Source organism: Chrysemys picta, chromosome 10 (assembly GCF_011386835.1).
Source record: "Chrysemys picta bellii isolate R12L10 chromosome 10, ASM1138683v2, whole genome shotgun sequence".
Classification (NCBI taxonomy): domain Eukaryota; kingdom Metazoa; phylum Chordata; order Testudines; family Emydidae; genus Chrysemys; species Chrysemys picta.
The window spans coordinates 48,147,022-48,291,200 of record NC_088800.1 but is presented as its reverse complement, the minus strand read 5'-3'; the positions used below and the strand labels follow the sequence as shown (position 1 = coordinate 48,291,200).

The window sequence follows — 144,179 nt, the reverse complement described above, 5'->3', positions numbered from 1 at the left end:
CTGTCTCTTACTATATGTATATACAGTGCCCAGGACAGAGGGTGCCTGATCTTGGTTGGAGCATTTAGGTGCTATCACAATAATTACAGTTCTGCCTACTAGCTGAACTACAGCTTCCATTCCTCTTGGAGTGGCTCCCTCAACCCCCCATCAAAGCTCTGCTGCCGTATGGGACTACACCTAGCCAGCATGGATTGGACATTGGTGAGGGGTTGTTCTAGAGAGGTGTGGGGTACTGTGGACTCTGCTGCTACAGGGACACTGTAGTGGGACGGATTGGCCGCCCACAGACTTGGAGGAGGAGGAGCGCCTCAATGAACCCTGGTGGGTGGAGCCACGCCACACTCAACCCTTCTGTTGGAAGTTAGTGGGCAGGATCAGAAGTACAAAAGGTGGGCCGGAGAACTCAGCTGGAAGGCAGCTGCCGGAGGAGCCAGACCCCTCCTGTAAGTTCCCGAGCTGGGAAACTGCTGCAGACCCCAAGGGAGCCAAGGACTGGCCAGGACCGCCAGGGCCATTTACAGACCCGAGCATGGAGGAGCTGCAAGCACTGACAGAGGCCTTCTTCCCAGATGACCAGGACGACCCTCTACATCTACAGAGACAGGTACACCCTGAGCGGGAGTTAGGAAGTGGCCCAGGGGTAGCCGACCCCTGTCTGGCTGCAACGCTGACAGCGAGTGACTCAGCATGTTCCGGTCAGGAGCCTAGCTAACCTAGTGACAGACCACTCTGCCACTACTAGGGCCCTGGGCTGTGAATTCCCCCCTGCTACCCCAATCTATGGGTGGCAGTTTCTCACTCTCTTAGGCAAGAAGCCTGCACTTGTCGGCCCTCCGCCAGAGCTAGGAGGCCCAACTGTTTGCTGCTCAGCCTGAATACAGACCTGAGCCAGAGACTCTTTGCTGCCCCGCCCGACCAGGGGACTCTGTAACTGTGTGTGTTGTTCAGCCCTTAATGCCGGTCCAAGCTCATGTCTCCCATTGCCCTGCTGATTCCCCATGTCAGGCAACCCCCAAAGACGTACTGGGGCGGATTGGCCGCCCACAGACCCATAGGAGGAGGAGCTTCTCCTCCTCTCCTTCCCCCACCCCCCTCAGGATTACACTTGGTGGAGAATGCAGGCATCGGCCAGACCCTGGTGCCCTGACCTCATCCGGCCCCGTCTGGGGCTGTGGAGAATCCCCCTCACTCCCTCAGTGCCCATAAGGCTCTCCAAGATGGGACCCGAGGATGACCCATAGGCATTCCTTGTCACCTTTGAGCAGGTTGCCCTAGTGGCAAGGTGACCCCAGGAGCAGTGGGCCACTCTCCTGGCCCCCAACTTGACCAGGACAGTGCAGATTGCCTATCGGGGGCTTCATCTGGAGGAGGCGCGAGACTATGGGCAGGTGAAGTCGCCCGTCTTCTATGCCCTCAGCATCATGCCAGAGACCTTCCGTCGGCAGTTCCGGATGACGACCTACCTGCCAGGCGCCCGGCTCCATGTCGTAGCCCAGGCAATTAAAGACCTCTGCTAGTGATGGCGTCTTCCAGAGCGACGCTCAACGAGCGAACTTGCCGAACAGGTCACCCTAAAGCAGTTCATCGAGGTGCTCCCACCCCACGGTAGGGCTTGGGTACTCTGCCACTGCCTGATAACCTTGAGTGCCCCTTGATGGAAGACTTCCTGACCGCAGAGACCCCCATCAGTCCAGGAACTTGGGCCATGGGCCCCGCACCCAGCTGACGGGTCTCCGGGTTGGCACGGGGCCCGAACCCAAGACCAGATGCCAATTTGGCATCCGCAACCCTGACAGCCAGCCCCAGGACGTTCGTCAGCAATCCAGACCTGTGTTTCACGGAAACCCAGAGCACCCCAGCAAGGCGGGCTGGGACTCTCACCGAAGCCCTCCCCGAGAGATGCCACCTCAGCCAGGACGTCCAGAAGTGGGACCCTGCTTCTCCTGCAGCCGTTTTGGGCATTTACAACGGGAATGTGCCGAGATGGACTGCAGCTTTGGCCAGGTCTGTACTGGAGAGTCCCTTGCCCGCAAGCAGTCCACCCCGAAGCTAACAACGCTTGTGGGGATGGGGCCGAGACAAGTCGTGGCCCTCCTGGACTCAGGGTGCGGGCAAACCCTCATCTATCAGGGGATCGTCCCCACCCTAGAGTGGTGGTGGTGGTGGGGAGATCAGACTCCAGTGTCCATGGGGATGAGCTTGTAGCAGATTGCCTCTATTGGGTAGAGTGGGATCCACAAACCCAGGAGGTTCGGACCCAGCTGGTCGTTCCCCGGTGTCATCGGAAAGGCATTTTGAAGCTCGCGCACGACATCCCTGCGGACGGCTATTTGGGACAAGAAAAGACCCTGGCCCGCGTCCTATCCCACTTCTACTGGCAGGGAGTCAATCACAAGATAAAAGACTATTGCTGCTCATGCCCCAAATGCCAGTGGGCCGCCCGCCCAGGGGTGCCGAAAGTGCCCTTGGTCCCCTTGTCCCTAGTAGGTGGTTCCCTTCGAGTGAGTCGCAATGGACCTGGTGGGATCCCTCCCAAAGATCAAGGCCAGGTCTGGAATATCCTCATCCTAATGGACTATGCAACCCGCTTCCCCAAAGCCATCCCACTGAGAAACGCCAGTGCCCGCACCATCGCAGCCAAACTGGTGCAGGTATTGCCCGCGTGGGGCTTCCCCGGGAAATCCTGACCGATCAAGGGACTAATTTCATTTCCCAGCTGCTCTGTCAGGTGTGTGCCCTCTTGGGCATTAAGAAGCTGTAGATATCAGTGTATCATCTGGAGATGGACGGGCTCATCAAGCGCCTCAACAGGACTTTGAAGGTATGTTGAGGAAGTTCCCTTCACAAGAATTGCAGTAGTGGGACCAATTGCTCCCACCATTGCTGCTAGCCATCTGTGAAGTACCCCAGTTGTCCACCAAGTTCTCTCCCTTCGAACTCCTGTATGGTCGACGACCCCACAGGAATACTGGATCTGATGAGAGAGGTCTGGGAGCACACCCCTTCAGCTTCACAGGGGCTTCTCCAATATGTGTTGCAATTGCAGGACCAACTCACTTGGGCAAGGGCCCTTGCACAGGAGAATCTCTAGGCGGCACAGGGGACCCAGGAGCCGTGTTATAACCAGGGGACCCGAGACTGAACCTTCAAGCCCGGCAACCGAGAACTCCTCCTCCTCCCCTCTGAGGAGTCAAAACTGCTTGCCCCATAACAGGGCCCTTATGATGTAGTCTGGCGAGTGGGGCTGGTCATGTACGAAGTCCACCAACCAGACTGAAAAAGAAAAAAGCAGATTTATCACATAAACCTTCTGAAGCCTTGGCATGCATGGGATGGACTGCTAGTTACCCCTCACGCTCCCGAGCTGGACTTAGGTCCCTGATATCTCCCCGGAACAACAGAAACCGGCTCGGTGCCTGCTGGACGCCTTTCATACAACCTTTACCGCCCGCCCAGGCCAGACTAGCATCATCCAGCACACCATTAAGACGAACCCCAGGAAGGTGGTTCTGGAAACCACTCGCCCGCTCCCATGACAGATACGGGAAATTGTTGAAAGGGAAGTCCAACCTGCAAGCCAGCACAAGAGAGATCAAGATTATCTGTGGGGTGTTCCTAATTTCTACTTGCTCTGGGAGTTGCAGGGTGAAGCTTTGCTAGCCCAGGATGTGGTAGAATAGGATCCTACTGAGTGCACTTGCCTAAGACAATTGCTCTACATTCACTATCACATATGGCAAAGTCCTGAAGTCCTCACGCAGGCAAAACTTCCCTTGATTTCAGTAAGAGTTTGCCTGAGTACAGGGGAGTAAAAGCTGAGTAGCAACCTCAGCATCTGGCCCCTTGACTTGGATGGGAGTTTTGCCTGAGTAAAGAATTCCAGGATTAGACCCTTGGTGAAATGAGAACCACCTATTTCCCCAATGTAATATTCCACAGACTATCAAATTAATGTTTCATACCTGGATAAGAACAGCTCTTTGGAGATGAATAGCTGTATAATGTGGATGTGTTTCAACTCCTGCTGGAAGACTTTAGGTTCATGTTAGCAGGTGGTTGAGATGAGAGATTAAAAAACCCTCAACAATCAATATTCATTCATAATCTGAAAGGAAAACAATATTTCTTCTCAAAAATATTAACAGCACGGACATGATGAATCTTTGAATTATATTCAGATTGGGGAAGAATCCAGCCTTCTTAAAGACATTGCAATTCCTTGGACTCTGATGCGTGGACACGTATGGATTCTGACTAGCCATGATCCTGTGTCTAGGGTGCTAGACTGGGACCTGGGTTCAGTTCCTGGCTGTCTCACCGACCTGCTGGGTGATGTTGGGCAAGTCACTTCACCTCTCTGTGTCTGTTTCCCCTCCTGCCCTTTGTTTAGATTGTAAACTCTTTGGGGGCAGGCACTGTCTATATGTTTATACAGCACCTAGGACATGGGGCCCTGATCTCAGCTGAGGCCTCTAGATGCTATATAATAATTAGAATAATAATGGGGTGAGGCAGTCCCTTAAGTAGCTTGGCCCGGTGTGTTTAGAAGATTAGGTTCCAATTCTTGAACATAACTTGATATTTTCTAGGAAGTCAGTGTAAGGAGCAGAGCATCAAACTAAGGTGCTCTAGTCTACACAATGCCCTGCAGTGCCAGGCCCACCAGCCATGTGGAATGGTTGGAGAAGGGACCTAGAAAGCCTGTGAATCTTGCAGTGTTTTCTCCATGCTCCAGCAGAAAGGCTGTTTAGTTTCACTGAAGACATCTGCATGAACATTGTTGCTAGGGCTGTCTATTAATCACAGTTAACTCACGCGGTTAACTCAAAAAAATTAATCACGATTAATCGCGCTGTTAAACAATAGAATAACAATTGAAATTTATTAAATATTTTGGATGTTTTTCTACATTTTCAAATATATTGATTTCAATTACAACACAGAGTACAAAGTGGACAGTGCTCACTTTATATTATTTTTTATTAAAATATTTGCACTATAAAAAGATAAACAAAAGAAACGGTATTTTTCAGTTCACCTCATACATGTACTGTAGTGCAATCTCTTTATCATGAACGTGCAACTTATAAATGTAGTTTTTTTTGTTACATAACTGCACTCAAAAACAACAGTGTAAAACTTTAGAGCCTACAAGTCCACTCAGTCCTCCTTCTTGTTCAGCGAATTGCTAAGAGAAACAAGTTGGTTTACATTTACGGGAGGTAATGCTGCCCACTTAATTACAATGTCATCTGAAAGTGAGAACAGACATTCGCATGGCACTGTTGTAGCTGGTGTCACAAGATATTTACATGCCAGATGCGCTAAAGATTCATATGCCTCTTCGTGCTTTGGCCATCGTTCCAGAGGACGTGCTTCCATGCTAATGACACTTGTTTAAAAAAAAATGCATTAATTAAATTTGTGACTGAATTCTTTGGGGGAGAATTATATGTCTCCTGCTCTGTTTATAATATTTCATGTTATAGCAGTCTCGGATGATGACCCAGCACACGTTGTTCATTTTAAGAACACTTTCGCTGCAAATTTGACAAAATGCAAAGATACCAAGATGAAATTTCTAAAGATAGCTACAGCACTCGACCCAAGATTTAAGAATCTGAAGTGCCTTCCAAAATCTGAGAGGGATGAGGTGTGGAGCATGCTTTCAGAAGTCTTAAAAGAGCAACAGTCCGATACAGAAACTACAGAATCCAAACCACCAAAAAAGAAAATCAATCTTCTGCTAGTGGCATCTGACTCAGATGATGAAAATGAACATGTCGGTCTGCACTGCTTTGGAACGTTATCGAGCAGAACCCGTCATCAGCATGGACGCATATCCTCTGGAATGGTGGTTGAAGCATCAAGGGACATACAAATCTTTAGGACATCTGGCATGTAAATATCTTGCAACGCCGGCTACAACAATGCCATGTAAATGCCTGTTCTCACTTTCAGGTGATGTAAACAAGAAGCAGATGTAAACAAACTTGTTTGTCTGAGCGATTGGCTGAACAAGTAGGACTGATTGGACTTGTAGGCTCTAAAGTTTTACATTGTTTTATTTTTGAATGCAGGTTTTTTTGTACATAATTCTACGTTTGTAAATTCAACTTTGTCATCAAAGAGATTGCACTACAGTACTCCATATTAGGTGAATTGAAAAATACTATTTCTTGTTTTTTACAGTGCAAATATTTGTAATAAAAAATAAATATAAAGTGAACACTGTACACTTTGTATTCTGTGTTGTAATTGAAATAAATATATTTGAAAATGTAGAAAACATCCAAAAATATTTAAATAAATGGTATTCTATTATTGTTTAACAGCGTGATTAAGCACGATAATATTTTTTAATTGCTTGACAGTCCTAATTGCTGCAGATTTCTGCAAAAACGCCAGGGAATATGTTCTTTCTCCAGTGAGATTTGCCCCTAACGGAGTCCAAGCGTTAAGGGTGGTGTTTAAGTTAGAGATGGAGCTGAGATGCTTCCTGAATGAATTGCTGTACAGTGGCACCATCAAGTGCATTCCTCTATCTGTATTAGCATTTCAACCGCTGGCCCAGATCAGCCCCCTCCCAACAACAAGAACACATGGAAGGGCCAAGGTTAAGCAGGGAATTCCACTGCCTTGAAACTGCATTCATACAGTGTGAGTGGGTGGTGGCTCCATGCGATCCCTGGGGAAATTGTATGGCTCTAGAGGTAGCCACAGAATACCAGGGCTTCACCCACCAGGCACTGGCCTCTGTTCTTGTGAGCCAGCATAGCAGGTAATTATATGCCCTCCAGTGCTGTAGTATCTGAGCACCCAATAATCCTTACTGCATTTAGCTTCCAGACACTCCAGAACTAAGGCAATGCTGTTATCCCCATTAGAGATGGGTGTGACGGGGCCCCAGGGTGCAACCTGGACTGTAGGACCACTGACCCCCTTTGTCAACCAACCTGGGGTATCCCTCTCTAAGTGTGATGCTGTTGTTAAGCCACAGACCTCTGGCAGGTACTGCACTTACACAGACATCCACATGCAGGGACACACCCAACTGGGTTACATGAATGCTTTGCACTCATGAACCAACAATAGAGAGGCTCCAGCCAATTCCCCCACAGCTTCCCAGCCTCACACCCCAGAACTGTATTGTCTTGCCCTGGTCAGAAGCCTGACCAGTGTAAGTTCATTACCCAGTCTGCCCCTCCTCTAGAGTGGAGAGGATACACACTAGCTTTTGTAACCTGAGCTAAGATTTCCCAAGCACTTCAACCAAAACACACTGTTTTAGGTAAAATATAAAACAGATATATTAACTACAGAAAGATAGATTTTTAAGTGATTATAAGTAGCAGGCATGGAAATCAGAGTTGGTTAATTAAATTAATTCACAGTCTGAGTTCTACAAACTAAATAGGATTTGAATCAAGTAGTGTCTCACCCTGAGAGATGGTACAAATGGGTCACAGATCCTCAATCCACAGGCTGGGACTCTTCCAGCCTGGGACCACCTTCCCCAGTTCAAAGTCTTTGTCGTCAGATGTGTTTCCAGATGTTGAGTGGGGGAAAGGGGGGGGAAGAAGGGGAGAGGCCAAGTGATGTTGTCATTTCCCCTCTTTTATACTTTCTTCCAGCTTGCTTGAAAGTTTGTGATATGGAGGCCTGCTCCCATTGGTCAAGCAGTGTCCATTGTCTATTTGCTCTCTCTGAGAAGTCTTCTGGAATGGCTGCTGGGAGAGGTGGATTCCTTTTAATGAGCCATCAGCATGTCTGGCTACTCCATTGTTGTTCCTGAAAGGCTGGTTGTGGGTGTTCCCAACCTCACAACATATTTCAGTACCATATACAGCAATGTTTCATAACCTCACGTACAATGATAGCACATACAATACACCAGGATACTAATGTTTAACAAATTAAGACTTTTAAAATGATACCTCACAAGGCATGCATTGTAAAACACACAATTATATGACAGTGGTGAATATGGGGGTTCTAGGCTGTTACTCTGTACCTCAAAGGACCACAATGGGGAGCTTAGGCACAGCCCCAGGATGACTTGGCCAGAATCATCCAGGAAGTCTGTGGTAGAACAGGAACTTGAACCTAGGTTTTGTGAGCACCAGGTTTACAGCCTACCCAGTGGGTCATGCTTCCTGGCCGGAAGTATAGCTCCATCGGGAACCTCACCCCGGCGCAAAGCACCAAACTCAAGGAGATGGTGGAGAGAATAGGCCAGGATCTAAGAATGTGTGTGGGCAGATTCATAGATTCTGGACCATTGTGATCATCTAGCCTCATCTTCTGGATACAGAGGTCATTCCTACATCTAGCCCAATGCCTCGTGGTGGACCTAGAACGTATCTATTAGAGAGAAATGGATGATGGAGAATTTACCCTTGGGAATCTGACCCAATGATTCTTGTTAACCCTCCTTGTTAACAATACAGTCTTATCTCCAGTTTGAGCTGGATGATGCTTTGTTGCCTCAGGCTCTCCTCCCATGGACATGTCATGGGCCGAAGAAACATGTTTTCCACCACTTGCATGGCCCCTATGTCAGATTGGAGGGGCCACGTCGCCACCCCCCGGTATTGTTTCACTTCATCTCATGACTAACACATGCATATTCATAGCACACGTCAGTATGTATTTTAGTAAGAAAGCACTCTGAATGAAATTGCATCCTTTAAAACTAGAGATAATGTATTTCCAAGTTAGAATTTCTTATAATAATCATCTCCTTCAGAGAGATGTGCCATCTAATAGCTGCTGTGCCACATGCATTTTTATTTTAATCATGAAATCAATTTATGAGCAAAATTGCAACACACACTACAAAATTTTACCCATTATGATGCCATAGAGTCTTCTGATTGTTTGTCTTCAGTATCAAGGAAACCTTACGAGCTGCTTCTTGGATTTGACACACCCCTACTTACTTCACTCTTCAGCAGCTCATGCTGATACATAAAATGTCTCAAGAAAGTCCTGATTCTTAGGGCCGGATTCTCCTCTTTCATCAAATCTTGAACTTGATGTAGAGCTGCACAGTTTTGCCCAGGCTGGGTTCCAGGAAGGCAGGAGTCTCCTAGGATCACCATCCCATGGGAAGATGCAGTGTGATCTCCCCATTCTGGGATGGATTGTACCCCCAGGGGGCACTAGCAGGGACTGTAATTGCACCTGGCCCTGACTGGGATGTAGGTGAAGGAGGGTCCTGGTGCCATCTCCTCTCATGGGGTCTCACCATGATCTAGCCCTCAGGTTTCACTCCAGCAAACTCCCATTGACTGACTCCTGGACATGGTCTGTTTATACAATGGCGCAAATCAATGCCCAGACCAATATGCTGGGATGTTTGAAATTGGTCCTGTCTCTCCATGTCTGTGCTGGTGTGCATGACAGTACATATGAGAGGGAGAGAGTCATTGCCCCATGAAAAATGTTACTATGAAAATGAAATCTGTCTTTTTAGCCTGGTTCCAGCTCCCCCCATCCTCAAGGTGCACAGCCCCCTGCTCTCTCCATTCAGATTCTGTTTGGAAGCAGAACACTGAATGCAGCTGAATAACATAGTGAGGATGGACCACAGGCCCTGAGAAGAGACAGCATGTACAGTGTGGGCCAGATCCTTAGCTGGTATAAATCATTCCATTGCCTGCAATGGAGCTATGCTGCTTTATACATGCTAGTCCTGTGCAAGGAACCATCTCCCCTGACTCAATTATAGCTGAAAAGCTGGGGGAAACTAAGTGCTTGTTTGAATCCATCCTCAGCAGCAGTGTGTCCCTCTCCCTGTGGAAGGGCCTGCTGTGCTCCAGGCATTGTCCTCGGAGCACACTAGCCCTCCATCTCCCCCATTAGATCTCTGATTGGAGGTCCATAGTCCCCATTCCCAGCCCCTGGGGTTTGTCTCATCCCTGCCGTAAGCGCTCTGCTGGAGATGAAAGCTCAGCTGGTGTTTGCCATTAGCATTTCTGAGCCAGACTGCCAATTTCACCTGATGTTGTTGCCATTTATTCTGAGCTGAGAATAATTAGGCCATTTCTTAAAATCATGTCTTGGACTGCAAGGAAATAGGAGCTGGGCAGAACACCACCAGGGGGGCATTGTGAGTTACCCGCATTGGGATGTAGCTGCTTCCCTTTCAAAAGCAATCCATGCTCCCAAGCTTCCTTCCCCAAACCCATCAGCTGAATGCTCTCAGAGCTATTAATCCTGTCTGCGTGATTTGCTGCAGCAGGGACCCATGGCCTCAGTAACGTGCCGCCTTTCACATGAAAATGTGACATTTCCATTTCCTTCCTCCTTTCATGCACCTCACGCAGCGCTCTGAATATATTAGAGTTAGAGCAAATCCAGACAAGCATCTTGCATGCTGAAGGAAATGCAAAGCTGGTGACATGAGGTGGATGGAGGGTTGCTGCAAAGGATCATGCTTGGAGCACGGAGACTCCCCTATTTTTTTCTGCTTTACAACCTCCTCCCCAGACCCCTCTAACTCCCAGGCCTGCTGCCACTATACTCTGGGCTCAGAAAGACAAGGTGATCTAAGGTAGATCCCCTCTAACCAGCTTGGATTCCATTATGCTCAGTTAGATTCTCTTAGACAGGCTGTCACAGGCTGTGACTGTCCCCTTAAGAGAGAGCAGGAGGGTCCAGTGCACCTGGACTGATTATCTGCTGCTCAGCTAGTTGTAAGGGGGGCCCCTGGGACTCATAAAGAGGGAGATGGCTGCAGACACTGCAGAGAGCTGCAGGGCCCTGACTCAGCTGGGGGAAGACCCCAGCAGGGGAGGCCTGTGGAGAAGGCCAAACTCCAGCCAAGAGGTGCTGGGAGAGCAGGAAGACAGACCCTCATCCCTGAGGGTCAGCTGAAACTGGGATGAACACTTTGTAGATCAGACTTCGTGAAGGACATAGTAAATTGGACTTCAGAAGGGGAAATGTTCTGAATATCTGACCTGTGTGGACTTCTTAAGAGAGCATGAGTTAAAAGGAAGCTGAGGCAGGCCTTAGCAGAACCACAATTGGCGAGAAGGGGGTGGTATAGAGCAGCCATGCCCTTTGATATCTGCCCACACCTACTCTGCCGACTGCGCAAGGGAGATTGTGTAACTTGCCTGCCAAGGAGCCAGAAGAAGGTGATACTTTAAAGCAGGGTGAGGGTTACTTTAACTTGCAGCTTCATTGGGGTTTGTTCTTCCCAGGAGTGGAATTACAGCAGGGTGGAAGGGGTGCAAGGGGAGAATCAGGCCTTTGTGTGTAAAGTACAGCAGTTTAGGCCTGGTCTACACTAGGAAATTAGGTTGATTATAAATGTGTTGCTCAGGGCTGTGAAAATCCACCCCTCCTGATCCCTGGTGTAGAGAGCACTAGGTTGATGGGGAAAATTCTCCTGTCAACCTGGCTACGGCCTCTTGGGAAGGTGAATTACCTATGCCAATGGGAGAATCCCTTCCGTTGGCGTAGGTAGTGTCCGCACTGCAGCACTGCAACAGAGTGGGCGTAAGTATACCTCTATCTCAATATAACGCTGTCCTCGGGAGCCAAAAAATCTTACCACATAATAGGTGAAACTGCGTTATATCGAACTTGCTTTAATCCACCAGAGTGCACAACCCCGCCCCCCCGGAGCACTGCTTTACCGCGTTATATCCGAATTCGTATTATATCGGGTCGCGTTATATCGGGGTAGAGGTGTAGGTCTAAGGGAGTATAATTGTGGCCTGATTTTTCCCCTCACTCCAGTTCTACACCACTGTAGCTCCATTGACTTCAGTGGTGTTACTCCTGATGTATATCAGTGTATGTGAGAGGAGACTCAGGCCTTGTCTATGTTAGCACAGCGTATGTGTGTGTGCTAAATTTCACAGGTTTACAGATCCCCTCTGAATTTCTAATTCCCACTAGGCACCACTTTGGGTACCTAAATACCTTTGTAAAACTGGCCCAACACCTTTATAGACATTAGCCAGTTTATTAGACATATGTGATGTGTCTACACTGTGGCTGCGAAGTGTGACTCCCCGCATGGGTAGACAGACTTGTGCTAGCTCTGCTTCAGTGACCATGCTAAAATAGCAGTGTGGATATTGCTGCATGGACAGTGGTTTGAGCTAGCTGCTTGATTCCAACCCCACTTGATCGTCTGGATGGCTAGCCCATGCTGCAACATCCACACTGCTGTTTTTGGCGTGCTAGCTTAAGCAGAGCTAGCATGAATTTGTCTCCCTGCCCTGGGAAATACACCCCAGCTGCAGTGTAGACATATCTCTGGAGTCCTGCATCATAGCCACCATCCTTCAGTGGAGCTATGTTGGTTTATTTGAACTGAGAAACTAATAGGACAAATCAAAGTCAAAAATCAGAGCGGATTCTACACTCAACCCGGCGGGAATCAGGAGTAACTTGATGACACCAAGGGTATGTCTACACTACGAGAGTAGTTCGATTTTACTTAAATCGAATTCTTGGAATCGATATTGCAAAGTCGAACATGTGTGTCCACACTAAGGACAGTAATTCGACTTTGTGAGTCCACACTAACGGGGAAAGCGTCGACATTGGAAGCGGTGCACTGTGGGCAGCTATCCCACAGTTCCCGCAGTCCCCGCTGCCCATTGGAATTCTGGGTGGAGCCGCCAATGCCTTCTGGGTAAAAAAAAAATGTGTCGAGGGTGCTTTTGGGTAACTGTCGTCATCCGTCCATCACTCCCGCCCTCCCTCCCTGAAAGCACCGGCGGGAAATCAGTTCGCGCACTTTTCTAGTCAGTGACAGCGCGGACGCCACAGCACTGCGAGCATGGAGCCCGCTGCGACCATCGCTGCAGTTGTGGCCGTTCTCAACGCCTCGCAGCTTATCATCCACCTTTCCCTGAGGCAGATGCAGATAAGTCAGGCGAGGAGGCTACGGCACCGCGGTGAGGGCCTGAAGTCTGAGAGTAGCACAGACCTCTCAGAAAGCACGGGACCCAGCGCCGAGGACATCACGGTGGCAATGGGTCATGTTGATGCCGTGGAATGGCAATTCTGGGCCCGGGAAACAAGCACTGAGTGGTGGGACCGCATAGTGCTGCAGGTCTGGGATGAATCCCAGTGGCTGCGAAACTTTCGCATGTGGAAGGGAACTTTCCTTGAACTTTGAGTTGCTGTCCCCTGCCCTGAAGCGCAATGACACCCGGATGCGAGCAGCCCTGACTGTCCAGAAGCGAGTGGCCATAGCCCTCTGGAAGCTTGCAACGCCAGACAGCTACCGGTCAGTCGCGAACCACTTTGGCGTGGGCAAATCTACCGTGGGGGTTGTTGTGATGCAAGTAGCCAAGGCAATCGTTGATGTACTGCTGTCAAAGGTAGTGACCCTGTGAAACGTGGAGGCGATCATAGAAGGCTTCGCAGCAATGGGATTCCCAAACTGCGGTGGGGCCATAGATGGAACTCACATCCCTATCCTGGCACCGGACCACCAGGCCAGCCAGTACATTAACAGAAAGGGCTACTTTTCCATGGTGCTGCAAGCACTGGTGGACCACCGGGGATGTTTTACGAACATCTACATCAGATGGCCGGGCAAGGTTCATGACGCTCGTGTTTTCAGGAACTCTGGTCTGTTTAGATGGCTGCAGCAAGGTATTTACTTAGACCACAAAATAACTGTTGGGGATGTGGAGATGCCTATAGTCATCCTCGGGGACCCAGCCTACCCGCTAATGCCCTGGCTCATGAAGCCCTATACTGGCGCCCTGGACACTGAAAAAGAACTCTTCAACTACCGGCTGACCAAGTGCAGAATGGTGGTGGAGTGTGCTTTTGGCCGTCTCAAGGGGAGATGGAGAAGCTTACTGACTCGCTGTGATCTCAGCGAAACCAATATCCCCATTGTTATAGCAGCTTGCTGTGTGCTCCACAATCTCTGTGAGAGCAAGGGGGAGACCTTTATGGCGGGGTGGGAGGTTGAGGCAAGCCGCCTGGCTGCTGATTACGCCCAGCCAGACAGCCGGGCGATTAGAAGAGACCAGCGGGATGCGCTGTGCATCCGGGAGGCTTTGAAAGCTAGGTTCCTGACTGAGCAGGGTAACCTGTGACTTTTAAGTTAGTGTACAGAGAAGCTGAACCTGCCCCTGTTTCTTTACCCAGTTAATGTTGACTATCCTCTCCAGTTACATACCCCCTTCACCCCCTTCCAACACACGTTTAGAAATAAAATCACTTCTACTTTGTTAATGAACACCGTTTTCTTTATTACTGTTTTCGCGGGAATGTTTTAAACCTGGGACGCAGACTGTGGTGGGAAGCGGGTGTAGTGTAGTGACGCAAATGACGCTTCTAAACTCCAGGATTGACAGGCTCCGCTGTGGTGGACTGGTTGTTTCAACGGAGCCTGTCACCCCTCCTGATCGGGACTGTGTGTATGGGGGGGGCTATGTGACTTTGTGGCAGGGGGAGGACGGTTACAGATCCCCTGCTGCGTGGCTCTGTGATCCAGGATAAGGACCGCCGCATAAGATCTGTAACTGCCCTCCCCCGCCACAAAGTCACAGAGCAACCCACCCCCCACCACAGAACATGAAAACCACCTCCCAGACTGACCAGGGTAACTAGTGACTGCACTGTGTATGAGCCCTGCTCCTGGACCTGCCCCCCGCCTATGTACCTTGCCAAATGTGACTGTCCTGTCCAATTACCAACCCCCTCCCCCCCCTCCTCCAAAAGAACATGATGGAAACAGTAATTAACAGAAACATATTTTTTATTAGCAACTACACATGGAACTGGGAGGTGAAACTTGGACGGGGGAAAATTTTGGGGAATGAGAGCCTTCTACTACTAGAGCTGTCTGCAGGGGTGGAATGAGAGTTTGCACGGACTCTGCCGCTCCTCCTCCTTTGCACTTTGGGTGAGGGGGGTATGGGACTTGGTGGCGGGGGAGGGCGGTTACAGATAGACTGCAGCGGGGCTCTGTCCTCCTGCCTCCGTTCCTGCAGAATATCCACAAGGCGCCGGAGCGTGTCCGTTTGCTCCCTCATTAGTCCAAGCAGCGTTTGAGTCGCCTGCTGGTCTTCCTGCCGCCACCTCTCCTCCTGTTCCATGTGTGCTTGGTGCATTTGGGACAAGTTCTCCCGCCACTGGGTCTGCTGTGCTGCCTGGGCTCGGGAGCAGCCCATAAGCTCCGAGAACATGTCCTCCCGTGTCCTCTTCTTCCTACGCCTAATCTGCGCTAGCCTCTGGGAGTGTGATGCCAGGCTAGGTTGTGAGACAGTCGCAGATGTGGCTGTGGGAATGGGAAAAAGGGAGTGAATTCCTCAGAAAGATAAATGTAGTTGTGAACAAAGAACATAGTCTTTCTCTGTGAACAAGACCATGCACAGCACCTATCACATGCGCACTCAGGACAAGGTCGAATTCTCGGCCTTCGCATTCAGTGCCTGGGGTCTTGCACAGCAGATCTGAGAAGCGGGGCAGGACACCGGAATTTGTGTAGCAGGCAGACATGGTAAGCCGTAGACTTGTGGCAGCTTAAAACTTTAATATTAGCACTGGCCTCCTTTCACATTGAAAGCAATGTCAGTCCCTGCTGCCAGCAATCCGGCAAGCAGGAACTCTGCCCCTGTCCCACCCCCTCGCGGCTGTCCCCGGGAACGATCCCTGTAGGCTGCCCCTCTCCCGCCTCCACCGCGTGGCTGCAAACCAGCGGTTACAGTTCTGTAAAGGAACGGGCAAGCAGTCCCAACACTAACATTCCCCTACCTAATTCAAAGCAGGTCACCATGAGCGACATCACCCTGATGAGGATCTCAGACAGCGATAAAGAAAGAATGCTTCGAGAAAGCCTCCAAAGACCAGGGCCGTATGCCGCCCTGCTGTGCAGGGCAATGATCCCTGAGTACTTGATTGTCTCGTGGCGCGGCAACGTGTCATACTATGGAGGACCCAATAAGGCCGCTCTCCCCAGGAACCTGATGCAACGGCTTTCCAATTACCTCCAGGAGAGCTTCCTCGAGATGTCCCAGGAGAATTTCTGCTCTATCCCCGGACATATAGACCGCATTTTACTGTAGCTGCACTGGCAGGGACTAAACAGTAGAGCGGCTTGGGCAGAACAATCATGCTAAACCGGACATTGTTAGATTTTTTTTCAATAGTTGCACTGCCCAGGACTGAAACGTTAAGCGCCTAGGGCAAACTAATCATGAGAAACCCATTGTTGTTGTTCTTAATATTCCTGTTCTGTTAAAAATAAAGGTTTAGATGTTTAAAACACTTACTGGCTGATCCTTCCCCAGATTCTGTGTCCGGGTTAACGGCTGGGGATGGTTGGTAGGGGATCTCTGTAAGGGTGATGAAGAGATCCTGGCTGTCGGGGAAATCAGCGTTGTAAGCGCTGTCGACTGCCTCGTCCTCCTCATCTCCTTCCTCATCTTCCCCATCCGCTAACATGTCCGAGGAACCGGCCGTGGACAATATCCCATCCTCAGAGTCCACGGTCAGTGGTGGGGTAGTGGTGGCGGCCGCACCTAGGATGGTATTCAGTGCCTCGTAGAAACGGGATGTCTGGGGATGGGATCCGGAGCGTCTGTTTGCCTCTTTGGTCTTCTGGTAGCCTTGTCTCAGCTCCTTGATTTTCACGCGGCACTGCGTTGCATCCCGGCTGTATCCTCTCTCTGACATGTCTTTAGAGATCTTCTCGTAGATCTTTGCATTCCGTTTCTTGGAGCGCAGCTCGGAAAGCACGGACTCATCGCCCCACACAGCGATCAGATCCAAGACTTCCCGATCAGTCCATGCTGGGGCCCTCTTTCTATTCTGAGATTGCACGGCCATCACTGCTGGAGAGCTCTGCATCGTTGCCAGTGCTGCTGAGCTCGCCACGATGTCCAGACAGGAAATGAGATTCAAACTGCCCAGACAGGAAAAGGCATTCAAATTTTCCCGGGGCTTTTCCTGTGTGGCTGGTCAGAGCATCCGAGCTCAGACTGCTGTCCAGAGCGTCAACAGAGTGGTGCACTCTGGGATAGCTCCCGGAGCTATTAGCGTCGATTTCCATCCACACCTAGCCTAATTTAGCGCTACTCCCCTCGTCGGGGAGGAGTACAGAAGTCTAATTTAAGAGACCTCTATGTCGAACTAAATAGCTTCGCGGTGTGGACGGGTGCAGGGTTAATTCGATGTAACGGCGCTAACTTCGACATAAACGCCTAGTGTAGACCAGGCCCAAGTGAGATATATCCATATGAAACTGACAAGAGAGGAGAGTCAAACTCAGCATTTTGTCCATCTTACTAGCGTCATTGTAGAATGAGCATCTCTCAGGAGTTAACAACCACATTTGTAACTACCTAGTGCTCTGTTTTTAAGATTATTTTACTTTAAGAATATCACCCTTAATTTTGAATTTTATGGCTCTGGTCAGATTGAGTTGAAACTTGACCATCCTCTGATTAGAGGGGTTATTTTTTTGCATTTCCTTTCTTTTCATTTGTTTAAATTTGTATTTCTCAAAGATCAAAGGAATTCCCCCATGTACCCATTAGAAGACTCTTAACTAGCTCCTGGCATTCCAGTGAATGACCCCGTTCCATAACCAGTTATTGCGGGATTCTTAAAAATGTCTGTTATTCAGCAGATTGCCCATAATGGTTTCCCTTTAATGCAAACCCATACTTTGATTCATGTCAGGCCATCGACCGGATCATGATGATGATGATATATTTGGTTCTGTGCAGATTTAAAAAGCTGTGACAAATAACTGTGCAGAACAGGGGTTTTAAAGATTAACAACTCAGCCATTCAAAAAAAATGCCCAAATTGTTTGATGAGCTAATAATCTGGACTTCAGCAGAAAACCATGACCCAAAATAACTTGTGGCCAATTCCAGCAAAGTTACAATGGAGTTGGACAGGTGGGGGAGAAAAAGTGGGAGGAATTTGTGACATTCTATACCTTAGGGGAGCGTGCTGTAACCCCCATATTCCTCATTTTCATATAATCATGATCTTACATATAAAGCATGCATTGTAAGGTATCAGGGGAAAGGTTATGATCTGCTGAAAGTCATTTCTCTATCCATATATGTGCATCATTAATGCATATGAAGTTATGAGAATTGTGTTGGATGGTGGTCACTAAAACATGCTGTAAATTGGGGAATCAGCCAGATATTAGCTCCTCAGAGGCAACAGCAAGGAAAGTAACCAATGCCTGGGTGGAGTGTCAAACAACCGATCAACAGCCATTGTCCAGCAAGGGAACTACAATGCAATGACTCACCTGCATGAGGCACCACCAGGGGAAGTGCTCAACTTTGCTGGGAGAGACTCAGCAATGCCCCCTAGACATGCCTGGATTTGTGCTCCCCAAGCACATAGACTGAGAGTATAAAACAGACAGAGTGGACACATACTGGGTCCTTCTTCTGCCCCCACCTTCACTGCAAGCAACCAAGACACTGAGAAGAAGACAAGACTCCAATAGGGGAGATTGGCCCAGGTTTAAGGAACAAACCTGTATATTAAGGACTGCAATATCCAGTGGGGTGAGAAAAACTGCTTAATCTAGATGTTGCCCAGTCTAATAGGGTTGAGAGTTTAGATTGCATGATTTTATTTTATTTTGGTAACCACTCTGACTTTTTGCCTATCACTTAAAAATCTATCTTTGTAGTTAATAAATGTGTTTGTTTATTCTACTTGAAGCAGTGCGTTTGGTTTAAAGCGTGTCAGAAACTCCTCTTGGGATAACAAGCCTGGTACATATCAATTTCTTTGTTAAATTGACAAACTTGTATAAGCTTGCAGCGTCCAGCGGGCATAACTGGACACTGCAAGATGGAGGTTCCTAGAGTTGTGTCTGGAACCGGAGATATTTGCTAGTGTCATTCGGTTGCACAATCCAAGGAGCAGCTTACATGTCAGAGGCTGTGCGTGAACAGCCCAGGAGTGGGGGTTCTCACAGCAGAGCGGGGTAAGGCTGGCTCCCAGAGTAATTTAGGGAACTGGGGCAAAAATCTGTCTGGGGATTGGTCTGCTTTGAGCAAGGAGTTGGACTAGCTAACCCAGGGTCGCCCAGAGGATTCAGGGGGTCTGGGGCAAAGCAGGGGAGCTGTGGTGCTTGTACTCACCCGGCGGCAGTGCGGGTCTTTGGTGGCATTTCAGCGGTGGGGGGCCCTTCAGTCACTCTGCCTCTTCGGCAGCACTGAAGGGACCCCCACCGCCGAAGACCCGGACTGCCACCGGGCCAGGGTTCGCGGGGCCCCTGTGGGGGCCTGGGCAAATTGCCCCACATACCCTCCCCCCCGGGCGGCCCTGAGCTTAACCTCCTGAGGTCCCTTCCAACCCTGAGATTCTATGTTCTCATCTCACATCATACTGCATTTTCTGTTAAATCCTCTCTTGTGCAGCTGATCGCATGCACACTCCCATTGGGCCAAGTTCTGCTCTGTTACCATGGTGTAAATCCAACACAACACACTGACTGTAGAAGTGCTTCAGTCCTTTTGCTGGCCATATCACACTGTAAGTTTATATCAAATGTGCTGTCCATTCTCCTCCCCACAGCCTTGTCCATTCTGGCATTTTTGTTAAAATTTCCTGCTGTGGGCCCATCCCCCCAGTGCAGAGTCACAGATGTTGGGGGCTCCTGCCTTGAATGGGGTAAGATCACAGAAGGCCAGATCTTTGGGTCTGGGTTTGTAAGCTGCCAGGATGTGGGCAGCCTGCCTAGTGGATGGAGCAGGACCTTGTCTGGTGGTTGTGGTGGCAGTTCAGGGTAGTGGTGAGCTTAGATCCAGGAATCAGGCACCAGACTGAGGGTGAAGCCAGAGTCAGAGTGGAGGAGCCAAGCCAAAGGTCAAAACCAAAGCCAGGAGCAGGCAAGGGAGGCAAGACCAGACTGGAGTGGACAGGAGTCAAGGCTAGAATGGGGCTGGAACAAGGGCTGGAGGCAGTAGCAGGGCAAGCATAGCTGTGGGCATGGTATGCGTTGAGTGGCTGCTGTGCCGCTGCAAGGCTCAAGAAGGAGCCCACAAACTCTCCTGTCCATGCAGGAAGTATTGTAGTTTGGAGAAGGCTCATTGTGCCCGGCTGAGCTTGCTGGGTTGCCTAGCAAGCAGGCTGAGAGATAGCTGTGCTCCTGACATGGGTAAATTCCCTTGTCATCATATAGCTCTGCCAGTGGACCTCACTCCTGCCTTTCAGTCCCACTGCTATTCCAGTCCTGCCTCCAGCCCCATCCCTAGGTCTGCTGATCACTCAATCCTGACCTGCAGCTCCTGTTATTGGAACAGGGCCACGTGGAGTGGGTGAGCAGCAGCTCAGGCTGCTCTGACCCTCCATAGCAGCTAGGTAGTGATTTCACTTCCACTTATTGACCTGGGGAGAAGGATCCGGCTCAGTCATGGTGGGAATTCCCAGCAGGCTGCTCAGTTACTCACGCTGTGGTTTGGGTGAGTTACCTAAAGTCCAATGCCTGGGTTCTTTCCACCATTTGTGGAGCAGGCTTGCAAAGCGAGATGAGTCTGACATTTCACCTGGTCTACCAGATGATGGACTAGAGTGAATTCCATAGCTCAGGGCCTTCCCCTTCCCACCCCAGAGTGTTCAAAGCTGGCCCCCCTCAACTGCAGCACTCCTATAGAAGGCAGCTATGGCAGAGGCCTGAAGAGCTGCAAATAGAATAGCATAGCCCCACTCCTGCAATGTGGGCTCTGCCCACAAACCCCTTTACCTGGAGGGACAGGCATCCTCTGGTGTGTGAGGTCTGCTCTCTTCTATAAGCCCAAAGCTTATACAGTCCAGGTCACCCGCCCTGTGCTCTCTGCTCTTACCACCTACATTGCCACATTCACAGAGCTTAGTGAATGATAGGGAATTGGCTTAGTCATGTACCACTGCTTTCTACTGGATGCAATTGGAACTGCTTGACTGTCTGTAATGAGCCCTTTATTGCCAACGATTAAAGGCAATCCCTACTTCAAGGGCTATTGGAGCAGGAGGGCCTGGGTTCTATCCACTTGGCTACCTCAAAGCTCCAAGTAGCCACTGTTTCCAGTGTAGTGACACTGGCCACCAATTTGTTACTCCCTCTTTCTACTAACCCTGATTAATTTTCTTTTATTTTCTTAATGTGAATTCTAAGCATCATTAGCCTAGAGAGAGAGAGAGAGTTGAGCTCTGCAGATTCACACAACCGGACTGAGAGTTAGCAAGAGAGTTTGTCATCCAAACATTTATTTTTACCTGGTCTGACAAAAAAACCAAACAAATGACCAACACAAACCAAAACAAACAGCCCCCAAACGAGCATCCTCTCCAATGGCAAATGGAGCTGCCTATTGATTTGCAGCAGGGCTAAAAATAACTTTAAACTCTTCATCCAGAGCTGTGAAAAATATTCTATTGCTAGGAGACCATGGTTACCGGGAGACAGACATTGCTAGGCTACACTGGTTGCCTTGGTGACAGCTGGGGGCCTGAGTCATCTGCAGTGCAGTCTATCTTTGGCAAAGGCTGGTCAAATAGTGATGGGGTTCCAGCTGACAGCTCAGCTCCATGTTCTGTTGATATTTGTTGCTGGTTGAGAAGGGGGAGGGAGCTCCAGGGAGAATAAGTACAAATAAATGGACCAAATAAAGCAGTCGTTAAGGAGAGAAATGAGGTTGCTTTTGCTTTCAAATGCTCCAAGCATGCTTGTGACTGCTGGGATGAGAGTATTGCAAGGGTCAATTAAATGCCAGTAATTATAAAGTAGATTTGTGTGTCCTCCAAGATCCAAGCACATTGATTGAGAGGAAGAGACCCACCCATTCGCTGGCATGTTAAATCCTCTTCCTTCCCTCTCCCACTCTGGGATTACAGCTGTAGTAGATGTAGTTCCTAGACAGACAGCTAGCCCTAGTGTCAATATTACAGGACCCAGTCAGGATTTGGCCTACAGGCTCAGTTCTGCATAAGTCAATGGGATCATTACCACTGACTTTGGGAGAAGGATGAAGCCCTAAATGAGCTGCTGTGCTGCATTTGAAGCTGCGCAGGGGGATTGAAATCTCCATTATTATGCATTAGTCCTGAAAGTGACTTAATTTAGCAGTAGATAGAAATTACCCATACTCACTCAGACCTTAGCAGGGCTCCCTCCTGAAGTGAACAATCCAGTCTCTGTCTCAGATTTGCTGGCCTCACTCAGCAGATTTTCAGGGCTCTACACACCATGCCCCAACTCACTGGCGATGTTGGTGGGCCTTGAGAGGAAAGGGGGCTTTATGGTTAAGGTAAAGTAAGGGGCTGGCAGGCACTGGGAGATCAGGGTTTTAATCCTGGCACTGTGTGACAGGCAGGTAAATCACTTCCCTTTGCTGTGCCTCAGTTCCCCTATCTGCAAAGTGGTAATAATTCTATTGCACTATCTCAGAGGGGCTTGTAAAGGTGAGTTCAAAAGCACAGCAAAGAACACTAACTTGTGGCCTTTTTTATTTGCTTCTTTATGATATATGAAGAAAGGGCCTTATTCTCCTTTCACTTACACCATGTATATCTCCACTATGAGCTCAGACTCTGGGCTTGCGGTGTCCCTGCAGCAGTGGGACATATCCTGTCCTACAGCCCTCGCCATGTGGTCTCTTCTACAGTGCACTCTCATCGGCCAAGGTGAGGAGACTTGGCTGCAGGAAATCAGGAGTGGGATTTCCTGCCAGTTCTCTAAACCAACCAAGACTACGGAGGGGTGAGGAGGCCAGCTCCTCCTCTCTGCCCATCAGGGCTCTGGGAGCTGGCCTTCACAGCACTGCTGTTGATCTGTGGAGTCAGAGAATGCCTCCAGCAACACAGAAATCCCATCACCGCCTTAGAGTGCTATCCTGGAGGGAAGAGTGCTGCCAACTGGTTCATCATCACTGCTCTTGCTCCTCTAAGCTGCCTCAAGTGAGCAGCGAAGGTAGTGGAGCCTGTTTATTTTGTGCTGCAAACCGCTAGGTGGTAGGGCATTACTTGGTGATCAGAATGGAAGAAGGACTGTAGAAGAGCAAGATCTCAAAATACTCTTGGAGCCCAATCCAACTCTCTTTTCATTGACTTCAGTGCAGGCTGGATGCGCCATTGCTAATTAGCAAACACAATTATTATCAGCAGTTAAGTTAGAAATGCCTATAGTTGAGGTTGCCTGACTTTCCATTGTAAGACCCTGTTTTCATTTGCTTATCACTTTGCCAAACTAACTGTTCAGGATGAAATTTTCCATGCCAGTTATTGGCCTCAAGTTGAATTGGTTTGGAAAGTTTCAGCAAGTTTGGACATTGGTCTAGCCATGTCCAAGAACAAGATTAGGAAAAAATTGATTGTGTTACCAAAGTTACAAATCGTAAGAATTTTTTAAAGAAGCTTTAGTGCCTCCGTGCTGTGGAGCAGGGACTTGACATCTGGTAGGAGGCTGCTGTGGAAAAAGGAGTTTGTGATTGTGTAATTAAAGACTATCATAATCCATATGAGCAAGGTGGGATGAATTAAAGTTACACAAGCAACCTTAGTTCTGGCATTTCCTAACTTTTGAGGGCTTGACTTTGCAACCTTAATGTTCTTTTAATGCAGGTTTCGAGAGAGAGAGAGAGAGAGAGAGAGAGTGTGTGTGTGTGTCTGGGGGGGTAAATGGCTTTCTCTTTGATGGATTTGGAAGTTCACTCAAGTGTATGATTCCCCTTTTAAAGACTAGTGAATTTGCAAACTCTTCAGTCATCCTCATCTGATGATGATGATACACCTTGTCCATAGCAGAGATTACATCATACTGACCTCATGCAAAGTGATGCAGCTTGGAAGTACTCAGTGCATTACAGGGCTCCTGAGACCGTGATAGCATAAAACTGGCAGTGTCATTTTTTGATGCTAACTAGCTAAAGCAAAGGAAGAAAGGCTAATACCTTGGGATAACCAGTGACATGATCCAGTCAGATGCACCATAAATGTTGTGTATTAACTGTTTCCACTGCAGAAGCTGAGGGGAGATGAAATGGAGGTGATGATAAATCCTGGGCTGTCCCAGGTTGGGAGAGATGATGGAGCCTGATATAATTAAAAAGGGTTATGAAGATCTGTAACTCTGTATGACGTGGAGGAACTCACAGCCTCCTTCAGCCCCTTCCCTCCTCTCTCTCATCAGGAACATGGACTTGATTCTGATCACGACTGGGGCAGATGCATCCCAACACTGGTCAGAGACTCAGAGGAAGTAGTTTTGCTTCCCCTTATATGAGGACTGCTCAAGCTCAGGGAGCCTGAGCACTGACTTGCACTCCTTGCTGCCATAGCACTGATGGGGCTTGCAAGAGCAGAGAATCATCAGGGCACAGGACTGTCCCTGCCATACCTCTCCCCTTTTCCAGCCAGTCCCTAACACTCTGCCATCCTGGAGTGCCCCCTGCACCAGGGGATCCTGAGGAGGTAGTATAAAGCTGGCTCAGTGCCTAGCGAAGACCCCCTATACCAGCCTGGGGGCTGCCTGCTGTGCCAATGCAGCTGGGGCTAAGGAGCTGGGCAGGGATGGTGTCCCTAGCTTCTGTTTGCCAGAAGCTAGAAATGGGCAACAGGGGATGGATCACTTGATGATTAAAAGAAGAACAGGAGTACTTGTGGCACCTTAGAGACTATCAAATTTATTAGAGCATAAGCTTTCGTGGACTACAGCCCACTTCTTCGGATGCATATAGAATGGAACATATATTGAGGAGATATATATACACACATACAGAGAGCATAAACAGGTGGGAGTTGTCTTACCAACTTTGAGAGGCCAATTAATTAAGAGAAAAAAAACTTTTGAAGTGATAATCAAGCTAGCCCAGTTCAGTGACAGACCTGCGGGTGGCTATATTACAACAGAAAAACTTCAAAAACAGACTCCAGCGAGAGACTGCTGAGCTAGAATTGATATGCAAACTAGACACAATCAACTCCGGTTTGAATAAGGACTGGGAATGGCTGAGCCATTACAAACATTGAATCTATCTCCCCTTGTAAGTATTCTCACACTTCTTATCAAACTGTCTGTACTGGGCTAGCTTGATTATCACTTCAAAAGTTTTTTTTCTCTTAATTAATTGGCCTCTCAGAGTTGGTAAGACAACTCCCACCTGTTTATGCTCTCTGTGTGTGTGTATATATATCTCCTCAATATATGTTCCATTCTATATGCATCCGAAGAAGTGGGCTGTAGTCCACGAAAGCTTATTCTCTAATAAATTTGTTAGTCTCTAAGGTGCCACAAGTACTCCTGTTCTTCTTTTTGCGGATACAGACTAACACGGCTGCTACTCTGAAACCTGTCATTGATGATTAACTGTTCTGTTCTTTCCCTCTGAAGCACCTGGCATTGACCACAGTTGGAAGACAGTATATTGGGCTAGATGGACCTTTGGTCTGATCCAGTATGGCCGTTCTTATGCAGGGCAATACTGAATCTGGCCCATTCACTTTGCTGCAGTTACTCCAGATTTACACCAGTGGGGGTGGAAGCAGAATCTGCCCCCAGGGAGTGATTTCTCTTCTTTCCTCCTGCAAATTGTTCATTTCATGCATCCTTCATTGTTGTCCAGAAGGGGGTTCTGTCTGGGCTGATGAGGAGCTTCAGGCAAGTTTCCAGGCCTCATTGACTTCGATTCTCCCTTCTGCCCATTTGCACTCTTCGCTGGCTTGGAAGAAACTTTGGGCCATACGAAACACTGGGGCTTGAAGGATTAGAAAGAGTGAGGGGAATGAATCTGAGTAAGTGATGTCCATTTCCAGGATGCAAAGGTGAATACTCACAGGACAGCTGGGCCTAGCTGGCTGAGAAAGGAATAGCAGCACTGATATATATGAATGGAGGATATCCAGAAAGATTAAGAAAGACAGGAACAAAAGCACTGTGCTGCTCAGAAGCATTTAAAAAACTATGGCTCCCAACATTTCAGGGAGTTTTGCATGGGCTCAAGGGTCCATCCATACAGAGCTCCTTATAGGATTGTATCCTATGCAGAGGAATCACTTCACTCACCACTGAAATGCAGCCACTTCTAGTGTGGACGCAGCAGCTGTTCAGCAACACACAGCAGCACTGCACAGTTGAAGGCAAGGAGTGAAGACCGTGCATCCACCTGAAACTTCAGGGTAGAATTTAGGGAGCAGAATGTAATTACCCTGATTTCAAATTGGACACTGGACAGCATTTGAACAAAGTTCAGTGGAATGGAATCTGTAATAGTCACAGAGGGATGAGGAGCTCATAAGAGATGGCACCTCTAACTCTACAGAGCTGCCTAATGTCCTGGATACCACAAGATTACTGCTCGCACAGCAGGTGGCTTTCCCTGAGGCCTGACCTTTGTGGCCATTAGAGCACTGTGCCTCCTACACCTTCACCTTTAAAAGATTGGTGTGTGTTGATTCCAACACTACTGATAAAGACTTTTTTCCAAAGGAGAGACAGATGATGTTCTCTGGAGCTAAGGGGGAAATCTTGTCCTTTGGAATCCAATGGGAGTTTTGCAGCTGGCATAATTTATACCGGGATTTTTGCGCAGGGTGACTGAAATAGTTATTTCATGGAAGGGGGGTTTGCAATGATCTCTTATCCCTACCTCCTAGAATATTTTGACTGACTTTGTAAGTGCATTATTTATCACTGGATAATAGTGATACAGGTTGGAACAACTGGCAAACTCTGCCCACAGCTGCAATGGCGCCCTTATCCTGTTTTTGGATCCATGTGTATGGACCCTTGCACCTCTGTGGGGCCCTGTTGACTTCACTGGGACATTGTCTGCATGAATCTGATTGTAGGATAAGGACTGTAGATGCTGTGCAAAGGAATGGTCTGATTTTACCCACTGTGGGCAATCTCATTGGCTTCAGCACTGTGCCCACTAATGTTTGTGGGACAGGACCCTAGAGCTGTGTTGTACACACCACTCACACCAGAGAATTAAACAGTAAGGATGAAATTCAGTGCTCAGCTGCACTAATGCAACTCTGCTGAGCCAGCTGCTGATCTCCGTGTTCTTTGTTTTTATGTTCTGTGTTTTTGTACCTGACATCAGTAGAGCTCTTCTGGATTTACACTTGAGATTGAATCCCGAGGGTTCCCGAATGCTCGCACCAGAGTTCAGACATAGTCCTAGCAGGTATTTCCCCTTGTTCTTGTCATGTATATCAATAAAACAGGACCAAGTGGTTTCATAGCCCTAAGCTCTCTTGGTAAGGTGGGAGGTAATTTTCTGTGAATTGGCTGGTCACTCAGACCAGCATTGCATCTTGCAATATTACGAGGCCTTTTAGCTCTTCTCCAGTTCTCGACAGTTAATCTATTTACAATCATGCTGGATTTCTGTTAGAACCTCTTGTGTGGCTCATTAACATTTCATAGCTCTTCCTTTTAATGGGGATGCATCACATATACTAAATATTGCTACAGTGGAATTGTTTGCATTTCAAATGGCCTATTCAATTGCCTATCGCGGGCCAGCTTGCAAAGCTGACCTGCTTTCACATGTCTGTTTCATCTGGCTCTGTGCCAACAGGCTGGAGCCTTCTCAGGTAGGGAAAGTTGGTTAAGGGAAGAAATCTGAGGCCTTAGGTAGCGTGGGATCTGTGCTGCATGTATGTTCCCCTGATATAGACACATCCCTGCATCACAGTGACCAGTTGTTATTTAATTACAGGCATTTCTGTGGTGGTCCTCACTGTAGTGTCTAAGCACTTCACACGAATGAGTGACTGAATCTCCACAATGTCCCTGCCACATAGGGCAGTATTATTCTCCCTTCCGTGTCCCTACAGCTGGGAAAGCTGAGACACTAAGCAGTTAAATAACGTGTTCAAGCTCATAGCTTGTGCCAGCACTGTGACTGGAACCCAGATCTCTTCAGTCTCAGTGTGCTGCCTTAATCACAAAAGCAAACCAATGTCCTCTCTTGCTGAGCATAGACCCAAACTGCCTTTTGAGACTGCTTAAGGCCAATCAGCCAGTAGGTTTCACTGTGGAGGAACACAAGGCTGATCCTTGGATGAACTTCAGCAATTCTTCTTCTCAGTTCAGTCGTCTCTGAAAAGAAAGACAGAGAGTTTGGTTTTCCTCCTTGGCCTGCCCCCGTGAGGTGCTGAGTATTGCCTGCAATAACATGTGGGTGCTCAGCACCTCTCAAGCTGAGCAAATAGTCACATGCCTGCAGCCAGATCAATGTTGGTGCAGCTGCACAAGTAGCAGAGAACAGAGGCCAGGATTTCACATCAATCATGCTGATTGGCAAGACATGGTGCTGTCTTTGGGACATCAGAACTGCCCTACAGCCACCGTTAGAATGATTTGCCCTTGCCATCCTGTGTGGTTTCTTCGCCACCTCCCCAACCTAGGGGTTTAAGGTAGGATAGTGGTTTCCTTTGTGGGATTGTCAGGGAAGTGAGCAGTTTTGCAGCAATGATGCAGCGAACATAAACAAGAGGCAAATCTATGCTCTGCCAGGTGTGTAAAACCTGAGTCGGGAAGCAGAAAAGTGGTGCTTCTGTAGTGCTACTGCTCCACTGTGGTTCAGACTCTGGACACTGAGGGCTGTGTCTGTGTATCTGTGTTTCAGGGCTGCATGCTATTTTCCCCTGGGGTGCTCCTCTGGAAATCTGTCGCACCTCCCCTATTGTATTTCCCTTTGAGGAAGATTTAGATCAGACCCTTTAACCAGGTCACTTTCTTTCCTGCAGGAGCAGAATCTGTGGAGCCCTGGGAGCTTGCTGTGTCTATCTCCAGGAAGCCTCCCAGGTCTGCAAGGGCCCGTTGCACTGGAAAGTATGGTACCAGGGAAACCAGGTCATCTTCAAGCAAAGCACAGTAGGGAGAGAGGGGGACAGAAACAGGGAATGGAGAGGCTGGGGGGACTGTATAGACAGAGAGAGTAAGTGGGGGGGGGGGTGAGTGAGAGAGAGGGATGTTTCTATTTTAAGACCTCTGGTCTATTCTCCACCCCTCCCCCACACAACACATTACATGCCTGCCAGATTGAGAAACCTGACCTGCCTTTTAAATAATCAAGAAGGGAGCAAGGCAGCCAGGCCTCTGCAGGGCTGGGGAAGGCGCGGGAGGCTGGTTTCAGTGGCAGCTGGGGTGGGGAACCTTTAATGAGTGACCCTGGCTTGAGTGTGAGGGGGGTTGCCCCCATGCTTGCTGACCGTTCCCTTCCCCCGAGTTTAGTAGGGACACTGGCTGAGTGGCACGTATGCCCATGAACGCTTGTGGGGTGAGGGAGTTGCCATGCTCAGAGTGTTAAGGGACAGCTAGTGGGGTTCGGAGCTCCAGCTGTGGCCTTGCTAATCCTCTGAGTCTGGGGAAGTTTTCTGTCCCTTGGGCAACAGATCAGGAGAGTGGTCCATGCAGGCCCCCAGCCTATGAGCACAGATGACCACTGGAGCATGTGGGAGTGAGGGCGTTTGCTTCCCTTCCCAATGCCCGGGGTAGGAATTCAGCTGGTTCTCCCATCTGCCTGACTTGAAAGCTTATCTGTAGCTGGACCCGGATGGCCTGAAAAGCTAGCTAGCAGGTGTGTTACTCAGCCTGATGGTCATACCCACTGGCTGGGTGGCAGGAATGTGGATCGAGGGTGAAAGGCACAGCTGGGCACGTCATGCCAATGACAACCCAGAAGGACTCATCGGGAGCACCAATATCTCATACATTTCATGTGAGTCACAACAGCTCAGCTACTCGCCACTAACCCCGCTATGTACGGGAGCTCGTGACAAGCTGCCTGTTTCATTACCCGGGGAAGGGTTACATTGAAACCACAGTGCTGGTGCCCCGAAAGGAGAGAGGGGAGTACCAGGTGCTTTGAGTCCAAAACCAAATATTCAGAGTTAAAATATGTATCTATCTATCTATCACCTTAGTTTTCTCCTATCTAGCTGTTTTGTCTTTTTGCAAATGCAAGTCCGTATGATTGACCTCAAGAGGGCAATAAGGGAAGTGGGGGGGGAAGCCAATAAAAATCCTAATCCTGGATGTTTCCCACAGTGAATGGTTGTAATCTCTGAGGCTCCTAGCCGGGGGGTGGGGGGGGGGAGAGAAGGAGGGAGACTAGCCAGCCTGCAGTCATGCATTAATGATAATAATGGCTGTGTCTCTTTAACTGGGTTTGGTCTACGACGCTCTGTGTGTGTGTGTGTGTGCACGCATGCCAGCGAGTGCGTGTGAGACAGCTTGCATCTTTCAGATCGTGCTCTCTGGATACCAGCTCCGGGTTTGTTGGGGAGGAGGGGAAGTGTATTTCAGTCCCCTGAGATTGCTGTCTTGCTTGCTTGCTTTTTTTTTTTTTTTTTTGGTGGGACAAATTCTCTCCCACCCTTATTTTGCAAAACATCAGAGTGGCGGATTCTTCTCTGAAAGACTTGATCTAACGACGCTGTGTGGGAGGATCTAGCTCCCCGGTCCTGTGTCTGACCCCGGCTGGGGGCTGGTGTAGATCAGAGTGGGTGATTTGTTCTGTTTCTTCTCCTGATGCTGTTCTGCACATGAAAGGAGGAGCAGCTCCCGAGGAGGCATGGCATGAGCTGGAAGCAGCCGCTGGAGGTAAGGGCTGTATCTCGCTGCAGATCCTTTGGCACACAAAGCTCCCTATGTCCGTTTGTATTGATGTCACTAGGAAAACATCCCACCCAGAGGGATGCGGCTCGGTGCTACAATGAGAAACAGGGAAGATACAATTATAGCCTTCCTTGATGATCATTGCCTCATAGAGCTTGGGTTCTATAATGGCAGGCAAGCATCACCTTTCTAGTAGAACTAGGCTCCATTCATTTCCATCCAATACACTGCTCTTTGCTGTGCCCCGTGCTGCTTCTCTGACTGGCTGGGGGAAATGCTTTGGTGTCAGCCTCTTTTTTCTCTGCATTGAATAGAAATGGTGGAAGCTGAATTCCCAGATGCCAGTGGTTTGCGGTTGATTTATTTATTTATTTATTCGCTCCATAGACCTGAGGCCGATGCTGTGATTCGTGTGGTTGGCAATGTGCTGAATGCTTCACTTTCTCAGCCCCCCGAGAGCATTTGGGTTAGCATCCTTTGGGGTGGAGTAGCTGGCTGGGCCAGTGGCTCAGAGCATGCTAGCAGGCATTCCCAGCTGAGGGGGTTTCTTTTGCTCCTCAGCACTGTTCAGGATCATTGTCCATTGTGCTGTTCCCTTCGGCCATGCTCTGGCTGTGAATTGCTCAAGCAATTCACAATGCTCAAGTGAACCAGAGAGAGTGGCAGCGAATCAACCTCCTGGCTGGCTGTTATGGACCCCACTACCTCACCCTGCCCACTGGTGTCAGGGAGGAGTGTGGGAGGTGTGATGGCCAAAGAGAAATCTGGGCCCAGAGGGAAGGCTGGGGCATTGCTGCTGGCTTTAGGCTGGAGGCCGGCTGGCTTGTGTGACTCCTGTAGGTGGAACGGGCTGTCAGGCCATAGAAATTTTAGGAAGTCTGTGCAGCTGGCCCATTGAAGCACCAGAAAGTTTTGATTGTGGGGAGGGGGCGCTGGAACAAACTCTGCGGAGGAGTGTAAGAGCAGAGAGATTGCTCAGGGACTCAGCCCCCTGCCTGGCTGTAGCACACTGAGTCAGAGGCTCGTCAGAGGCAGCATGGGAAGATGGAACCTTTCATAGAATATGAGGTTGGAAGGGACATCAGGAGGTCATCTAGTCAACCCCCTGCTCAAAGCAGGACCAATTCCCAACTAAATCATCCCAGCCAGGGCTTTATCAAGCCTGACCTTAAAAACTTCCAAGGAAGAAGATTCCACCACCTCCCTAGGTAACCCATTCCAGTGCTTCACCACCCTCCTACTGAAAAAGTTTTTCCTAATATCCAACCTAAACCTCCCCCGCTGCAACTTGAGACCATTACTCCTTGTTCTGTCATTTGGTACCACTGAGAACAGTCTAGATCCATACTCTTTGGAACCCCCTTTCAGGTAGTTGAAAGCAGCTATCAAATCCCCCCTCATTCTTCTCTTCTGCAGACTAAACAATCCCAGTTCCCTCAGCCTCTCCTCATAAGTCATTTGCTCCAGCCCCCTAATCATTTTTGTTGCCTTCCGCTGGACTCTTTCCAATTTTTCCACATCCTTCTTGTAGTGTAGGGCCCAAAACTGCACACAGTACTCCAGATGAGGCTTCACCAATGTCGAATAGAGGGGAATGATCACGTCCCTCGATCTGCTTGCAATGCCCCTACTTATACAAATGCCGTTAGCCTTCTTGGCTGCAGCAGGAGCTTTTGTGCCACTGGCCTGGGCATAACTTTTCACACTGAAAGGGTAGTGTAGAGAGAGAGAGAAAGACATAAGAACGGCTATATTGAATCAGACCAAAGGTCCATCTAGCCCAGTATCCTGTCTTCCGACAGTGGCCAATGCCAGGTGATTCAGAGGGAATGAACACAACAGCTAATCATCAAGTGATCCATCCCCTGTTGCCCATTCCCAGCGTCTGGCCAACAGAGGCCAGGGACACCATCCTGGCTAATAGCCATTGATGGACGTATCCTCCATGAATTTATTTAGTTCTTTTTTGAACCCTGTTATAGTCTTAGCCTTCACAACATCCTTTGGCAAAGAGTTCCACAGGTTGACCTTCATCCCCACGGCTCAAAGCCTGAGCCAGCCTTTCTTACTAATTCATCTCTGGACCCTTCCTGTGAGTGCAGATGGTTATTGCAGATTCATCCCATTGAAGGTGCTGGGTTTAACCCCCACAGGTTAAGGGGGGGAGGGATAGCTCAGTGGTTTGAGCATTGGCCTGCTAAACCCAGGGTTGTGAGTTCAATCCTTGAGGGGGCCACTTGGGGATCTGGGGCAAAATCAGTACTTGGTCCTGCTAGTGAAGGCAGGGGGCTGGACTCAATGACCTTTCAAGGTCCCTTCCAGTTCTAGGAGATGGGATATCTCCATTAATTTAATTTAATTTAATTTAAAAGGTGTCCCAGTGGCTTGGCCTTCCCACCCAGCTCCCCCATCCTCCCCCCTCTTGGAGAGCACATTGCTTTAGTTGCATAATTGCAGGCTAAGTGTAGGATAACTCCACTCTTGGTAACATCTGGGTGAGCCCAGTCAAACCCATGTAGTTGCAATTGGTGTACCTAAGAACAGGCCACTGTGTATGGAGGGGTGTAGTGGGGGGAACAGAGGTGATTTGGTAAAGCAGCAGCCTTTTCTGTAACCATCCTACTTCCATAGATCCAGGGCTGCTTACATTCAGTGTCATGTCTGCTGTATCTATTTGCTTAAGGCCATCATCCAGGACTGTGACATCAGGGACCCTTTCTTCTGGTCCTGACCTAAAGGGAAATCCACCTTCTGGGAGCTCAGGGCAGATGCTGAATAGAGCAGGAGCAGCTGAGGCATGGAAGGGAAGGCAGGGGGAAGGTAAAAGAGAGGGAAAGACGGAGGGAAGGTAACAGGAAGAGAGAGAGAGAGAGAGAGAGAGAGAATTCTGCTCTCTGGGATGATGTTCACATTGTCCCCAGCTGCCCTGGGTCCATGGTGTTTTCAGCCCTGTCATGCCCAGCTCTGCTGTCCCCACTGGAGCCCAACCCTGGACAGCAAAGATGCAAACCCATTGAAAGGGTCAGGGCTGGAGAAGGAGGCAGGAGACTTGCAGACACATTGAAAGCGATGTCCGCAGGATGATGGGCAGTGCCAGCAGTGCCATTATAGGGGCATAGGAAAGTCCCTAAGGAAAATCAAACAGGGTATGCTGGGAGGTCAGGCAAAACAGCAACATTCTGTTAGGCCCAGGACTGGCTTGTGGGGCTGGGCATGTCTTTCTCAAGCAGGAGCACCAAGCCATTTATTCTTCAGTTTGTGCCTCTGATTCCCCTACTCCCTGTATATACATGATGTAATTGCAGGTTACTCCACTTGGCTCTGACGCTAGAGACAGAAACATTTGGATGTGTTGGGCTTATCTTCACTACAACTTGAGTTATAACTCAAGTGTTGCCCCCTACCTCCAGTCCTGTCCACACACTAAACCCCTTCACTCAAGTGTGGTGATGGCTGGCCCATCAGGGGCTGTAGCTAAAGCTCATCAGCAGCTAACACGACCACTGTGCAATGTGGCTGCAGGCTAGTGCCCCTTGAGGAGTGCATGCCCTACAGTGCCTTCCCACAGCTTCCCTCCATGTGCCCAGAATGGACATGATTCCACAGAGCAAAGGACTAGGAGGCATGCCCCCAAACTCTTAGCACCACACGTGTGAGTGCAGGGCCAGGGTGGAGAGTTAGTTTGTACTCGAGCTAGGGTAACTGGAGAGGGTTACTCCAGTGAACTCGGCAGTGCGACGTATCCTTTGGGAAGGTCCCGCTAGGAAGGTTGTTGGACTCATACAGTGCTTTGCCCACATGGTTTGCACCCACTTTGATAAGCCCACACGTCTCTAGCCCTCTGTGTGTAAGTGCCCCACTCCTTCCCTGCTCTGACATGCACCTGACACAGTCCAGCTCCACAGCTGGTGTAAATCAGCCCACTGACTTCCACAGAGTGATACCAGTTTACACTAGTTGAGGATTGGGCCCAGAGAGTTTGAGCATGGAGAGCCTTGCACTTCATCTCAGGCAAATCATGCAAGGGACTAGCCACTTCTGCTTGTTCTGAGTAAGAGCCAGGATGGGAGCTCTAGTCACACCAGCCCCTCATTGCCATGAACTTGAAGAATCACTTCTCTCCCACAGCTGGCTATGCTTGGAGCAGTAGAAAGAGCCAGGGTTGGGGTAGTGGGCTGAGAATAGTGCTGGGGGCCAGGAATTCCTGAGTTTGAGTTCCAGGCCAGCTACTGATTTGGTGTAGGACATCAGGCAAGTCACTTCATAATAATAATACCCTGCCCATTTCTAGTGTCTTCTCCCAGAGGACTTTACACTTTACACAGCACTTTACAAACAGCAGCGAATCCACCTTCCTGTGATGCTGATGAGTGCCACTGAGGCACTGAGAAGGGAGGTGACTTGGCCCAGGCACCAATGACAGAATCAAGAACTCAGATCCCCAGATCATTTCTTCTGTGCTTTAGCAGATTCCACACTGCGGAATTGGGGTGATGCTAGCTCCTTTCCACCATGGGTGAGGATCAATCAGTTCATGCTTGTAAAGTCTTTGCATAACCTGAGAGCCCAAGTACTATTATTATTTGACTCTAATTGTTATCACCAACATCTTGGGTTGTCCCCCCTGCCCACACACACACACACCGCCATGGGTGCACAGCTAGCTGTGCAACTTTCTGGTGAAATGTGCATGCAGGTGAGTTAGTGTCTCCCAGACACACACACACGCATCCACACCCTCAGTCCCTGGGGACACAGTGCATCTACCCAGCAAGGAGTGGAGTGAGCCTGAGAGCTTCTCAAATCAACAGGCAGCTCCAGCAGAGACAGCCTGATCTTTCCGTGCCATCCCAGGGACACACAAACACCCATGTGCTCTGCTGCACTTGGAGCCTGCCAGTGGAAAATCAGTGATGTTTGGGTCCTGCTGCACTCAGAGAGGGTGGCTCTGAGAGGTGGATTCTGCTGGACTCCAATGCTGGCATCTGAGTCCCAGGGATGTTTTCCCCTGCTGTGTAGATTCTGGGTTATGAATCCTGGTATTCTAATCCCTACCTTCGTGGGCCCTGCACTAGCAGATCCCATGCTTTCCATCGCTACACTGGTGATTTTGCATTGTGCTCAAGGCTGGGCAGTTGAGGTTTGGCAGTTGAGTTGCCCAGGGCTTACATGCAGGAACTAGGTGGTGTGTTGGAGAGGATGAGGCAGTATTCCTTTTGGAACCAATGCAGACTCTGCCAGGGCACTGCTGGGGCAGGAGGAAATCTTAGGAACTGCAGCAGAACACTTTCTGCTGGCAAGAGGTAACAGACACTGACTGGAGGCTGCTTTGAGAGATCAGCTGATGCTCTTGTCATAGCTCAGGCTGCTGGCATTCTAGCTGCCATTGCAAGGCACTGGTGCTGCTGTGGGGAAGCTCTTGCTGCATCCCAGGACTGGACACTGCTGTGTGGAATCTCCTGCTGCTGACTTCCCAGCTGGGCACACAATGAGCTCTGCTGTGTGGCACTCAGAAGAACTAGCCAAGCTCCCATTCTCGGACTGTTGGTGTAAATCTTTGCTCACCCTCAAGGAGGGTGAGGGACATTGCTTTATAGTGGGTGGGAATTTTGTTAGCATCAATTTTTCATTATTTTCCCTCACAGCTTTCCTCTGACAACTGGTCCCTTAGTAGTTTGATGGGGCCGAAATTTACCCCAACAGTAACTGAAGTCAGAGAAGTTACACCAGGGATGAATTTGGCCTCCTATCTCAAGATTGGCTTTGCTTTCCTTCAGCATCTTGGCCCTGTCGCCTCTGACTATAATCCCTGCTGTCTGACTGAGTCGTGGGAAACAATGCATCTTAGTGGGATTCTGTGCCAGGAGAAGGAAAGGGTCTGTGTGAGGGGCAGGGTGGACAGGCTGATTCTGCATGGTGATGGTAAATTCACAGGAGTGTTGCATGTCTTTGTTCATTAGTGCCTGGGAAAGTGTGTCGAGTTCCACTAGAGGCAGGTGCTGTGTATGTGCAAAGTATTATTATAAAAGGCAAATATAAATTATTGCATGGAATCCACAAGGAGACAGAGAGGTAGGTTATACTTTGGTCCAATCAACCTTGTCAGTGTCCCTTTAAGACTTCTGATAGACTAATAAGCCATTTGCTTGCCTTATCCAAAGAAGTAATAGTAGAGGAAAAGACTGGTGCTGCAGCACCTAGAGGAATGTCAGAGGAGGGGTGTTAGTAACTCCCCAAGGTGTGAGGCAGTGGCGGATCAGGCTATGAAGATGCAGTGATTCCTATTAATCTCCGGAAGTTTTATTTACCTCTCTGTGGTTTGGGTATTTTGCTGAGCTGAACCAAATCAAGCCACATGGAGTAGCATATTGTAAGGCTTCAGAGAGTGCTCATGGCTGCCTGCTCTGACTCCGTCCTTTGATCAGGAGACCAGCTTGCTCCTGCCTATAGTAATGGAGCTTTTTGGTTCTAGTGCTGCCTGTGGATTTATCTATTCCTCCACCGCCCCTGGTGGGAGAAGAAATTGTTTGGTCTCCATGGGAAATGAATGCAGCAGCCCCTGCTCTGCAAGTAGGCTCCAAGGAACTGGGAAATGCAGAATATGCTATTTCCGAGGTACCAGGTAGTTCCTATTGAGGCATTCAGAAACCTCAGTGATGGGCACAGTAGAAAATGCACTGGCTGGTTGGAAGATAGGTAGATAGATAGCTGAGAAGAGGGCTGGATCTGTATGAAGTGCTGTCTGGCTAGTTTAGACTGTCAGTCTGATCAGTTTGCAGTGGGGTGACTCTTTGCAGGTTCTCCTAAAGCCTTTTTAATCACGTGACTTTTATGGGTGTCTGTGAGGAGGACCAGAAGCAAAGTATTCATTCATGTAAATAATGCCAGGGCCAGAGAATTTCCCCCAACTCCCATGTGTGCATGCACCTTCCTCCCACTGCATGTATGCACACACACACAGTGCCTGTACCCGCTGCATGCATACATATACACATCCATCCCTACCCCTTATGCATGCATCCACATGCATGCAAACACATAGAAACCACACCCTATCCCATCTCGCTCCTCCCCATGTACACACACTTTCATGGTGCAGAAATCCTTCCACAGTCTGTGCATACACCTCCAGGCACACAGACACACCACCCCATACCTCCCTGTGTATATATACACACACTAGAGATGGAGCAAACCAGCAAAGTTCAGATCTGGATCTCCATTTACACAATGGTTAGGGGTCTGAGTTCACTGACAGACAGACTGAAAATCATGCAGGAAGATCAGGAGAGAGGATGAAGGACCAAGTGAACGACGCATAGGGAGTTAAGTGGAGTGAGGGTGGAGATGGGATAAGGGGATTTTTGGGGCTAGTTTCAGACCCTGTAGGAGTGGGTGTGACTCCACTGAAGTCAGTGTCATTCCACACACAGACACCAGGTCTACATTAGAGCTGGCAGAATTATTCACTTCAAGTACATTATCTGTCAAACATCACCTCTTTTTTCCTTGGGTCTTTGCAAATCATCAGCCAGATTTTCTTCATCATTCTTCAATAGCATTTGCCAACCATTTCGCATGGATGATTTCTGAGCCTTGCTACTCTCATTGTGCTGTTAGGGTCATGTGGTATCACCTCTGCTACCTGACTGGACATGTGGAATCTTTTTAAAAAGGAGAGTGAAGGATCTGAATGATGACTAATGGGTAGCGATTACTAATAACAAATACTCGTTTGCCCACGTATACCCCTGACCCATGTGAATCCCTTTGCTCCTATGAGCCATCCCTCAAGAGGCAAGCGAGTCAGAACCCAGCTGGGCAGATCCACGTGAACTTGGCTGGTGTTTCTGCAGCACCCCACCAGCACTGGCCAGCCTGATCTAATTGCTGGAAATTTCTCTCTGGATGCTCTGTCCTTTCTTAACAACCCCTATGGGGAGGGCTCCAAGGGCAGACTTGGGAAGCTGAGTTTTGACTTTACCACTGGGCTGCAGATTAAACCCTTGCTAGTTTCTGGAGTTGCCAGTCCCTCCTGGAGCCCTGGGGATTTGCAGAGGATTCTTCTCCACCATGGAGGAGTACAAGTTGCCTCTAATGAGCTGTTCTCCAGGGAAGAGGATGGACTGAGAAGATCTGGGTGGCAGTCACTTGTTCGGTGAAACTACAAAAAAAATCCCCACGAATACAGATGGGGGAGAAGAAAGAGACGGCTGAATGAATGGACCACTGGGCTTCCTTCTGGAGAGAAGGGGACTGTTTGGAATTACCTCCACTGGGGCACATGGGAAGCCAACTGCCTATGCCAAATTCTCTGCTGGTGCAAATGGGTGAAGCTCCAGAGCTGTGGCTGTTTACACCAGCAGAGAATTTGTCCCTCCCCTGTGTTCAAGCCAATAGGCAAAACTCTTGTAGGAGGGTTTTTTAAACTGGAAAGAAAGGGTACTGGGGAAGGTCTTGAAAGAGGGATTACACCAGTCATGGAAACAGGGAGGATAGGACAGAATGGTTTATGGGCAGAAGATAAAGGGAAGGAACTGGACAATCAGTGTAGTCTCGCTCTTGAAGGTAGGATATCACATGATCCGAAATGTCCTCATCGCAACGCAAGAAGCATGGCAGACTTGCAGGGTGAGCTAGAGGTTTTGGTTAATATGGAAGATCACGGCCTAATGCAAGTGTGACTGACTGGCTGAGTGGTTACGGGGATGGGGCTGGCTAGTTAATGTGGATGGCTGTAATGATAGTGCATTTACAGATCCAAAGGATCCGAGAATGAGAGAGACACTACACATGGAGCTCATTTCTTCCACTAGCAATGTGCGGTCCATCTGCAATGAAGCACAACTGTTTAACAGCACATTGCAATCCCATAAAACAGTTTAGGACAGGATGTGAAGTGGGGTTCCTTATTGAGTTGAGGGAGATTTTGTACCCTGGACCTCATTTTTCTATGCAGAGGACTGCACTGCTGTCAGCACAGTGCCCCAGCATCATGCTGGCATCACCATTGTTATGCCTATTTTACTGATAGGTAAACAGAGGCATTAAGTTGGTAAGTGACTTGTGCTGGGTCACCCAGTGAGTCAGTTACTTAGAACCTAGGATTTCTGAGTCCCACTTCCTTGATCTAACTACTAGACCATGCTACCTCACACTGTAAGCTTAAGGCAGAAAACAGGGTAAGACTGTGGTGAACAAGAAACATGGATTATCTTTTAAAAAAACTCCCCTCAAATGAGCCATTTGATCCAGTTCGTCTGTGCATTGGGCAAGTGATTTGTGCATGAGGGCGGAGGAGGAACTGCCTTATTTCCAAGGCATAGATTGAGTTTGGAAGATTTGATTTTCTGGTCAGCCAAATTTCTGCAACTAGCTGTATGAGCTACCAGACATTTTCTGGCCATCATGCTTTGTCTGGGAATTGTCTACTTTTTATACCCAGCACTCTGAGTCTTGTCAGCTGCCTCTATTATGGTCAGGGATCCGTCTTGCTGTGCCATTCCCATGGTGGTCTGCAGGGTGCAAAGTGCAATGCAGGCTAAATAGTCCCCAGTGCAAAAATCAGCGTGTCTGTAGGAGGTCTCCAGACAGCTGGTTAGCAGATGGCTTTACAGCAGTGGATGCTGAGCCCCAGTACCAGAATAGAGACCCCTGAACTCATAGGACATTCCACTCTGGATTTGGCAGCTTGCTATTATTTGTACAATAGGCCCAACCTGGACCTTTGTATCCAGAATGCTCTGGAACATTGGGAAGAAGGTTCAGATTCAGACCTGATTCTGGTTTCAAACTTGGCATCTCAGCTCCACCATCCACTGAAAATATTGGGTGTGTTAAACACTTGGACCCAGATCCTCAGCTGTTGTAAAATCAGTACAGCTGCACTAAAGTCAATTGAACTCTGTGATTAGCACCAGCGGAGGAGCTAGCCCTTTGTGAGTCTTTGATATTGTGATTCTTACTAAGTTTTTGACAGGGTTACTATGCTAGTGGGTGGGGGAAGCTGTACATATGATATGCCTTGATTTTAGGAACATTTTTGACACAGTCCCACATGACATTCTCATAAACAAACTAGGGAAATGTGGGCTAGATTAAATTACTATAAGGTGGGTGCACAACTAGTTGAAAGACCGTACTCAAAGAATAATTATCAATGGTTTGCTCTCAAACTTGGGGGATGTATCTAGTGGGGTCCCACAAAGGTAAATCCTGGGTCTGCTACTATTCAATATTTTCATAAATGATTTGGATAATGGAGTGGAGAGCATGCTTATAACATTTCCAGATGACACCAGGCTGGGAGAGGTTGCAAGCACTTTGAAGGACAGGATTAGAATTCAAAATGAACTTGACAATTGGAGAATTGGCCTGAAATCAACAAATAAATTCAGTAAATTCAGTAAAGACAAATGCAAAGTACTATACTTCGGATGGAAAAATCAAAATAATGCACAAATACAAAAATGGGAAATAACTGTGTAGGTTTTTGAAGTTTTTCTGTTGTAATATAGCCACCCGCAGGTCTGTCATTGAATGACCAGACAGGTTAAAGTAACGCCCCTACTCTACTTGCGCTACATTGATGACATCTTCATCATCTGGACCCATGGAAAAGAAGCCCTTGAGGAATTTCACCATGATTTCAATAATTTCCATCCCACCATCAACCTCAGCCTAGATCAATCCACACAAGCGGTCCATTTCCTGGACACTACTGTGCTAATAAGCGATGGTCACATAAATACCACCCTATACCGGAAACCTACTGACCGCTACACTTACCTACATACCTCCAGCTTCCATCCAGGACACACCACATGATCCATTGTCTACAGCCAAGCTCTAAGATATAACCGCATTTGCTCCAATCCCTCAGATAGAGACAAGCACCTACAAGATCTCTATCAAGCATTCTTAAAACTACAATACCCACCTGCTGAAGTGAAAAAACAGATTGACAGAGCCAGACAAGTACCCAGAAGTCACCTCCTACAAGACAGGCCCAACAAAGAAAAGAACAGAACACCACTAGCTGTCACCTTCAGCCCCCAACTAAAAACTCTCCAGTGCATCATCAGAGATCTACAACCTATCCTGAAAGATGATCCTTTACTCTCACAGATCTTGGGAGACAGACCTGTCCTCGCTTACAGACAACCCTCCAACCTAAAGCAAATACTCACCAGCAACCACACATCACTGAACAAAACCACTGACCCAGGAACCTATCCTTGTAACAAAGCCCGATGCCAACTCTGTCCACATATCTATTCTAGTGACATCATCATAGGACCTAATCACATCAGCCATACCATCAGGGGCTCGTTCACCTGCACATCTACCAATGTGATATATGCCATCATGTGCCAGCAATGCCCCTCCGCCATGTACGTTGGCCAAACCGGACAGTCTCTACGCAAAAGAATTAATGGACACAATCAGGAATCATAATACTCAAAAAACCAGTGGGAGAACACTTTAACCTGTCTGGTCATTCAATGACAGACCTGTGGGTGGCTATATTACAACAGAAAAACTTCAAAAACAGACTCCAACGAGAGACTGCTGAGCTGGAATTGATATGCAAACTAGACACAATCAACAAAGGATTGAATAAGGACTGGGAATGGCTGAGCCATTACAAACATTGAATCTATCTCCCCTTGTAAGTATTCTCACACTTCTTATCAAACTGTCTGTACTGGGCTATCTTGATTATCACGTCAGAAGTTTTTTTTCTCTTACTTAATTGGCCTCTCAGAGTTGGTAAGACAACTCCCACCTGTTTATGCTCTCTGTATGTGTGTATATATATCTCCTCAATATTTATTCCACTCTGTATGCATCCGAAGAAGTGGGCTGTAGTCCACGAAAGCTTATGCTCTAATAAGTTTGTTAGTCTCTAAGGTGCCACAAGTACTCCTGTTCTTTTTGCGGATACAGACTAACACAGCTGCTACTCTGAAACCTGTGTAGGTGATAGTACTGCTGAAAAGGGTCTGGGAGTTATAGTGGATCACAAATTTAATATGAGTCAACAGTGTGATGCAGGTGTGAAAAAGGCTAATATTCTGGGGGGTATTAACAAGAGTGTCGTATGCAAATCAAAGAAGGTAATTGTTCTACTCTACTCAGTCCTAGTGAGGCCTCAGTTGGAATAGTGTGTCCAGTTTTTGGTACCATACTTTAGGAAAGTTGTGAACAAATTGGAGAGAGTCCAGAGGAAAGCAACAAAAATGATAAAAGCTTTAGAAAACCTGGTCTATGAGGAAAGATTAACAAAACAGGGCATGTTTAGTCTTTAGAAAAGAAGACTGAGGTGGGACCTGATAACAGTTTTCAAATATGTTCAGGGCGGTTATAAAGAGGACTTTGTGACCAATTGTTTTTCTTGGCCACTGGAGGTAGGACAAGACGTAATCAGCTTAATCTGTAGCAAGGGAGATTTAGATTAAATATTAGGAAAATATTTCTTACTCTAAGGGTAGGTAAGCTCTGGACTAGGCTTCCAAGGGAGGTTGTGGAATCCCCGTCATTAGAGGTGTTTAAGAACAGGCTGGACAAACACCTGTCAGGGATGGTCCAGTTTACTTGGTCTTTCCTCAGCACAGAGACTGGACTAGATGACCTCTCAAGGTCCCTTCCAACCCTACATTTCTATGATCTTTCTCTCCTGTACACTGGCTTTACATCCATGTTGCCCACTGGCTTCAGTAGAATCACTGCTGATATACATGGCCATAACAGATCAGAAAGAAACCCAAGATTTCTGCTTGGCTAGTGTAAACAGATCCTGTACAACCCATACAAACACGTCCACCAATCAGGCTGTCTGTTATGGGTAGCAGATTCTGGGAATACTACTCAAATACCTAAAAGCATGACATGTTAAATGAGGTCTTCATTCATATTTAAGGAGAAGAATGATTGCCATCTCTGGATGTGCATCTCTTTGCAGGTCAGCTAACCAGACAGGGTCATGATATAGGACTATAACAGGGTTTAAAAGAGAACTAGATAAATTCATGGAGGTTAAGTCCATTAATGGCTATTACCCAGGATGGATAAGGAATGGTGTCCCTAGCCTCTCTTTGTCAGAGAGTGGAGATGGATGGCAGGATTACCTGTTAGGTTCATTCCCTCTGGGGCACCTGGCATTGGCCACTGTCGGCAGACAGGATACTGGGCTGGATGGACCTTTCGTCCGACCCAGTATGGTCGTTCTTCTGTTCTTAGGGATTGTGTTTTTGTGCTGTGTTTGTACAGCACCTAGCACAAAAACAACGAGGAGTCCGGTGACACCTTAAAGACTAACAGATTTATTTGAGCATAAGTTTTCGTGGGTAAAAACCCCACTTCTTCAGATGCATGGAGTGAAAATTACAGATACAGGCATAAATATATATTGGCACATGAAGAGAAGGGAGTTACTTTACAAGTGGAGAACCAATGTTGAAGGCCAATTTAGTCAGGGTGGGTGTTGTCCACTCCCAATAATTGATGAGGAGGTGTCAATACCAAGAGAGGGAAAATTGCTTTTGTAGTGAGCCAGCCACTCCTAGTCCCTATTCAAACCCAAATTGATGGTGTTAAGTTTTCCAATGAATTGTAGCTCAGCAGTTTCTCTTTGAAGTCTGTTTTTGAAGGTTTTTTTGTTGAAGAATGGCTACTTTTAAATTTGTTATTGAGTGTCCAGGAAGATTGAAGTGTTCTCCTACTGGCTTTTGTATATTACCATTCCTGGTGTCTGATTTGTGTCCATTTATCCTTTTACGTAGAGACTGTGCGGTTTGGCTGAGTGTAACCCCTTTAAATCTTTTTCCTGGGGTGAGGGGGAGAGTAAGAAAAAAAGGAGGGAAACTCCAGGGGGCAGCACTGGAGTTCCAAGGAGGGGGAGAGGCAGCCTGCAGGCCCTGAAAAAGTGAAGCAGCAGAGAACCTGCCTGAAGCCTGAAAAGGACAGGGCACTAAGGTTACACTTGGTGGCCAGTATGGGGATGCAAGGATAAATGCTGCAAGTGTTCTTGGTAGTAAGATTAATAAAGTATGGTGACCTGTGATCCGCTGTCCAGCAATGCCTCACACAATCGTCCTTCTATACGAATGGGTACTATAGCCTGGGGGCCTATCAGCCCATCTGGGTAACCCCTGTTTGTGTTTTTTTCTGGGGAGCCTTGGAATTTCAGGGTCTTGGGTTGCTCCTTTCCCAAGCCCTGTTGGTGTTTCCCTGAAGCTTCCTAATGGTCTGCTGCAATCTCTGAGATACCCTTGCATGATCTGTCTTGTTTTGGCAGTTCAAGGCATAGTGACCATCTCTTCCACAGTTATAACAGAAACGTAACTTTAGCGCCCTCGTGGCCAAGATGGAGTCTGCTCTGCAGACAGCTCTGGCCAAGAGAAGGCGTTAAAGTTACACAATGTACGTGGCAGAGGGGCATTGCTGGCACATGATGGCATATATCACATTAGATGGGCAGGTGAATGAGCCTCTGATGGTGTGGTTGGGTCCTATGATGGTGTCGTTAGAATAGGTATGGGGACAGAGAAGGCAACGGGGTTTGTTACAGAGATTGGTTCCTGGGTTAGTGTTTCTGTGGTGTGGGGTGAAGTTGCTGGTGAATATTTGCTTCAGGTTGGGGGGCTGTCTGTAAGCGAGGATTGGCCTGCCTCCCAAGGCCTGTGAGAGTGGGGGATTGTTTTCCAGGATAGGTTGTAGATCGTTGGTGATGCGCTGGAGGGGTTTTAGCTGGGGGCTGTACATGATGGCCAGTGGTGTTCTGTTATTTTCCTTGTTGGGCCTGTCCTGTAGTAGGTGACTTCGGGGTACCTGTCTCGCTCTGTCAATCTGTTTCCTCACTTCCCCAGGTGGGTACTGTAGTTTTAAAAATGCTTGATAGAGATCTTGTAGGTGATTGTCTCTGTCTGAGGGGTTGGAGCAAATGCGGTTGTATCTCAGGGCTTGGCTGTAGACAATGGATTGTGTGATGTGTCCTGGATGGAAGCTGGAGGAATGTAGGTAAGTGTAGCGGTCAGTAAGTTTCTGGTATAGGGTGGTGTTTATGTGACCATGACTTATTTGCATTGTAGTGTCCAGGAAGTGGATCTCTTGAGTGGACTGGTCCAGGCTGAGGTTGATGGTGGGGTGGAAATTGTTGAAAACCAGGTGGAATTCTTCAAGGGCCTCCTTCCCGTGGGTCCATATGATGAAGATGTCATCAATGTAGCATAAGTAGAGAAGGGGCGCTTGGGGGTGAGAGCTGAGGAAACGTTGTTCTAAGTCAGCCATAAAAATATTGGCATACTGTGGGGCCATGCAGATACCCATAGCAGTGCTCCTGACTTGAAGGTATAAGTTGTCCCCAAATCTGAAATGGTTGTGGGTGAGGACAAAGACACAAAGCTCAGCCACCAGGTGTGCCGTGGCCTCATCAGGGATACTGTTCCTGACAGCTTGTAGTCCATCCTCATGTGGAATATTGGTGTAAAGAGCTTCTACAGCCATGGTGACCAGCATGGTGTTTTCAGGAAGATCATCAATGCATTGTAGTTTCCTCAGGAAGTCAGAGGTGTCTTGAAGATAGCTAGGAGTGCTGGTAGCGTAGAGTCTGAGGAGAGAGTCCAAATAGCCAGATAATCCTGCTTTAAGAGTGCCAATGCCTGAGATGATGGGGCATCCAGGATTTCCAGGTTTATGGATCTTGGGTAGCAGATAGTATACCCCTGGTCGGGACTCTAGGGGTGTGTCTGTGTAGATTTGTTCCTGTGCTGTAGCAGAGAGTTTCTTGAGAAGATGGTGTAGTTTCTTTTGGTACTCCTCAGTGGGATCAGAGGATAGTGGCCTGTAGAATGTGGTGTTGGAGAATTGTCTGGCAGCCTCCTGTTCATAATCCGACCTGTTCATGATGACTACAGCACCTCCTTTGTCAGCCCATTTGATTATAATGTCAGAGTTGTTTCTGAGGCTATGGATGGCGTTGTGTTATGTACAGCTGAGCTTATGGGGCAAGTGATGCTGTTTGTTCACAATTTCAGCCTGTGCACATCTGCGGAAGCACTCTATGTAGAAGTCCAGTCTGTCATTTCGACCGTCAGGAGGAGTCCACGCAGAATTCTTCTTCTTGTAGTGTTGGTAGGAGGGTTCCTGTATGTCAGTGCTCTGTTCAGTGGTGTGTTGAAAATATTCCTTGATTCGGAGACGGCGAAGATCACCACAGAACTGTATCATCTGCGTGGGGGTGGTGGAGCAGAAAGAGAGTCCCCAAGATAGGACAGACTTTTCTGCCGGGCTAAGTGTGTGGTTGGATAGATTAACAATATTGTTGGATGAGTTAAGGGTATCACTGTTGTAGTCCCCTGAAGCACATAGGAGTTTAGATAGTTTACTGTCCTTTTTCCTCTGTAGAGAAATAAAGTGTGCAATGTAAATGGCTTGAAGTCCAGCCACGTGGAAGTTTGTGTGGAAGGTTGGTTTTGTATGAGAGTCTCCAGTTTTGTATGAGAGTCTCCAGAAACTGAGGAACCACCTGATCATCATCCTGTACAGCAAACGGGAGACGATAAAGAATGAGCTCTCAAAACTGGAGACTCTCATACAAAATACCTTGCCTGAGGCATCCTAGGACTGCATTAGCCTTTTTCACAGCCACATTACATTGGCGGGTCATAGTCGTCTTGTGAACAATGAACAATGAATACACCCTGGTCTTTTTCCTCCTCTGTTGCTTTCAACTGATATATCCCCAGCTTAGAGCAGAGATTGTAACTGAGAGCAGCAGTTGGCCCATCTCTTGGCTTTTCCATCAAGGCTAATTCAGTTACAATAAATGTTGTCCTGTCTGTAGAGCAGGCAGCTCTCTATACAGGATATGTAACTCCTACCCCTTGCAAAATGAGTAAGAGTACATGAGGGGCTACCCTACAGAGCAGATGGGCCAGATCCTCAGCTGGTGTAAATTGGCATTGGAGGCAATGAAGCTAATGCTGAATTACACCAGCTGAAGATCTGGCCCCAAATGCATCTCCTTATGGAAAGCACCAAATGGTACATTGATTGCCAGATTGTTCCTTGGCAAGGTTCAGTCTGTAGTATCTCCTGTAATCCTTTGGGATCCGTACCACAGTGAGCTCTGGTGTGAGAATGGGGAAGATCTTAATTCTTCCAACCCACCATCTGGAAGCATGTATAAGCAGCTCTGTGGAGTAATTAGGTCATTGATAACCTCATCGGGACTTCCCTTGACTTAGCTCTGGGTTTCTGAAGTTGCCCCTTAAAAATGTCATTTGCCTGACTGTGTTCATTGGGCCAAATCCTTTCTCTTGCTGTGGGGAGGTGGGCACCAGGCAGGGCATGAGTCCAACATGCCATTCAAGAGTGTGCAAGGAGGGGGCCCTGCTTCTGGGTCCTCTAGTACAACATAGCCCCATGGAGGCTGTGGCCAGGCTTGTGCCTGGACAGGGTAGTAGAAGGGAGAGCAAAGATGCTCGAGATGTAGTGGACAAACAGTAATGGCAGCAAGCAGAGAGGAACAATCCTTGATATAACTTTATGAAATGACAAGGAAACATTAAGGTGAGTGAAAGCAGGGGGACCCCTGGGGGCCAGTGACCATAAGGCATAATGAGAAGAGGGGAAAGAAACTAGTGATGAGCATCCTTTGGAAAGAACTATGGCTGGCAGGGTTGAGAAAAACAAGAGGAGCTGGTAACCACATGCCTCAGGAGATGATCTATGAAAAGGGGTGGGCTGGGAGGTAGCACCTAATGTCCAGCACATCCGCATGCCTGCTGGAGGGAAGTGCCAGAGGAAAGGATGTGGGGAGAGCAGCAGAAAGCAGAGACGGAGGAGTGAAGTGGATCGCAAGAGGGAGGGCAAGTGGAGTGCTATACAGAAACACATGGTAGAGGAGGGGAAAAAAACAAGGGCTGACGTGTTTCCTCTGTCACAGCAAGAGGTGGTGTAGACACTGCACTGCCCAAGGACTAGCCCTGGGGACATTGTGCCGCCCCTGCTTCCTCCTGACTCAGTTGGGGCAGGCTTAGTAATGTGCTGTGGCTCTATACCAGCAGGAAATTATAACGCACCCATGCACCAGCTGTGTGGCCAGCAAGAGAGGGGTACAGTCAAGTCTCTGTCTATTTCGAGCCCAAAGTGCAGGTCTGGGATCTTGGCTCAGAACTGCCAAGGGGGAGGAGGAGAAACAATAGGTTGATTTAAGGCTGAAACTGGCCCTGGCAAAGAGGAGGATGGTAAAATAGTTGTAGGGGGGACTCAGTCAAGGCTTTGTGGATGTATGTATGGCATGAGGCAACATTCAAATTATGTCATGCTGAGGTCTGGGAAGTCAGGGTACAATCTGGGTCATAGCAGACGTGGAACTAGCCAGCACTAAAAGCACCATGCTCATGGACCCATTCCAGAATTCTCTGGGAATTGAGCAAAGATGCAGCTTTAAGACCTGGTCACAAATCTGGGGCTCTCCGAGCTCTGCTCAAGCCATTAGCCAACGTTGTTTTGTTTGGCTCTTTGCAAGCAGCCTGACTGGGCTGAGAGAATGTGTGGGTTATGTAATACTCAATACTGACTGACAGAGGTGAGCTGCCTGCTACCTCTCCCAGCAAATGGCACTTGTCTACATGCACTGGGGCAACTTCAGGGGTGATTTCAAACTGATTTAGTTAAACTGATGCAAGAGGCTGTGTGGATGCTTTTATTCTGATTTAGCCTAATTGGGTCAAGCTAAACTGAAGCAAGCCACTCTTAAACCACAAGAAGTGTCCACACAGGGGTTTGCCCAGGGAGAACAAAATCACTGCAAGTTTGTGCCTAATGAAAGACATAAGCCCTTTAGCTAAGTGTGTTTTGTAGCTAGCCATCTCAGATTCAACCCCTGCTGCTGACACAGCCAGGGGGATGTTACAACTGTGGTCTGTCTCTAAGTCTGGCCTGGGTCTTCCATTACTGCTGTTGGGATTCTGGATGGATGCAAGTATCTATTGTGGCGCTGGGCATTGCAGATCTGAAATGTCCATCCTCTACTTTAGAGGCTGCACTTGTAATGTTGGGAAGCACAAGAATCCCTGGATGGATCCCTATATATGGGGCTGGGCAGCAGAAGGGGCAAAGAGACCCTTGCAGCCAGTGCTAGTGCAAACCTAGGGCAGGAAGATTATTTTTTATTAGTATCTTTATTTTTTATTGGCCATTTCTTACCATGGGGCTCAATTCCACAGCCAGCAAACTGAGCCCAGAATGAATGGAGACCATGTCCTGGTCTGCTAGCTGAGTCCTTAATTGGCTGCAAGATGATCCCTGGATTTTCAAGTGTGCCTTCTGTGATCTGTATATCCTTCTACTTGAAAACCACATTGCTTAAAGATGATGAGCAGGTCTGTCTTTGAGGGATAAGTCAGAAGAACTCTGCCTGCTCTGCTTAACTCCGCTGCAGTTCAATGGCTCATCAGTCTCCCAGAGGAACAGGCCGAACAAGTTATCAAGGACCAAAGCACTAAGAATTCTGACTCCCTGCCTCTCCTAGTGTTTCTGGACTGTCTGTCTTCCTCTTTCCTTCCTCACTGGAAGCCTGAGAATGGGTCTGAGATAACAGGGCTGATCATTCTGAATGCTGGCACTCATTTCTCATCTTGCTCTTGGGGGACTGGATGGCTCAAGAGATTTTTACCATGGAGTCTTCCACCTCTAGATCACTGGTTTGGAGCCCACCCCAAATGGTAACAACAAGAATCTGGGGACAGATTCATTGAAAAAAATGTCTGTCCAGTGAATGTTGCATTTTTTCCTATCTATGAGCAGATCACAGTTGGCCAAGACATATTGGATACTTGCATTGATTCACAATCTGCAGCTCAAATAGAGCAGGACAGACACCCACAGACATGTGCTTGCACTATTCACCCAAGCCTAGTAGTGACTGTCCCTCATTGTTTAGGAAGTACAGTCTGCAGAGCCACCACTCTCCCCACATGCAAATCCCTCCTCAAGTCTCACTTCTTCCATGATGCCAACCATGGTGAAATCCGGGCCTCACTGAAATCAGTGGGAGTTTTGCCATTGATTTCAATGGGGCCAGGCTTTCAACCCAGAGGTGAACCCAGCCAAATGAAACAAATGCCTCCCAGTGATTCTTTCTCTTTGGCCTTCCCCGTGCAGCCCCTGCCATCTCTGCTTCTCGCTCTGAGACAGGCACTTAGCAAATAGTAACAATTAGTAAAGAACCCACTGGTGCAGCTGTAAATGCAAATGGGTAATAAGGTGCACACCAGCCTGGTCTGTGCATGCAGATGTAGAGGTTAGCACCCTGCAGTGAGTGCTCCTTTTCTTTCTAAATTTGTCCCATCTACTTTGCCATCTAAGCCCTTTTCAAGGCAGCTGGTCAATAAGGGATGCATCTTCCAAGGGGAAAAAGGGGCATGGTTGGGGTTCCACTGCATCCAGGATCACTAGCTGCTTTTGGCAGCTGATGCAGGTGTAATGTATGCCAGGGGGACTGGATTAGTGTAGAGTTGTCCAGGATCAAGGGAGGGCAAAGGGCAGCTATGGGCACCCTTTTTCTTCACCTGTATCAATGGCTGATCAGTTGCAGCTGAGCTCTGGAGTCTCAGCTCTGCCTTGCCTTTTCTTATTCCAATGCTCTGCCAGTTATGTAACAGCAGGAGACAATTATCCTGTGACTAAGTTCTAGCCCATTAATATTCTCCTCCCTAAGTAGCAGCCATCCATTAGGCTCATCTGGGGACTATGCAATGCTTTTTTTTTTTTTTTTTTACATCAAATTATTGTGAAACTAATTGTTCCTGTTGGGGGCACTGAGCTTGAATCAGGTGGATGTATCCAACATGTTGCAGGTGGATGATGGGACACTGGAATGCAGTCATCCTGTATATGACCTCTTAGAGAAGCAGTGTGGTCTACTGGCTAGAGCACAAGCCTGGGAGTCCAGAAACATGGCTTCTATTCCTGACTCTGCTGTGTGACCTTAGACAATTCACTTCCCCTTCTGCTTCCCTTTGTCTGAAAGCTCGTAATTATTTTAGACCTAAAATCACAGCTAACCTTTCTGTCCCAGCTCCAGCAGCCAGATACTGTTCCATCCCTCATGCGCCCTTCCCTAGAACTCTATCTGGTGGACCCCTGCTGAGATCCATTCTCTGACTCTTGGAGCAGACCTACACAGCCCTGGACCAAAGCTATGCAAGGAAGCTATGCAAATAATGGAAATGGTGTTGAAATCAGTTGTTTCTCCCCACCTCTATAGTGGCTTGGTTCTGTTTATTGAATGCAAAGCGAGAAGTCGATACTGGGAAGCTGGGAAATAAGGGCAGGATGACACTAATGCTGCTGATCCCTGTTATCTGTTGGCATCTCAATGAATGGTGGAAATGGCAGCACCTAAGAAACGGGTTTCCTTGCCACCCATATCTCTAATTACTAAAATGATTCCATCATCCAAATGATGGGCAAACCTCAGCTGGTGCTGTCATTTCCAGTTTGGATTAATGATTTAGTGTACTCTGGGGAGATACACTGCAGAGTATTTTAGTGGCTGAACTTTTAGGTTCTTAATCATTTGAGTTTTGTGTGTATGTGGATAGATGAATAGATGGATGGATAAATGTTGTGAACACACACATATGTACACACACCTGCACCTATATATAGTGTGTTCAAAGCATCTGTTTTATCTAATCTAATCTAATCACTATCTGTATAAACACACACACACACAAATTGATCTACCAGTCTATCCAGATATTTTATACATCTCTTATCATCACCATAATATCTGATGCGGGCTTTGCCATTTAAATTGACAATAATGTGTTGATCTGGCTAAATACACACATAAGCAGAGGTTGGCCTGATGAAATCAAGATGTGGACCCAGTTTTCAGAATACTAAGTGTTGTCTGCAGAAGGTATACTCCATTATTTATTGTGGAGTGTCTTTATTATTACCATATGTCTAGTTATAAAGGTTCAACACTCAAAGCAAGCTGAATGGGTAACAGTGCTGCTAATTAAATCCATAGAATATAAACCAAGTTCAGTGTACCCTTTATCCCCAGGACTTTAGGAGAAAGCTTTTATTTATTTCCTATTACACAGAGGCTCTTCTAGGTTCCCTTTCCCCCATTTAGAGAAACTTGATTTGCTTTCATTAGCAAAAATGGCTTTTATGATGAATTTAGCGGATGTGACTCTCTGTGGGTGTGGGGTGTGTTTCAGTGCATAGATACATTAATGTATGTGGCAGCTGAAATAGATCCAGAGGACTGATATTGGGTATGTGTATGCATCAAATAATAAAGGCCAGTTTTTTATTTACACAAAGCCCCTTTTACACCAATCTGATGCTGTAAAGGGGCTTTAAAGTGAATGTAAATGTATGCCTACAGTGTAAAGAAGCCTTCATGTAAAGGAGAATCTGGCTCTCAGTATCCAGAGACAGCTCCTGGTGCTTTCCAAGCAACTGATCTTTCCTGTGAGCCCCAGACAGAGTTTATCCTCTCTGATCCTGCTGATTTCTTTCCCAGAGTCTGAGACTAACTGAGCTGTAATTGAGTCTGAAGTTGTTTCTGACCCACTGCTCCGATGCGGAGTCTTCAGCAAGTTCCTGGGTTGCTCTCCAAGGTGCTGATTCTCTTTGTTTTGTTCAGTGCGCCAAAGCCACTGTCTGAATCTTTGCCTTCCTCACGTTGCTTGAAATTCATGTGCATGTGAACACAAGAACTACCAGATTGTATCATCCCAGGGGTCCATCCAGGATCCTGTCTCGATCAGTGGCCAGTACCAGATGCTTCAGGGAAAGGTGCAAGAAACCCTGCAGGAGGCGGCTGTGGGATAAAGATCAAGTAATCATGCATTAGCTAGATGAAGTGCCTGGGATTTGGGATGGTGAAATTCAGCCCCTAACTCAAGGCCAGGGCCTGTACTACATCCCCCTGTGGCTCCTATTCTAGTTTATGGGATGACTGGATCCAAATAATCACAGATCCCTTGAACCTGCCCTTGGCCTATTCCCATTGTTACACTCCATGAGACCAGAAGAGAGCCTCCTTCTGCAGCACTTGGCATTGTTGAGGCCCTCTGCCAGGGGTGGCATTTGGATAGGACAGGGGCAGTTCTGTGCTTCATACTAAGTGTTTCTGAAGAGAGAAAGAAACCCCATAGGTGTGAGACTGGACTCCTCACAGAGGAAGGAGCTGGGAGATCCTGGCTGGTGTTGGTGGCAGGAGGGGCACCAGCTCCTTGAACTACATGCAGCAGGAGCCCCCCCCCTTCAACAGTGGGTTAGTATTGATATCCTCATTTTACAGCACAGGAAATTGGGGGACCTAAATACGTTTGAGGATCTGGACCCAAGTGACTTCCCCAAGCTCACCCAGCAGGTGAGTGGCAGAGCTGGGACTAGAACTCCTGGCTCCCAGTCCTGTGCTCTAGGCCACTCTTGATTGAATCACACTTGGTCTGCCTCAGTAAGATGAAGGGCTGGGCAGCTGAGCTTCAAACCTGGGCTATTTGTAACCTCATGTGTGGATCACTAAACCATTGCCATTGGTCCTTCCCATTGCCTGAGTTGGTTTTGGGATGGCAGCTTTGGGGGCATGTTCCAGAGCTGGTAGAACAATGACTCACAAGTGTTTATTCTGAGCTCCCATTTTGATTGCCAGTTGACATGTATTTAGTGACTTTCCAAGAGCTGTGAACCTTCTCTCATTAACACACCTAGCAGCACCGGTTTGCGTGGGGATGTTTTGTGTTCCTATATGCAGGTCAATTAGTTCCTAATTATGTATGAGCACACAGTGTTTACCTATGTGCCTGATTCCCTATTTCCTGGCACCTCACTCAGCACATTTTCACACTGCTGTATCAATAGAGGGGCTATTAGTCTAAAGTTGTACAGAGCCCAGAGGAGGAAACTACTCTTTAAACCAGAGGTGGGCAAACTTTTTGGCCTGAGGGCCACATCTGGGTATGGAAATTGTATGGTGGGCCATGAATGCTCACAGTTCCCAGCCAATGGGAGCTGCGGGGGCAGTGCTTGGGGTAGGGGCAGCGTGTGAAGCCCCATGGCTGCCCCTATTTTGTAGGAGCCAGAGGGGGGACATGCCGCTGCTTCTGGGAGCCACGTGGAGCCACAGCACATGCGGAGCAGGGAAAGCCCCAGACCCCGAGTTGGGAGCTCGAGGGCCAGATTAAAATGTCTGATGGGCCAGATGTGGCCCCCAGGCCATAGTTTGCCCACCCCTGCTTTAAACACTGTGTGGAATGGGCATCTTTGAGGGGATTAGGGGACTATATCAGTTCAGAATTGAGCATGCATATGTGTAAGTGAAGACTAACACTCAGACCACAGTGGTCAACTTAGAGCACTCCTCTGGGTTGCTTCCAACTGCACTGGATAATAAGCAGCAATTGTGGCATTCATGTCTGTCCAGTGAGCCATGAATGTATCCCTCTCTGAGTCTCACCATTTTCTGTATCTCAAAGTGCTCACCAAAATGCCAGCCAGCATCTGCTCTGCTTCATAACCCTTTCAGCCAGAAACAGGAGCAGCTTGTCCAACAGACTCAGGCTCATCCCCTGGTTGTACCAAATGAATGGAGGAGTGTGCAGAGCTGGAAATGGCTCAGTAAAAACATGGTGGGCTGAAAACATCCACAGAGGGGCATAGGAAGGTCTGACAAGTTCTGCCACAGTGCACCCTAAACCAATGACTCAAGTGGCTCCAAGTAGCCAGGCACTGAGGACCCAAGGGTATGCACCCTGAAATCCTAGCACAAAACACCAAGCTGCAGGGCTAATGTGGCTGCAGCTCCACTAGCTGTGGTATATGGGCTCTCAGTGCTGGACTCAGCTAACATGTGACCTAGCACACAGGAACACACTAGGCCTAGACATACTCAAAGTGGGACTTGACTGATACCAAGGCCTCTTGCTGGGTGAAGTTCATTCAGACTTTTTTGTTGCATGCGTCTCCTCTGTACTCATCCCCCTTTTGCAGAAACAACCCCTCGCCTTACTTCCCTGCTAGCTTTTGCTGTTCTCTCAGCCAAACTGCCCTCCACTGTGCCTGATCCAAATGCTTGGCCTTTCCCTGTGAAGTGGCAGCAGCAATTAATTGTGTGCATAGCGCTCTTGGTCCCAGGGCACCATCTTTCAGTTCTTGTATTGTAATTCTCTGTTGTGACTTGTGTTGATCTCTCTCTTTAGACATCCCAGTGTGTGTTCTGCTTGCTTCCCTAACAGCTATCAGGCATTGTGTTGATGGTTTTAAGTTAGTTCCTCTTGGTTTTTTTCTCCTTTTTTTCTCTTTAAAGAAAGCAAATTTAGAACGTGTCAAAAGAGCCAGACTGATAGCACCAGAGCCTCACGTTCTCTGTGTATTTGTGGAGCAAGTGCAGCATGGACAGGAGCAGAGCCAGCTCCCTTGCATTGCCCTTCCAGTGTGCCTCAACCTTGACCTGGAGCAGGGTAGTCTGCATGGGGTCTGGACCATCCTTGTTGGTGTACAGCACCCAGCACAATGGGGGTCTTCTCCCAGACACAAGCTCCCAGGCACTACCACAGTACAAACAACACTGATAAACCCCAGTCACGTAGCTGAGTGTCTGCTGAGACTGCGAGTTCCAGTATGTCTACACTGTAATCTGTGATGTGATTGCAGCTTGTGTAGACATTCCTTCACATGCACGGCTACACCTGGCAATGAAGATGTAACCATACAGGCTTCAGCATAGTTTGGACAAGCATGCTGGAGATCTGAGGACCTACCTGTGTTACTGAAGCCCATGCCACCACATCTATGCTACAGTTAAGTGGGTTTGGCTGCCTCTCTGAGTCAGATGGCTTTGACTGGATTGAAGGAAGATGGATTTCTGAGGAAGAGAGGATCTTAAGTGTGGGCTGAGCTGTCCTGGGGGAAGAGCCATGGGAGCAGCAAACCCCAGGCAGAAGGCTTGAGCTGAGCTCTGCTACCTTATTTTTGTTTTTCTTTGCTAACAAAGCCAAACTCCAGGAAAGGTGAGTTTGGATTCTATATAGTAGATGGGCTGTGTTTGCAAAGCAGGTAGGGAAAGATGCCAGCAGTTGTGGCTGTTTAGTGATGTGTCCACTTGTGTGCTGAGGAAAGAAAGGACTGAAAGCACCAAATGATTCCATAAGGCTGCTGAACAGGTGGCAGCTGATAATGACTATTCTGGACTATATCAATTTGGTCCGATTCAAACTTAAGATGGAAACTCTGAATCTTGTGCATTACAAATCTCTGGAACTGCCAATTCCCACCGTTTGTGAATTTATAGTTAGTGTCCATTCTGTTTTCTCCTAATCACTTTCTTGCAACAAATGCACATTAAAGGTGTAATTGCATTTGCCATTTTCTGACCCAGTCCCTCATTGTTTCAGAGTTTTACCTAGAGCTGGACCCCTAGCCCAAACACCCTCCAACTTCAGGGGAATGTTCAGAATCTGAGCCTGGAACTACAACCACATTTTGTGAATGCCTCGCCTTTATAATGGACTGAAACAAAAACCAAGATCTAATCTCTCCCTCAAATTTAGGGTGTTTGAAATCTGGATCCAGAACTGAACGTTGTGCCTTGAGCCTATCTCTGCCGTTAGAAATGGTGTAGGAGCCACATCAGCCCAGGCTCCTCTGTTTTGAAGTCTTTTGGGATTCCATCATTCTCTTATATACTGACCAGCCCTCATCTTTTCATTTTATTTGCAAAAGTGCACAGCAGGCAGCTCACTCTTTACTGTACATCACTGAAGTACCATATAGCATGAGCAAGATTGGACCTCAGAATAATCTTGTAGCTCCCTGCTTGCCTCTTCTGTTCTACCTGATCTATAATTATTTCCTACCATACTCTGGCCTAGGTTACTAATGGCTGGACCCTTCCTCCTCTTAGGCTCAAAGAGAAGCAGAACAGCTGCAGATCCACAAGATGGCCAAACTGTGGAGAGGACCCCCATGGTCATCTCACCCCCTATGTGCTGTAGGGAAGTTTAGGAGAGGGCTGGAGAGGCGTAGTCACTGGATAAGGCATAGCAGGCCTTGGCTGTTGCCGCCTGGAGGTTGCTGGGTGGCTGTGTCTCTGCTACATGCCCAGGCTCCAGGTTCGGCAGGAGGATCCCCACTTGGGTTTTGAGAAGAAGATTGTCCCTGCACCTGTAATTTTTAACCCAATTTGGAACTTCTCCATCAACCCTCCCTTTATTAATGACAGAGTCAGCACCATCTCACTTATCTCATCTAGCAGTCCCTTCCTCTGGTATCTGGGTACTAATATCACAAAGGGCATCTCTGCCCATGCTTCAGAGACCTCTCTGGTCTAACAGTCCTTTTGAACTCTTGCCAGTCTCAGGGCCATGGTGCTGGAGGAATCCTTCAGTGTCACAAAACTGCCAGGTTGGCTTCTACCCAACACTGCCTCATGGTCTTACCCTGGTGGCAGGGGGAATAGGGAGTGGCCAAGGCATCCTTATGCCCTGGAAGCCTCCGATTGCCAGAACAGCCCCTGGGGGCCATAGGCAGCTGGGTATAAATTAGAACAGCCCTGAGGCTACTCTGACTTACCCCAGGAATCAGCCTGGAGTGTAAAGGTGGTTTGAAACTAAGGGTATATCTATACTTTGAGTTAGAGCTGTAATTTCCAGCTTCGCTATACATAACCACCCCACTTCGAGTGAGATAGAGCACTAAAAATCACAGGGTAGCATGATGGTGTGGGTGGTGGGACAGGCTAGCTAGCTAAATACCTCGGGTCCCAGGTGTGGTCATACTCGAGGCAGCTAGCCACTTCCAGCTCCAAGTGTAGATGTTCCCATCCCCTCTGCACTTGTGTCAAGCCCACCTTGGTTGGGGGCCCAAGATGATTTTGCCATCATAGCAACTGGGTCTTGATCCTGACTCCTAAATTCAGGGAAAGGAGTATAGACACTGGGGGTTTGATTCAGGACCGATTGCTGAGAAACCCCACTGAGAGCTCTAGTGAGAGCATGGGGTGAAGAGTCTGTGAAACAGCAAGAGGCAGAATTTAAGGCACCAGCAATGTAAGATAAAAAGAAACATATGCTCCAGCTAGCTCCACCTGCTCTGCATAGCTAAGCTCGCGTGCTCATGTGCTCAGCATGTGCTGTGCTATTGTAGGTCAGCTAAGGTGCTGCACTCCCGCATGGGCTGCATGTCTGTTAGGAGGAATACAGAGCTCAGCCCTGTTGTCCAGGCAGTACAGATGCGCTTGGTGTACTCTCTTCACAGGCGAAACTCCCATTGAAGTCAGTAGGAGTTTGGACTGCAAGCTTGGGTCATAAATCTTTACTAACGGTATTAAAAATGGATGTATGTACCGTGTTCAGTGCCATGATTTCTCAGAGCAATAACATCTGTGACATAGCCATATACGACTGTATTTATAGTTATGAACCCATTGCCATCTCAGTCTGCATAGCTGTCACTTAGCTCAGATCTGCAGAGGAAATAGACATTAAACCAATAACTCTCACAACAGTCATCAGAGGTAGGTGTTGTTTTCCCCAGTCTGCAGAGGGGGACAACTGAGGCACAGAGCTTAAGAGCCCAGTGTCAAATCCGTGGCAGAAGTAGGAATAGAACTAACCCCCAGTCCCTAGTCTAACCATTAGTCAACATTGCCTCACTAGGTTGGCAAGACATTAGACCCAGGTTTTGGGGGATACATGTGTACAATGCAGATACGAAAAGTGTGCATGTTATTTGTGTGCCTGCTGTGAGCGTGCAATTAAAAGGATTGTGCATGCAACTGTGACAGATGCCTGAGCTAGCGGCTAGCTATTGTTGTGATGATCATTTGTCTAGTGGTTGCTGGCCATGTGTTCTCCACTCTAGAACACACAACAACACACACAGTCCCTGCCCCAAAGAGCTTGCTACTGAAGTGCCTGGTTTGGCCTCTCTTCCTCATGTGATTTCCCTGGGGCTACTCAACCTGAATGACGATGGCAGGATTGGGCCCTAAAGAGATGAGCTATCCATACCGGTGTATTTCACAGTATGTCCCATCTCTGGGTGTCGGCCTCTGAGATCGTAAGAGGGGACAAGCATGCCTTATATTTGCTGGTACCTATATGGCAGAGCACAGGATCGATGAAAAACCAATGGTAATTAAGTATATTATAAACACAGTGCCAGATCCTCAGCTGATGTGAATCATCAGTGGTGCCACTGGCTTTAGTGGAGCTGTGCCAGTTTATACCAGCTGAGGATCTTGGCCCTTGGTCTTCAAGCAAGCTGGGTTATATATTAAATACGATGCTGGGAGGCCACAGCTGCATAGATCAGAGCTGCTGATTTTAATAAACATTCATATTTCAGATGCACTGTGTAGCTCATACATCCCAAGATGTGTATCTGTCCTGCCATCCTGCAGGAGACCATGCTGATCAAGTCCTTTAAAAGCTTAAATAGAGCAGCGAGCAGAGGGGAAGGCATGGGAACCATTGTGAAAGCATGGAGCATGCATCCTCATGGCACAGGAAGCTCCTTTCTCCAGTGAAGGTTTTAGGGAGGCTGGGCTGAGTCACTACTAGTTCACCCTTGTCCTAGAATAGCTGGGCAAGAGCCATTCTAGTCCCCGAGCTGACGACTGCTGCTGAGTAATCAAAGGACACAGCAGGCAGTTTTCTCCTGACACACAGTCCCAGGGAGCCTGGGGCCAGGGCAAACTGATAAATGGCTGAGAGAGCAGGGAGGGTTTCTGTGGGAAAGCATCAGGGAGCAGGTACAGCAAGTGCTCCCAGGGAGGAAAAAGGAAGCCAAGCTCAGTGGAGCAGTTGAGGGATGTGCGGCTGATTAAAGGATCAATCTCAGCCAGATTTAGGGCTTTGGGGCAGAGGGCACTCAGGAGTACCAGGATGTTGTTGGCTGATATTACCCCTTACATTTGAGGAAGCTGTAGATCCCTGGAATCTATCTAAGCTCTGCATGATTTATACCCTACTCATCACCATGGACCTTATCCAAAATCCATTAGACTCACTGGGAATCTGTCCACAGACTTTAGTGGGCTGCCCATGCACATATGCTTTTAATGTCACACAGGCAAGGTCCCTGGAACTCCAGCTCTATGCTAGTGTTTCGGTGATGTCCGCTACCAATGCAGCTAGGGCTTAATTAGCACCTTCCCTTTGAAGTGGGAGCCTAAAGCTTTCACCCAGATAGTGCAAATCCTGGTGATTAATTATCTGCCTTATGGTCCCCAGAGGAGGCACTAGAACCTGTTCTTTTGGCGCACCAGGAAATTTAAGGCTGGCCATGGTGGGAATTAATTGAGACCTGGACATCTTGGATCAAGATGCAAGCTTGCATGAGTAGATCATTGGTTAGGGTGTTTTCTGAATCCTGCTCTGAACCTGAGCCGTAGAGGATGGCAATCTGGTATAGCTCCCTGAGCCTGGCTCTTTAGCTCAACCTGTAGCAGCTCATGCTTTTAGCTCTTGGTTGTCCCTGTTTCAGTGCCTAGTGTGCTGGCCAAGATGGCAGCCATCACTCACACTAAGACCTGAAGATGCTTCAGACCACACAGCTGTAGCGAAGAAGTGGGCAGTAGCCCACGAATGCTTATGCTCTAATAAATTTGTTAGTCTCTAAGGTGCCACAAGTACTCCTGTTCTTTTTGCGGATACAGACTAACACGGCTGCTACTCTGAAACCTGACAGCTTTAATGAAGATGAGAGCAGCTGAAATCAACTGCATTTTAGATGCCACCATAAGGGCTCCTGCAAGCTGCCAATATGGTCCTGGGTTGGGCACATTGTGGGTGCCCCCAAGAGTTCTAAATCATTTGCAGGACTGATGACTGCTCTTCTTTCAAATAAGCAGTGATGGTCCTAAGACAAAATCCTGGATCCAGGAAAGTTCTGAGCCAGATCCATCTCTATAGCACATCGCCTGAGCCTATTGGTATTGCTGTGCCAATGAGCTACCACGCCACCACTGGGTACCGTGCCTGAACAGAGAGGGCAGAGTCAGCATGTGGACAAGTTCTGCAACCATCTGACAGAGCATAAAGACCTAGGCAACTGGTTTGTGTTGATTATCTATGGATGAGGGAACCTCCAATGGCTGGGGGTTGGGACCCAAAGCTCAGATGGCTGGCTGAAGCAGAGGGGTTACCTATTAGCCCCCAGGGGCATCTCACTCAGAGTGTTAAAGGCCAGTGTGCAAGGCAGAGACACTAGAGGAGTGTTTCCAGGTCCTACTGCAGAAGAGAGGCGAGTGAGGGAATGGGCCAGCCTCATGCTCCCCAGGAAATGTTTAACCTGGGATTTAGGAGGAGTTGTCCCATCAGCCCTTTCCCAGGCAGAATAGAGGGAGACTGAACCAGCCAGAAGTGGGTGGAAGGCTGTCGCCTGCCCAGGCCCCTCATAAAGGCAGCAGAAGGAAAGAGCACCTGGGTCTGCTGGGAAGAAGGGTTCCTGTGGGTGATTGTTGGGGGGTGGGGGCAGTAGGTCACTTACACTCTTGCACTGCTTCTGGGCCAGCTGAGAGATTGGAAGCACCCTGGGCATTCAGGATCCTGGGAAAGGTTCTGGCCAGGTGCAGATCCTGGGCTCTGGATGAGGAGGGATATTTGCTTGGAACCTGCTTTGCTATGGAATGGATCAGTATCATTGGGCAGGAGCAAGTTGATGAATGAAGTCCTGACAGAGCTATGGTCTGGTGTCTGCTGAGATGACTCTGCCCCATTCACATGGCTATAGTGACTCTCTGCCAGCCACTCAGGTAGCTGGAGTTCACAAGGCCAATCTGGAAACCTTGCAGCTGCAGGATTTGCTGAGGTGAGAAGCACGCTGCTCAGGGAGGGACAAAGCCGTGAGTGTTTCAGTCAAGCAATGTAAGCACAGGGCTGGGAGTGAGGAATCTTGGGTTTGATCCCTGATTCACTGTCCCAAGGAACTGACACACTAAGTTGAGAAGACAGACAAAGGGTGGGAGGGGAAACAGAGCACAGAGTGAGGAAGTCACTTCCCCAAGGTCATCCAGCAAGTCTGTGCCAGAGCTGGGGAAAGAAACCAGGTCTCCTAATTCCCAGCCCAGTGCCGTCCCCATTAGAATGCTGACCCAGTACAGCAATGAGCTAGCCTGAGCCTGAATTCCTTTGGAAGAGGGACATTGGGCCTTGTTTTATCCCCAACCACTAATCTCCACGTGAGTGAGGTGTGGAGGCTTCATGGGGCCCGTCCCACTCCCCATGAGGCTTCAGGATAACACAGAGTAAGCCCACGGGAAGCAGCCATTTACACCAGACTCCTCCTTCCATTAGGGACTCGGACATCTCCATCATAAATCAAGTGGATAAAATATTTGACTCGACTCACTCCCTGCTTTTATCTCCGGCCCAGGGGAATTGGGCTGCTGAAAGCATGCTCAGGGCCCAATATATGCTGCTGCTCCCAAATTAACAGGCCAGCTAGATGCATGCTGACTTATTTATTTACTGTCTGTAGTTGCCCTGGACCACCTAGGGGATGATGTACCATGCCCCCATCTGCTCTAGCCCAAGCTGGCTTCCTCCTGAGCACTCATTTAGTCATGGGAAGTCCCCAGTTATGCCCCTCATGGAGATTGAACTGTCCAAATTGCTGGCTGAAGCTTGTGTACAGCTGATACCCCCTCTCCCCTTCCTCCTGCTCCAGCACTCCCTGTGCCACTGAAATCTCACTGCAAGCAGCACAGTGCACTGGGTCACCCAGCTGCCTGGGTCCTTTGCAGACTGTTTTCAGTCAGGAGAAGAAACAGGGCCCATCTCGTTCCTCACATGCTGGCTCCCACTGAAATTGGTCAGAAGGCTGAAGTCACCAGGACAGTGATGGCAGAGAGTGGTGCCATTAGGCCTATACATCCGAGGAAGATCCTTCCCTTTTCTCCACCATGCCAGCTAGAGCGCTGGCCACAATTCCCCCTGCCTGGCTATTTCTGACTTGGGCACCAGTAGGCCTAGTGGAGAGCAACTAACTGTCCCCCTGTTGCTTTCCTTTCCTGGCCTCCCCCACCATGAGTGTGGTCACCACTGGCCTCCTGAGCAGCTGAGGGAGGAGGAGTGGCTCAGCTGGAGGGAGGTCAGAGATAAATGGGGTGGCTGGTTGGGAGAGACAGCCACCCCACTTGTCTCTGATCTCCCTCCAGCTGAGCCAAAGGTGAAAAGGGAGCTAGCTGGGGCTCTCACACATGTGACTTTGCAGAACCCAGAGCTGGGCCTTGCCTGACAGCTTCCTGCAGCTCAGACAGCAATCCTAGCTGCTCTGTATTCAATATAAAGGAAAGGGGAGTGCACGGGTATAGGAGGCTCAAGTCAGGACTGAGGGGCATAGGCAGAGCTGTGTGGCAGCCTGGTAGTGAACTAGCAGGTTCATTCCTAGATTTGGCTCCTGTTGCCATGAACCCAGGGCCCATTCTGCTGCTGCTCTCTGGACAGAGATGCTGTACCCTGGCCATTCTGAGTGGCAAGCTTGCAGGGCCCCTGCCACTCACCTTCTCTCTTGTAAGGCTTCCCCCACTCCACACAGCCTGTGTATGTGTACACCAAGGAGGCAGTGTTTCCCTTCCAGAGGTCCTCTTGTGGCTGGGTAACCAAGGCTCTTTAGGCAAGTCTTGTGTTTGCTGGCAGGGAGGAGAAGCCACTGCTGGGTGCATGGTATTTCTCCCAGCCAGCTGGCACTGTGGAGCCAGTCATCTGTGCTGGCAAGTGACCCTCCTCAGCAGTAGCCCAGAAATCAGACAGACGCTCCCTACTCTCCGCCTCATTTCAACATGTCTGAGTGTGCGCCTCATTTCAACATGTCCTGGGATACAGCTCTCTGTGCATTCAGGAGGCCGCCTGCCACACGGGAGATGGCTCAGAGGTGACATGGAGCCTACCGGCTGCACTGCAGCAGGGAGGAGTCTAAGGAGAGACAGAGGCTCAGGCAGTTTAGGGGCTCAAGACAGGCTATTAATTATTCATGGCCATATTTATAGAAGAAAATGCACTTAAATAATACATCTCAGAAGGAGAGGGGGTTGGGAGCATGGTTCTCTGAAACATGGAATATTTATTGGCCTGTTTCGTTTTCACTCCTTGCTGTCACTTCTCATCAGCATGCTCTGGACTTTTGGGTGATTTTAAGGCAGGCTCAGGCCTCATGCCTGGCATGAGGTTCTGCTTTCTATTGCTATATAAATCTGTATATCCCATATATACAGCTCTTTCTCTCTCTTTGTCCTTCATCTTTCTATCATCTGTCTCTTTATCTCCATGCTTTATCTAGCTCTGTATCTCTCTCCCATGCATACCCTATCTCCCTTTTTCATCTCTTTATCATCACATATATAAGTACCTATATAGGAGAGAAATTTCTGAAAGCAGGTGGTTCTTTGATCTAGCAGAAAAAGGCATAATGAGATTCAATGGTTAGATGTTGAAGCTAGATGAATTCGGACTAGAGATAAGGTGCATGTTTTTAACCGTGAAGGGAACTAACCATTGCAAAATCTTGCCTAAGGATGTGATGGATTCTCCATCATTTGAAGACTTTAAACCAAGACTGGATATCTTTCTAACAGTTCTGCTATTGCTCAAACAGCAGTTATAGGCTTGGTGGAGAAATTACTGGGAGAGTTTCTGTGTTCTGTGTTATGCAAGGGGTCAGACTAGATTATCAGAATGGTATAGTCTGGCCTTAATATCCATCCATCTATCCATCCAAGCCATCTTTCTCCTGGGTGTCTTACCGCTCCCCTGAAATGACAAGAGAGGTGCTGAATTGGGGGGATGCTGTTGACAATTAGAAAGAGGGTCATAGGACCATCAGTTGAAGTCTCCAAAAGGAGATCATCTGGGATCAGCCATACAGCTGGCAAGGCCTTACATGAGAGCAAGGTCCCAAGTAACTGGAGTGGGCTTTTGTTGGGGGTTCAGTCCTGAGTTGTGTCCCTCTTTGGTCTTGCTGCTGGAGCAAAGGGCTGGGCTATGGAGATGAGCTCTTTCCTTCCTCCCTGGCCCCCCTTTCTCTCTTCATCATCTGGCTGTGGGACAGGGTGATAGGGAGAGCCTAAAAGTAGCAGATCCTGCCTGGGCTGCATGGCTCCCAGAAGAGAAGAGCCCCTAACAGCCCCTTGCTTTGAAAGCTATTAAAGCCACCCCTACCTGGGATCAACCCACCTGAAAACAGTAATCAGGAATGGGGCAGATCCCCTGGGATGTCCATAGAAATATAGATCTAGTGTTTGTCAAGCCAGCTGCACCATCCTTGGCATGCATTTTCCTGTTCTGTCTCAGTCTAAAATCTGGTATTTCTGCACTCATTACTCCTGATGTCATTCTGCACCAAAAAATTAAAAATTCTGCAGAATTCTGTTTTATTTGTCAATAAATAAATATGGAGGCTCCAGCATGGCAGTGGGGAGCACAGGCCACTGGCTGCACGAAGGTGGGAGATCACCCTGCAGCCTTCCCACCCCCGGGAGATGGACTCAGCAGTGAGGCTGCACCCAACCCTGACACAGCACAAGGTCTGGGCCTGTCCCGGAAACACCCTGGAGCCCTGCCCCTCTGCACCAGGTGTGGAGCAGGCAGGCTCAACCAGGCAGGATCCAAGTGTGAGAGGCTCAGTTTTGGGGGATCCAGGTGTGAGGTGAGAGGGTTCTGTGTGGGACAATCTGGGTGCAGGCAGCTCAGTGGGGGGTCTAGGTGTGGGGGATCTGGATGCACAGAGGCTTGTTGGGAGGGGGGTGTTCCAGGTGCAGGGGCAATGTGACTCTGCAGGGGCTTCCAGGTGAAGATGGTTGGGGCTCAGCGGAGGGATCTGGGTGTGGGGGGTCTCAGTGGGGGACTCTGGGTGTTGGGGGAGTGGGGCTTGGTGGGGTGGGCATCTGGGTGCAGCTAGTTGGGGGTCAGTGACCACCTTCTTGTTGCTAACATATCTGTAGAAACCCTTCTTATTACCCTTCACATACCTTGCTAGCTGCAACTCCAAATGTGCTTTGGCCTTCCTGATTACATCCCTTCATGCTCGAGCAATATTTTTATACTCCTCCCTAGTCATCTGTCCAAGTTTCCACTTCCTGTAAGCTTCCTTTTTGTGTTTAAGCTCACCGAAAATTTCTCTGTTAAGCCAAGCTGGGCGCCTGCCATATTTGCTATTCTTTCTGCACATCAGGATGGTTTCTTTCTGCACCTTCAATAAGGCTTCTTTGAAATACAGCCAGCTCTCTGGACTCCTTTCCCCCCTCATATTAGCCTCCCAGCGGATCCTGCCCATCAGTTCCTGAGGGAGTCAAAGTCTGCTTTTCTGAAGTCCAGGGTCTGTATTGTGCTGCTCTCCTTTCTTTCTTTTGTCAGGATCCTGAACTCGACCATCTCATGGTCACTGCTGCCCAGGTTGCCACCCACTTCTACTTCCCCTACCAATTCTTCCCTGTTTGTGAGCAGCAGGTCAAGAGGAGCATGGCCCCTAGTTGGTTCCTCCGGCACTTGCACCAGAAAGTTGTCCCCAACACTCTCCAAAAACTTCCTGGATTGTCTGTGCACTGTTGTATTGCTCTCCCAGCAGATGTCAGGGTGATTGAAGTCCCCAATGAGAACCAGGGCCTGTGATCTGGAAATTCTGTTAGTTGTCTGAAGAAAGCATCCATCTATCTCATCCTCCTGGTCTGGTGGTCTATAGCAGATGCCCACCACAACACCACCCTTGTTGCTCTCGCTTCTAAACTTAATCCAAAGGCACTCAACAGGCTTTTCTCCAGTTTCATACTGGAGCTCTGAGCAATCATACTGCTCTCTACATACAGTGCAACTCCTCCACCTTTTCTCCCCCACCTGTCCTTCCTGAACAGCTTATTCCCATCCATGACAGTGCTCCAGTCATGTGAGTTACTCCACCAAGTCTCTGTTATTCCAATTACATCATAGTTCCTTGACTGTGCCAAGACTTCCAATTCTTCCTGCTTGTTTCCCAGGCTTCTTGCGTTCATGTACAGGCACCTAAGATAACTAGCCAATTGCCCTATTTTCTCAGTATGAATCAGGAGGCCTCCCCTGTTGCACCGTCCTCCTTGTGTTTCCTCCCCACTTCCCCACTTACCTCAGGGCTTAGATCTCCGTTCCCCAGCGAACCTAGTTTAAAGCCCTCCTCACTAAGTTAGCAAGCCTGCCTGTGAAGATGCTGTTCCCTCTCTTCATTAGGTGGATCCCATCTCTTCCTAGCAATCCTTCTTCCTGGAACAACATTCCATGGTGGAAGAATCCAAAGCCCTCTCTCCAACACCACCTGCGTAACCACGCATTTACTTCCACAATTCGATGGTCAATACCTGGGCCTTTTCCTTCAACAGGGAGGATGGATGAGAAGCATCAGAAACATCTCCCTTCCCCCCCAGGTTAACCTAACTAATCACTGTCCCACCACTGGGCTGACATGCTCCATTGCACACCTATTGGATGGAGCTTGCCAGCCTGTGGATGGCACTGTTTCACAGAGACATTGGGACTGAGTGTGATCTCACTCCCACTAGATTTATACAGGTAAGCTCCTTAACTTCAGTGGAGTTACTCCTGATTTACCCCAGTGTAGGTGAGATCAGACTCAGGCCCCGTGTATCAGGCAGTAAAAACCTGAGGATGGCAGGAGCCACTAGGATGCTGCTCAGTCATTTGCCATGCAGCCCCTCTGGTCTTGGACCAACGAACCAGTCCTGTTGGCAACTGGGCAGAACACAAGTGCTGAATCAGATGGAGCCTTTTCCATCAAGTTCAGAAAACAGCAGGTCATGAACCATTAGGGACCATGTCTTAGTGTTCCATTCACAAAGGCAGATGACAATATATACCATGTGCTGAACAGTGTGCGACCCAGGCCATTCCCTTTTCTGTGATAGGCAGTGTCCTCTGTCAATCTATCCCCTACACCAAGAGCAGCCAGACTTTGCTCAATGGAGGTCCATGGCAGCAGCTTGCCAGGAGCCCAAGAGCCACAGTTAGTGTGTGTGGAATGAAGCAGATCACAGTTGCCCTCAGCTGCATTCTCCCAGGCTCCATCTTGAGCCAAGCTGAGCCCAAATACCAGTGCCTGCAGATGAGTGGTTTCTGCAGCAGGAGACAGGTCCATACACAAGGATGGGGGCAGCTGGGGGCTGACCTTAGAACTCCGTAGTCTGGGGCAAGTCCTAACCTACAGTTTCTCCTCAGTCTCTTCCCTTCAGGGCTGGAGTTACCACAGCCATGGGGCCCCTGAATCCGGGTATGTTGGTTGGAGAGGCCCTCTGTAGTGTGGGAGGTGCCAAGATCAGAATGGGAGGAGGATTTGATCTCTGTGGGAAGCTCATCCTATCTTCTGGGCATATTACTGCCTGTTTGCTTGGCACACTTGACACTACAGGTGCATGTCTCTGTTGTTTGTGAGATGGAGAAAGGGCCATCACCTCCTGTCAATGGAGACAACCCTAGATCCTGATGCTCATTCTATCATGTCTCATTTCCTGCTTCTACAGCACATTACAGTCCTCCCAAAACCCCGTGAGTGATACTGTGGGTGGTGCTGTGCCACTTTAACATGCAGGCAGATTGAGCCTACTGTTGGGACTCATTAAGAAAGGTTTAGATAATAAGACAGAAAATATCATATTGCCTCTATATAAATCCATGGTACGCCCACATCTTGAATACTGCATGCAGATGTGGTCGCCCCATCTCAAAAAAGATATATTGGAATTGAAAAAGGTTCAGAAAAGGGCAACAAAAATTATTAGGGGTATGGAACGGGTTCCATATGGGGAACAATTAATAAGACTGGGACTTTTCAGCTTGGAAAAGAGACGACTAAGGGGGGATATGATAGAGGTCTATAAAATCATGACTGGTGTGGAGAAAGTATATAAGGAAGTGTTATTTACTCCTTCTCATAACACAGGAACTAGGGGTCCAAATTAAATTAATAGGCAGCAGGTTTAAAACAAACAAAAGGAAGTATTTTTTCACACAACGCATGGTCAACCTGTGGAACTCCTTGCCAGAGGATGTTGTGAAGGCCAAGACTATAATGGGGTTCAAAAAAGAACTAGATAAGTTCATGGAGGATAGATCCATCAATGGCTATTAGCCAGGATGGGCAGGGATGGTCTCCCTAACCTGTTTGCCAGAAGCTGGGAATGGGCAACAGGGGATGGATCACTTGATGATTACCTGTTCTGTTCCTTCCCTCTGGGGCACCTGGCATTGGCCTCTGTTGGAAGACAGGATACTGGGCTAGAGGGACCTTTGGTCTGATCCAGTATGGCCGTTCTTATGAGCCACAGGGAGGAATGACTTACTCAACACTGTATGGAGCGCCATGTGGAGCACTGTGCCTTTAAGAGGCTCTGGGAAGAGCTAGTTGAAACTGGTGATAACTGAACACCACCGGCCAGAATTAGGCCTAGGCAGCTCTTGGCTTCCAGATGCCTCCTCCATCACCTGGATCATGCTGCCTAACAAATACAGCCATACTAATCATAATGGAACAGGAGGTGAAGCCAGGGGATGAAAAGCTGGAGGGAGGCAGGTCCTGTGAATGGGAAGAGAGGTGGGGCCATGCCCAATGTGGGGAGCAGGTTGCCCCAGCCAATCTTATTACTAAGATGGGGGTCACACAAGAACATGTTGAGAACCTCTGATTTATTCCACAAAGTGTCCATTAGCAGATCCCGATTGTCTCTAGTCTACCCAGTGTCCAGCACTGCTCACTAATACCTGTTGCCAACTCTTGGTCCATGGTTCATTGGTGAGTGCTTCAGTGCATGTCTGCAATTCCAAGCTGGCTGGAGCTGGAGCTCCCACTGAATGGTCCTGCTCCCTGAATGGATGAGCCTAAAATAGGTCTGTGATCACAAATTCTAGATGTGCTTGTCCCACAGTGGTGCCAGCTGCCCTGCTTCTGTGTTCGTTTATGCTAGTAACCTTAGAATCATAGAAGATTAGGGTTGGAAGAGACCTCAGGAAGTCATCTAGTCCAACCCCCTGCTCAAAGCAGAACCAACCCCAACTAAATCATCCCAGCCAGGGCTTTGTCAAGCCGGGCCTTAAAAACCTCTAAGAATGGAGATTCCACCACCTCCCTAGGTAACCCATTCCAGTGCTTCACCACCCACCTAGTGAAATAATTAATGAGATATCCATCTCCTAGAACTGGAAGGGACCTTGAAAGGTCATCGAGTCCAGTCCCCTGCCTTCACTAGCTGGACCAAGTACTGATTTTGCCCCAGATCCCTAAGTGGCCCCCTCAAGGATTGAACTCACAACCCTCGGTTTAGCAGGCCAATGCTCAAACCACTGAGCTATCCCTCCCCCAATTAGTGTTTCCTAATATCCAACCTAGACCTCCCCCACTGCAATTTGAGACCATTGCTACTTGTTCTGTCATCTGCCACCACTGAGAACAGCCGTGCTCCATTCTCTTTGAACTTTGTTTGCTACAAAATCCATCTGGAGCTAAATGAATTAAAAAGGGGCATGAGCACAGCAGGTGGGGTGAGCTACTGAGCTTGTTTATCCATATAGGGCCTGATCCTGCTCTCACTTAAGTCAGTAGCAAAATTCCCATTGGCCTGATCCATCTATACCTGTGCACTGTAGGTGTAAAATATTAGGGGCAAAATCCTGACTGTATTGAATACATAGGAGCTTTATCATTGGCTTAATGGGGCCAGAATTTCACCCTCTGTCCCGAATTATCATCTGAACCAAGGCCCTTTGTACCACTTTGGACAGTGACATTAACATGGGTGTGAATGGAATTAAGCCCACTTTGCCCCTCCAGAGTAGTGTCAAGGGGCCTAAGGCCTTGTTTACACTGCAGAGTTTTGTTGGCAAAAGGCAGGTTTTGGTGGCAAAACAGTGGAGGTGTACACACTGCGATGCCAGTTTTAGTGAAAAAACTCTTCAGTTTTGGCGACAAAATGAAACCACCTCGACGAGAAGCATAGAGCTTTTTGTGCAAAAGTTTTGGCAACAAAGAGCCAGTGTAGATGCTGCCGTTCATTATGTCGACATAACTGGCCTCCCCCAGTATCCCATGATGCCCCCTCTGCTCACTGTTTTCAACTCAGCTGCTCTGCATGCATGTGCCCTGTGACATTGCACCCCATATTCATCATAGTAATATTATTATAATATGGTTATGGCAAGTGTAGCTTGAGTTTAAGAATCTGCAGCCCATTCGTATAATCAGTTAGGATGAGAGATTGTGAATTCAAATCCAATCTATCTAATATATTAAGCTTAAATTGCATTTTTGTTTATTTGCTAGGTAATCTGCTTTGATCTCTTTGCTATCACTTATAATCACTTAAAATCTATCATTTGTAGTTAATAAACTTGTTTTTGCTTTATCTGAAGCAGTGAGCTTGGAGTGAAGTCTGTGGGAATCTTACCTCAGAGGGGCTGTTGCATATTCCTCTCCACATTGAGGGGGAGGAGAACTGGATAATAAATTCATACTGGTTGGGGTTTGGACCAGGGCAGGATGGTATCGCTCTGGGGTCCTAGACTGGAAAGCTGGAGGTTATTTTGGCTGTAGCTTCTCTGTTGTTGGTTCACATGCAGTGGCTGGTCAGAGAGCCTGCATGTAACTGCAGCTGTGTGTGTCCCTACCTGTGTGTATGCTGGTGAAAGTGTAAGACTAGGAACCATGTCTACAGCTTGTCACAGCAGCACAGCGGGAAAGGAAGCCCAGGCTGCTGGGTCAGAGGGCTCAGTGGTACACCAGTTCCAGGTGGCACCGGGGGGGGGGGACTTGTCACACGCCCCTCCTCTTTTAAAATTCCAGGAAGTTTTGACATTCCTCAGCACAGAGGGCTCACAGAGCTGCTGAGGATGCTGCTCCCAGCAGCTGAGGAGGCTGTGGGAGAACTCGGAGGGAATCACAGAACCATATGCAGGCAGAGTGGGCTGCTGCTGCAGAGGATGGGGGAGGAAGGAAGGAAGGGGGGAGAAACTGCTGTGCTGTGCAGAGCCAGGGGCTGATGTGCAGGGGTGTCCACTCCCCCAGGATTGGTTGCTCAGGCTTCTGTCTGAACTTAAAGAGACAGCATGCTGACACACTCTCCACCAATACACAGACTTCCCCAACACACATTCTGTTTCTGTCTCTTCCCCGCCCCCCCACACTTCCTGTCACACCCTCCCTCTCCCTCCCCACACACACTTTAGTTGAAAAGTGGCTGACAATTTAGTAGACAGCCCATGGAATGATGGGTTTGAGAAATCTGCATCATGTTACACTGTACTGCCCCATGAGGCATTGCAAACCCTTCCCAAACCACCCTGTGACCAATTGCACAGGGGGATAGCTACCTACCCACAGTGCACTGCTCTCTGTGTCGATGCAAGAGCTGCTAGTGTGGATGTGCTCTGCTGACACAAGGAGCATAGTGTAGGCAGGCAGCAGTGGTTTAATTAAAGCAGCATAACTTTTTGTTTACTCTGCAGTGTAGACAAGGCTTTAGTGTAGATGAGAAGCTGGCCATACTCTTCAAATTTCGTAGCATTTTACATCTATCTTACAATGATATAAATGCCTGCCCCATGTGCGTGGCAATGACTATTGACATAGGAATGTTCATAGTTGTATTAGCCACAATGAAAATGTATATGGGCTATGAACCATCATGATTCAGGACACCAGCCAACAGCCTGGGGTCAGGAAGGAAATTCCCTCCTGGCCATGTTAATGCATTGGGGGCAAATTCATGTAAGATTTTGCCTGGAAACAAGCAACAATTTTTAGTAACAAACTGTAGTTGCCATGTTGTCCTTACCCCTTCCCCTGCAAGCACTGTCTGGTGCCTTAGCCATGCAATTCCCATTACAATGATTTTTAAACAAAATACCTGTTTATTCATTTGTAATGCACCCAGGATGATTGACATGCAGAATAACACTCTGCAAACCTTACAGGCAGCCAACTCCGGGCTCCACTGCCGCTTTTAGCCACCTACGGCAATGAGCAGGCATGATGCCTCCAGGTGCTAGGAGCACATGCGGCAGCGGTCACTCTCATACCTCTTAACAAGGTGCAGTTTGCAGTCCTCCCTCACCAGCTACTACCCACCGGCTGGTGCAGACAGGGAGTCAGGTGTTGGCCCTGCCCTTCACCTTACTGAGCTGCCCCACTTGAGAATCCAGCTCTGAGAGCAGCACTATTCTGCCCCGGGTTCTTACTCCTGTTCTCCTGCGACACACACATTCCTACAACGAAGGAGGGATGGGATCAGCATCCAGCCCCCACCCTGCGCCTGGTGAACAAAGGGCTTGTCATAACAGATCAAACCAAATATCCACTGTCTTTGACAGTGGCCAATACCAGCTGCCCCCAGAAAGGTGCGAGAAAGCTCTTGATGGACAGCTATGCATTAACATTAACAGTTGGTGCCCTGAATCATGATGGTTCATAGCCCATATACATTTTCATTGTGGCTAATACAACTATGAACATTCTTATGTCAATGGTCCCATTTGTCCATTGCCCCACACCTGGGGCAGGCATTTATATCATTGTAAGATAGGTGTAAAATGCTACCAAATTAGAAGGGTAGAGCCAGCTTCTCATCTACACTAAACTTGACACTGCTCTAGAGGGGCTAAGTGGGGTCAGTTCCATTCACACCCATGTTAAGGTCACTATCCAGAGTGGTACAAGAGCCTTGGGTTAAATAACAATTCAGGATAGAGGGTGAAATCCCAGACCATTATGTCAGTGGCATAGCTCCTATTGACATCAGTGGGGTCAGGATTTCACCTCTAGTGTTTTACACCTACAGGATCAGACCCCAGTTAAACAGCCCACCCCACACCCTCCTGAGCATCAAACTGTGCTAACCTTATCCCTATTCCTCTACAGGTTTATTTTGCACCAGGAATGAAGTCTTCAGAATACTATTATTTATTGTGTGGATTACGGTATCCTTAGCACTGGTATGCAAGGCACTGTACAAACATATAACAAAGAGAGAGGGATGCTGCTTTCCAACCCAAGGAGATGAAAGGCCATGTTTACACCATTGGAAGATGTTGCTGCTTTGCATTCATGGGGCTATTTAAAGGGATTTAAAGTGCTGCGTTCCACTGATTGTAAAGAGGAAGGAAAGACTGTTTGATTTTAGGCCAGATTCTGCCCTGAGTTCCCCCCTTGAGGGATCAAATTGAGCCAGTGAGGTTGCATGAGGGTGGCAAAGGGAGGAGTGCCCCCCCAGCATTACACCCCATTGTGCTGTGGTGGTGCTGGTGCAGGGCCAAAGAGCCCTGTGGTCTCATCAAGGTGAGTTGAGGATGTTGTGGCAAGCATTCTTTTAATATCATGACTTTTGCCAGCAAAAAAAAGCGTCTGTTCCTGAGTTTTCAGTATGCAGGACCCAGATATGATAGTGAGGAGGACCATGTAAGGAGAGAGAGAGAGAGAGAGGCCTTTCAGAGCTCCACACCCCCCTGCCCTCACCCCTTCCACTACAAACACACCAGATTTAGAGATTCATGTTATTGTCCCATCCTTGCCTTTTGAAATGCACTGGGTCTGCTTATATATGGAGGAGAATGGCGGCCTCTAGTGGCACATGCTGGGATAAACATTTGACACAGGAAGAGAAGATTGGCTTGTCTGGAGACCCAGGATTGCTGCAGTTTGAAAGTAAAACTGCAAGACGGATTGTCCCATTCCCACCCAGCTCCCCTTATCTGTGGAAATAGAACAAGGCATCAGGTTTCCTCCCAGGGTATCCCTACACTGTGCAGTTACAGTCATGGAATCCCAATTCCTTTTGTTGCAGAGTTGTGACTCACATTGTAGGGCTGATGGTCAAGTGAGTGATGCAGCTGGGAAGGGACAGAAAGAAAAGGTTCCTTCTTGATGGATGGGCCTCCTGCAATGCGTTTTCAGAATTCCAGACTCTCAGCCATAGCCTTTACCTACAAAACCATCCCCCCTTGGGCATCAGTTGTATGTTCAGGCCTTTTTTTTAACTAAGAGCTTCAGCCAGGTAACTGCAGTCCTGGAGCATTAATATCCCATCTGAACTTGAGGGGCAGTTCCACTGAATAACACTGCCCCCTGGGCCAGAGCCCCACCATGTGCAGACCAGGTGGAGCATTTAAGGCCATAGCCAGTGGAAGTCTCTGGAGATGTAACACACACAGGGAAGGGGCAGGACAAGGTGAGATTCTTAGAGCACCTCTAGGCTCAGTTGGCCTCGCATCTCAGCTTTGCCCTGGGTCTGCATGTACATCTCAGGCTCCTCCCTCTCCCAACAGGTCTCCAGACAGGCACCCGGGAGGGAGAATTGCCCCCTAACCTCTCCCCATTGTGTTCCAGAGTGACCGTAGAAGATGTCGAACCAGAGTACTGGTGACACCAAGCCCCCATGTTTACCCCGGAATGGACTAGTGAAGATCCCCAACCAGCCCAATGGACTTGGCTCTGCCAGCATCACCAAAGGGACACCAGCAGTGAAAAACCGGCTGTGCCAGCCTTCTTCCGTGCCTGCTATCATCAGCCCAGCCTTATCCAATCACAGTGACCTTCCCATACCCAGTCTGGCATCACCACTGTCCTTGGCAACTCTGGCAGGGGTGCCGTCTCCTTCTGGCACCTCCATGGTGGGACTGAACTTGAGTGAGGCCTCCCCGACAAATGAGCACCCCTCCCCAGAGAGGCACCCTGACTCCCCCACGGAAAGGCAGCTTGCTGTGGATGAGAAGATCCTCAACCGTTTGTTCTGGTACTTTTCAGCCTGTGAGAAATGTGTCCTGGCCCAGGTGTGTAAGGTGTGGAGGCGGGTCCTGTACCAGTCCAAGTTCTGGGTAGGCCTGACACCAGTGCTGCACACCAAAGAGCTCTACAACACCCTGCCCAGCGGTGAGAAGGAGTTTGTTAACCTCCAGGGCTTTGCTGTCCGGGGCTTTGACAGCTTTTGTCTGGTGGGGGTCTCAGACCTGGACATTTGTGAATTCATTGACAACTACCCCCTGTCCAAGAAAGGGGTGAAGTCCATGAGCCTTAAGAGATCGACCATCACGGATGCAGGGCTCGAGGTAGGTCTCCTGCCCCCCAGTCTGGCTACCGGGAACCACTGAGATGCGGCTGAGTGATGGAAGACTCTTGTTCACTGCAGTCCAGCTCCCGGGAGCAAGGCAGGGTTCTTCCTAGTCACATGTTTTGTAGCGTTCTCTCCAGTCTGGTTTGAAATGTCTCAAATGATGGTGCTCCCAGCACTTCCTGGGAAGCCTTTTCCACAGCCCCATAGAACTCACTAATTTGCCATTGCTGAATTCCATCCCATTATTCCTTATGATCCCAAAACAATCCTGCCTCTCTTTGGGGTCTGAATTCCATCCAATCTCTCTCTGGTGAGCCGTGCCTGCTATTTCTGGGTCAATCACACCACAGCTGGACTGTTGTTATTACAGAAGTAGCACCTCAGGTCCCAATTGTGAGCAGGGCCCCATTGTGGTAGGTACTGTATAGACACACCGTCACTGCCCCAAAGAGCTCAGAATCTCAGGCAAGAGACGGGAAGGAAGTGTTGTTATGTCCATTGTATGTATGGGCAGCTGAGGCCCAGAGGGATTTTAAGTGAATTGTCCAAGATCACATAGGAAGGCTGTGGTAGAGCGAGGAATTGAATCCACTTGACCTAAGGTTTAGGCCAGTGCCTTAGCCACAAGATCAGCCTAACACCTCTCTGATTGCTGGTGTGAGCCTCTGCCTAAGCTGCCCAGACTCTCCCTTGCCATAGTGCCAGTGCAGTGCAAGAGAAAACACACTCCTTTAATTCTGTAGCCACAGTCCAGAGAGAATGCTGTGTATCCAAATATATTGGCTACAAATTCCCATGATTCCTCCCTTCCCTGGGAGGCTGGGAGCTAGTTAAACAGATCTGTGTCAGCTAAACAGATTGCTTCCTTTTGACACCCCCATAGTTCCACCTCACTGTCTTCCCTCGGAGTTGGAATACAGTAACTCCCCACTTAACGTCCCCTTGCTTAACGTTGTTTCGATCTTACATCCCTGCTCAATTATAGAACATGCTCCATTTAAAGTTGTGCAATGTTTTGCTATAACATTGTTTGGCTGCCTGCTTTGTCCACAGCTGGCAGCCCTCCTATCAGCTCTCCTATGCCCCCCCACCAACAGCGCCTCCTGCCCGCCGGCAGACCCCGCAGATCAGCGCTTTCCCCCTCCTCCCCACACCTCCTGCCCGTGGCAATCAGCTGGCTTGTGGCGTTCAGGAGGCAGAGAAGGGAGGGGGAGCCTGCGCGCCGTGTTCTCGCTTCTCCCTCCTCCCTCCTGCCTCCTGAACGCTGCAAGCCAGATGATTGCCTTGGGCAGGAGGCAGGGGAGGGAGCGGGGAGAAGCGAGGATGCAGCGTGCGGAGTAAGGCGGGGGGGAGAAGAGGCATGTTAAGGGTGGGGGCTTGGGGGAAGGGGTGGCATGGGCGGGCCAAGGATTGAGCCCCCTGTCCTTGGTGCTTGCAGAGTAGGGGAAGCTGCTGCTGCTGCTGCACAACATGCTTTTCCTAGCCTATAGCACCTTCAGCCTCCTTGCCTGCCTCATTGTCTCCAGTGCCAGTGGGCTGTGCCTGTGTGGGCTAAGGCGGGGGCACCTCCCAACTATAGTACTGTACTATATGGCAAAAAAAAAATTCCCTGGAACCTGCCCCCCACCCCAGTTTACATTCATTCTTATGGGGAAATTGGATTCACTTAACATCGTTTCACTTAAAGTCGCATTTTTCAAGAACATAACTACAACGTTAAGTGACAAGTATCAGAGGGGTAGCCATGTTAGTCTGGATCTGTAAAAAGCGACAAAGAGTCCTGTGGCACCTTATAGACTAACAGATGTATTGGAGCATAAGTTTTCGTGGGTGAATACTCACTTCGTCAGATGCATGTCAGATGCAACGTTAAATGAGGAGTTACTGTACTAGATTCACTGCCCCCTGCTGGCACCTGAAGGAGTGAGCACCTAAGGTCTGGGATCAAGCTGAGAAAGCCTGCATGGTATGACATAACACTCATCCCCAGGCAACTGAGTCAGCCTGAGTGGATCATTATGGACAGGGCCCAGTCTCATCACTCCTTAGTCTCTGTACTCAGCAGCACTTCTGCATTATGGAGGTGAGCCAGGCCCCCATGCTGAGCTCCCCTCATTCTCCCCAGGGGGCAGGACTCCACAGGCCTGGGACTCACTTCTGTTTTTTTGCTTATCTTCCTAAAAGCTAATGCATCAGGGTTTTAGCCAGGCACCTGCAGGGGCGAGGAAGGATTTTTTTCCCTTCCAACGTATGCTGAGGTGGGGAGTTGATCTTCTTCCTCGGAAGAATCATTGATGGCCACAGCTGGAGATGGGACACTGAGTGGTATGGCAGGGCTCTGAGGTGGTACCAAGAATTCTTTCGCTCGGGTGTGTGGCTGGCTGGTTCTTGTTCATGTGCTCAGGGTCTAACTGATCTCCCTGTGTGCTTGGGAAGGAATTTCCCACAGGTCAGACTGGCAGTGCCTTCCTCTGGCTTGCCTTCCTCTGCAGCATGTGGGTGAAGGTCACTTTCTAGGATTATCTGGGTGCATCTCACTTAATCATTTCTCTGCCATTCCATTTGCCTTGGGCATTGGTACATGTCAGTCCCTCCTTTTCTCTGCCTAGTCTCCCATGGGCTGTAATCCTTTGGGCTGAGTTCAGTTGTTGGGGATAGTGTGCAGGTGCTGGGTGATGTCAGTGGACTTATGGACAGGAGGTCAGATTGTCACAAGATGGTCTGGTGGTCCCTTCTGGCCTTAAACTCTATGACTCCCCATCTTCTCCTCCACTTCCTTGCCGCATTCTAAGCGAAATCTGGCCCCGGGCACAAACCTTTGATAGGGCAGAATAAAGGCCCTTTACTCCATTGCCCTTTAAAACAATCTGGCCATAATAATATTGCCACCTAGCTTTTCTGCAGGACTTTTCATCCACAGATCCCACCGCATTGTACAAAGGAGGCAAGTATTATTCTCTCCATTTTATACATGGGGAAACTGAGACACAGAAAGGTTAAGTGACTTGCCCAGGGGTCATCCAAAAGGTCATGGGCTGACCTGGGAATAGAACCCAGGTCTCCAGAGTCTTGGACCAATACCTGCACTACTGAAACAACTTTTCAATGCCCCCAGGATTGTTGTGTCTTTTGCTCTTTACACAACAAGAATAATATAAAGAAATCACAAGATACACAAGCATGCCAGTCCTAACTATGTCCATCCTACTGCTCTGGCTGGTTTCTGGTGGCATCTAAAATGGAGAGCATGGTGAGCTCCACAAGAGAGCACGGTGAGCGCCACAAGAAGGCTCACAAATATTGAAAGGGATACTACCATCTTCTTATACACTGCTGTTACACACACAGGAAAGGTGTAGTTAAATTTCCAAGGCTAGCCTCAACTCAGCCCCATATTTCCCCTGCCTTTTCAGCGAGGAGACTGCTCATCAATGCTCCATAAGCAGAAAGTCCACTCTGCTGTGTGTATCCATTCCAGCAGAGCCCTCCATAGCTGTGTGCTGGTAAAGCCCATTCCCAGTCTTCCAGCCTTCATCAGCTACTGGGCAAGGAATCTCTGCCACCCATCAGGAGTGTGCCATAAACTTGGCGCTGTTTACCCCTATCCCAGACACCTGCCCCTTTTGCGGCGTGAGGGAGACCCTGGCGCATGTTTACCTGGAGTGCGCCAGGCTGCAGCCCCTATTCCGGCTCCTCACGGATATTTTGTTAAGATTTTGGTTGTACTTTTCTCCTCACCTTTTTATTTATGCACAAAGTCACAGGACCTCCTGGTCAACTTCCTCCTGGCCCTAGCGAAACTGGCCATCTATAAGACCAGAGTGAGGAGGTTGGCCGATGGAGTCTCCTGTGACTGTGGGGCCTATTTCAGGTCCTCCGTTCGTTCACGTATCCAGGCAGAGTTCCTCTGGGCGGCGTCCGCTGGTTCCCTTGACACCTTCAAGGAGCAGTGGGCGCTGTCCGAGGTTCTGTGCTCGGTGTCCCCGTCTGGTTTGCTTCGTTTGACCCTTTGACCTCACTCCTGTCCCTGTTCTTTTATTAGTTGTCCCCTGTAATTTTTTTGGTCTCCAGGTCCTGTGGACCCCCCCCCCCTTAGGCTGGGGGGAGATCCTTTAGCAGTGGGTGGGCTTTGCCCGCCCACTTCCTGAATCCCAATAGGATCAGGAGTGTGCCAGAGTGGATTACAAGCCAGTAAACCTTGGGATGTGAGTGCCATGCTGGAAAGAGTCCCCCAGATTTGTAAGCTGGTGTTCCCTAGTGCCAGGGTGGCTGCTGCCAGAGCAGTGTGCAGTACCCAGGCAGAGAAAGGGGAGATGCTCTGGCTGCATCCTGGCTCCCTAAGCCTACAACATGTGACTTGGTGATTAACCCAAAGGGAGGGGATACAGGAGGAAAGTGGACATTAAAATGACATCTTGCTGGAGGTCCCAAGAAGAGCTTCCCCCTCCCTCCCTCAGGCACATAGGATTGACTGCAGAGCAGAGATGGTGGGCCAGGTGGGGCAGGGTGTGACCACTGGGATACATGGGAAGGTCAAGGTGTGACAAGGCTTCACATCTGGTCTGTAGCAGGCTGGAGAGAGATGATGCTGGTCAGAATGTAGTGTGTGGATGGGGATGTTGGTGAGCTAGAGACCACAGGGGAAATGTGAATGAAGAGGACTGTGACGTCTAGGTGGAGTGTGGGCGGGGACCCAGGAGCAGAGTTAATGTTATGTTGGAGTTTCAGCTGTGTACATCAAGCATTTGTGTTTTACGTGTTGTTTTGAAGGCAATATATTTCTGACAGTGTCTCTGCCTTAACAGAGAGCTTTAGTCTGGGGCAGTGGTTCTCAACTTATTACACATTGTGGGCGGCATATGTGGCTCACAATGTGTTACCTGGGCCACAGAGGCTGGGTGTCAGGGCAGCGGCAGGCTGCCTGCGCTGGACCCCCGCTGCGTGGCTGCCCTGGAATCCAGAGGTTGCAGGGCCAGGGCCAGGTGGCTGCCCCAGATCCCATGGGATGGGCCAGCTGCCCCGACCTTGGACCTCTCCCACACGGGATGGGCTGGACCCCCGCCCCCCACTAAACAGCTGCCCCAGACTGCCCTGGAACTCACAGGGCTAAGCGGCTGCTCGAACCCAATAAGCAGGCCTGCAGCCTCAGACTCCCACCACACGGGGCGGGCTGGTTGCCCTGACCCCAGACCCACACCCCAGGACCTCACTGCACAGCTGCCCCAGACTGGGGCCGGGCAGCTGCCCTGGAGCTCACAGGTCTGGGCAGCTGCCCCAGACCCCGGGCCCCCAACCACATGGGACCAGCAGCCTCGGACCCCCAACCCCACAGGGCCAGCCAGCTTCCCTGACCCCGGACCTCCACCATGTGGCTGCCCCAGACCCCAGAGCTTGCAGACCTGGGTGGCTGCCCCAGACCTCAGGCCCAAAACCCCACGAGGCCAGCCAGCAGTCCCGGATATTTCTCAGCTGAAGTGAACTCTGTGTCCATGTCTACACTATGGGGACAATAATGGCATAGTTATGTCACCGTAGCTATGCCAGTATAACCCTGTAATGTAGACATGGCTGCAGAGCTCACTGTAGCTGAGAGACATCTGTGAGCATGTGAGCATTACCAACATACTTTCTCACTTTAACAAACTTCTGTTGAGATGGAGGGGGATTTTTCTTTGCTGAAGAAACACCACTTCCCCGAGCAACACTAGCGAGGTCAACAGAAGCATTCTTCCATTGACCTAGTGTAGCAGGGTGGTCACCCCGCTCCGGTGTGGAAGGGGTTAAAAACAGCCCTGGGAAAGGGCTGCCCTGGGGAACCAATCAGGAGGCAGCTTGAGGCAGCCAATCAGGGCCTGACTGGGTGTATAAGAAGGCCTAAGGGAGGAGCTGGGACAGAGTCTTTCTCTAGCTTTGGAGAGAGATGGACCTAGCTGCCTGAAGGAGCAAAGGGTACTTTGGACAGAGCAGCACTGGGGGGAGGGCAAAAGGAGCTGGGGAGCTCCAGCCTGGCAACTCCCCAGGCTGAGGCCTTGATCAAGGCTGACACAGGTACTGGGGCTGGGAGGTGCAGCCTGGGAATAGGTAGAGGCAGCTGGTCTGACCCCCTTGCCAATGATGAGTGGCCATTATGGACTGCAGTATGCCCCAGTGAGGGGGGCTAGGTGATGACTGGTAATAGCCCCTGAGGCAAGGTAAGTATAGAGGGTTCTGAGTTCCCGTGGAAGGGGAGACCCAGAGTATGGGGGTACTGCTGGGGAAGAACCCTGAGGAAAAGGGTCACTGGGGTCCGGGTGGGATACGGGGGCCTGAGGCAGGTGTGCCACTAGCCAGCAGAGGGCACTCCAAGGCTGGAAAAGAGCTAATTCCCAGGATGGGAGGTGCTGCACCGGTGAGTCTCGACCTTGCTACACTTGGTGAAGAATGTGGGCATAAATGGTCACCCTGATACAAGGGGAAGGGACAGGACTGGGACTATTGCCAGACAGAGGAAGGGACGATGGATCCCGGCTACACTGGGGTTTTCTTGGTGGAGGCCCCAGGTGCTATCCCTGGTTGGGGACAGGCATCAGCGCCCTGGTGAAAAGGGACTGATGAACCACAGGGGTGAAAGGGATCCCTGCTGCAAGGGATCTGGGAGACCCAAGAGAGACTCTGGGAGGTGCAGTGGGCCCTCCATTAACAGTTGGGGCAGCTGGTGGAGAAGCAGCAGGCCCTGATAAAACTACGGAGGGAGTTTCAGAGGAGCCGCCGAGAGCATGATGGAAAGCTGAGCACCAGGGCCAGGAGGCCTGAGGCAGAGTGCAGGGCTTGTTATGCCTGTGGGAGGCAGGGACATTTGAGATGGGATTGTCCCTACTGGGTTGGGGGCAAGGAGCCTCACCCAGAACAGGGGAAGGAACAAGACTCTGGAAAGCGCTGTTGGGTGAAGAAACCCAAGACGGGACCGACATGTTGGGCCTGTAGGCAGCGAGGGCACCTATGGAGGGATTGCCCAGGCCCAGGGACTGGAAAAGACCCGTGGCTGGGAGGAGGCAAGGAGCTTGCTTCTTGTGCCAGGAGAGGGGCCATATTAGGAGACACCACCCATTCAAGGGATGCGGGGTGCAGGACGAAATACCTAAGGACACCGGTGGGGCGAAGGCTGTCAGGGTTGACCTAGAGGGGGCCAGGCCCAATGGAAGTTATCCGATAAAGGTACTGCGACAGAGTTGGGCCCAGCAGGGACCCAGACTGACGGAGAGCAGGTTACAGCGGGAACCCAGACCCTGAAGTTAGAGAACCTGGGGAATGTTAGCCTAGGTACGCGGCTGACGGCAGCGAAACAGGCCTGCTGGATGGCGGAGGTGGAGCTGCAAAAAGCCCACAAGGAAGACCTGGCCTTAAAACTGAAGGAGAGTGAAGAAAAGCAAGTATGACTGGCGGGACATCTCTGGGTCACACAGGCGAGAGGATCCCACCCCCCAATCCCCAGGCATTGGATTTTGAAGGGGGGGGGAGTGTAGCGGGGTGGTCACTCCGGTGTGGAAGGGGTTAAAAACAGCCCTGGGGAGCCAATCAGGAGCCAGTTTGAAGCAGCCAATCAGGGCTGGGTTGGGAGTATAAGAAGTCCTAAGGGAGGAGCTGGGTCAGAGTCTCTCTAGCTTTGGAGAGAGATGGACCCAGTTGCCTGAAAGAGCAAAGGGTACCTTGGACAGAGCAGTACTGGGGGAAGAGCAAGAGGAGCTGGGGAACTCCAGCCTGGCAACTCCCCAAGCTGAGTCCTTGATCAAGGCTGACGCAGGTACTGGGGCTGGGAGGTGCAGCCCAGGAATAGGTGGGGCAGCTGGTCCCCATGCCAATGATATGTGGCCATCATGGACTGCAGTTTCCCCCAGTGAGAGGGGGCTAGGTGATGACTGGCAGTAGCCACTGAGGTGAGGTGGGTATAGAGGGTTGTGAGTTCCCCCAGGAGGGGAGACCCAGAGGTAAAGGGGCACTGGGGTCCGGGTGAGCCACCAGCCAGCAGAGGGTGCTCCAAGGCTGGGAAAGCGCTAATTCCCAGGACGACCAGCAGGAGGCACCACACCAGTGAATCTCGACCTTGCTACACCTAGAGTAGCTGTGTGTACACCAGGGGTTAGGTAGGCGTAGCTACAGCACTGAGAAGCATTGATTTTTTTCATACCCTTGAGGGCCATAGCTATATTGGCCTACATTTTAAGTGGAGACCAGGTGGGGTGTTTGTCAGCTGCACTTATGAAAATTGAAAGTTCCACATGCTGTGCTGGGTGCTTTGAACACCCACTGTGCCTCATGTGCAGTCCTCACAGGACTCAGGCGTGTCTCTGGTGTAAGACAGCCTGGGTTAGAGTGCCACAAGAGGTTATAAGCTTCACTGGTTTAGTCTCCTGAGCTTGTATGCACCATGAGCCCCACCAAACAGGCCTTCCTAAAGGTGTTACAAGCTCCACCAGGATGTGCTGAGGGGGTGTATCACTTTCCAGCAGAGCTTAGGTCTCAAGGATTTCACAGGGGTCAGAACCCAGGACTGCTGGCAGGGTCCTTTGTGAATCTGCTGTGCCTGATGTCTCCAGCAGAGCAGAGGTTCTGAGAGAGGGTAGCCCCCTAAGTCCTGGGGGAAATATTTGCATTGGTTCAGTGGGGCTCATTTACACTCAATTTCGCTGTATGTCTGAGACCTTGTGAGCCATTTTAATGGAGGAGGACACATAACATGGCAGGCCTGGCTCCATGGCCAAACAGCAGGTGACGCAGGAATTGAGCATGGAAGGGTGGCGGGAGGGAAGAAGGTGGGCTGGAGACTAACCAAAGAGAAGCTAGGGAGACATCTTCACATTGCAGCCTATAACTGAGATTCAGAGGCCACTCAGAAGAAATCTCATACTTGAAGCCTTCAGCCAGTCACCTGCAGCTCTGAGAAAGGATCTGTAGCTTGATGAACAATTGGCCAGGTGTGTTCTGGGTTTGGGGGAGGTGTTTGTTTGTTTTTTTTCCTTCCTCTGAAGCAGCAGGGATTGGCCACAGCCGGAGATGGGACAGCCATGTGGCTTGGAAGGGTGCTCTGAGGTGGTACAGAAAATTGTCTCTCTTAGAGGCTGGCTGGTGTATCTCACTCACATTCTCAGGGTTGGGGTCAGGAATGAATTTTCCCCCAGGTCTGACTGGCAGGGACCTTGGGGGTTATCACCTTCCTCTGCAGCGTGGGACATGTTGCTTTCTAGGATCATCCAGGCATATCACACCTAATCAGTTCCCTGCCTTTACTGGGGCCTTGGGCACTGGTGAACCTGTGGCACACAGTAGTTTAGTCTCCTGAGAACTGAAAAGCTTTAGTCTAACCCCAGTTATTGTTCTCAACACATGGGTAGAATGTAGTGACCTGTGAAGTACAGGAGGTTAGGCTAGATGATGTAATGGTCCCTCTGGCCTTAAACTCCATGAATCTATGAAGTGTGGCAGAAGGCTTGCCCAGTGCCCATGGGCTTGACAGCATGTCTCTTGGCAGGTGATGCTGGAGCAGATGCAGGGCGTGGTGCGCCTGGAGCTCTCTGGCTGCAATGACTTCACAGAAGCCGGCCTGTGGTCAAGCCTGAACGCTCGCATCACTTCCTTGAGCATCAGCGACTGCATCAATGTGGCTGACGATGCCATCGCCGCCATCTCCCAGCTGCTGCCCAACCTGACTGAGCTCAATCTGCAGGCCTACCATGTGACGGACACAGCCTTGGCCTACTTCACTGCCAAGCAGGGCTACACCACCCACACCCTGCGCCTCAGCTCCTGTTGGGAGATCACCAACCATGGGGTGGTCAACATGGTGCACAGCCTGCCCAACCTGAGTGTGCTGAGTCTCTCTGGCTGTTCCAAGGTGACTGATGATGGGGTGGAGCTCGTGGCTGAGAACCTGCGGAAGCTAAGGAGCTTGGACCTGTCATGGTGCCCTCGGATCACTGACATGGCCCTGGAGTATATCGCCTGTGACCTGCATAAACTGGAGGAGCTCGTGCTTGACAGGTAGGTGGGTAACTAAACTCTCTGCAGGAGCCATCCAGGGAGGGGTATGTGGGATCTTCGATAACCCCTAGTGTGGTGAGCTGAGACAGGAGCAGCTGGGAGTACAACTAGCATTGCTCACTGTTCCCTCCCTGCTGGGAGCCAGCCTTACCCTGCTCTGCTGTGAGAACCCCTCCACTCCTGGGCTGTTCATGCACAGCCTCTGGCATGTAACTGCTCCTTGGATTGTGCAATTGAATGACACTAGCCAATATCTCTGGTCCCAGACACAGCCCTGGGAAACTCAGTCTTGCAGTGTCCAGTTATGCCTGCTAAACACTGCAAGCTTCGTTTAAGCTTGCAGTGTTTAGCAGGCATAACTGGACACTGCAAGACTGAGGTTCCCAGGGTTGTGTCTGGGACCAGAGACAAAGAAATTGGTATGTACCAGACTTGTTATTCCAAAGGGTGTCTGAGATGCTTCAAATCAAACACACTGCTTCAGGTAGAATAAACAAACATGAACTACAAAGATAGCTTTTAAGTGATTATAAGTCCAAGCATAACAAGTCGGATTTGGTCAAATGAAATAAAAGCAAAACACATTCTAAGCTGATCTTAACACTTTCAGTGCCCTTACAAACTTAGATGCTTCTCACCACAGGCTGGCTGGTTGCTCTTCAGCCAGGCTCTCTCCTTTGATCAGCACTTCAGTCACTTGGTGTGGTGTCTGTAGATGGAGGTGGAAGAGAGAGGAAGACCATAACAAACGTCTCTCCCTTGTATCATGTACTTTCTTCCCTCTTGGCTTTGCCCCCCCTTCAGAGTCAGGTGAGCATTCTCATAGTAGTCCCAAACTGACCAAAGGAAGGGGGGTGACTCACTTGAGAGTCCAACAGATCCTTTTTTGTTGCCTAGGCCACTGTCCTTTGTTCCTGTGAGGCTGGGCTGGGTTTGTCCCTTACATGCCATGATGAGGTGTGAACTGCCCCTCTGCTTCTAGAGAGTTTTGCCTGGGCTTGCTTTAAGCCATGAGGACACATTTTCAGCCTCAAATATATACATGAAATTACAACTTATAACATTACTATATCTCAGTGCATCATTAGCCTTCCAAAGACACCCAACATGACAAACTTTGCATTGGATACCACACAGTCATATTATAAGGATGAACATGGGGGTGCTGGGTGTTCCCCCTGAGGTCAGAACATCACACCTCCCCCCCTCCCCGTAGTCAGTGATTAACCCTCTTGCAGTCAACTGTCTCAAAGGCAGTTTGTGTTACAGTTCTTTAGGCATCCAGCCATTAAGGCCATGAGGCGGTATGCCTCTTTCCCCATTCACACACAGCAAACCAGGTTTTTTTATGGGTTCTCTGCTGTGATAAGCTTTAAACCTGTTTCCAGGTATTAATTGAAAAGTAGCATTAACGTAAGGTTTAACATCAGTAACAAAATTCTTATCCCAAAACTTAACATTAATACCAAAAATTTTATCACAGATGGGTGTTTACAAGTATCTTTGGCACCATGTCCTCTGTTCAGATAGTGTAGTTTGAGGTTAGTTTGTTCATTATTCATGGTGTCCTTTGACTCTCTCCCATGTCATCAGTCACTGCCTTTTCCTTCCCTCCAGTGTTCCTCTCTGTTTGGGCTCTTAATGTAATCCTGTTTCTGGAATTTTGGTGCCTTAGGGTCTGGCAAGATAGGTGTTCAGAGGGATCCTGCACATTGGCTGGCCCTTTGGGGAGCCGTCTCCCAACCCCAGGACTGTACATATGCAGAAAATCCAGCTCCTAGTGCCCTGGGCATCCTGCGCCAAGTGACTAATGAGGAGACATTCCTGTAACCCCACTATTCCTTCCCCAGTTTCCCCCTCTGGGCCCCCTCCTAAGACACATTTCTCTGTGCTCCCTAGTAAGTTTTCTGTCTCTTGTTCATCTGCAAAACGTTGCAAGCTAACAACTGGGACAGTTTCCTTAATCACTGACAACACCTGCACCAGAGGGCATGTTGCCTCCTGTTGGAAAGGAGCTAGTCTCATCCCCTTGCATACTTGGAAGCACCCTGCTTCCCTGTGTTGGAGTCACAGGAATCCTCACTCACCTAAGTGGTTTCTGAGATCCCCTGCCCCTTCTCTGGGCTCTCCTCTGGGACACATTGTTCTATGCTCCCTAGAGCCAGTTTTGCCTCTGGTTCAGCTGTGACCTGCTGGCAGCTAACAACCTGGACAGTTCTCTCCCTGGCAGGCATTACACCCCCATCCCTTCCTGATGTGGTGTTGCCTCCAGCTGCAGTGCAGGAGTTGGTCTCAACCACCCTCCCACCTGGAAGCACGTGTCTTCTCCCTGCTGCAGAAGAACCAAGGAGACTCTCTCATTCTCATCCACACCACATGGATTTTAACTAGTGGTATGAGGAATCTGCTTTTGCCCACCCCCACAATCTCTGCCATTTGGCCAGGTAGCATACTGGTCTTTGGGACCACACGCTGCTTAACCAGAGAGATCTGGGCCCCTGTATCCCTCTGCCCAAAGTACTCCTGCCATTAATTTCAACAACCTTAACATGCTCCTTGTCTGGTTCTGCAGAGACTAATCTCACAAAACCAATAGGATAGAAACCCCCCAAGCAATTGAAACCTATGTTGAGGACAGCAGAACTAACATGAGTTATTGGTTGCCTGCTTCCTCCTAGCACAGGGAAGTTATTCCTCAGGTGATCAGTGGAATTACACGGATAATGACCTCCTCCTAACTGTTCTTAGACACTGCACTTCAGACTCACTTAAAATCACAAATATCAGTGCTTAAAGTGTGAACTCCACTTGGAGTAACAAGCTGCACATACACCCTGCTCGCTGTGCCACTGTGACGTTCCCCTCTGGTGTTGTCTGGACCAGAGATCTGCTAGGTCACTCCAATCCTTGACTCTGGGAGCCAGCCTTACCCTGCTCTGCTGTGAGAACCCCTGCTCCTGGGCTGTTCACGCACAGCCTGTGGCATGTAAGCTGCTCCTTGGATTGTGCAATCGAATGACACTAGCCAATATCTCTGGTCCCAGACACAACCCTAGGAAATCCATTGCTATCTACGTACTGCACAGACCACAGTGAGAGATTATGTCATACACTAGCAAAGAAACTGAGGAACCACCTGATCAGCATCCTATACAGCAAACAGGAAAACATCAAAAAAGAGCTCTTCAACCTGGAGACTTTCATAAATAACCAACCTTCCACACAAACGGACTTTCTTAAAATAAGACAGGAGATCTACATTACACACTTCACCTCTCTACAAAGGAAAAAGGACCGTAAGCTGTCTAAAACCCTACCTGTCACATGGGGCCACAACAGTGGTACCCCTAACTCACCCAGCAATATCGTCAATTTATCCAGCTACACACTCAACCTGGCAGAAGAGTCTGTCCTATCTCAGGGACTCTTTTTGCCCCACCACCCCCACGAACATGATACAGTTCTGCGGTGATCTGGAAGCCTACTTTCGCCATCTCTGACTCAAAGAATACTTTCAAGATAACACTGAATAGTGCACTGATACACAGATACCCTCCCACCAACAACACAAGAAGAAGAACTCCACGTGGACTCCTCCTGAGGGTCGAAATGACAGTCTGGACCTATACATAGAAAGCTTCCGCCGGCGTGCACAGGCAGAAATTGTGGAAAAACAACATCTCTTGCCTCATAACCTAAGTTGTGCAGAACGCAATGCCATTCACAGCCTCAGAAACAACCCTGACATTATAATCAAAGAGGATGATAAAGGAGGTGCTGTTGAACAGGTCTGACTACCAAAAGGAGGCTGCCTGACAACTCTCCAATACCAAATTCTATAGGCCACTTTCCTCAGATCCCACTAAGAAACTGCACTATCTACTGAGGATATTCCCTACACTAACACAGGAACAAATCAACATACCCTTAGAGTCCCAACCAGTGTTATTCTATCTACTATCCAAGATCCACAAACCTGGAAATCCTGGACACCCCATCATCTCTGGAATTGGCACTCTCACTGAAGGACTATCCGGTTATGTGGACTCTCTACTCAGACCCTATGCCACCAGCACTCCTAGCTATCTCCGTGACGCCACTGATTTCCTGAGAAAACTACAATGCATTGGTGATCTTCCAGAAAATACCATCCTAGCCACCATGGATGTGGAGGCTCTCTACACAAACATCCCACACACAGATGGAATACAAGCTGTCAGGAACAGTACCTCTGATGATGACACAGCATAACTGGTTGCTGAGCTCTGTGACTTTATCGTCACACCAAATTATTTCAAATTTGGTAACAATATATACCTCCAGACCAGTAGCACTGCTATGGGCACCCGGATGGCCCCACAAGAATTCCACCACAATTTCAACAGCTTCCACCCCACCATTAACCTCAGCCTGGACCAATCTACATGGGAAGTCCACTTCCTAGACACCACGGTACAAATAAGTGACGGTCACGTTAACACCACCCTATACTGAAAACCCACCGACTGCTATGCCTACCTTCATGCCTCCAGTTTACATCCCGGACACACCACACAATCCATCATCTACAGCCAAGTGCTGAGGTACAACCGCATTTGCTCCAACCCCTCAGACAGAGACCAACACCTACAAGTTCTTCACCAAGCATTCTCAAAACTACGATACCTGCATGAGGAAATAAGGAAACCAATCAACAGAGCCAGACATGTACCTAGAAGCCTCCTGGTGCAAGACAAGCCCAAGAAAGAAACCAACAGAACTCCACTGGCCATCGCCTACAGTCCTTAGCTTAAACCTCTCCAACGCATCATCAGTGATCTACAACCCATCCTGGACAATGATCCCTCGCTTTCACAGACTTGGGAGGCAGGCCAGTCCTTGCCCACAGACAACCCACCAACCTTAAGCATATTCTCACTAGCAACCACACACCTCACCATAGTAACTCTAAATCAGGAACCAAACCATGCAACAAACCTCGATGCCAACTCTGCCCACATATCTACACCAGCAACACCATCACAGGACTTAACCAGATCAGCTACAGCATCACCGGTTCATTCACCTGCACGTCCACCAATGTAATATACGCCATCATGTGCCAGCAATGCCCCTCTGCTATGTACATTGGCCAAACTGGACAGTCCCTAAGTAAAAGGATATCTGGACACAAGTCAGATATTAGGAATGGCAATTTACAAAAACCTGTAAGAGAACACTTCAACCTCCCTTGCCATACAATAGATTTAAAGGTAGCCATCCTACAGCAAAAATACTTCAGGACCAGACTTCGAAGAGAAACTGCTGAGCTTCAGTTCATTTGCAAATTTGATACCATCAGCTCAGGATTAAACAGACTGTGAATGGCTAGCCAATTACAAAAGCAGTTTCTCCTCCCTTGGTGTTCACACCTCAACTGCTAGAAGAGGGCCTCCCGCTCCCTGATTGAACTAACCTCGTTATCTCTAGACTGATTCTTGCCTGCATATTTATACCTGCCTCTGGAAATTTCCATTACATGCGTCTGATGAAGTGGGTATTCACTCACGAAAGCTTATGTTCCAATACATCTGTTAGTCTATAAGGTGCCACAGGACTCTTTGTTGCTTTTAACCCTAGGAACCTCTGTCTTGCAGTGTCCAGTTATGCCCGCTTCACAATGCAAGCTTATGAGGTCATCAATTTGACAAATTAATATGTACCAGGCTTGTTATCCCAAGGGGAGTCTGACATGCTTCAAACCAAACACACTGCTTCAGGTAGAACAAACAAACAGATTTATTAACTACAAAGACTGACTTGTTATACTTAGATTAAGTGTTTGTAAGTTGAATTTGGTCTAATGAAATAAAAGCAAAATGCATTCTAAGCTGATCTTAACACTTTCAGTGCCCTTACAAACTTAGACGCTTCTCACTACAGGCTGGCTGGTTGCTCTTCAGCCAGGTTCTCCCCTTTGATCAGCGCTTCAGTCTCTTGGTGTGGTACCTGTAGATGGAGGTGGAAGAGAGCATGGCAAACATCTCTCCCTTTTATCATGTCCTTTCTTCCCTCTTGGCTTTGCTCCCCCCACCCCTTCAAAGTCAGGTGAGCATTACCTCATCGTAGTCCCAACCTCACAAAGGAAGGGGGGTGACTCACTCAAGAGTCCAACAGATCCTTTTTTGTTGCCTAGGCCAGTGTCCTTTGTTCTGTGAGGCTGGGCTGGGTTTGTCCCATACATGCCCTGATGAAGTGTGAACTGCTCCTGGAGAGTTTTTACCTGGCTTGCTTTAAGCTGTGAGGACACATTTTCAGCCTCATTACTATTTACATGAAATTATAACCTATAACATTACTATAATAACAATGCTCAGTACGTCATGAGCCTTCTGAAGACACCCGACATGACAAACTTTGCATTAGATACCACACAATCATATTATAAGGATGAACATGGGGGTGCTGGATGTTCCCCCGAGGTACAGAATATCATACAGCTTTGGTCAGAAATGCTACTGTGCTCCTTTCCCACCCAGAGCACCATGAGTAGGGCCCTATGAAATTAATGACTGTGAAAAATGCATCACAGACTGTGAAAGCTGGTCTCCCCCCGTGAAATCTGGTGTGCCTTTACCCTATACTATACAGATTTCATGGGGGGAGACCAGTGTTTCTCAAATTGGGGGTCCTGACCCAAAAGTAAGTTGCCGGGGGAATCACAAGGTTATTTTAGGGGGATTGTGGTATTGCCCCCCTTACTTCTGTGCTTGCCTTCAGAGCTGGGCTGCTGGAGAGCGGCAGCTATTGGCCAGATGCCCAGCTCTGAAGGCAGTGCGCCATCAGCAGCACACAAGGGTGGCAATACCATACCATGCCATTCTTCTGTACTGCTCTGCCTTCAGAGCTGGGCATCTGCCAGCAGCCACCACTCTCCAGCTACCCAGCTCTGAAGGCAGCACCACCAGCAGCAGCGCAGAAGTAAGGATAGCAGTACCACTATCCCACTACAATAGCCTTGCGACCTTCTCTCTCTCTCACACACACACACACACACACACACACACACACACACACACACACACACTATTCCTTTTTGGGTCAGGATCCCTACAATTACAACACCATGAAATTTCAGATTTAAATAGCTGAAATTATAAAATTTACAATTTTTAAAATCCTATTGTTGCCGGCCCAGATGGGCCCCAAGGGGGCAACAGGTTTGTTGCCCGGTGTGCGCCGCACCAATAGACACACCAGGGGTGGAGAAACAAACAAAGTTTATTTGAGAAAGTGGTGCAGGGAGACAGGCATGTCTCAAATCAAGCACAGCACATACAAGCAAGTTTCCCCTTTTATATTCCAAGATGTTTGTGTGTAAGCTTTGTTCTGTTACTCTTCCCTCTCCCCTCCCGTCCCGAGCAGTTACAGCAGGTACACATTGTGGCTTGTTAGAAAAGTTTCCTGTTCGCCTGCTTATCTTTGGCCTTGCAAGGCCTGTGCGCACGCAGTCTTCCCCCCTTCTTTCTCCGCCATCTTATCACTACATTTGCTAGTATGAGCGAAACTGCAGCTGTCTGCTAGAAAAGCTGACCATCACATTTTCTGCTACAGCATGTAAGCAGTTAGCATGGAAGTAGGTGAAAGTTCACAAAATGGAGTTACTGTGGCTCACTTAGACCCAGAGCAAGGGAGTTTCATCGGCACTTATGGCCTTCCATCGCCCCCGCCCCCCCCGAGTTACCTGGTAGCTATGCCTAGTGACACCAACAATCCCTCCTTTGAGAACACTCAACAAACCTTTGGCAGAGTTTTCTCATACTCTAAAGACAAAATGCGATTAAGCTCCATGCAACTGGGATCATCAATGAGAGAATATAAAGGAACTTCTGGGGAATGGGAGGTACAAATCTTACGTATGAGCATTTTACAGCAAGTGAACAAAAGGAAAAGGACAAAACGTACCACAACACCTGTGAGCAAGATGCAAACAATGCCTCCCCCTAGTCCTCCTAGACTAGGTAACCAACCCCAAAGGGAATCAAAAATAGTGGGTTCCCCTTCCTGGGCCTTCCACTGGTTCAAGGCCTGTTCGGCTGACAAGATATGCTTGTTAATATCCTGTGAAAACTCTGGGACATAGGTACAACATTCTTCTCCAATCAGAGCACAGACCCCGCCCCATGAGGCTAACACATAATCTAGGGCCTAGCGCTTTTGCAAAGCCAGCAGTTGAAGCTGGTACAGCTCAGAACTAATGCTTTTCTCTATGGCCAGGGTATCATTGGCAAACTGAGTGAGAAATTTAGAAAGTCTCCTGTAGAGTTGGGTTAGCCGTCCCACCCAATAAGTAGGGAGAAATATCATCCCAAACCTGTCTCCTTCTCCGATGGGCTCAATGGTAGCTCTCAAGGACCAATAGTACCTAGGGCGACCTGAGGGAGCCTGGGTGAGAACACGGAGGGGAGGAGCGAGATAGCCTTTGTAACAGCTACCATGCCAACCATGAGGAAGCCATTTATAGGCACTATTACCACAAATCCAGAATGCTTCACCATAACTAGCCTTTCCATTGTTACCTTGTAGGTCCCGTAGGGTGGCTTGTGAGGAAAGGGCAAAGAATGCAGCGCCGGTTTGCCAACTGGTGGCATTTAGTAAAGGAACAGTGAGACTTATACCAGGGCCAATATAAAATCTACATGTACTAATGCCTGCAAACCAGGCATGATTACTTGTACTGGCTTGCTGATAACAAATGAAACCAGTGGGTGGAGAGCGTAAACGAATAGGCTGGGGCTTAAGAGTGCTACTATAGTGGGAATTCCAAGAGCCATTGTGTAGGCCATAAGGAGCTTCCGCAGTACAGTTAGATCACAAACTTAAATTATCAGAGGTGCTACTGCTGGTAACCATCCACCTTTGACAATAGTCTGACCAATTTTGGGGAACTACTGTCCAGGGCAATCCAGCCAAATGGTGGGGAGTTTGGGCACATATCCAACAGTGGGAGAGATTAAACTCATGGGCAAAGGCAATTTTCAGGGCCTCATAGGTATTGGTAGCCATATCTGCAGGGATGGCTCCCCATCCTGCATGCGATGTGGGTGAAACAGTAGGTAACAGAAGGATTGCTCCTGTGACAAAAAGGAATGTTGTGAGAGACCCTAAACCTAAACCTAAACCCATATTGTAATTACAACAACCCAAATACCCAGAAGATAAGAATTATTGACACCAAACAAATCAAAAAATAAAAGGACCAGGACCATAGGCTAGGTCGGCCTACTGTGAATAGATAGAACCAATGCTCAGGGTTCTCGCGGGGAGTGTGCTGTGGCTGTTCAGAGAGATCACCAGGCATTCCCAGTGACCCTTACTGTCTTTTGAATAACAGCTTAAGTCCCAAATCGTCGCTGGCAGTCTTCTCTGCAGGCTGGACAGTCCACTGTTCAGGAGTGGGTACTGCTTTCAGTCGAGAGTGATGAATCCAGTTCTTGTGTCCTTCGACCTTTGCTGCCGTGTGGGAAACTAGCAGGACGGTGTGGGGTCCCTTCCACTTCTCTTGGAGAGGTTCGTCCTTCCAGGTCCGAACGAGAACGGAATCACCAGGTTGAAGGGAGTGGACAGGGGCATCCAGCAGAAGAGGCTGTGAATCTTTGATGTATCTGTGAAGAGAAGAAAGAACAGCAGACAAAGAGCACATGTACTGAGACAAAAAAACCACACCCCATTTCCCACTCTCCTGTCAGAACCGGTGTATCATTCAGAGGCCATGCCCTTCCAAACATAATCTCAATGGGACTAAGCCCTAACCTGCCCTTGGGGAGAGCACGAATGCGAAGTAAAACAAGGGGCAAAGCATCAGGCCACTTAAGAGACGCCTCCTGACAGACCTTTGAGAGGTGTCACTTGAGTGTCTGATTTGTGCGTTCCACTACTCCACTGGCTTGTAGTCGCCATGGTGTGTGGAACTTCCAGGGGATTTGCAAAGCACTTGATATCTTTTGAACAACTTGTGATGTGAAGTGTGTTCCGTTATCAGATTCCATCCACTGGGGGAGTCTGAAGCAAGGAATGATCTCCTTGACAAACTTAAGAGCCACCGTTTTGGCAGTGTTGTTACGACATGGGAAGGCTTCAGGCCATCCACTGAATCGATCCACCAAGACGAGGAGGTACCTGTACCCTTGGGTCCTGGGAAACTCAGTAAAGTCTATTTGCCACACCAATCCTGGGCCTGGGGTAGGTTCCAGAGTGGCTGGCAACACTGCTACTCCTGGTCGAGGGTTGTTCTTTTGGCAGATTAAACATTCAGCCTGTACCTGTGATGCTAGGGGTTTAAGTCCAGAGGTTAGAAAATATTTATTCATAAGCTGGGTAAGAACTTCTCTGCCTGCGTGTGTGGTTTGATGCACTTCCGAAGAAGTGGGCTGTAGTCCACGAAAGCTTATGCTCTAATAAATTTGTTAGTCTCTAAGGTGCCACAAGTACTCCTGTTCTTCTTTTTGCGGATACAGACTAACACGGCTGCTACTCTGAAACCTGTCAGGATTCTCTAACAGTTTTGCCTGTTACCGAGCAACCCGAGCCTGTGTGAGCCAGAGACCACCCTTAGTATCCAGCAGGGCTTGGACCATATGGGGAATATACACTTGCACAGTTCCTCCCAGTGTCAGTTTTTCAGCTTCCCCAAGCACTAGGGCAGTGGCTGCGACCGCCCTCAAGCATGCTGGCCACCCCTTTGCAACTTGATCCAGTTGTTTAGAAAAATATGCCAAGGGACGTTTCCAGGCACCTAATAACTGAGTAAGCACTCCCAGGGCTATCCCTTTCCTTTCATGCACATACAGTTGGAACAGCTTAGAAAGATCTGGCAGACCCAGGGCTGGGGCATCCATCAACTTCCTTTTCAAGATTTTAAATGCCCTGTCTGCTTCTGGGGACCAGTGAAAGGGGTCATGATCCATTCCCTTAACACATTCATACAGAGGTTTAACCCACAGTCCATACTCTGGGATCCATATTCTGCAAAAACCTGCCATGCCCCAAAATGCTCTGAGCCGTTTACGGTTGCTAGGGATAGGAACTTGGCAGATAGCTTCCTTTCTGTCATTTGAGAGCCGTCTCTCTCCCTGCCTGATGTGAAATCCCAGATACTGTACTTCAGAGAGTGCAATTTGAGCTTTGCTTCGAGCTACCCTGTATCCTCGGAGTCCAACAAAGTTCAGGAGACTCACAGTAGCTTTGAGACAAGGGATTAGACCCACAGCAGCAATTAGCAAATCGTCTACATATTGCATGAGCAGGGCTTTGTCTTCATTGTCCCACTCCTCCAAGTCTCTGGCCAAAGCCTGGCCGAACAGAGTGGGGGAATTTTTAAATCCCTGGGCCAATACTGTCCAGCAAAGCTGCTTTTTAACCCTTCTGTTGTCCTCATTATGCCTGGCAGTATTTTGCAGATCTCATAGTTGCTTGGGCACATTCAGGCCCCCCTTTCTTGGTTGTCAGCCAAGTCTTAGCTGTGAACAATGTCCTTGGATTGGGCCAGCATGACTGAGCTTGCTAGCTATATTTTCCAGTTAACTCTTTCTGTTCTTTTTCCTTCTCCCTCTCTAAGGATATAAGCCCTATTTGCAGTCTCCAAGATCTGAGCCACAGACATTCCCATTAAATCCTCCTTTTTCTGCAGTTTCCTTTTAATATCAGGGGCCGCACGGCTGGTAAAGATACCCTTTATAATTGCCTCAGTTGCCTGATCATCTGGGTCTGCATTAGTAGTTTGCCTGATGGTATCCCAAATACGCTGCAGGAAAGCCACTGGACTCTCTTTTGATTCCTGGATTAACTGATAAGGCTTTGCCCAATTGTTATGTCTGACAGCTGAATGCTGGAGGCCAAACATAAGCAGTTCCTTATAGGAGTTAAGCATTCTCAAATCCCTCTCCTCATTTGGATTCCACCAGGGGTCCGCTATGGGAACAGCAAACTCAGGCAGGGGGCTTGCCTTTTCTGTCCTCATTATGCCTTTTCTGTGCCTCTTCCCTAGCCTTGGCTATAACCTGATTCCACTCCACCTCAGACAACAAGGTTCTCATCAGTATATTGATTCATAGATTCATAGATTCTAGGATTGGAAGGGACCTCGAGAGGTCATCGAGTCCAGTCCCCTGCCCACATGGCAGGACCAAATACTGTCTAGACCATCCCTGATAGACATTTATCTAACCTACTCTTAAATATCTCCAGAGATGGAGATTCCACAACCTCCCTAGGCAATTTATTCCAGTGTTTAACCACCCTGACAGTTAGGAACTTTTTCCTAATGTCCAACCTAGACCTCCCTTGCTGCAGTTTAAACCCATTGCTTCTGGTTCTATCCTTAGGGGCTAAGGTGAACAAGTTTTCTCCCTCCTCCTTATGACACCCTTTTAAATACCTGAAAACTGCTATCATGTCCCCTCTCAGTCTTCTCTTTTCCAAACTAAACAAACCCAATTCTTTCAGCCTTCCTTCATAGGTCATGTTTTCAAGACCTTTAATCATTATTGTTGCTCTTCTCTGGACCCTTTCCAATTTCTCCACATCTTTTTTTAAAATGCGGTGCCCAGAACTGGATACAATACTCCAGCTGAGGCCTAACCAGAGCAGAGTAGAGCGGAAGAATGACTTCTCGTGTCTTGCTCACAACACACCTGTTAATACATCCCAGAATCATGTTTGCTTTTTTTGCAACAGCATCACACTGTTGACTCATATTTAGCTTGTGGTCCACTATAACCCCTAGATCCCTTTCTGCCGTACTCCTTCCTAGACAGTCTCTTCCCATTCTGTATGTATGAAACTGATTTTTTCTTCCTAAGTGGAGCACTTTGCATTTGTCTTTGTTAAACTTCATCCTGTTTAACTCAGACCATTTCTCCAATTTGTCCAGATCATTTTGAATTATGACCCTGTCCTCCAAAGCAGTTGCAATCCCTCCCAGTTTGGTATCATCCGCAAACTTAATAAGCATACTTTCTATGGCAATATCTAAGTCGTTGATGAAGATATTGAACAGAGCCGGTCCCAAAACAGACCCCTGCGGTACCCCACTCATTATGCCTTTCCAGCAGGTTTGGGAACCATTAATAACAACTCTCTGAGTACGGTTATCCAGCCAATTATGCACCCACCTTATAGTAGCCCCATCTAAATTGTATTTGCCTAGTTTATCGATAAGAATATCATGCGAGACCATATCAAATGCCTTACTAAAGTCTAGGTATACCACATCCACAGCTTCACCCTTATCCACAAGGCTCGTTATCCTATCAAAGAAAGCTATCAGATTGGTTTGACATGATTTGTTCTTCACAAATCCATGCTGGCTGTTCCCTATCACCTTACCACCTTCCAAGTGTTTGCAGATGATTTCCTTAATTACTTGCTCCATTATCTTCCCTGGCACAGAAGTTAAACTAACTGGTCTGTAGTTTCCTGGGTTGTTTTTATTTCCCTTTTTATAGATGGGCACTATATTTGCCCTCTTCCAGTCTTCTGGAATCTCTCCCGTCTCCCATGATTTTCCAAAGATAATAGCTAGAGGCTCAGATACTTCCTCTATTAGCTCCTTGAGTATTCTAGGATGCATTTCATCAGGCCCTGGTGACTTGCAGGCATCTAACTTTTCTAAGTGATTTTTAACTTGTTCTTTTTTTATTTTATCTGCTAAACCTACCCCCTTCCCATTAGCATTCACTATGTTAGGCATTCCTTCAGACTTCTCGGTGAAGACAGAAACAAAGAAGTCATTAAGCATCTCTGCCATTTCCAAGTTTCCTGATACTGTTTCTCCCTCTTCACTAAGCAGTGGGCCTACCCTGTCTTTGGTCTTCCTCTTGCTTCTAATGTATTGATAAAAAGTCTTCTTGTTTCCCTTTATTCCTGTAGCTAGTTTGAGCTCATTGTGTGCCTTTGCCTTTCTAATCTTGCCCCTGCATTCCTGTGTTGTTTGCCTATATTCATCCTTTGTAATCTGTCCTAGTTTCCATTTTTTATATGACTCCTTTTTATTTTTTAGATCATGCAAGATCTCGTGGTTAAGCCAAAGTGGTCTTTTGCCACATTTTCCATCTTTCCTAACCAGCGGAATAGCTTGCTTTTGGGCCCTTAATAGTGTCCCTTTGAAAAACTGCCAACTCTCCTCAGTTGTTTTTCCCCTCAGTCTTGATTCCCATGGGACCTTACCTATCAGCTCTCTGAGCTTACCAAAATCTGCCTTCCTGAAATCCATTGTCTCTATTTTGCTGTTCTCTCTTCTACCCTTCCTTAGAATTGCAAACTCTATGATTTCATGATCACTTTCACCCAGGCTGCCTTCTACTTTCAAATTCTCAACGAGTTCCTCCCTATTTGTTATAATCAAGTCTAGAACAGCTTCCTCCCTAGTAGCTTTTTCAACTTTCTGAAATAAAAAGTTGTCTGCAATGCAGTCCAAGAATTTGTTGGATAGTCTGTGCCCCGCTGTGTTATTTTCCCAACATATATCCGGATAGTTGAAGTCCCCCATCACCACCAAATCTTGGGCTTTGGATGATTTTGTTAGTTGCTTAAAAAAACCCTCATCCACCTCTTCCACCTGGTTAGGTGGCCTGTAGTAGACTCGTAGCATGACATCTCCCTTGTTTTTTACCCCTTTTAGCCTAACCCAGAGACTCTCAACACTTCCGTCTCCTATGTCCATCTCTACCTCAGTCCAAGTGTGTACATTTTTAATATATAAGGCAACACCTCCTCCCTTTTTCCCCTGTCTATCCTTCCTGAGCAAGCTGTACCCATCCACACCAACATTCCGATCATGTGTATTATCCCACCAAGTTTCAGTGATGCCAACAATGTCATAGTTGTATTTATTTATTAGCACTTCCAGTTCTTCCTGCTTATTCCCCATACTTCTCACATTTGTATATAGGCATCTAAGATACTGGTTTGATCTTTCCTCCCAGTTTTGTCCTGACCCTCCTTTCTCTCTGCCAATATAGCCCACACTCCCTCTCGTTTCCAACCCATCTCCCAGGTCTCCATGTTCCCCACTTACCTGTGGGCTTTGCTCACCTGTCCCCGTCGAACCTAGTTTAAAGCCCTCCTCACTAGGTTAGCCAGTCTGTGTCCAAATAAGGTCTTTCCCCTCCTCGAAAGGTGAACGCCATCTCTGCCTAGCAGTCCTTCCTCGAATAGCATCCCGTGGTCTAGGAAGCCAAAGCCCTCCTGGCGACACCATCTTCACAGCCAGGCATTCACCTCCATGATGCATCTGTCTCTGCCCGGGCCCCTACCTTTGACAGGAAGAATCGAAGAGAATACCACCTGCGCTCCAAACTCCTTCACCCGTACTCCCAGAGCCCTGTAGTCACTCTTGATCTGCTCAGTGTCACACCGCACAGTATCATTTGTGCCCACATGGATGAGTAGCATGGGGTAGCAGTCAGAGGGCTGGATAATCCTCGACAATGCCTCCGTAACGTCTCGGATACGGGCTCCCGGCAGGCAGCATACCTCCCGAGATGAAATGTCAGGGCGACAGATGGGCGCCTCCGTCCCCCTCAGCAGAGAGTCTCCGACCACCACTACCCTACGTTTCCTATTCGCAGTGGTGGCAGCAGACCTCCCAGCCTTAGGGGTACGAGGCTAATCCTCCTTTACTGTAGGGGGTGATTCCTTCTTTCCTATATCAAGAAGAGCATAACGGTTACCTATTACCACGGCAGGAGGGTTCGGAGCAGGGGTGGAGCGCTGCCTGCTGCCAGAAGTAACCAGCTGCCAGTGTCCACCCTGAGCCATCTCCTCCTCCACCAGTGGTGTATCAGCAGTCCTGTGTACTGGGACAGCTACCTCAGCTGTCTCCACATGGACACTGTCGAGGAATTGCTCGTGGATTCGGATGCTCCTCAACCTAGCCACCTCCTACTGTAGCTCTCCCACCTGCTGCCTGAGAGATTCCACCAGCAGGCACCTCTCACATTGGATGGTCCCCCCAGCCTGGATATCAGTAAGTGGAAATTGCAAGTTACAGTCTCTGCAAAACCACACCAGGATCTGGGTAGAAGCATCCATGCTCAGGCGCTTCCCTGGACACTGCCTGGTCACCACTCTGTAGACACCGTGGCACTCTGTACCTTGGGGGAACACCTTGCACCCCCATGTTCACCCTTATAACATGATTGTGTGGTATCCAATGCAAAGTTTGTGATGGGTGTCTTCGGAAGGCTCATGATGCACTGAGCATCATTGTTATAGTAATGTTATAGGTTGTAATTTAATGTGTATATAGTTATGAGGCTGAAAATGTGTCCTCATGGCTTAAAACAAGCCCAGGCAAAACTCTCCAGGAGCAGAAGGGCAGTTCATACCTCATCAGGGCATGTATGGGACAAACCCAGACCAGCCTCACAGGAACAAAGGACACTGGCCTAGGCTGCAACAAAGGATCTGTTGGACTCTCAAGTGAGTCAAACCCCCTTCCTTTGGTTAGTTTGGGACTACGATGAGGTAATGCTCACCTGAGTCTGAAGGTGGGGGGGGGGCAAAGACAAGAGGGAAGAAAGAACATGATAAAAGAGAGAGATGTTTGCCATGCTCTCTCTTCCACCTCCATCTACAGACACCACCACCAAGCGACTGAAGCGCTGATCAAAGGGGAGAGCCTGGCTGAATAGCAGCCAGCCAGCCTGTGGTGAGAAGCATCTAAGTTTGTAAGGGCACTGAAAGTGTTAAGATCATGCTCATGCTGTTGGGTTTTGCTTTTATTTCATTTGACCAAATCTGACTTGTTGTGTTTGATTTATAATCACTTAAAATCTAATCTTTTGTAGCTAATAAATCTATTTGTTTATTCTACCTGAAGCAGTGTGTTTGGCTTGAAGTGTGTCAGAGACTCCCCTTGGGATAACAAGCCTGGTACATATCAATTTGTTAAATCGATGAACTCATATAAGCTTGCAGAATCCAGCGGGCATAACTGGACACTGCAAGACTGAGGTTCTTAGGGTTGTGTCTGGGACCGAAGATATGGGCTAATGTCATTCAGTTGCACAATCCAAGCAGTGGCTGGCCAAAAGTGCTCATTCACATAGCTGGGAGCAGCTTACATGCTAGAGGCTATGCATGAACAGCTCAGGAGTGGGGGTTCTCACAGCACAGCAGGATAAGGCTGGCTCCCAGAGTCAAGGATTGGAGTGATCCATCAGATCACTGGTCCAGCTAACCCCGGGGAACATCACCTCTTAGACATGGGCTTGAAGTTCAGGCTCTATGCCCAGCCCATCTGAGCTTCTCTTATGAAACAGCCAAAGAAGCCTACAATTGCAGTGGTAGTTTTTGTGATGTGGACACCTCTGTGTGAGATTTGCTTTACCCAGGGCCACCAAACAGTCATCTACGATCTGTATTGCAGATGATGTGATCTTAGAGGCAAAAGGCTCATTAAGCCCCCCAGTTCTCCCAATCCTCTAATTCTTTGAACCAGAGGGTAGGAGGTGCAGAAGGTGAAGGAAGAGGAAGAAGCACAAGACATTGAGGATATCTGAGGCTGAAGGCCTTGCTGTTAGCTAGGCATCAGAACACAGGGAGGACTTCTGTTCTCCACCAGATGCCTGCGTATTTGAAAGCTAGTGGCGAGTGTCTGTTCCATTTGTCTGCCCCACTTGCTTAGTAACACAGAGGAGCCAGTTCAGGAGGTATGAATTGTTTGGGGCAGATGTTAGGATTCCGCCTTCCTTCCCTACTGGCATTTTTCTTGACACACTGTGCTTCTGTCCGCAGGTGTGTGCGGATTACAGACACTGGACTCAGTTACTTATCCACCATGTCATCCCTTAGGAGCCTGTACCTCCGCTGGTGCTGCCAGGTAGGTGAACAGAAAAGGACAATGCAAGCCACGCCACTTGCTAGGATTAGCTCTCCTTCAACGCATCTCCCCAGTAGGGAGCGACTAACACTGGAACAAGGTTCCTCTATTAAATCTTCCCCTCTGATTTCTCTCTGCAATGGCTGCCTCAGCTACTGTGCTTTGAGATCAATGGATTGAAAAATGCCGTATCAGTGATAAGTAACATGATTGTGATGATAGTAGCGACTTACCTGGGGCACTATTATTAAGTATGGATAAAGTTACCCAAAACATCTCCAGGGGATGCATGTGGAGCCTGTAGAATATATGGCATTTGATGCAGAGCAAAATGGCTCATTGCAGGTAGATGCTCAGTAAGTTAGCAAGTAGCGAGCATTGGTGTCTATTGATTAAAGCAGTGAATTGGGAGTCAGGGGATATGGGGTCTGTCTCCACTCTGACTTTGGTCAAGACATACAACCTTTCTGCCTAATTTCCCCCTTCAGTCAAAGGGGAATGATAGCTACATCCCAGTGGAGAGGTGAGGCTGAATGTATTGGTGTGTTTTTAGAGATCTTCCAGTTGAAGCTGCTAGTGAAAAGCAAAGTAGAGTTCATTCTTTTAGTTCTGTATTGACAGTCCAGGATCCCTTCCTCCCTCTTCTGTTGTTTTAGGTGCAAGACTTTGGCCTGAAGCATCTCCTGGGCATGAGAAGTTTGCGCCTGTTGTCTCTTGCTGGTGAGATCCAAACACTGGTTTATTCTTGAGATGATAGACTGGTTTCTGGAGAAGGGGAAGCCTCAGTTTGGGGACAGGGCCACGACATAAGGGATAATCCTGGCCGTGTCACAGTCTCGTGAACCACCACTAGAATGTCATGGGAGACTGTTGCTGGGCCATAGCACAATGGTGGGCTGACAGGATGATCGTCCAGCCTGGAATTACCCTTTGTGGAGGGTAAAATTGGCCAGTGAGAGGCAAATGCAGGAGGCAGGTCAGCCCCTGTAAAAAACAGAGGGGCAAGGAGAAGACCCGTCCTCCTCCTTTCTCTGTTGAGGAAGAGAGACAGTGAAGGAACCAGTCCAGACAGCTGGAGGATTTCCTTCACCCGGACATTCCATGCTGTCACACACTGGCTGTGTCAATTGCTATCACCCAACTCACTTTATCTAGTGCCTGTTTGGTCTTTCCCTGGGGTACTCCAGCTAGAGCCCATCTCCCACTCTGGACAGCAGCACTCCCAAGTTCTTTCTGAACTCATGGGGCCTGGTTGTCAGAAGTGCTGAGCTTCTGAAAAGTCAGACTGAAGTGAAGAAGTGCTCAACACTTCTGAAAATCAGACCTTCAGGGCCAAATTCCACCCTAGGGTCTGCAGAGTTCCCAGTCACTACAATTCATGACAGCTCCACACAGGGCAGAGACTGAGCCAGAGGGTTTCATTTCTTGCTACCCACCTCAGGCTTCAAGGCATGACTTTTACCACCACCTTTCCAAGCAGTTTGAATCGGAGTCCTGTTTCTTCAAAGGAGTTCTGAGTTGCGTGAAAGTGTTTGACTGGAATGGATGTGCCAATGTCAATTAATTGTGTTTGCCCTGCTCCATCACATGACCTTTCCTTCATTCCCAAGGAAAGCCTGATGGAGAAACTTGAGCTTCATTCTCCTCACTCTGACACTGGTGTCAATCAGGAGCATGAGCATGTCAAAGCAGACCCCATAGATTCTAAAAATTCTCATAGGCCACAAGTCAATGGAGAATCCTAGAAAAGTAGGGCTAGCAGGGCCCCCAAGAGGTCATCTAGTCCATCCCCCTGGTGCTAACCCACTAATGCAGCCTCATGCAATCTTCTCCCCCCCCCCCCAGTGAGTGTCATATCAATGTGACATTTTGTGTCAACACCACCCTGCAGTGATCTGCCCTCCCATCTGTTCATGGTTTATGCCACTCAAGCCCATTCACTGGATTTATGTCCTCATTTGCTCTGCTGTGCTAACAGAGCTACTGCTCAACATGCCCAGGACCCAGATGCGGAGGACAGCATAAGTTAAAGACTCATGCTGAGATAATAGTGCTAGGAACAACCTCAGGTCAGTTTCTTTGGCATAACAATAATTGCTTGTATCTCATGTTCATGAGTCAGCTTTTCTGACATAAATTACTTACAATAACCATTGAGATCAGGTCAGTTGTAAGATAATGGTATATTTGGCCTTTGTCAAAAAGGCATTTGCGAGGTATGATCATGGAACCATTGTTATGCTCTCAACAGAGCTATTCATACTCCATGGCTCACCTGACTCCTTGCTCTGCTGGTTTGTGCGAAGAGAAAAACATGTTTCCCTCTGAATCAAAACAGCAGCAGCACTTTTGAGCATCGCTCAAAACCTGATGACTGAATAAGAAAATAGCACAAAAGGTTTCCTGTTAGTCACTTTAAGTTTACTGGCTTTCTGAATGAGGCTTGGGGACAAATGGTCTCTGCGCTACTTACAGTGGCGTAAATCAGGAGTGACTCCATTAATGTCCACAGAGTTATGCCAGCATAAAGGAGATCAGATCCAGGCCTTATGTCCTGTAGTGGATGGATGCAATGCTGCTGAGAAGGTCTAATTGGGTGGGTTGGTCCTGCTACCTGCAGATGGGAGAGCATGCTACAGCAGTCCTCCCCAGCCCCAGAGACTCAGGCGGTCTCCCCCCCACAGACATCTCTGCTGTCTTGCGGTATGTCTACACTGTATTTAAAAAAAAACAAAAAAAACCCTGCAGCAGCAAGTCTCAGAACCTGGGTCAGCTGACTTGGGCTCACAGGATTTGCGCCATGGGGCTCAAAATAGCTGTATAGACATTCAGGCTGTAGGGTCTGAAACCCAGCAAGGGTGGAGGGTCTTGAAGCCCAGTCTCTATCACGAGCCCAAATGTCCACACTGCTATTTTTAGCTGCGTAGCACGAGCACTGCAAGCCCGAGTCCGTTGACCCAAGCTCTGAGACTCATTGCCGTGGGGGGTTTTTGCAGTGTAGACGTACCCCTAGAGTTTAAGGCCAGAAGGGACCACCAGATCATCTTGTCACAGTCCACCAACACCCTCCAGCACCTGCACACCAATCTCAGCAACCAGCATTAGATCAAATCATTGGAGCCCTCAGGAGCCTGAACTATTGTGTGCCAAGTCAGAGAATAGGAAGGACTGAGGTTCACCATTGCCCGAAGCCCCTGTGATGGCAGAAAATTAATTTAGTGGGATACACCCAAATGATCCTAACAGGGCCGACATGCAGGGGACAGGTGATGGAGCCTGATGGCATTGCTCTCCCTTTTGCAGCTGGTATTTAGAGATGGGCTTGACTGATAGCAATCCAACCCCCACCCCACAAAGCAGAGGGATGGCTAAGCTCTTCCATGTCTACCCCAGATGGTAGTACATCATAGCTTCTTGCTCACTGGGCATTTCCACCTTCTGGTTTCAGGCTGCCCGCTGCTGACCACCACTGGGCTCTCAGGCCTTGTCCAACTTCAAGACCTGGAGGAGCTGGAGCTGACCAACTGTCCTGGCGCCACCCCTGAGCTGTTCAAGTATTTCTCCCAGCACCTGCCGCACTGCATGGTGATCGAATAAGCTGCCCCAACCTTTGGAGCTGTCTCCTTCAATCCCAACCCAACACTGATCAACCAACCAGAGTTATCATTTTGTTTTAATTTTATGTTTTGGGAGAGATGCTAACGACGCTGTTGATTTAAATCACCCACCATGTGTACAGCAATCAAGAGTTAGTTAATCACATCAATGCATTGGATGAGGACACCTAGAGAGAGGGATATATGCTGTCTCCGTAGAGATGGGTATCCATCTGTTCCATAAGACGCAATCTCCTGCAAGAATCTCTCTGCAAAGTTTGTAAATTTTCCATGCCTCCATCATCACTCATCTTCTTTGTAATGGTCTGTCCTGAAAAAAAAAATTATTTAAAAATCACAGCTAAACAAAATACCAACGAAAAACGAGCAAACAAAACAAAGCGAATGAATTACCACGATTGGAGAGTTGGGGCAGGTTGGCACGGTTTTATGTCCTGCGTGGTGTCCCCCCTCAGTGCTGGATCCCATGTGGTTTCTGCCCAATGTCTCATGTCACAGCAGTTAGAAGTTCCTTCTGAGACCCCCACACTTCTGTGGGGCTTGGTGGTGAGTCTGGGGGAGGGGCCTAATTGGAGCCTCTCCCCATTCTGGATGGTTGAAACCAGTGTTTCCATCATGGCATATGTTGGCAGGAGCTGAGCCAGAAAGCTAAGAAGAGAAGAGGAGAATCCTGAGGGACAGAGAGACTCGAAGGAGAAAGGATGAAATTCCTGATGTCGTGTGTTTGCTCTGTCTCTTAATTACTTCAGCGGGACACTGCAGGGTCTGCCACGCTGGAGACATTTTAAAAAATAAACTGACCAACGCTGTGAAAGAGAAGCACGGGGCCTGTTCTGAGGCTTTTGGCAGGCCGGGTGCCTTCTGCTCCAGAAGATGGAGCTGATATGTTGACCGTGATCGTCTTGTTTTCATTGAAAGCACGGATCCATGAGCAAATTTCCTGAGACGCAAACAAACCCACTTCCCCACCCAATCCTCTGAAAACCCAATAACCTCAAGGTCACATGATCTTGGGTAGACGATCGCCTACTGCTGTTTTCATTTTGTTAATAAGATGTTCTTCTCAGAACAGCCTGCAGCCTTCGCATGCTAGCTTGCTTCAGTCTTGTGGTAAGGTAGGTTCTGGAATGCGCAGGGGCTGGGAGGGCCTGTGGAGCAGCCCTCTGCCCAGCTCCAGTTCTCTTCCAGTGTGAAGCTGGTGTGGCTTTGTATCCAATCCACATACATTTATTGGAGTACAGGTTTAACTGTGGAAACTGGGAGCCTAGAGCAGCTCCCCCTCCTCCACCAGCCTGAGCCTCCTTCATCTATCTCCCTTCTACAGCTGCAGGCTCTAGAAGGGGTGAGAAAGCTATGGTGTCTTACTGGGCTTGATTTGTGTGGCAGTATGACTTATGCCTGGGAGCATCTTTCCCCAGGCCCAGCTTGAGGCCAGCTCACTTCTAGGACAGAGGGAAGGCTGGCAGCATGTCAATCAGAACAGTCTGGGATCCTACTAGGGCAGTGGGCCCTAAACTGTGGGGTATGCCCCCCAGGGGGGGTGCGGAGGAACATCCAGGGGGTGCGGCAGGGCCACTTAGCTCTGCTCTGTCCCCAGCTCATCTCTGGCCCCACCCAGGCCCCAGCCCAGCCCTAGTCCCAGTTGCAGCCCCCAATCCCAGCTTAGGGTTGCCAGGGTATTCACAGAAACCAGCCTCTGCCATTGGGGGGGGAGGTAGAGCAGCAGCTGCTGCTGGAGTCTGGAGGAGCACTCAGCAACCGCTCCAGCTAAGAGAGATTCACCCTTGGAGTGTGGTTTACCCTCCCCTGTCCTGCCCCACTCACCCCTCCACCCCTAGAGCGTGGCTCTCTCTCCCTTGTCCTGCCCCACTCATTCCTCACCCGTGGAACATCGCTCCCCCTCCCATGTCCTGCCTCACTCACCCTATCTCCAGGGGCCCTGGACTGAGTAAGAAGGAGGAGGTGCTTTAAAAAAGTTTTGGGACCACTGTACTAGGATCACCACCTTTTCAAAATGCAAAAATGGAACACATGCAGTAGTCATTCCGTCTTCAGTGGCCCCAGTCCCTGCTCCTCCTCTTCCCCCTGAGGCCCCACCCCCTGGGCAGGCCAGAAGCCAGAGCCAGGCAGGGGTAAGAGACACCCAGGGAGCCAGGGCTGCTGTGGGGAGCCCTGGGCCTGTGTCCCCACCCCCTTGGGGCATGCAGTCCAGGGCAGGTAGAGGGTCTGGGACTGCCTACAGCAGCTCAGACTCCCTGGCTGGCTCTTACTACTGCCCATCCTGGCCAGCAGTAGAGCCTCAGGGGGGAAGAGGAGGAGCAGGAGCGGGACCTCATGGTGGGGTGGGGCTAAGGCCCATCTCAGCCCCTCCCCCTCCGGGAAGAGGCTGGCGCTGCCCCCTGAACCTCAGGCAGGGGCAGAGCAGCACTGCTGGGAATCCAGGACAAATGTTGTCCTGGAGTCATTCAGCTCTGTACCGAGCCTTGAACTCTGCATTTCAGGGCTGTACTGCCCAATTCAGGATGGGGGGGGTCACCCTAGATCCTGGCTTTCCCCTTCTTGCTACTCTGCCTTCCAGACCACTTGTGGCTCCAAGGGTGAGGCTTTCCCATGCTGTTCTAAAGGCAGCTACCACTTTGACCAGCTGGGCCCTCGCTTCAAGGAGCACTTTACATCTCCCTGTAGCCTACCCACTGTCAGAAGCTGCCAGCAGGGTCCCCTACCTCCGATCCATCAGGAGGCGGCCAGGGCTCCAGTGCCTGAGCAGCACCTGGGTGCTTGGACTATGTCCCCTGTGCAGCAGTCAGGTCCCAATCCAGGAGGGGCAGGGGGACCTGAGCGAGGAAAGAGCGGCTGAGCTGTACTGTCCGCAGCCCAAACCAGCTCTCATCAGCTGGGCTCTTTAGTCTTCTGGGGATGAAATCTCTTTTGTTTGGGGGGAAGTGAGGACCAGGGAGAGCCATCAGCTTGTGGGGAGCCAGGCTCTCTTCTCATCACTGCTCATTCTAGTGCCAGTGCATTTCTGCTCCATTTGCTGCCTGCAGTGAGGTTGGAGGAAGCCCGCTCCCAGCTTCATGTACTTGCACACATTCCATCCTGTGCATGTCCCCCAACAGTTTGAGTTTATGGCTTTGGAGGGATGCCCCCTCTCCCCCCCCCCCGATCAGTCACTGTCTGGGCCTCCCCTCCCCTCCAGGAAGGAAGTCGATGGCAATGCAGCCAGCTGGGTGGAGCTCCTGGGCTGGAGAGAGGAGCAGGTTGTTTTCTAGGGATGCGTGGGGGAGCGTGTGATGAAGAGATTGGGATTCTGTAGGGGTGGTGTCAGGAGAGTCACTCGTTCATACCCTGTGGCTGACTCACAGTCCACGGGTGCCTTGACAGTCTCCTGTCCCATTGTAATCAAAAGCCAGAGCACATCCATCTCTTGTGGTGTGGAGAAATGGAGTTTGCAATGCAGGAGAAGCAGCCCCAGGACCTAATGCCAGTGTAGATATTCCAGCATCTAAAGCCATCTCCCAGACACCAGCAGAAAAAGGCCAGGCAGTGACTGCTCTGTGTCTCTTCTCACAAGTCCTCCCAGCATCGTCAGCACTTTCTACACTGCTTCATGCCTGACCTCAGCCAGGGATGGCCTGAAGGAAAGGGTGCTGACCACAGCAGTTGTTTGAAGGTTCCCGTGGTGAGACACTGTCAATTCTAATCTCAGTTGCTTCTTCTCAGGCTGGCAGGGCCAGGAGCTCTGTAGGAGGCAGCACACACAGCCTAAGAAGGGAAAGAAATGCCTTGCATTGCTCAGCAACAATCTGCCCTGTTGCTGTTAGAAGCTCTTGTATTGCACCATAAACGGACATGGCACTTTGCAAACTAGACCTGGTTCCTGCCCTAAGGTCCTTACAGTCCAGCAGTTAATAGGTGCCCTGGTTTCAGCATGGGGCAGTAGGTAACAGCTGCTGATTAGGTGAAGCCAGGGTGTAAGTGGAAGGGCTTGTCATGGAGTCTTTATTACTAGCTGGGATTAGTGCCCCTGGATTCTATGCTGTCTCTATGACATCCACTGCCACTCACAACATACATTTGGTACCAGAAACTGCAGCAGGCAGGGTGGCCTGGATCCCAGACCACTGGGCTTTCTCATGTGCTGAACAAAGCCAGGAGACTCTCTGCAGATGCCAAAAAGGTTAAGGGCCCCCTTCCCGGTTCTGAAATACACCCCCATCCATCTCCCCCATAGCCTCAATCCAGCCCCTAGCTCCTGACCAACTCTTTTCCAGCCCCACGCAGCCAGCCCCCTACCATCCAACTCCTGCCTAGCTCTCCCTTAACCCCAATCTAGCCCTCCTACCCGCCAGCTCTCTCATGGTCCCCTACAGGCCCCCAGCTCCCTCCACGGTCCCCCTCATTCCCCTCCATGCTGATCCAGCCCCACCAGTTCTTCCTCCATCCTCCTTCAGTCCAGCCCTCAGTTTCCCCAGCTCTGATCCAATGACTCCTCCAGGCCCTTTTAGCTTCCCTGCTGCCCCCACTTCCCTGATCTGCCCCCACAAGCCCCCCCAGCTCCTCTCTTGGTCCCCTCCAGCTCTGTTCCAACCCCCCTCCATCCCGCAGCTCTGAGCCAGATCCCCCAAGCTCCATTCTGACACCACCCTTTTCAACAGTTCCAATCCAGCCCCCTAACTCCACCCAGTTCCTATGTAACCCCTTTAGCACCCCCTCCCCAGTTCCCCCCAACTTTCCAGCCCTATGCAAAACAGCTGATGCTTTTACCTTGTGCAGCATGGAGAGTAGGGACAGTGCGTTACCCATCTCCATCCCCCACACTGCAATTCCCTCATGCCGTCTCCACACAGCCTTGCTGGCTGCTCCCACCTGGAACCCAGGGTTGTTCTGGCCGGAGGGGCTACCGCCTTTCCCCAGGTAGGAGGCAGCAGCCCCGCTCTGCCCCAGCAGCCTCTTTAGTTGTGGCCACGTAATCTTTTGGGCCCTGGCGCAACTGCATGACTTGCACCATCGTAGTTACTCCACTGTTCTGCAGGTGACCCTAGAAAAATGTGTAGGAAAGCTAAAGAAACACTTGCCTGGTGTGGATGTGATGGTGTGAGGAGAGGAGCTTGCCACAAAGCTGGACAAGGTACAGCTGGTCCTGAGTAGATCTGAGCAAATGCTGCAAAACTTTTCCATTCCAATTGGCTTTGATTGTATTGGCATCTTTCTCATGAGTGCTCCCGGTGTACATGCAGACTCAGGTTTTGGAATCATGGATGCTTGTGAAAAGGGCGCCTTAAGCTCACACATTCCAACATTTGCAAAAATACATCTTCAAGTCACTTTCTGCAAGCATTTGCACTAGAGCGCTGATAAGATTATGCTTATCCAATCAGGGAATAGAAACAATACCATGTAGTTTATTTGACCAAGCACCAGGCTTCTAAGTAATAGATTTTAAAAAGAGATTTTTTTGTCACATAATGAATATATCTGGGGAACTTGCGATCAGTGAGCCAAAAAATGCATTCAAACAAATTAGCATAAGCTTATTGAATACATTCTCTGTTACAAATGATTCGCTCAGCTCTGGTCCTGAGTAAGAGCCCAGCTTCTCCACAGTCCTTCCACAGAGGAGGGGAGATGACCCACAACAACTCGGACTACAGCTCAGCTGCTCAGTAATGAACTGGTTTAATAGTTTCTAATGAATATGTATGGACACAGCTTTCTTAATTTGTAATGGACAAGAGTGAATTGATTTAATAACCACTTTTTTTTATTACAAACTTTTGTTGCCATAAAGATTTGTAAGCTTTAAATTATCTACATTTAGGATGACATTTTGCAACTTCCTGCTCCGTTGGCCTCTCCTTCCCTCCCGCCCCGCTCTCAGTTACTGCATGATTTCTGGGGGTGTGAGAGGTATGACGGGGGAGCCGCTATCTTGGCTAAGCTGTAGCTTTCGTTGCTAATTGCACTATAGGCAGGTCCCTTGCTCAACTTGCCAAAACCACTGGTTGCACAGCCGGAGCTTTGTTCATTTGACATTTTCAGTCTTTCCAGTGGGGACACTGGAAAATTCTGACCATTCCCAGGAAATCCACAGGGACTAACAGCTATGCCAGCCCACCTGCTGGGATACCCACTCCCCAGGCCTCTGAAGAGGAGTAGTTGTGGGCATAGGCTACACAAGTCTAAGGTGCTGCTGGGCTAGGCCTGGAACCTCAGGGATCACCCCAAGAGGCTGGTTTCTCACAGTGGTCTTCTCTAGCTGAGGAATTCCTAGAGCTACTTCTGCTCAGTTGTATGGTGATGGGTACCCTCTGTTTCTTACACGAGGTCTGGAAGCTTCAGATCCTCCTCAGAAATAATACTGCAGCCAAGTGCAAAGGGTCCTGAGGCATGTTTGGAAACAAAGAGGGCCTAGTGCAGATGAATGAGCAAGAAAAGAGAGACTGCACTGGAGAAAGGTGAGCTATAGAGCTGGATCTGCAGGAGGGAGGAAGGGAGCAGGAAGACATTAGGGAGGCTTCTCTTGCTTAGGTGCCAATATTTCTAGAGCTGCCCCTGCAGTCACCTGCAGATTGAACTCACCATGCAACTATGGACCATGTGAATCCGTGCGTGTCCCCCCCCACTCCACTCCAATTACATTTTCCCTACTAAGCTGCTGCTGCTAGGACAGGGATGTCAACAGTAGCTGGCATCTCACGGCTGCTCAGTTAACAAGCCATCAGATCACACAGGTTGCTGCAGGCAGCCTCCCACACTGAGCTATGACTGCTTCTGTGTACTTGATCAAGCAGGAATCCAGAGGTCATCCTCAGAGTTCACTTGTCCATAGAGATGTCTAAAGGAGTTCCCTGCCCTTTGAACAATTTCCCACTCCTCAGAGTCACTTCAGTGCAGGTACAGTTCTCTTCAGAGAGACTTGTCTGCCCTGGGACACTTATGATGTGATCCACCATGATCTATATTTAACTCTCTTCCCTTCTGAGTTCAGATACCGATTGGTAAACTGGAGCAGCCCAGAGGCCCCCACTTTACAATCCATTGGTTTTTCCCTTCTTGCTTAAACTTTGTCCCAGACCTAGTTGGTAAATTTTGCACATGAAAATTGAGATCTGTTAGCCTAAGGCTAGGCAAGAGGAGAAAGATTAAGCATTATTATGGAGTTGATCCTGTCAAGTGTTGAGCCCCTGCAACTCCAATTGTCTTCAATGTTTGTAGAGAGCTTTGTGTGTTACCTTATTCACCATAAGTGAGGAGACACACCACAAAGGTGACAACCCAATCTCTGCCACAAGGAGTATTACTGGTATTGCCCCACCATGTTAGATGCTGTATATTGTAAACAGACAGTCCCTCCCCGAAAGAGTTTATAATCTAAACAGACAAGGCAGACAAAATTGAGGTACAGAGTGGTGAAGTGACTTGCCCTAGGACACAAAGCAGATCAGTGGCAGAGAATAGAACCCAGGTCTCCTGAATCTTCATCCAGTACTCTACCCACTGGACTGCAATGAGGTTGCAGTTAACCACATATCTGAACCCAGGATTTGCCATACTCAGTCAGACCATTGCTCCATCTAGTCCAATATTCTGCATCAGACAGCAACTAAAACCTTCAAAGAAGGGGACTCCATAATGTGCCTGGCTAACTGTGCAATGCTGCCTGTGAAGGTGGGCAAGGGTAAACCCCTTCTTGAACCAGAAGGCCATCAGTTTGAGAGTTGGCTGTCCTTCTCTGGGTTTGTAAATTGTTATAAATAGTATTGGCATAATTTTCTCCAACCCTTTCCCAGATTAGTTTATCATTAGCTATCTTTCCACTGCGAGCTCTTACAATGCTCAATTTGGCCATGTGGTCTTATTGAAATATATTTTGGTATGGGCTAGGTCCCTGATCCTTAAAATTCTATAGTTATTTGAGCGGAGCTGTTGACTTCAATTGCAGTTGAGGGCAGTTGGCACTTTGGTGGATCAGGCTGGTTCCTTTTGGGGACTGAGCCAGCAATTGCTTCTCTGTATTGAGATGATTAAGTCTCATATTTGTGTAGGACCATGTATGCGTCCCCTCTGCGTTAGTGCCATTATCCTGGAGCTCAGAGTTTTACTGGGGATGGCTGAGCATGAGGTCATGGTTGAGGACTATGAAGGGCCTGTCCATCTGGCAAAGTGATTTAGAAATTGATCAGTGCGGGAACTTAGTGCTAATCTCTCAAACTCATTTGCTTTTAATCACATTACCAGTATGTACCAGGTTAATCCGTACTGCAGCACCATTGACATCAGTGTCTGAATTTGGCCTCTGGTCTATACAGAGCTGTAACATGGTGATACCATGCTTTGGTCCCATCTGTGTAGGCAAGACCAAACCATGTTATAACATGGTCAAGAGACTATTGGGGCATAGATTCCATGGCACCAATCTGACATTGCAGATGGTGATACTGCTACAGGGACCAGATAGAAGACAGCTTCATGCACAGGAATTTCAAATGAAACTCTGAGAACGGAACTCTCCCACCCCTTACACTCAAAAGCTAGTCCTGTCTGTAAATCTGATGCATCAGGCTGTCCAGAGTATTCCATCTGCCCACTGGAGCTCTCGACAGTGGGAGGGGGTTGTGAAGAAGGCTTGGGAGGTGCCGGAGAAGCATTTTTAATTCTAAGGCAAAGGGAGCTCACTAGGTTGGCTCTTGGACCTGAGTGTGACAGAACCTTCCTATGTTGTGGAGCAGAATCAGGACACAATCTTGGAACTTCTACAGTATGGATGTCAGCCAGTCTCCACCTGCTATCCTGTATTAGGGGATGAGCTGGATCAACTACTAGGTCTTTTTTACCTCTAACCCTTACGATCATTCTGTTTAGTAACAATACTTATTTGCCTAACTCTACGCTTCTCTCCTTTCCATACTCATTTCATAGTGCCTCCCAGAAGGTGATCCATTTTACTGCCCTTAAAACTTATCCTGGGGAACTTCAGCTGAGATGGAAAATAAAGTGTCAGATTTAAATATGTGGCACTTCTTTACCCACCTGCTGGTGGCTAAGGGGCTGATAAAGTAACCTTGTGTGGCGGCCCATCATTGGAGTGAAGCAAACAGTATGGTTGCTGCTTCCACCGTGGTTTTACAATCAGGAGAAATTTGCCAGTGGCTGGGCCTCCAAACTGTGAGTGTCACAAAAGAAGGTAGTATTCTGCAGGGAGGGGGACCTTGGAAAGGCACAGAGATGCAGATTCCCAAAGTGAAAAGCCTTTCTTTTCAGTCATGGTACAGCTGATACACAAGAGTTCTGTTACATGAGGCACTGAGCAGAATGAGAGTGGCTTGCTTCTAAAGGGACACAACTTTTTACATTTTATTTAAAAAAAAGAGGATAGGGAGAGGATAATTATAAAACTATATGGGCTACACTAAGCGTTTAAGGCAACCTCTGACTTGGAGCTATGCGGTGGTGCATCTACTGTGCAGGAGCTGCCAGAAGCAGTGGGTCTTAATCAGGCACCATGTCTACTAGAGCTCTGGGAAGCACAACTGTTGTGGCACAATGTGGTCAGCAGTGCAGTAGGAAGAGGTATAATAACACTCCCCACTTACTCCTCTTTGCCTTCTTTGTAGTGACTAGGACCAGTGTCAGCACCTAGCAGAGTCCATGCACTCATGGGAGCACAAGAAACCAATTGCAGGGGTGTACCAAGGGCAGCGTGGGATTTAAACTGTTTCCTGCAGTGTTGAAAGATTCAACACAAGAGCATTGTACTGAGGCAGGAGAACCAGAGAGTGAAACTGACTTTAAACAGAAAGGGAAACCAGTTCAATTGGATTGTCCAAGCAGTGTGAGAAGCAAAAACCAGGAAGCATTCAGCAGTGGAAAGTACTTTTGATTTTTAAATACTTTAAAGAAATATACTATATGTATTATGTTATGTGACCAGATCCCTAACTGGTGTAAACTGGCATAGCATCATAGACTTACTGATTTATAGCAGGTGATGAGCTGGAGATATGTCCCAAGATTATTCCCAACAGTATGACCCTTTAGAGGTTTTTTTTTTAATTCTGAACTTTCTAAAGAGATGTTATGCACCCAGGCAAAGCAGCTGTGATGTTTTAGTTGGGTGACCTTTAAAAAAACCTGTGAGGTCAGAGAATGTGTGTGAAGCCGATCATAAAAGAACCAAGGCTTTCTTATGATCCCGAACACAGTGCTGAGGCAATGAGGGAATTCAAGAGAAAAGCAACTAATTTCTAATTGGAACAATAAGTTTGAAAGGGGAAAATATAATATTTAAAAGAATCAGGGGAGGGAACATTGATGGGCCAGGACCTCAGCTGGTGTAAATTGGCACTGGAGCTATGCAGATTTACACCAGCTGATGATCTGTCCCAATGTTCCTAAACTGGCTGACACAAATGATCCCAATCCTTGCAGGGTTCTGTCACTGGCTTGGTTCTGATTCAATCTCCTTAGCATCCCAATTAGGTGTCCACTGGGCCAAAGTATTACTAAAGCTACTGACTTTGTGATATTTCAAATTACTATAGAATGAAAATAGATGGGGAGAGAAAAAAAAATCTGAAAATCATTTTCTTACTGTACATATGACCTCATTCTCCTGTATATTCTGAAGATATAATCTTATATTTGGTATGTGTTCCTTGTGCTATTTTATCACGTGACTTGTTTATAAAAATATATATTAAAAATTTTAAAAAATACAAGGCCTGGTTAATATTCCTGACTCTGGCATAATTTTAATATAAATCTTTGAACTCTCTTTCATAGTCAAATGTACAACACAACAATGCACTATACCAAAATATTATTCATATGGAGAGGTCCCAATTGAGATCAGGGCCCCATTGTGCTAGGTGCTGTACAAACATATTAAGAATTAGACCAGGGCTGGCCAAACCTACTGACCCTCCAAGCCACATATGATAATCGTCAGAATTTTGAGAGCTGGGACAACTGCTAGGGCTCGGGGCTTCAGGAGGCACCTGCCAGGACTGAAGCCCCAAGCTTTGGCAGGCATGCCCCGTGGGGCTGAAGCCCCAAGCCCCACCACCCCACCACAGGGCAGAAGCCCCGAGCTCCCCCCCTCACCCAGTCTGGTAAGCAGAGAATCAGGGGAGAGGCATGAGGGGCTCCACAAGCTGCACTTTAACTGTAAAAGAGCCGCACGCGGCTCGCGAGCAGCAGTTTGGCCACCCCTGAAATAGACACTGCCCTTGGTAACCCTAGTTCAGAGAGACCAAGTGATTCCCAGTCATATGTGGATTCCCCTTAGTAATCCTAACCCTTCTTTGAGGAGCTCTACTGGCCAAAGGCCTAATCCTAGCCCAGGAATCCCTACCCCTATTAACCCTAAATCTATTCAGGGATGTCCTATCCTTAGTAACCCTAGCCTGGGGACCCCCAACAGGCATCAGGCCAAACCTGGGAATGCCTACTCTTAGTAATCCTAATCCTAGCCCAGGGGAGCCCTACCCTTTGTTACCTGCTATGGACCCTGCCCCTGGAAGGGGAGAGCGCATTCTCAATGTGGGTGGGGACCAGCATGTGTGGTGATGAATGTTGGGGTCCCTATTTCTATTGTACTGAGAGGAAGGCCCAACGGTGTGATGGACAATGGGTTCAAGTTTAAAAACTAGACTGAGTCCATGCCCTGGAGCTGAGAACCCAGGTGAGTGTAAGAGAGAAAGGAGGAGTAAACCAGTTCATTGAGAGAAACAGTCTATATGGAAATGCCAGGAGCTGAGTGGGGATGGAATTAAGACATCTCATTTCGGGGGGAACAATATTGAGGATGTACCTCTTGTTTTCCATTGGATGCTATTGAGGATGGGTGACAGTGAGTGGCACTGAGGGGTGGGGACAGCCATTTTGCACATAGAACAGGAGTACTTGTGGCACCTTAGGGCTACAGCCCACGAAAGTTTATGCTCAAATAAATTTGTTAGTCTCTAAGGTGCCACAAGTACTCCTGTTCTTTTTGCGGATACAGACTAACACGGCTGCTACTCTGAAACCTGTCATTTTGCACATAGTTCTTTTCAGACCCAATGCATCATGGGAGTTGTTTTCCTTCCCTGTCATCCCCCAGCAAGCCCCTCCTTCAATGACCCAATGCATCACAGGAATTGTAGTTTCTAACCTGCTTGACCTCTCCTCCTCCAGGTATTTGCCCTGCCTCATGCCCGACCCCACAGCACCTTGCTAGTTCGCCTCAGATCCCTCCCAACCAGCTCCCACACCCCAATCCCTTCCAATCTCTCCCGCCAACCCAAGGGCCCACCATCCACCCTGTGTGGTCCATGGCACCATGGGAGATGTAGTGTCTGCTGCCTCCAGCTCCCTTCAGGGTGGCACTGCCAGCAGGAGAAGGCCCGAAGAGTCACCGAGGGAAGGCGCTGACTTTACTGTGAAGTGGCGCTGCTTGCCTGGTAGATGTCCTCTCCCTGGTCTGCCCCGCGCGCCACTCCGCAGCAGATCCCAGAAGCTGTCATGAAGATTCTTCATTTGATACCAAAGAACAACTCACTACTAATCATTCCGGATGAAAAGGTTCTCAAACAGTGTGCATTACAAAGCAGTTAGGAATCTCCCGAGACCATTCAGGGGAGATTGCTTAGTAAAAATTCTTCATGGCAACAAATCAAGTCACTCCTACTCATTCAGGGAGAAAAGTTCTCGAAAGTAGCTACATTGCAAACCAGCTAGGAATCGCTGTTCACATTTCAGGGCAGAAGTTGTCGTGAACATTCTTCTTTGCAAACAAAAGAACTAGCTGCCCTGCTGGTCATTCAGGTTGACAACATTCTCTGAATTAGAAACTAATTACAAATCTTTCATGATCATTCAGATGAGTTTGGTTAGTGAAAATTCTTCATTGCAGCCAAACAAGAAGTCAATGCCGATCTTCTAGGGCAAGAAATTTTTCAGAAATCATTCCTGATAATTCAGAAGAGATCAGTAAATGAAAAGCCTTCATTGCAAATAACCTTAACTGCAAAGAAACAGTCACTGGTCTTCAAATGTCTCAGATAATCTCCCTTAAAATTCAAGGGAGATCTTTTAATGAAAATTGTTAACGGCAAACAAGAAGTCACTAATGGCAATTCAGTGTGACAATTTCTCAGAAAATATCAATTGCAAATCAGTAAAAAAATTCAGAATCAGAATCAGAAGCAGATTCAGAATCTTCTCATGGGTGGCTTGTTTCTCTTCAGTGTTAACCTATATCTTCCCTCTGCAAAAGGAGCTGGGGCCAGGCTCTGTAGCTTGGGGGCTTCAAGCAGTGTTCTCCAAATGCAAGGGTTATCAGCCCAAATCTCATGAGGGCCTACATAGCCATTTCAGATTTGGAATATCCTTATCACCCCTTCTTACCTGGTAGCTTTGTCTGCATTAACATACCTCTTCCGTCTGCTAATAGGACCTGGGGCCTGGCTCTGTAGCTGAGTGAGTTAGAGCAGCAGTCTTGGAATGCAGACATCACCAGTTCAAATCTCATGACAGCATGGACTCAGAATCTCCTCCCTAGTGGCTCATCTCCCCTTCCTAAGTAGCTCATTTCGCCTCAGCATTAACCTACATCCTCCCTCTGCAAAGGGACCCAGGGCCCAGTTCCAAAGCCCAGGGAGTTAAAGCAGCACTTTTGGAATGCAGGGGTCACCAGTTCAAATCTCTCAGGGGTTAATTAATTAATGCTCTCAGATTTAGAATCTCCTTAATGGTTGCTAGTATCTCCTCAGTATTAACCTCCCTCTGCCAAGCCAATCTGGGGCCTGGCACCATAGTTCAGGGGGTTAGAGCAGTAGGGGAATGCAAGGGTCACCAAGTCACATCTCGTAGGGGACTGTGTACCAGTCACAGACTCAGAATCTCCTCTCATCCCCTTTAGAGGTAGCTCATTTCTCCTCAGCATTAACCTACAACCTCTCTCTGCAAACAGACCTGGGGCTCGGCTCCATAACTCAGGGGGTTAGACCAGTGGTCTCAGAATGCAGGGGTCATCAATTCATGTCTCGATGGGGTCTGGAGATCAGTCTTGGACTTGGAATCGCCTCACTGGTGGCTAGTCTCCCCTTCCTAGGTAACTCATCTCTTGTCAGCATCAACCTACCTCCTCTGTCTGTTACGGGGACCTGAGACCCACCTCCATAGTTTAGAGGCAGGGCCGACGGGAGCAGGGGGAAGCCGGTACAAATTACCGGGGCCCGGCAGTCCCCCCCGTCTCGTCGGCCCTATTTAGCCAAACTGCACTTCCTGAGGGGCCTGAAAAAAATTGTTCACCAGGGTCCGAACCTGCTCTCGGCAGCCCTGTTCAGAGGGTTAGAGCAGTTTCTCAGGACTCTCAGGCCTGGCCTCCCTCAGCACAGTACAGCTAAGTCTCCCCTGCCTCCAGGTAGGCCCTGAGTGGCGCTTCCTGGAGTCCCACCTTTGAGAGGTTTCTGGGTGACTCCCCTTCTGAGTCTCCGATGTGGGTCTCCCTCCTCCTCCCGATCTGCTATCCACAAACTCATCGGCCAGAGCACCCCCACTACACAGCTCTTTAAGCTTCCAGTCCACTAACCATCCAGATTTCATGAGACATTAAAGCTTTCAACACTCGGTCTGTAATGCTCAGGACAGCAGCCTAAGTGCTCTGAAATTGACACGCTTCGGGTAAAGCATCAGCCGGAATGATGAGACATGAGTTGTGATTTATTTCTTGGGGTTGTTTTTTTTTTTAACCACAATACGAGCGCTCCCAAATTATGAATAACCTTTCCCTTTAGCTTTATGTTGAAGAGTCCATCAGAAAGTTCTCACAAACAGCGATCAGTTATGCCATTTGCTTGTTTTAAAAATAAGATTCACGCCCCCGTTCTCTTCCAAATGCTCAGTACCGAATCCTCAGGGATGGAAGATGTAGAGAAATTTGTGACACGCTCTATTCAGCGACGAATGTCGTTGTTTCTTCTTTTCATGAACTAATCTCTTGAAAGGCTAGGGATAACATCCTAAAGCAATTCCTATTCAGAGCCTTCGAGAAATACATCACCCGCAATGCTCAGAACGAATTTTTGCATGTTTATCATTATACTCGGACAGAGAACGAGCGCTTCCAAATAATAAGCACAGGATCCTAATGGCTTTCAGATGAAGATTCCGAGATCTCCCACTTATTGCTTCCATATTGTCATTTTCACTAGCCGATTTTCCTCAGATGCTTACAACGAGCTAGACATGAAGATGCTGATCTCGTATGTGTTTGGATTTGTCTGTCATTTTCAGGCGCAGATCTACCCCAGCTGCTCGGAACAGAAGGTTAATAACTTGGCAAATGAAGCTTTTCCGAGAAATTTGTAACAAGCACTGATCAGTCGTATGGCTTGCTTGGCTGGTAATAGTCACGATCCGATCTCCTCCAAGTTATCAGGACAGTATCGTAATAGTTGCCGGTGTGACGAGTCCATGAAAAATTTGTCATTAGCACTTACCAGTAATGACTCTCTTTCTTTCTAATTTTCACGAGCCCATCTCTTTTGAAATTTTCACGAAATTTGTTACACACCACCTGCTGGGTGGATTGCCAGTGCAAAGAAAAGCGGCCCTCCATCAGGTCAGCCAAAGGCGAGGACCAGGGCTCCGTCGGCCCAGTTCTTCAGTCCAACCGAGCGCTCCCCCTGCCCCCGCATTCAGATGTGTCTTTGCTAAAGCCCCTTACCACCGAGCCTTATAACGCTTTTCTCTCCCTTTGGGCTTGTCTCTCCCTCAGGGAGTCTACTCGCTCTGGTCCTCGGGACCGCCACTCACAGAGGGAATAAAGCAACCCTATTCGTTAGACCGGAGCCAACATAAAACAGGAAGTTTATTGAGCATCTGAACACAGCATATGAAAGTCTCAGGACTATCAATCCTCCCTTTGCACAGTATACCTAAGTGTCCCCTGCCTCCAGGTAGGCTCTCTGCCTTCTCTTTCCCCACAGTCCAGAGACCCTGCGCTTTTCCAGCTGAGCAGCCGAGATCACAGGCTCCAACCGCTCGTCCCTAGCCTTTCTGTTCCGTCCCACGTAAAAAGGGACCTGGGGCCCTCTAGCTTCAGCCCTTCCACGTCGGAATCCCTATGCCTGGGGCAACAAGGAGGGGTGAGGGGTACGCATACGAACACTTACGCCATATGGCTTACCCTTCTAGACCTGAAGCCCTAGGGAACAGAGCCCTAGATATAGGACCCCCATTCCCTAGGGCAGTGCGCGCTCCCCATAGGAATTAGAAGGCTCACTTCACTTTGCCTGGCTTCTGGAAACCTAAACCTAGAGTGGGGTCCTCGCCCCAAACAAAGTCTACCCTAGTTTCGAAACTGTACCTAGAGGAACCCTATCCCTAGTACTAGTTCTGTATCCCTAGCCATAGTCCTAGGCCTCTAAGCCTAACTCCAAGTGACTTCCCAATAAGAAATGCACTGAACCGTTATGCAGTTTGCTTCGCTTCAAATGTTCAAGAAACGATGATTCAATTAGCAAGTCGTTACAAGCAGTAATCAGGACAAAGTTCTGGTTAGTTAAGCTTAACAACCATATTACCCCCTAACGCTGACCGATTTCGAACCGCTTAAACATATAGGTTCCATGAGAACCTTTTTCCAGCAATGATTTTTTTCTGGTAATCTTCGATCTCCGAGTACCTGTGAAGAATTAGCACAGTAGCCTAAAAGTTTGAAAATGAAGAGCCCTTTAGAGCAAGCACGGATCAGTAATACGTCTTCTTTTGTTTGTAACGTTCACTGGCCGATTTATCCCAAAATGCTGAGGATGGAATCCACATTGCTTTAGAAATGAAGAGTCTCCGCACGGATGAGCACCTTCCATCCGATCGCGCCCACATTGTCGGAATCCCTATGCCTGGGGCAACAAGGAGGGGCGAGGCCTACGCATACGAACCCTTACGCCATACGGCTTACCCTTCGAGACCTTAAGCCCTAGGGAGCAGAGCCCTAGATATATTCCCTAGGGCGGTGCGCGCTCTCCATAGGAATTCGAAGTCTTACTTCACTTTGACTAGCTATTGGAAACCTTAACCTAGAGTGGGGTCCTCCGCCCACAGAAAGCCTACACTAGTTTGGAAACTGTACCTAGAGGAACCCTATCCCTAGTACTAGTTCTGAAACTCTAGCCATAGTCCTAGGCCCCTAAGCTTAACAACCCTATTACCCCCTAACGCTGAGCGATTTCGAACCGCTTATACATGAAGGTTCCATGAGAAACTTTTTCCAGCAATGATTTTTTTCTGGTACTCTTCGATCTCCGAGTATCTGTGAAGAATTAGCACAGTAGCCTAAAAGTTTGAAAATGAAGAGCCCCTTAGAGCAAGCACGGATCACTAATACGTCTTCTTTTTTTTGTAACGTTCACTGGCCGATTTATCCCAAAATGCTGAGGATGGAATCCACATTGCTTTAGAAATGAAGAGTCTCCGCACGGATGAGCACCTTCCATCCGATCGCGCCCACATAGTCTCCGAAGGGCTTTAAAATGGGGCTTAAATGTGCAATCTGTCATAAGCACTGATCAGGACTGCAGTTTGCTTGCTTGGCACTGTTCACTATCCGATCTCCTCCCAGAGATCAGGCCCTGTTTCCTAATGGCCTTACATGTGGAGAGTCCATGCGGTCCCACATAGTAGCCGAAAGGCTTTAAGCTGGAGAATCAGTGAGTAATTCATTTCAAGCAAGGCTCAGTTATATTTTGCTTTGCCTGTCATTTTTGACGAACCCCTAATGCTTGGGCGAGCCGCCCAACAGATGTGAAATTGAGCTTCTTAGAGAAATGTGTCACCTGCAGTGCTCAATAAGGAGATTTGCTTTTTTGGTAATGTTCCTGGGCCGATCTCTTTCAAATGATTAGGACAGTATCCTAATAATCAACACTGTAGTCGAATGGCTTTTAGGAGAAGAGTCCCTGAGAAATTTTCCACCAGCTCTGACCAGTTATGACTGTTCTTTGATTGTAATTTTCCCTAGCTGATTTTTCCCCAGCTGCTTGAGGGAAGCCAAATTGCTTTAGAAGTGATGCGTCGGAACAGTAGTGAGTTTGCTGTAGACCCGTACCACTTAGTCTTCTAACGCTTTTATCTCCCTTTGGGCTTTTGTCTCCCTCAGGGAGTCGACTCGCTCTGCTCCTCAGGACCTCCACTCACAGAGGCAATAACGCAACCCTGTTCGTTAGACCGGAGCCAACATAAAACAGGAAGTTTACTGAGCATCTCAACACAGCATTGGAAAGTCTCAGGACACTCAGTCCTCACTTCGCACAGCCCTAGGGAACAGAGCCCTAGATATAAATCCCCATTCCCTAGGGCTGTGCGCGCTCCCCATAGGAATTCGAAGGCTTACTTCACTTTGCCTAGCCATTGGAAACCTAAACCTTAATTATCAGAGGGGTAGCCGTGTTAGTCTGAATCTGTAAAAAGCAACAGAGGGTCCTGTGGCACCTTTGAGACTAACAGAAGTATTGGGAGCATAAGCTTTCGTGGGTAAGAACCTCACTTCTTCAGATGCAAGTGAAGAAGTGAGGTTCTTACCCACGAAAGCTTATGCTCCCAATACTTCTGTTAGTCTCAAAGGTGCCACAGGATCCTCTGTTGCTCTAAACCTTAATGGGGTCCTCGGCCCACACAAAGTCTACACTAGTTTGGAAACTGTACTTAGAGGAACCCTATCCCTAGTACTAGTTCTGAAACTCTAGCCATAGTCCTAGGCCCCTAAGCCTAGCTCCAAATGACTTCCCAATAAGAACTGCACTGAACCGTAATGAAGTTTGCTTCGCTTCAAATGTTCAAGAAACGATGATTCAATTAGCAAGTCGTTACAAGCAGTAATCAGGACAAAGTTCTGGTTAGTTAAGCTTAACAACCCTATTATCCCCTAACGCTGACCGATTTCGAACCGCTTATACATGAAGGTTCCATGAGAAACTTTTTCCAGCAATGATTTTTTTCTGGTAATCTTCGATCTCCGAGTACCTGTGAAGAATTAGCACAGTAGCCTAAAAGTTTGAAAATGAAGAGCCCCTTAGAGCAAGCACGGATCAGTAATACGTCTTCTTTTGTTTGTAACGTTCACTGGCCGATTTATCCCAAAATTCTGGGGATGGAATCCACATTGCTTTAGAAATGAAGAGTCTCCGCACGGATGAGCACCTTCCATCCGATCGCGCCCACATAGTCTCCTAAGGGCTTTAAAATGGGACATCAAAGCGCAATCCGTCACAAGCACTGAGTTTGCTTGCTTGGCACTGTTCACTATCCGATCTCCTCCCAGTGATCAGGCCCTGTTTCCTAATGGCTTTACATGTGGCGAGTCCATGCGGTCCCACATAGTATCTGAAAGGTTTTAAGCTGGAGAATCAGTGAGTAATTCATTTCAAGCAAGGCTCAATTATGTTTTGCTTTGCCTGTCATTTTTGACCAACCCCTAATGCTTGGGAGAGCCGCTCGACGGATATGAAATTGAGCTTCTTAGAGAAATGTGTCACCTGCAGTACTCAATAAGGAGATTTGCTTTTTTGGTAATGTTCCTGGGCCGATCTCTTTCAAATGATTAGGACAGTATCCTAAGTGCTTTAAAATAAAAGTTCCGTGATAAACTTTTCCAAGCAATGATCAATAATGATTTTATTTGTTTGGTTGTAATTTTCGAGCGCCAATCTCTTCCAAATAATCAACACTGTAGCCGAATGGCTTTAAGGAGAAGATTCCTTGAGAAATTTTCCACCAGCTCTGACTAGTTATGACTGTCTCTTTGATTGTAATTTTCCCTAGCCGATTTTTCCCCAGCTGCTTGAGGGAAGCCAAATTGTTTACAAGTGACGCGTCGTATCGGTAATGAGTTTGCTGTAGACCCTTACCACCTAGTCTTATAACGCTTTTCTCTCCCTTTGGGCTTTTGTCTCCCTCAGGGAGTCGACTCGCTCTACTCCTCGGGACCTCCACTCACAGAGGGAATAAAGCAACCCTGTTCGTTAGACCGGAGCCAACATAAAACAGGAAGTTTATTGAGCATCTGAACACAGCATCGGAAAGTTTCTGCACAGTATAGCTATGTCTCCCCTGCCCTCAGGTAGGCTCTCTGAGTTCTCTCGCCCCACAGTCCAGAGACCCTGCGCTTTCCAGTTGGGCAGCCGAGATCACAGTCTCCAACCTCTCCTCCCCTAGCCTTTGTGTTCCGTCCCAGGTAAACAGAGAGCTGGGGCCCTCTCGCTTCAGCCCTTTCTCGTCGGAATCCCTATGCCTGGGGCAACAAGGAGGGGCGAGGCCTACGCATACGAACCCTTACGCCATACGGCTTACCCTTCGAGACCTTAAGCCCTAGGGAACAGAGCCCTAGATATAAAACCCCATTCCCTAGGGCTGTGCGCGCTCCCCATAGGAATTCGAAGGCTTACTTCACTTTGCCTAGCCATTCGAAACCTAAACCTTAATGGGGTCCTCGCCCCACACAAAGTCTACACGAGTTTGGAAACTGTACCTAGAGGAACCCTATCCCTAGTACTAGTTCTGAAACTCTAGCCATAGTCCTAGGCCCCTAAGCCTAGCTCCAAGTGACTTCCCAATAAGAACTGCACTGAACCGTAATGAAGTTTGCTTCGCTTCAAATGTTCAAGAAACGATGATTCAATTAGCAAGTCGTTACAAGCAGTAATCAGGACAAAGTTCTGGTTAGTTAAGCTTAACAACCCTATTACGCCCTAACGCTGAGCGATTTCGAACCGCTTATACATGAAGGTTCCATGAGAAACATTTTCCAGCAATGATTTTTTTCTGGTACTCTTTGATCTCCGAGTACCTGTGAAGAATTAGCACAGTAGCCTAAAAGTTTGAAAATGAAGAGCCCCTTAGAGCAAGCACGGATCAGTAATACATCTTCTTTTTTTTGTAACGTTCACTGGCCGATTTATCCCAAAATGCTGAGGATGGAATCCACATTGCTTTAGAAATGATGAGTCGCCGCACGGATGAGCACCTTCCATTCGATCGCGCCCACATAGTCTCCGAAGGGCTTTAAAATGGGGCTTCAATGTGCAATCTGTCATAAGCACTGATCAGGACTGCAGTTTGCTTGCTTGGTACTGTTCAGTATCCGATCTCCTCCCAGTGATCAGGCCCTGTTTCCTAATGGCTTTACATGTGGCGAGTCCATGCGGTCCCACATAGTATCCGAAAGGCTTTAAGCTGGAGAATCAGTGAGTAATTCATTTCAAGCAAGGCTCAGTTATGTTTTGCGCTGCCTGTCATTTTTGACCAACCCCTAATGCTTGGGAGAGCCGCCCTACGGATGTGAAATTGAGCTTCTTAGAGAAATGTGTCACCTGCAGTGCTCAATAAGGAGATTTGCTTTTTTGGTAATGTTCCTGGGCCGATCTCTTTCAAATGATTAGGACAGTACCCTAAGTGCTTTAAAATAAATGTTCCGTGACAAACTTTTAAAAGAAAAGATCAATAATGATTTTATTTGTTTGGTTGTAATTTTCGAGTGCCAAATCTCTTCTAAATAATCAGCACTGTAGCCGAGTGGCTTTAAGGAGAAGATATACTGAGAAATTTTCCACAAGCTCTGACCAGTTATGACTGTTCTTTGATTGTAATTTTCCATAGCCGATTTTTCCCCAGCTGCTTGAGGGAAGCCAAATTGCTTTAGAAGTGACGCGTCGGAACAGTAGTGAGTTTGCTGTAGACCCTTACCACCTAGTCTTATAACGCTTTTCTCTCCCTTTGGGCTTTTCTCTCCCTCTGGGAGTCGACTCGCTCTGCTCCTCAGGACCTCCACTCACAGAGGGAATAACGCAACCCTGTTCGTTAGACCGGAGTCAACATAAAACAGGAAGTTTATTGAGCATCTCAACACAGCATAGGAAAGTCTCAGGACTCTCAGTCCTCACTTCGCACAGTAAAGCTAAATCTCCCCTGCCTCCAGGTAGGCTCTCTGCCTTTTCTCTCCCCACAGTCCAGAGACACTGCGGTTTCCAACTGGGCAGCCGAGATCACAGGCTCCAACCGCTCCTCCCTAGCCTCTGTGTTCCGTCCCAGGTAAACAGAGACCGGGGGCCCTCTCGCTTCAGCCCTTTCTCATCGGAATCCCTATGCCTGGGGCAACAAGGAAGGGCGAGGCCTACGCATACGAACCCTTACGCCATACGGCTTACCCTTCGAGACCTTAAGCCCTAGGGAACAGAGCCCTAGATATAAAACCCCATTCCCTTGGACAAACTTTTCCATGCAATTATCAATAATGATTTTATTTGTTTCGTTGTAATTTTCGAGCGCCAATCTCTTCCAAATAATCAACACTGTAGCCGAATGGCTTTAAGGAGAAGATTCCCTGAGAAATTTTCCACCAGCTCTGACTAGTTATGACTGTCTCTTTGATTGTAATTTTCCCTAGCCGATTTTTCCCCAGCTGCTTGAGGGAAGCCAAATTGTTTACAAGTGACGCGTCGTATCGGTATTGAGTTTGCTGTAGACCCTTACCACCTAGTCTTATAACGCTTTTCTCTCCCTTTGGGCTTTTGTCTCCCTCAGGGAGTCGACTCGCTCTACTCCTCGGGACCTCCACTCACAGAGGGAATAAAGCAACCCTGTTCGTTAGACCGGAGCCAACATAAAACAGGAAGTTTATTGAGCATCTGAACACAGCATCGGAAAGTCTCTGCACAGTATAGCTATGTCTCCCCTGCCCTCAGGTAGGCTCTCTGAGTTCTCTCGCCCCACAGTCCAGAGACCCTGCGCTTTCCAGCTGGGCAGCCGAGATCCCAGCCTCCAACCGCTCCTCCCCTAGCCTTTGTGTTCCGTCCCAGGTAAACAGAGAGCTGGGGCCCTCTCGCTTCAGCCCTTTCTCGTCGGAATCCCTATGCCTGGGGCAACAAGGAGGGGCGAGGCCTACGCATACGAACCCTTACGCCATACGGCTTACCCTTCGAGACCTTAAGCCCTAGGGAACAGAGCCCTAGATATAAAACCCCATTCCCTAGGGCTGTGCGCGCTCCCCATAGGAATTCGAAGGCTTACTTCACTTTGCCTAGCCATTGGAAACCTAAACCTTAATGGGGTCCTCGGCCCACACAAAGTCTACACGAGTTTGGAAACTGTACCTAGAGGAACCCTATCCCTAGTACTAGTTCTGAAACTCTAGCCATAGTCCTAGGCCCCTAAGCCTAGCTCCAAGTGACTTCCCAATAAGAACTGCACTGAACCGTAATGAAGTTTGCTTCGCTTCAAATGTTCAAGAAACAATGATTCAATTAGCAAGTCGTTACAAGCAGTAATCAGGACAAAGTTCTGGTTAGTTAAGCTTATCAACCCTATTACCCCCTAACGCTGAGCGATTTCGAACCGCTTAAACATGAAGGTTCCATGAGAAACATTTTCCAGCAATGATTTTTTTCTGGTACTCTTCGATCTCCGAGTACCTGTGAAGAATTAGCACAGTAGCCTAAAAGTTTGAAAATGAAGAGCCCCTTAGAGCAAGCACGGATCAGTAATACGTCTTCTTTTTTTTGTAACGTTCACTGGCCGATTTATCCCAAAATGCTGAGGATGGAATCCACATTGCTTTAGAAATGATGAGTCGCCGCACGGATGAGCACCTTCCATTCGATCGCGCCCACATAGTCTCCGAAGGGCTTTAAAATGGGACATCAAAGCGCAATCCGTCACAAGCACTGATCAGGACTGGAGTTTGCTTGCTTGGCACTGTTCACTATCCGATCTCCTCCCAGTGATCAGGCCCTGTTTCCTAATGGCTTTACATGTGGCGAGTCCATGCGGTCCCACATAGTATCCGAAAGGCTTTAAGCTGGAGAATCAGTGAGTAATTCATCTCAAGCAAGGCTCAGTTATGTTTTGCTTTGCCTGTCATTTTTTACGAACCCCTAATGCTTGGGCGAGCCGCCCAACAGATGTGAAATTGAGCTTCTTAGAGAAATGTGTCACCTGCAGTGCTCAATAAGGAGATTTGCTTTTTTGGTAATGTTCCTGGGCCGATCTCTTTCAAATGATTAGGACAGTATCCTAAGTGCTTTATAATAAAAGTTCCGTGACAAACTTTTCCAAGCAATGATCAATAATGATTTTATTTGTTTGGTTGTAATTTTTGAGCTCCAATCTCTTCCAAATAATCAGCACTGTAGCCGAATGGCTTTAAGGAGAAGATTCCCTGAGAAAATTTCCACCAGCTCTGACCAGTTATGACTGTCTCTTTGATTGTAATTTTCCCTAGCCGATTTTTCCCCAGCTGCTTGAGGGAAGCCAAATTGTTTACTGTAGACCCTTACCACCTAGTCTTATAACGCTTTTCTCTCCCTTTGGGCTTTTGTCTCCCTCAGGGAGTCTACTCGCTCTACTCCTCGGGACCTCCACTCACAGAGGGAATAAAGCAACCCTGTTCGTTAGACCGGAGCCAACATAAAACAGGAAGTTTATTGAGCATCTCAACACAGCATAGGAAAGTCTCAGGACTCTCAGTCCTCACTTCGCACAGTACAGCTAAGTCTCCCCTGCCTCCAGGTAGGCTCTCTGCCTTTTCTCTCCCCACAGTCCAGAGACCCTGCGGTTTCCAACTGGGCAGCCGAGATCACAGGCTCCAACCTGATCAGGACTGCAGTTTGCTTGTTTGGCACTGTTCACTATCCGATCTCCTCCCAGTGATCAGGCCCTGTTTCCTAATGGCTTTACATGTGGCGAGTCCATGCGGTCGCACATAGTATCCAAAAGGCTTTAAGCTGGAGAATCAGTGAGTAATTCATCTCAAGCAAGGCTCAGTTATGTTTTGCTTTGCCTGTCATGCTTGGGACAGCCGCCCAACTGATTTTAAATTTCCCGCAAACTCTGACCAGTTATGACTGTCTCTTTGATTGTAAATTTCCCTAGCCGATTTTTCCCCACATGCTTGAGGGAAGCATTGCTTTAGAAGTGACGAGTCTGATCAGTAATGACATTTGTTTTCGCTGTTATTTTCCCACACCGATCGTCCCGTAATGCTCAGGATAGCAGCCTAATTGATTTATAACTTGGATTTCCCTGAGAACTTTGTCATACGACCTGATCAGTATTGCCTTTCTTGCTGTTCATAATTGTCATGCGCCCATGTCGGCCACAAAATCAGGAAGGTATCCTAATTGCTTAACCATGCAGATTCCCTGAGACAGTTGTCACAAGCACTGATCAGTAATAAGCTTTGCGTTCTTTGAAGGTTTCACGACTCGGTCTGTAATGCTCATGACAGCAGCCTAAGTGCTCTGAAATTGACACCCTTGGAGTAAAGCGCCAGCCGCAATGATGAGACATGAGTTGTGATTTATTTCTTGTTGGGTTTTTTTGCCACAATCCTAGCGCTCCCAAATTATGAATAACCTTTCCCAATAGCTTTATGTTGAAGAGTCCATCAGAAAGTTCTCACAAACAGCGATCAGTTATGCTATTTGCTTGTTTTAAAAATAAGTTTCACGCCCCGTTCTCTTCCAAATGCTCAGTACCGAATCCTCAGGGATGGAAGATGTAGAGTTCATGAGAAATTTGTGACACGCTCCATTCAGTGACGAATGTCGTTGTTTCTTCTTTTCGCCCCAGACAGAGGTTCCCAGAGGAACCTCAGTCCATCCGACCCCGCCCCATTCAGATGTGTCTTTGCTACAGGACCCTAACTGGGGGTCCGACCACCACCCCACAGCACCCGTGTCCCAGTGAGGGTAGGGAGCGAGCCCACATCTTTGGTTGCCAGTGTGATGCACCTCTCCCCTGTGCAGGGTTGTTGACCCACTCAGCTTCAGGGACTGGCTACAGACAGACAGGTAAAAGAAGCTTTGTAGTTCTTCCCTTGTGCTACTAGCCTGGGGGGAGAGTACTCCTTCCCTGACCTCTCCGCCGTCTGATCTCTGGGTTCAGCTCTTTGGCCATTACTGGCACGGGGGGCCGGATCCTATCTTAAAGAGACACAGTCACTTCCCAAGAGTACATCAAGCTGCTGTGCTAAAGAAGCCCAGCTAACAGCCCTGCACCCCGAGGGTTCCTGTGTCTGCACAGGAACCCCGGGTGCATGGCTGTTGTCTGGGAGCCTTTCCCCAAGTTACACGGCCCCTCGAGTCCTACAAGGGGGGATCAGCCCGCCCTGGCCTTCATGGGCACCCCTGAGTTGCGCTTCCTGGAGTCCCACTTTTGAGAGGTTTCTGGGTGACTCCCCTTCTGAGTCTCCGTTGTGGGTCTCCCTCCTCCCCCCCGATCTGCTATCCACAAACTCATCCGCCAGTGCACCCCCACTGCACATCTCTTTTAGCTTCCAGTCCACTAACCACATCTTATGAGGGCAGATGTCATACAGCTCCTCCAACCTCACCAGGTTATACACGTCCTCGACGGTACTGGCTCCTTTGCCCTTTCCCCATTTACAGAACTATTCCCCCAGCAGGCTGGCGACCTCCTTGCCTGAGGTCTTGTGAGCACCATGGAATCATTTCCTGTGTACGTGGGGGTCAGCTCAAACTCGACAGCAAAGCCTGTTTGAACAGGTCATGGTCCCCCGTCTCAATACCATCCATTTGGCTGAATGCCTCTATAGCCTTGAGACCCAGCAGGGGGCGGGGTTAGACAGCGGAGCCTGTCTGCCAGGTCAATCTAGTTCAGATCACAAGACTTCTCAAAAGCTGTGAGGTAGGCATCAATATCCCTCCGCACCTTAAACTAGGGCAGCATTTGGTGTCTAGATGCCCTGCAGAACTGCCCCACTTATCCCCTGGCAGGCCCTCTTGGCCTGCCTCTCTTCAGACTCCAGCTCATGTTTTCATTGCTCTGAGTGGTCAGTTAACCTCTGCTCCTTTGCCTCCACTCCTTCACTCTCAGCTCGTTTCCATCTCTTCACATCCACTGGGGGAAAGCCCCACTGGCAGTTGGGGAACTGGGTTTGGCGGCTCCCCTGCCACTACCCCAACTGCCTCCTGCTACTCCCAGGCTCTCTGGCCAATCCGGAAGCCCCGCTGGGATCTGATCTTTATCCTCAGACTGGTCACTCTCTACCAGCCGGTCAGTCAGCTGTTCCTGGGTGAGCCTCCCCATGCTCAGCCCTCTCTCCATGCACAGACATGACAGGTCTCTCTTACGGAGCTGCTTATAGGCCGTTTCCGTGCTGGGTCCTTCAATTCCCTCATTTTATCGCTGGCAGTCACTCATGCCCTGAATTATGAGAGTTTCTATCCCTTATCATTTTGTTTTAAATCCTATGTGATGCAACTTTGGCTGTTTACTATTAAAATAAACATCCAATCCCTTTTGTAATCCTACTAAACTCTTGGCCTTGAGGGTATATTGTGGGAACAAGTTCTACAGGTGAATTACATAAATCAAATAGCATTTCTTTTCATCTGTTTCAATTTTTTGTCTACCTCTGGACCTCTTCTATTTCCGTTGACCACAAATGAAAATAATTTTCTGGCTGAAGATGTGTTATTACTAGGTGTTATCTGCCATCGGGCTGGATTAATCACATAGACCTGGGGCCTGATTATTTCGTTTTTACACTTTTTCTTTTGCACTCATGGTCCTGAAAGCTATCCAGGCCAATAAGATGGAAGCATCGTGGGAGGGGCCATTTATGGTCCAAGAGTGCCTGGGAGCTGTTAATTACCCCATAGTGTTCCCGACCCTACCCTAAAACCTAAAGTATACCATGTTAATTCTCTAATGCCCTTTTATTCCCGAGATATCAAGGTTCTCCAGTTTACGCCCAGGAGAGAGGCGCTGCTGAGTGGCCTGAAGGAGTCTACTATGAAGGAAAAAGCAACAGTGGCGTAGAAGAGGTGAGCCTTTCCATAACCCTTGGGCATAAACAGGGACAGCAAATCCAGGAGTGGTGCACCAGCTTTGTGCCAATGTTTTCAGCCACCCCAGGACAGACAGAACGGGAGTACCACTCCATTGACACAAGTGATGCTCGCCCAATTAGAGCCCAACCCTACCAGATGACTCCTCAAGACAAAACCGCAATAGAAAGGGAGATCAAGGACATGTTACAGGTGGATGTAATCCACCCCTCTCAGAGTGCATCGGCCTTTCCAGTGGTTCTGGGTCCCAAACCAGATGGGGAAATCCGCTTTTGTGTGGACTACCGTAAGCTCAATGCTGTAACTTGTCCAGACAACTATCCATGCCACACACAGATGAGCTATTGGAGAAACTGGGACGTGCCCCGTTCATCTACACCTTAGACTTAACTAAGGGGTACTGGCAAGTGCTGTTAGATGACCCCGTCAAGGAAAGGTCAGCCTTCATCACCCATGTAGGGCTGTATGAATTTAATGTGTTCCCTTTTGGACTGTGAAATGCACCCGCCATCTTCCAAAGACCGTGAGATAACCTTCTGGCTGGATTTGGGGAATTTGCAGTCACTTACCTTGACGATGTGGCTATATTCTCAGATTCATGGGCAGAACACCTGGAACACCTCCAAGCTATCTTCCAGCACATAAGGAAGGCAGGATTAACTGTTAAGACCAAAAAATGTCAAATAGGCCTAAACAGGGTAACGTACTTTGGACACCAGGTGGGTCAAAGAACTATCAACCGCCTACAGGTTAATGTAAATGCTATCCAAAATTGGCCTGTCCCTAAGTCAAAGCAGGTCCAATCCTTCTTGGGTTTTGCTGGGTATTACCAATGATTTGTACCACACTACAGCCAAATTGCCACCCCATTGACAGACCTGACCAGGAAAAAACACCCAAATGCGGTTCAGTGGACTGAGAACTGTCAGAAAGCCTTTAACCAGCTCAAGGCGGCCCTTATGTCTGACCCTGTAGTAAGGGCCCCGGACTTTGCCCAACCTTTCGTCGTAACCACAGGTGCATCCGAGCATGGTGTAGGAGCAGTTTTAATGCAGGAAGGACCAGATCAACAATTCCATCCTGTCATGTTTCGCAGCAAAAGAATTTCTGAGAGGGAAAGCCACTGGTCAGTCTCAGAAAAAGAATGTTACACCATTATGTATGCTCTGGAGAAGCTATGCCCATACATTTGGGGACAGCGTTTCCACCTGCAGACTGAGTATGCTGCACTAACGTGGTTTCACACAGTCAAAGAAACTAACAAAAAACGTCTTTAGCGGAGTTTAGCTCTCCAAGACTTTGATTTTGAAATACAACACATTTCAGGAGCCTCTAACAAAGTGGCTGATGCACTCTCCCAGGAAGGTTTTGCAGAATTAGACGGGTAAAAATGTCGTGTATTCTAAGTCATTATAGTCCTTGAAATGTGAGAAATACTGTTTAGTTCTTCATGTAATTATTAATAAAGTTAGAGGTGCATGTATCTTATTAACGCTATTTCTTAAACCTCCAGGAAGAAATCCCAGCCAGTGTGGACGCAACCTGAACCAGGCTGGCCAGCACCATCTGTGATTTGAGGGGCGTGTGATAAATAAAGGTGGGGGGTAGCTCCCTTTTGTGGACATCTAGCCAGCCAGTTAGATATAGAATCCCTCTTGGCAGTTGTTCTCTACTTGCTTTACCTGTAAAGGATTAACAAGTCCACAGGTAAAAGGAAAGGAGTGGGCACCTGACCAAAAGAGCCAATGGGAGAGCTAGAACTTTTTAAAATTGGAAAGAAACTTTCCCTTTGTCTGTTGTTGTTATCTGGAGAGCAGAGACACAAAGCAGCAATGCGGTAAGCAGCTTTAAAACCAGGTATGAAAAAGCATCAATTCATACCTTGAACCTCAGGGCCTGTGACCTTTCCCTTGTGACACACCCTCATACACACTGCCTCCAAAACAATGTGTGCCCCTCAGGGCGAGTCACCTAGCCCTTGTGATACCCCCTCTTATACACTGCCTCCAAAAGATTGTGTGCCCCTCAGGGCCTGTAACATGGTCCTTGTGACACCTCCCACCCCTCCCAAACACTGCGCATCCCTCAGTCCCATCACCTGACTCTTCTGATACCCCGCTATGCACATTGCCTCCAAAACTCTGGGCGCCCCTCACAGCCAGTCAGCTTGCGCTTGTGACAACCCCGCTTACACAAAGCATCCAAAACTCCAGGCGTCCCTCATGGCTCATCATGTGGCCCTTGTGACACCCCCCCCATACACATTTCCTCCAAATCACTGCATGCCCCTCAGGGCCTGTAATCTTGCCCTTTTGACACCTCTTTGTACACACTGCCTCCAAAACACTGTGGGCCCTTCAGAACCTGTCATCTAGCCCTTGTCACACCCGCTGCCCAAGACACACAACCTCCAAAACATTGTGCGTCTCTCAGTCCCATCACCTAACGCTTCTGACACCCCCCTGTGATGTTATTGACATGAATTGTGACCGTATAGATCATTGTTGCAACCAAGGTCCTATAGTTGCACCAAATCTTGTACAAAGGAGGTCATGTAAGGTGTCTATAGAAAGGTTGTAATTTGCTAATTATAATTATGCTGTCTGTATGTGTGTATCCCATTTTTGTATTTGAAGTTATGAATATTGGCTACGTACTTGTATCTCAATGTGTTTGATTCTAAGTAGCCTCAGTGAAGCATTTGGTCAGCTTCTTGAGAAAGGACTATTCTCAGTAAGTGCCCAATCAAGAAATGGTTAACTGACAATGGACTTTGGGAGACGCTAATACACATCTGAGCTTTCCTGGGAACGTTCAAACTAATATGTAAACAATGGTGTCGGCCTGCAAAAAGCTGAATCATTCACTTGCCCACATGGTTGTAATTTGCACAGAAGAACAAAGGGGTTTCCGCCCACAAGACAGAGAATATAAAAGGTCCTGGAGACCCCTCCATTTTGTCTTCAGCTGGGTCAAGAGATGGCATCTCCACCCCAAAGAGATGCCTGAAAGAAACTGGAACAAAGGTCTGTAACTACGGTGCTGTGAGTGATTGCTGAACCCAGGCCATAAATCACAACGTTGTTCTGAAAAGGATTGGGCCCAAACTAGAAAGGAGTCTAGTCTGTGAAAGAAGCTTATTGGGACATCTCTGAGGGTGAGATTTACCTGTATTCAGTTTCCTACTGTATTAGGCTTAGACTTGCGTGTTTTGTTTTATTTTGCTTGGTAACTTACTTTGTTCTGTCTGTTATTACTTGGAACCACTTAAATCCTACTTTTTATACCTAATAAAATCACTTTTTGTTTATTATTGAACCCAGAGTAAGTAATTAGTACCTGGGAGAGCAAACAGCTGTGCATATCGCTCTATCAGTGTTATCGAGGGTGGACAATTTATGAGTTTACCCTGTATAAGCTTTATACAGAGTAAAACGGATTTATTTGGGGTTTGGGTGCTAGGGACAGGAGCACTTCTTAAGCTGTTTTCCATTAAGTCTGCAGCTTTGGGGTGCGTGATTCAGACCCTGGGTTGTGTTGGAGCAGACGGGGATGTCTGGCTCAACAAGGCAGGATTCTGGAGGCCCAAACTGGCAGAGAAAACGGACTCAGAGGTAGTCTCAGCACATCAGGTGACAGTCCCAAGAGGGTTTCTGTGATCGAGCCGGTCACACCCCCCATATACATTGCCTCCAAAACACTCCATGCCCCTCAACGTTCGTCACCAGCATCTTGTGACATCCCTAATACACATAGCCTCCAAAATATTGCATGCCGCTCAGGGCACGTCCCCTCGCCCTTGTGACAAACTCCATACATACTGCCTTGAAAACACTGTGCACCCCTCAGGGCCCATCACTTGGTCCTTGTGACCACCCAAATCACACCATACACACTGGCTCCAAAACACTGCGCACCCCTTAGGGCCCGTAACCTTGCCCTTTTGAAACCATTTCATAAACACTGCCTCCAACTGCCCACACTGTGGGCCCCTCAGGGCTTGTCATTTAGCCCTTGTCACACCCGCCGCCCCAGACACACAGCCTCCAAAACACTGTGCATACCTCAGTCTCGTCACCTAACGCTTCTGACACCGCCACCCTCACATATACATTGCCTCCAAAACACTCCGTGCCCCTCAAAGTTCGTCACCAGCATCTTGTGACATCCCTAATACACATAGCCTCCAAAATATTGCTTGCTGCTCAGGGCATGTAACATCGCCCTTGTGACAAACCCCATAAACACTGTCTCCAAAACACTGTGTCGCCCCTCAGGGCCTGTCACCTGGTCCTTGTGACAGCTCCCCCCCACCACACCATACACACTGCCTAAAATACACAGCACGTCCGTCATAGCCTGTCACCTGCCAAGAAATTAGTTCCCGAATCCATAAGGATGTTGGAGGGCCAACCTACCTTGACAAAAATGTTTGTCAATGCCTGGCACACACTTTTAGCCCTGGTGTTGCTTAGCATTACGGCTTCCAGCCATCAGACGGCAAAATCCATGAAAGTTAGTATGTACTGCTTTCTTCTTGGTGTCTTTTTCGGGAAAGGACCCAGAATATCCACAGCTACTCGCTGAAATGGAACTTCAATTATGGGGAGTGGCTGGAGAGGGGCTTTGACCTGGCCTTGGGGTTTTCCCACTCTTTGGCATACCTCACAAAACAGGACATAGGTAGAAATGTCCTTGCCCATTCCCTCCCAGTGGAATGACCGTCCCAAAAGGGCTTTGATCCTGTTCACCCCAGCACGGCCACTGGGATGATCGTGGGCTAAGCTTAAGAGCTTTACCTGGTTCTTAGTTTAGGGGGGAGGGATAGTTCAGTGCTTTGCGCATTGGCCTGCTAAACCCAGGGTTGTGAGTACAATCCTTGAGGGGGCCATTTAGGGATTTGGGGCAAAAATTTGTCTGGGGATTGGTCCTGCTTTGAGCAGGGTGTTGGACTAGATGACCTCCTGAGATCCCTTCCAACCCTGCTATTCTATGATTAGTTGGAATTACCAACTGTCTTTGACGATGCCAGTCCTCCTGGTGCCCAGCAGAAAGAGTTTCCTTGTATAAAAGTCCTCTTTTTACAACAAACCGGGATCGATTAGAAGAGTTGAGAGGTGGTGGGTTGCTCTGTGTCACCCTCCAAGCTCCCTGGAGGCTTCCTGCTTCCTGCTCAGCCTGGAACTGTTCCCTTGATGCTGGAGACATCAGTTCCTCACTGGATTGTGGACTTGGGTTTGGTCCCTCTGGGAGCGATGTAGATGATGGGGTTGTTTCTGTTGACTGTGAACTGCTCTCTGCTGGTGCACTATGTTGTATTTCAGGCTATGTCTGAGCCTCCAAAATTCTGGGTACCCTCATGGCTCATCACGTGGCCCTTGTGACAGCCCCGTCCCAGACACACTGCCTACAAAACACTATGCGCCCCCCCAGGGCGCTTCACCTGGCCCTTGTGAACCCCCCCCATACACACAGCATCCAAAACTCCAGATGCCTCATGGCCTGTCATGAGGCCCTTTTGAAACACATCCCCCAGACACCCTTTCTGAAAAACACTGCGTGCCCCTCAGAGTCCATCACCTGGCTCTTGTGACAACCCCCCATACACACAGCATCCAAAACTCCAGGCACCCATCATGGTTCGTCACGTGGCCCTTGTGACATACTCCTCCCCCTGCCCCAGACACACTGCCTGCAAAACACTTTGTTCCCCTCAGGGCCTGTCACCTTGCCCTGTGACGCCAACCCCCCATACACATTGCCTCCAAAGCACTGCACACCCATCAGGGCCCATCACCTGGTCCTTGTGACTGCCCCACACACACCATACGCACTGCCTCCAAAACACTGCACGTCCCTCAGAGCCCGTCATGTGGCCCTTGTGACGCACACTCCACACACACACTGTCTCTAAAACACTGCGTGCCCCACACGGCCTGTAACCTTGCCCTTTTGACACTGCTTCGTACACACTGCCTCCAAAAGGCTCCTCTGGGCATGTCATCTAGCCGTTGTCACACACGCCGCCCCAGACACACAGCCTTCAAAACACCATGCGTCCCTCAATCCCGTCACCTAACGCTTCTGACACCCCCTCATATAAATTGCCTCTAAAACATGCCGTGCCCCTTAAAGTTCATCACCGGCCTCTTGTGACATCCCTAATACACATAGGCTCCAAAATATTGCACACTTCTCAGGGCATGTAAAATCGCCCTTGTGACAAACCCCATACATACTGTCTCGAAAACAGTGTGTGCCCCTCAGGGCCCGTCACACCGTCATATACACTGCCTTCAAAATATTGTGCGCCCTTCAGGGCACGTCTCCTGCCCTGGAGATACTGACCCACACACTGTCTCCAAAACACCATGCATCCCTCAGTCCCGTCACCTGACCCTTCTGACACTTCCCCCTATACATTGCCTCCAAAACACTGCATGCCCCTCAGGGCTCTTGTAACATACACTGCCCCCAGACACACTGTCTTGAAAATACTGCCTGCCCCTCAGAGTTCATTGCGGGCTCTTGTGACACCCCCAATACAACTAACCTCTAAAATACTGCATTCCGCTCAGGGTACGTCACATGGTCCTTGTGACACGCCTCCCATATATACTACCTCCAAAAATACTGTGTGCTGCTCAGAGCCCGTCACCTGGCCATTTTGAGCCCCCCCCCATAAACACTGTCTCCAAAACACTGTGTACCCCTCAGGGCCTGTCACGTGGCACTTGTGACACCCACCCACACCCCATACGCACTGTCTCCAAAACACTGCATGTCGCTCAGAGCCCGTCCCCTGGGCCTTGTGACACCCATCCCTCCCCACACACATACATACCTCCAAAACACCACGCTTCCCTTAGGCCCTGTCACCTGGCCCTTGTGGGTCATCCCTCCCCCACCCACTGCAGAGCTTCTAGTTCTTGTGATTTTATTATGAGACTTGGTATTTATTTTAAAGCCCAAGTTTCTGGAATGTCTAGGACTAACAAAATCCTAGACAAGGTGGGTCGGCAATTACCTCACTACTGTGAATCTCACCAGGGGCTACTGGCAGGTGCCTTTGGACCCAGTTGCCAGGTTGAAATCTGCGCCTATCACCCCTATAGGGCTCTGAGTTCCTGGTCCTACCTTTCGGCCTCAGGAGGGCGCCCAGCACCTCTCAGCGCCAGGTGGATCAGTTACTGAGGGGGGTGGAGGACTGTGCCCTGGTGTACATTCAAGATATCTGTGTCTTCAGCCTGACCTGGGAGAACTGTGTCCCAGTGAAGAGGGGGCTGGGATGCCTCTAGGATGCAGGACGGATGGTAGAGGCCGGAAAGGGTAAAATGAGGATGGCAGCTGTATTGTACCTGAGCCACAACGTGGGAAGCAGCTGCCTAAAGCCAGAGCCACCCAAGGTGAAGGTAACCAGAGATTGGCCCATTCCTCAAATCGAGAAACAGGCCCAGGTCTCTAATGGGATGGCAGGGTACTACTGAAGCTTTGTACCCCACTTTAGCTCCCATTACGAAGCTTGGTAATTTGGGCAAGCCAGACATGGTGGTCTGGCCTAGCAGTGCCGGGGGTGCTCTGTGCGCTGAAGGAGGCTCTAATCCAGGGGCTGGTGCTGGCAAACCCAGACTTGGACAAATCCTTTAGGGTGTTCACCGACACCCCAGACGCAGGGCTGGGTGTGGTGCTGATTCAGGCCAATGCAAAGGGGGACATCCCATCATGTACTTGAGCAAGAAGTTGTTCCCCCAGGAGCAGAACTATGCAGCCATAGAGAAGGAATGCCTGGCCCTGGGATGGGCTCTGAAAAAAACTGCAGCTGTATCTATGTGGGCAGCGCTTTATGGTGTACACTGACCACTCGCCTTGCCGTGGCTGCATTGGGTAAAAGGGGCTAATGCCAAATTCTTACAGTGGAGTCTGTTCTTTCTGGATGATCATATAGGGGTGGTCCATGTTAAGAGGAGCATGAATGTTAAAGCTGATGCTTGTCTTAGAGACGGGGGGGCTGAACTTCCCCAGGTTACTGGCTGGAGTGACCCCGCTCAGTTCAGACTCAAAGGGGGAGAGATGTGACAAAACTGGGGATTTTGGTAGTGTTTTAGTGTGTGCCTCAGTTTCCCTGTGTGCT

The 144,179-nt window shown here is 48.6% G+C and overlaps 1 protein-coding gene and 1 long non-coding RNA gene across 2 annotated transcripts; both read left to right on the top strand.

The window, feature by feature from the left end:
- The first annotated feature begins 30,162 nt into the window (after positions 1-30,162).
- FBXL16 (F-box and leucine rich repeat protein 16) lies at positions 30,163-108,849 on the top strand. The gene is made up of 6 exons (XM_008166836.3): positions 30,163-30,577; positions 75,980-76,698; positions 86,209-86,717; positions 104,496-104,580; positions 105,237-105,300; positions 108,029-108,849. The coding sequence occupies exons 2-6, from the start codon at positions 75,994-75,996 to the stop codon at positions 108,175-108,177; spliced, it is 1,512 nt and encodes a 503-aa protein (XP_008165058.1). The 5' UTR covers positions 30,163-30,577; positions 75,980-75,993; the 3' UTR covers positions 108,178-108,849.
- A 19,295-nt stretch (positions 108,850-128,144) lies between these two features.
- LOC122173848 (uncharacterized) lies at positions 128,145-139,338 on the top strand. The gene is made up of 4 exons (XR_006174762.2): positions 128,145-128,301; positions 130,761-130,921; positions 132,563-136,024; positions 137,562-139,338. It is a non-coding gene; the product is annotated as an uncharacterized LOC122173848 (long non-coding RNA).
- Positions 139,339-144,179: the final 4,841 nt, after the last annotated feature.

Excerpts from the sequence above, each read along its gene's own strand:
- FBXL16 (XM_008166836.3), top strand. The coding sequence starts at position 75,994 with ATGTCGAACCAGAGTACTGGTGACACCAAGCCCCCATGTTTACCCCGG. Across the intron at positions 86,718-104,495 it reads GAGGAGCTCGTGCTTGACAG|GTGTGTGCGGATTACAGACA; the intron begins GTAGGTGGGTAA and ends TTCTGTCCGCAG. Across the intron at positions 105,301-108,028 it reads GCGCCTGTTGTCTCTTGCTG|GCTGCCCGCTGCTGACCACC; the intron begins GTGAGATCCAAA and ends TTCTGGTTTCAG.